Genomic DNA, 130504 nt, shown 5'->3' on the forward strand with positions numbered 1-130504 from the left:
TTATATTATAAGGGAAAAATAAAGAAACAGATTAAAACATTATTTTGTATTCTTATTGCTGGTAGAAAAATATTTGAGGTGTATTTTAGAATAAAGCAAATAAGTCATTGGGTCAAAATTTATGGAAACCAAAATTTTCAGTGAAAAAGATTCAAATATAAAATCAAAATTATTGAATAAAAGCCTTGTAGTTTTACATTTGAATTGGTAATATCAATATGAACAGATGAAATTTGTTTTCTTTTAAAAAATAAATATTTCCCATGTTTGCCCCTGAGAAAACTTGGGAACATGACAATCTAGTTGAGTTAGAGTCTCTATGCAAGTATGATATCTAAATACCATTTACATTAAAGGAAGCAGAGCTCCTTGGTTCCTGGAAGAATGGCTGAATCCAGATCTGAGGCACAAAAATATTCAAGATTGTTTGGAACATGATATTGTTCCCAAAGCAGATGATCTATTAAAGACTAATGGAATTTTATCAAAAGGACCAGGATTCAGCCAAAAAGAGCCCCCATTGTTCAAAGATGGAACAGTTTGAGCATCAAAAAAAATGACTACAATTGATAGAAACATTTAAAATATATTTTTAAAAGCAATGATTTTATATATTTACATTTTCCTTTCTCTGAAGTTCAAAGCTAATTTATTCCTGTTTGAAGAGACTGGATTATAGGAGGACTAAAGACACATAAAAATGAAATGCAATTTGTAGCTCTTGTTTGAATCCTAATTTGAAGAAACCAACTACAAAAAAAAAAGACATTTTTTTAGATGTGCAGGGAGTTTTAATAAAGATGGCTTATTAGAAAGAATTACTGATTTTGTAGAATATAAGTTATAGGTCTTTATATAAGATAATCATATTTTTTAAGAATTTGTATTTTTGTGTATAGCAATGAAATGAGATAATATTTGGCTTTGCTTTAAAATGCTTTGTCTTAAGAGCATGCATTTTAAAATTCCTCAGGAAACTAAAGGAGAGAAAGATGAACCTCAAGTGGCAAAATCTTGTTCATTCTGATTTTGAATGGAATATACGGGGATTCATTATAATATTCTCTCTACTTGAGTGTGATCGAAATTTTATAATAAATGTTCTTTTAAAAATTAATTGTATAGGGCTTTGTGGTAAGATGGCAGAGTAGGAAACTAGAATTAGTTCCTCCACCAAAATAACTATTGAATTGGCAGGAATTGTCTGTCAACTACTTTGCCAGTCAATATTTTGAAACTCTGGAGTTTAGTGGAACTAGACTTGATGAACTGTGTAACATCAAGGGAGAAGGAGGAAGAGGCTGGTACATTGTGAAAAACATCAATGAGTTTTCCCTCTCTGCATCAGCTACTTCCATCTTCCCCCAGCCTCATGGCAGGTGGCAGTTGGGACTAAAGCTTTAGCTTTTAACACAGCTTGATGGTTCCAGGTAGTCCTCAAACTCTGGCAGCGTGTGGTCAGATCACACCTACCTTTGATCGGCTACTTCACATCACTGAGACTGCTCTGAAAGTGGCCATTTTTGCAAACTTCCTGAGGCAAAAGTGGAATAGGAAACTTAAAGACAGTAACCTTTCTCAAAACTGCAGAAAGCAGTTAAGGGACAGCACCTACCGGGAAAGTTCTGAATCAAGAAACTGCAGCTTCAAAAGCCATAATAGAAGGCAGTGAGAAGGTGGCTCAGTGGCAGAATTCTCTCCTGCCACTCTGGGGACCTGGGTTTGATTCCTGGTGCCTGTCCATGAGAAAAAAAGAAAACGTAAGAGCCATCCTAGAGCTTCTGAGACCCTGGCTGACCTCTTTCCTATCCCTCAACAGCACAAGGCAGTGCCAGTTTGTATTCTCACTGTAGGTCCCGGCTCTGTTCCAGAAGCAAAGTGTGCCTGCTGGGGTGTGTGTATATCAGTGTCAGTCTATTAGGTGGACGTTTGGGAGACAGCTAAGAACATACGTCTGGATTGCCCTCTTAGGGTTGGTCCTGAAGGCAAAGAAACGGCTTACGGACAGCCGGGACAGTGTGAGAAACAATTATGTTGAAGTAGCTAAAGTAGAAAGGACTACTTTAGCTAAGTCACTCAAGAGAGCATCTGGGAATAGGAAGAGGAGGCTTTTTGCTTTGGTTTGTGTGTTTTGGTTAACTCATGACATTCAAAAAAACCTCTGTCATATCACTAGCTGCATATAAACTTAAAGAACAGACAGCTCAGGGACTAAGTCCCAGAATTAATTCTTTAACGTACTAAAATGTACAGTATTCAACAAAAGGATTACAGGACAAAGAAACAGGTAATGATGTTCCATCCAAAAAAGAAGATAAAAATCAAGAAACCAACAAAGAGGACCGGACTTTAGACTTAACAAAGACAAAAAAATTCATCCTCAGTGCCCAAGGAGATAAAGGAAAACACAGAGCATGAACTAAAAGACATCAGGAAAACAATGAATGAACAATATGGGAATTTCTCCAGAGAAATACTGTCATTGAAGTGCACAATAACTGAAATGAAAAATTCCCTGGACAGTTTCAACAGCAGTTTGGAGGTCTCAGAAGAAAGAATCAGTCATCTCAAAGAAAAACCAAGTGAAATGGCACAGACTAGGGAGCAGAAAGAAAAGAAAAGAGAATGAAGAGAGCCTAAAAGACCTGATAGAGCACCATCAAGCATACCAATAAATTCATTATGGGAGTCCTAAAAAGAACATAAGAGAAAGGGACAGAAGGAATATTCGAAGAAATAATGGCAGAAAACTTCCTAAATTTAACAAAAGACATAAATATGCACATTCAAGAAGCCTAATAAGCCCAAACAGGATGAACACAAACACATGATAACCACATTGTCCAATGCCAAGGACAAGGAGAGAGTTCTGAAAGCTGCAAGAAAGAAGCAGTGAGTTAATGCCAGTAAGACTAAGTGCCAATTTATCATTAGAAACAGTGGAGACAATATTGCCACAGGGCAAAATATTTAAAGAACTTAAAGAAAACAACTGTCAATTAAGATTATTATATCTGGCAAGACTGTCTTTCAAAAATAAGAAAGAAAAAGACATTTCCAGATAAACAAACACTGAGGGAGTTCATTGTCACTAGATAATGAAAAGCAAAGTTAAAGGAATCTCTCCAGTCTGAAAAGAAAGGAGACTAGACTGTAAGTGAAAGCAATATAAAAAAAAAATACCTCCAATAAAGTTAACTATATGGATAATTATAAATGTCAGTACTATTGTACTGCATTATTTGTTATGTAACTCAACTTCACTACTTACAGATGCTAAAATGCAAATGTTTAAAAGTAATGATAAAAAAATGGTTTTGGACATCCAATGTACAGAGATATAAATTGTAACAAGTACAAAAAAAAGTAGGAGATGAAAGCTTACAGGAACAATGCAAGTTTATGCTATTGAAGATAAGTTGGTATCAAATCAAATATGAATTGTTATAGATTTAGGATGTTAAAATCATAAAGAAAATACATGAAAACTAATTTTAGTAAGGACCCTGTTCTATTTTGTAAGCTGCTAGAATGTGATATACCAGAAACAGAATGGCTTTTAAAAGGGTGAATTTATTAAGTTGCAAGTCCACAGTTCTAAGGCCGTGAAAATGTCCCAACTAAAGCAAGGCTATAAAAATTTCCAGTCTAAGGCATTCAGGGAAAGACACTTTGGTTCAAGAAGGCTGATGATGTTCAGGATTTCTCTCTCAACTGGAAAGGTGCATGGTGAACATGGCAGCATCTGCTAGCTTTCTCTCCCAGTTCTTGGTTCACGAAGCTCCTCCTGGGATGTTTTCCTTCTGCATCTCCAAAGGTCTCTGTAGCTTTTCCCAAAATGGTTCCCTCTTAAAGCACTCCAGTAAGCAACCCCACCTTGAATAGGTAGAGACACATCTCCATGAAAACCATCTAATCAGAAGTTACCACCCACAACAGGGTGGGTCCATGGAAACCCCTAAAAACTGGGAGAAGGATCAAAGGAGAAGGAGGAGTCAGAGCATATAGGACTTAACAAATTAGTATGACTGCAGAATCATTATATAGATATTTCTTTTAGTTTCCAGTGCCTTGGAGCAGCTAGAAGGAAATTGTGGAGCTGTATCCCATACGAAACTCTGAAATCTGTTCTATAACTGTTGGTTACAATGTACTCTGAAATTTATTGTTTTTTGTATACATTATATTTCACAATAAAAAATGTTTTTTAAAAGGAATTTCTCCCTATTTATGCATGATGTTTTCTTCTACATAAATTAGTAAACCTTTAGTCATTTAGTTAACTTATTTGGGGAGATGAAAGCATCATCCACAAATCCCAAAGACTTTGGAAAATGTTTCAGGTATATATTTAGGGAGAAAATGAGAAATCTAAAAGATCGCTGTGGTCAAGTTAAAGTGTGTGCGTGAATGAGTGGGGAATAATGGGAGGTTCGTATAAAGTACCAGATCTGAAGGCTGCAGAAGGCATAAACTTTACAGCTAGAAAGGCATGTGGGGGATTTTGTTCAAAGTCCTTGTATTAAAAAAAAGAAGAAAAGAAAGAAAGAAAGCTGATGTCCAGAGAGAGAACAAATGGCTGCTCAAGTTCCCTGTTGTAGGTAGATTTCCCAGGAAACAGACTCTGAAATACATAGAGATTTGAATGAAAAAGTTATCAGTGAGTGGTCTCAGAAACACCTATAATGAATAAGGAAATCAGGATTGGGCAAAGAGAGGAGCAAATTATGATCCAGTTGTATGAGAGGTCTCAACAAATCCTATGGGACACTGTGGAACTAACTGGCCCTTACAAAATGACCTGAATTGAGGCAAGGAGGGCCCAGACTTTATATCTGCCTCCACCGACCAGTCATAAGATGAGAACTTCCTCTAGGAAGCAGATAATAACCAGGGTAAGGCAACATCCTATGGCCTTGGCAGGACAATTCCTTCAGAAAGACATAGCTATGAGCCATCAGTCTGCAGAGCATGGGGGATCTGGGAAGCCCAATGCAATGTCCACATCAGACACACTTCTGCTTGGACGCATCACTGGGATCCAAAACCTTGGTACCCTGAACCCTAGTGTAATACCCTGTTTTGTGTTTCAAAGGCATGTTTTAAAGCATTTACTCAATAGAAATATCAGTGACAAATAATCAAGGACATCTTATTTTCCTACTCTAAAAGAAGAATGAAAAGAGACATTCCCATAAAAACAAAAATAATACATACACACCCATTTTCTCCTGTTACCAACATATTTTTATCAATAATAAAAAATAGAAGGAAAAAACCTGACAGTACTAGCATGAGAGTAAGTGAAAAGGGAAAACGTGATGTCTTTCCTTCCCTCGGGGATTTCATAAATCCAAAGAGGCAACATTTGGCCTCAGTTTGTTGTTTGATTGCCATAGGAAAGTAAGATGCATGAAAGATTTTTGCTCTTGCTTTTACAGCCTGTTCTCTGACTTGCTGTTTATTTATTTTTAACAGAAGCATCAACAGCTTATGCATCAACTTATGACTACTGTTTGCTCAATTTTAATAAAAATAAATGTCATCCAGCAGTCTGTAAGTCTTTGCCAGGACAGAGAAAACCAAGAAATAAGCTCTGATCAGGAAAATGCTACACATCTTCACACTGGCTCATGTGTTAGGGATCCGTCTTGATGGGCTCCCACACAGGATCCACTGCCTTACAACCTAAAGTGATGACAGGTAGACAAACAAGCAGTGGGGGTGGGAATACGGGTAGAATTTCACGGGGTAAAGTTCCCACTAAGTTTTCAGAGAAGAAACTATTGTCAAATTTACTGTTTCCAAATTTGTGAGAATATATGCAGTTAATCGTATGTGGAGAGTGGATTTGTTTTATTTAGTTTTAATGCTTATCTGTATTTTATTTTTGTAGTGCTGCCTTTCTTCAAGATGGCTTAGACAGGGAAAAAATAAGCCAATTGTCTAAATTACCAGAGAAAACTCTGAATTGGGGGATGCGAACATTCTTAGTGTTATAACCTCATTGGTTAAACAAAAAATCCTATAGCCATTTCCTTACCAGTGTTTTCCATCAGAATACGTGCGTGGACTTATTTTTGAGTCTATGCTATGCATTAAAATTACTATACATTAAATTTCACATTAATATAGAACAAGTCTAAATTCATTTATGTTCCCATATATGTGTTGGTGAAGTCACAAACACACCTAGCATCCATATCCCAGCCCTCACATACCCCTCTTTTCTATTGTATGGAGATGTTTCAATATGTTTTCATTTCACAGTCTGGGGAAGACATTAGGCTTAATGGAAAGACCTAAATTTACCTTGAACTCAAAACCAGAAACAAGCAGTTGTAGCTGTTTGCCAGGGCAGGAGTTCTGCAAAAAAAGTTACTTAATACATGACTCTTGCTCAGCGGCAGGGCCCCCTCCCCTGGGTGTATACAAACCCCACCCTCAGACAACACAGGCCTCTCTCATCTCCATTATAAAGAAGGGTGTGCAGAACCAACGTGCACTGACCCTGACTGGAGCAGGTGGCCTTCTCAGGGAATCGGCCATGATGAGATCTCTTCCTGTGCTCATTTGAATGCTCTATGTTGTATCAATAATAAAATGGTCACTTGCTGAAAGTCTTTGTTGTGCCCGAGTTTATGATCACACAGCATGCCATGTAATAACTCTCGCCACAGATTTTGTCACAGTGAACAAGGTACCCAGGGAAGTATAGATGGGTTGGTACATTAGCAGTTCTTTTTGTCTCTCTTGTATTTCTTTTATACAGGAACATCTTGGGCAATAAAGGACTCATGGCTTTGTGGGTTAAAATGAAGGATCACCTCCACCAATTACAGGCCAGAGAGAGGCACTGACCCATGCCTGGGGCTGAGGGACACTGTGGGAGCTATCGCTGTCCTTTGGGAGAAGGGCAGTGATAAATGGGATTTTGAGACTCTGCCCATGAATACCAGGTAATTGGCTAGCTGGTTCCACACTGAGATCAATGAGGTTGGGAGTTTCCACCTCAGGTTTACACTCCCCTGATGGCTTCTTCTGTCTATTCACATTCTGGGATCAGGCTTTCCCTCCCTCAGGCCCAAACTTATCATGAGCTTGGTGTGAGGCTGGTCATTATTCAGGAGATTAATAAAACTGAAGGTCGGGATCCAGAGGTGAAACAAAAGCACAAGTTTCTATAAAAAAAGAGAAACAGGGTATGAAATTTAGGTACGGGTAGAAGCCCGGAGAGGATCTCTTCTCATGACTGTCCTGAATTTACAATGAGGGAGACATTACAACCTTAATCAGTCAGGCTGAATGGAGGGGTCTTTGCCATTTTGCATCCAACCCTGTCCTCTGACAAACTCACAACGGCGGGGAACCTGATCAACAGCTGGATCTGCCACCGACACCTGGACAACCTATTGGGATGTAACAACTCCTGATATAATGAAACTGGCAAAGAGCTCAATCATCTGTCCACTAGCATCCCCAAGATGACCAGCAACTCCCTAGGCAGGCTGTGTCCTCCAAGTTTTATCTTCCTTTATGGAAGAAATAAAACCTCCACCAATTGGGCCACACCCTTCATTGTTAATAGGACAGTGTAGGACAATGCAATCTTCGGTTTCTTACTATCCTCTTAAAATTAATAACCATTCTGAGACTTCTCATTGGACTGCTCCTTTTAATTTATTATCCCAAGCAAAAAATTATCTGGATTTGCCTCTTTCATTAGATCATTATATCCCTGACTGGGAGTGAGTACCAATAAACACATAATGCACAATCTGTCAGCTATCTTGGCTAACAGTTCTGAATTCACAGTATGAGCCCTTCAGGCCCAGCTAAAATATTAGACTTTCTAGCCAAAGTAGTATTGTATAATCACATTGCCTTAGATGTCCTCCTAGCTCAACAAGCAGGCATATCTGCTATGCTATTGCTGACACCTCATGATATAAGTAGGTTAAAACCTCAAAGAAGAGAGAATAGGAGGTGACTAAAATCTTATGGCAAGCCCACTGACTTCAAAGTGTACAAAAGATTCTATATGGGACCTCTTTAGCTGTCTCCCAGAGGGTTGGGAGATATGGACGCAACCATTGCTTCAGACAGCCCTGATTACCCTGCTTGGAGTAATGGTATGTGTTCTAGTTTGCAAGCTGCCAGAATGCAATATATTAGAAATGGAATGGCTTTTTAAAAGGAAAATTTATTAAGTTGCAAGTTTACAGTTCTAAGGCCGTGAAAATATCCGAATTAAAGCAAGTCTATAAAAATGTGCAAATTAAGGCACCAACAAGAGGTTATCTTCACTCAAGAAAGGGCAATGAAATTCAGAGTTTCTCTCTCAACTGGAAAGGCACATGGTGAACACGGTGATGTCTGCTAGCTTTCTATCCAGGCTTCTTGTTTCATGAAGTTCCCCTGGGGGTGAATTCTTTCTTTATTTCCAAAGGTCTCTGGCTGCATGGGGTCTATGGCTCTAAAACTTTTTTTCCAAAATGTTTCCTTTTTTAAAGGATTCAAGTAAACTAATCAAGACCCACCTATAATGGGTAGAGTCACATCTTCTTCTAATCAAAGGTTAATACTACAATCAGGCGTTTCTTAACCCCATGGAGATAATCTAATCAAATTTCCAATTTACAGTGCTGAATAGGGATTAAAAGAAATGGCTGCCTCCACAAGGTGGCTCAGGATTAAAACATGGCTTTTCTAGGGTACATAATCCTTTCAAACCTGCCCAATTTGTACAGGTGAAGCCCTCCTAATGGACTGTAACCATTGTGTTCCCACATTCTACTGTTAACATTGTTGAGAGCCCCAGGCCAGTAGATTCAACCCATCTCTGCCTTTGTCTTCTACGTGAAATGAGGTAGAGTAAGTTAGGACTGGTCAAGAGGCTGAGTGGACTGCTGAAGAATTCATAGATGCACCTAGGTGCCATCTCCCAGCCCTTGCCTAAATTACCTTCCCCCTCCTTTTCTATTTCCTACAGATGTTTCAGTATATTTTCATTTCACAGCAGAGCCCGTGGAGCCACCAGCAGTTGGCCTACCCAGGGAACCTGCCATGATGGAATCTCTTCCCATACCTTTTTGGACTCTTTGTGCTGCATTAAGTAATAAAGTGGTTATTAGATGAAAGTCTCTGCTGTGCCTAAGCCTGTGTTCCTATGGCATAATATGTAGCAGTATGCCCCAAAGCATGCTAAATATTAATCCTAAATTGGTCTTACCCACATCTAAGGCAAAATAAATGAGTTTAAGTAAGTAAGTAAAGGGAGAAAAATGGTGTATTGACATTTTAAGGACTTTTTTTTAATTCAGAAGATATTTTAACTGAGAGATATGACAGCCCGTACCTATGCACATGTATATACATAAAAACACTTGAATATATTTAGATGTACATGCAATGTGTATCTGATCCCTTTCGATTAATAGCAAAAGCACAGTTGCTCCATAAAGTTAGGGAATCAGCAAATGACTTTAGTTATATCAAAAAGAACAGGCATCAATAAATGATTTGGTGACATCAGCACTTAAAATCAAAAAGCTATACTGAGAAGTTCATTAAAGATTATTTAGTCTTTTAGAGAGCTTCTTACATATGGAAACTGAGACCAAATGAAATTAAATGAGTTGTCTCTGGCCATTTGCCTGTTTAACAGCTAAATCCATGGATCAAGCATGCTTGTATCTCTGGCTCCATTTCAAGATAGGCATTGCTTATCCTTCCAGCCACTTCCAGTGATAAAGACCTGGCTAACTGAGTCCCCAGTCTTAAGTAGGCCAAGTATTCAGATGTAAATAATACATATAGCACTAGTTCTAAAAAACTGATATATATTTACCTGGTATATGGGAAAAAAACTACAAATAAGATGTTTCTTACCCCATTTTGATACTGTTGCCACAATATGCACCTTATGTATTTAGATATTTTAAGGTACTTAATATTTTACGATTATCTTGTTACAAGAAGATGAACCAAAAAATATAATTTGTACATAGTGCTTCATACTGTTCACAAGATATTTCATATGCATTACCTTAGGTAACCTCACAGTGTGAAATTTAACTCTTATTCATCTTTCTGTTATCAAAAAGCCATTTGTCTGGAAAGCCCAACCTGATTTCTACTGACCAAGTCAGGTATCCCTGCCTTGTGCATCTCCAGCAACTTATCACACTTGTCTAATTATGTCACCCCCAACTGAACTCTGTGAAATCAGAGACTGTTTCTATCTCACTCAACATTGTATAGTCCAAACCTAGTAGAAGGCATAGCACACATTAACTACTAAATAAGATTACTTCAGTGAATTAACAAATGAATGAACAAAATAAATTTTCAAACAATTTGGGAGTGAAGAAAAGAAATTTGAAAAGTCAAGTAGCAACTACAGAAAGCACCTAATACATGTCAAGTTTTCTGTGCAGTCCTTTCTTTCCTCCATTTCTGTACCAACACATTTTCTAAAACCTCTGAACATTATCATAATGGCTTCTGTGACTACAGCTTTAAAAAAGTAGCAGGGCAAAATAAGAACAGGGCAGGAATATTGATGTCTTTTTCTTATATCTTGGCCACCTGGAACATAGCCGTAAGTTTGAAACTGTGTGAAAACTTTCCTTTTAGGTAATGGTACTGTATTACTATTCAACAGGAACTTAGTTTGCTTTAGATATCTTTTGTACCATAGCTATATACAGTAGCTCTCCTATCAAACGTACAGAATACACTAGAAGAAAGATGATAGAGATTATCTCCTTCCTATGACTTTGTAAACCTCACAAAAGAGCTTGAAAGTCTGGGAACTGACAGATAGGGGATTTTATCTTTCACAAAATAATCACAAACGTCGTTAAACCAACTACACTCTGGAGGCCCATACTGATTTGTAATGGGAAGTGAAATCACATGGCCCTGCTCAGAATGTTGCTTTTCTAATCCCAGGATAACTGATCAATAAAATAATTTTGGCACCACTTAAGGTAGAATAAAATGGCTAACAGAAACGTGAACTATAACTAACATTCACATTGTTGTATCAAACAAATGATACTATTTTCCCCACTCCCTCCTTTCCTTCACTCCCTCTCTCCCTGTTTAAGCCCTACTAGGAATTGTTTATCATCCCTGCAAACCCAAATGGCTGACTTTAAAAATATATGTTTATAGAGTATTCATACTACACTCTGCCTCTTAGTTTCCCTTGAAATAAAGCAGCCATAATCTCTGTGACAGTTGCTACCATTAATGCTGATCATAAAAGCTGGTAAAGAGACAGAGATGCTGATTTACCATACATTGCTATGCTCTGATGTCCTCTTTCTAATAAAAATCAGGGAAATTATTACTTTCTGAAAGTTTACTGCTTTAACATTTGTATTTCAAACCTCCTCTACTGTAAAAGATTTCAATATTCCCCAGGCTATTCTTTTTTTTCCATCCCAAGGAGCTGCCACTGTAAATGTGCCACACTTGAGGTCCACAGCACAATGAGCTGAGAGAACATATGCCCTACACGTAGAGTGGAAAATTTGGTGTTTAGGGAGCAATGAAGCAAACTATAACTCAGACTTGGAGATAAATGCTGTTCAAGACACCAGTTCTGTTTATAGATATTATTTGAAAAGCTTAGATATCTCCCCCATAAGAATTTTACTCCTAAGATTTAGGTAAAAATAGTGGCTCTTCAATGTTTGATATGAATAATGCCTTATTCTCATTTTCCCATTTATTTTTTATTCTACACATTAATATAACAAAATTCAAACAGCGCTAAATGTATACAGCAATAGGTTATACTAAATGCAAAAATCATTGAGCTATAAATCAGCCCACAATGAGGATTCAGATAGTATATGGTATTAAGTTGATTTAGCTTGATGCTTTAAATGGCACTTTCATTTAACTCAAAAGTATGTAATAGAAACAGTAAGACTTGTAAGATGATCCTTTGACCTGGCCTGATTAATAGTTGTAAAATTGTATCTCTTCCAGAAAACCAGAGATTCACTCAATGAAAAGCGTGCATTGGGTATTTCTCGCACACATGAGCACATGCACACTGAATTACACATGCACACAGCTGTTTTAAAGAGACACACACAAACACACGCACACACAAATCCAGAGGTCCAAATAGGACATTGATTCATACTACTTCAACATAGTCATATGCGCACCCAAAAAATGTCATAAAGTTAACTCCACCCATCCATCCACCTTGTCTGCCATATGCCAAGATTCTCTCCCATTCTCCCTATGAGCTCACAATCTTATTTTCTAAGTCCACTTTCACAACTCTTCAATTCCTCTTTCCACCTACCTTCCCAGGATATTTCAGACACAGTTGAGTAAAAGGGTTTTTATTTTAGCTTTTAAAATGGCAATTTAATAAGTTACAAGTTTACAGTTCTAAGGCCATAAACATGTTCTAATTAAGGCATCCAAGGAAAGATAATAATACTATTATAATGAATAATCATCCAATAAATTGTAAGACACCTTAGTGGCCACACAGGTGTGACACAACAGCATGGCCTCAATTTAAATGCAATAATTGTAACTTAGATCTAGATTAAATGACTTCCTAATGCAAAAATACTTTTGAGATGACAGGTATGCAGGCATTATTTTACTACAATTGTAGACATGCTGTTACCACACTATAGTAAATGAAGAGAAATGCTAGAGCAGTTAAAACTACAAATAATTTCTCAACTATGGTATGTACTTTCTATAAGGAGCCATAGTAGAAATAGCAGATACACACCTCATGTGCTAATGCTCCCCTCTCCTACCCTGCAGGAGACACTGCTAATCAATCACAGCATTCACTTCTGAGCATGGATTCATCCTTAGAATCTTTCTCAGCACGACATTCTAGTAAGTCAATTGATTGGTGCTTCAGTATCAGTTAACACCCCCTTGTCATGCTTGACCTAGACCAAGTCACAATTTTTGCTATCAGCAACATTCTACCATTTAATACTTCTTCTTGTAGCAAGGGGAAAAAGAACAGGAGTATCTCAGGGGAATATATAACTAAGGTTCCAGATTTTATTTGAGCTAGCAGGTTCCCAAAAACCCATCTATAGACCATGCTGATCTGAAATCATCTTCTCAGCACTTCACAAAAATAAAAGAGACAAGTGAAAAAAAAGAAGAGGAAAATGGCCTAGATACTGTTCTGATTGGCTGCATTAGAATCTCCTAGGGAGCTCTTTAAACATATAGATCCCCAGGCTTGAATCAGCATCTCTAGGGATGAAGTCTAAAAAGTATGTAAATATGTGTACTACAAGGCAGGGACAGGTTTGGGTATTGTTGAATGCATGTGTGCAAGATTTTGAAAAAGAGGGTTTTTTTTTTTTTTTAATAATATTAATGTCATACTTGGCAACAGGAAGAGTTGGGAATTCTACATGTACTCCTTTTTTTTTTCCTGAAATTTTGCTCATTTCTTAAATCCATGACTCTGGTAGCCACAGGCTAATGGTACTCACTTCTCAGTCAGAAACAACTCTAAACATTTAAGGTAAAATAAGTGGAATAAGTTTGCTAAAAAACCTATTTTTATGTGAAACTGAAGAACTTCTTGGGAGATAACACAGTCCAAGAGTCAAATATATCAAGAAGGCAAGCTTAACAAAGCAACAAATCCTTCTTCTGAGAAGTGGGAGAGGCTGATTCCTGTGTGCGTCACACACTTGGCCCCGGCCCAGACTCATGCATTGTCCTTATGTCTAGGTGTCATGCAGTGAGGCTATGAGAGGAAAGGAGAAGAGAAAAGCAGCAGATTATAAGGTAATAAATAAAAAGAGGCAAGCTCTTGCATTAAAACTTCTTTAAGACATTATGGCTTGAAAACACCCTTAACAGAACAGCACATAAACGTAGCAGAGGCACTGAAGTGCCACTAGAGAGATTTGGCACTTAAGAGCTTTCCAGCAAACCCACAACAGTGGGAGACAGAGAAGTGGTGTTTAGCCAAAAGGGGTAGTAATGCGCAGATGGAGGATTCGGCACTGTCTGAGACACAGCAATTCCTAGAGGTGGCAGCAATGTCCGGCAGCAGCAATAACCCACAGCAGCCACAGTGGAGGCCAGTAGCTGTACACAGTCTGGGGCAGTGCTCTTGAAATTCCATGCGGTACTAAACGGTGTTCTCTGTTAACATTTATGAAGGATCTTCCAGAAATACTTTAGATAAAAATGGGGAGTTCTTTGTGGTAATGCTCAGGACCAACTTTAGTAGACTCTGGCAAGAGTTGAAGAAGTGTCGATACACACTATGACTGTTATCCATTTAAAATCCAAGTGTAGCATGGAGAGCTGCAAGTTGCACAGGCAAGCAGTCTCTACAAAATGAGAACATAAGGGATACTAGTAAATTCCGCAACAGCACTCCTTCACGGTCCTCCAGGTTCTATGTGTCTCTTCTGGTCAAACACAGGGTCAAACAAGCCCAGGGAAAGGAGACAAGGCCCTGATAAAGAAAGCATCAATGCCAATTCATGCCATTGCCTGAACAACCCCAGAGGAAATATTTTTCTCAACTAATAACTTCATATTCCAGAAATAAATAGGAGTGGCTGCCTATCCCACAGTAATTTCCCATCAAACCTACTTATTATCTCAATTAGCTTGCCAGAAAGAGACCACACTTTGCTGGTCAAAGCAGTGAACTGATGCAACCTCTTCCCCTGGGAGCAGGAATTGGTCCAAGAAAATGGAATTTGACCCCAACTCAATCAGTTAGCCTTTTTTTCCTAGATTTATTCAAATTGAACCTTGGAGAGACAAGCTCTGTTTTTGTTTTTGTTTTGTTAATTCTGTTTTGTTTTCTTTTTCTGATTGAGCACCCATGCCACCTGGACAAAGTTCATCTGAGAAGCTTGACATGAAAAGAAGTAGGAAGGAGAGAGTGCAAATGGTATTCACAGCCCTAATTTCCATCTCGGATGTTTTCAGAGCCATCATGATACCTGCTGCAATTCCTTTGACTATGTTTGCTACTCTCAGTAACTGAATAAATCCCTTACTTTGAGCTGGGTTTCTGTCATCTGCAATGAAAAGAATTGTTGATTGAAGTATCAGTTATGATGTTTTTAGTGGCACAACTAATAGTACCTTAAAATTTAATAGTATTTATTGTTCTTAAGCCTAGAGGTGATTAAAAAATGCCATCAAGGACCAAATGTCTTTCTCCTTCTACACTGCCATTCTTAGAGTATAGGATTTTGCCTCAAGTTTGTAGCCTCATTGTCACAAGGTAGTTGCCAAAGCATCAAGTATCACATCTTTACATCACAGCATCCAAAGCAGGGAGAGAGAGAAGGGCACAAATGAGCTCTGTCATTTATCAGGGAGGAAAATATTTTCCAGATGATCCCCATTGTATTTTCTTTTCCATCCTGTTTAGCTAAAACTGGGTTACATACCCTTTGGCAGGGGAAAAAGGGAGCCATCACTGACTTAGGCCTCACAATTCAACTCTGGAGCTGCGTACTTTGTTAATAGGAGTCAGTTAGCAAGCAAGAAAGACAAATTGATACTGGGATAAGCAGCCAACAATGTCCTTCCCAACTCTACAAAGATTTGAGGTTTATGAAATACAATTGTGGTCATATTTCAACCCTGTTTCTTGGATGTTTGATGATGATAATAATAGTAATAATCAATAGTTCTAACTTTGGACCAGACCATGTTCCAAGCATTTTACTTAATCCTTAAAAACACTTCATTGCAATCTCACAACATCTAGCAAGGTAGGTGTTATTATCACCATATTAGAAATGAGGCAAATGAGATATGCCAAAAGTAAGAAACTGACCTGAAGTCACTCTGCTAGAAAGTATGTGTTGAAATTTGAACTCAACAAGTTTGACCCTGGAGCTGAATTCTGTTACATTTTATTACAGTGTTATTACTTTATTACTTTATAGCAGCACACTATTCTCTCTCCAAAGTGTTGGAGAGGATATAGAGATGTAACACTGGTAGGTTGTTGGCTGGAATGTAAAATGGTGCAGCCACTGTGGAAGACATTTTGGCAGTACCTCAGAAAGTATAGAATTACTTCATAAACTGACAATAATACCATTTTTAGGCATAAAAACAAAGGAATTGAAAGCAGGGACTCAGATATTTGCCACCGATGTTCCTAGTGACATTATTCACAATTGCCAAAAGGGAATGATAGTGTTCATCAACAAATTAATGGATAAATAAAATGTGGTATATACATACAAAGGAATATTGTTTGACTGTAAAAAGGAACGAAGTTCTGATGCATGCAACAACATGGATTAACCTTGAGAACATTATGTTGAGTGAAATGAGACAGACACAAAAGGACAAATATTGTATGATTTCACTTAAGTGAAATAACAGAATATGCTGATTAATAAAGTCCAAGAATTAGAAAGCAGGTTACCAGAGGCTGGGTAGAGATGGGAAATGGGGCTTTAACATTTAATTGATATGGAGTTTCTGTTTGGGGTCATACAAAGTTTTGTAATGGATCATGGTAATGGCGGCACGATTTTGTAAATGTAATTACCAGCACTGAATTGTACAATTGAAAGTGAATAATAGAGAAATTTTAAGATGTATATATGTTACCAGAACAAATTTCTTTTAAAAAAAGCACAGAACTGCACAACACAAAGAAAGGACCTAATGTAAACTATGGACTATAGTAAATAGTACAATTATCATATTGATATTGTTCTGGCAAATGTAACAAAGTGCTCAAACTAATGCAAAATGCTAATAACAGGGAAAACTTTGGGGTGGTTTATGGGAAATTTGTATTTTTTGCATGATTTTTCTGTAAACCTACAACTGCTCTAATAAAAAAAATCAAATGAGAAAGTAGTAGCAAGGAAATAGGCAGTTTTATGCACAAGAAAAGCATTGTTGTTAAAGTATTATTTCTCCCTAAGCTGACCTTGAAATTTTAGATGCTATTTTTCTAAGAAGAATACATTTAATTCCAAAATCTAGATCATTTCCACTAACCTCTTGTCTGTTTCTTTCTATGGACACAAATGACAGGGTATAGAATTAGAAAATCCTTTGAATGGGGAAACACAGCACAATTCAATTAATAATTTCAATTTCATTTGGCATTAAAGGTGTTTTAAAAATAGATGTCTTTATCTCAATGAAAGCAAGACCATTAAATGAAAAGTCCCTCTGAAAATTGAGAACTCAATGGGACTAAATTAGTCAATGGATTTAAAGTTACAAAGATTTAAAACCCAAGGAAAACTTTATAGGCTATTTTATCCTGTGACTTTGGATAGGAGGCCTTGGGAAAAAGACAAAATTCACTATAAAGAGTCATAAGAAGAAATTAAAACTTGAAAGAAGAAAAGTACTCTTACAATTATAAAACGACAGATGACATTGAGCAGTCTAATATCATTTTCCAAGCAGAATGCATTAAAAAACAGAAGGGAGCAAAATAAATTTACATTAAGCCAATCTAAAACTTAAGTAAATAGAATTTATTAGAATTTAAGAAATCTAACTTTCTGTGCTGAATGATTTGATCTTAAGTCATACAAGCAAACTTTTTTAAATGAGTATAATTCTTGCCTCAACAGTTTCCCTTTAATTAACTCTCAGGTCTAACATCAGCCAATTCTTTTCAAACGGTGATTAACTTCTGCTCCATTGTGTGAACACTGACCAAACTGTGTCTGCACAGCAGCTGCCATTTCATACCTGAAAAGGCAAAGAAGATGACTCCTGCTGGATTGCTATAATAGCTGGAGGAACATAAAAATGAAAATGCCCTTGAAATCCTCACCAGACAATGTTAATAACTTCTACTTAGCCACATAGATGGCTTTTTCCCCTCCATCCTTAGTAGAAAAGGATAAAAGCACCGGATTATCAACATAATCCTATATATTAAAATAAATTTCCAACTTAATGTTTAACAACCAAGGCTACTCACGTAACTCTTAGTAATTCAGTTCAGGTCAGTTATTAGAGTTAAGTGGGGGAAAAGAAGTCCATTTAAAGTATCAAATCATTCCTATTAAGCATCTTATTGTCCAAGTACTGGGCCAGGCAGGGATAGAAATGCAGGAGGTTCGGACCTTGGCATCAAAGTAGTCATAGAATTCACCCAAAATCGAGAAACTAGAAACCCACCTATCCTCTAAAACTGATAGAGAATTTTGCCTTTAATTCATGCAACTATATACTACATTGACCACACATATGACTCTTTTACTCCTAGTTTTTCTTGGGTATAAAAAGTGGCATTTTCATACACCCAGAAGATTTTGAGGAATAAAAAATTCACTGAAATCATCTCCCTAATATTTTCAGGAGACAATCTCAGAACTTTTTTATTGATTCATATGTCTTATATATTGCTTCTACTCAGCACTGAAAGATGCATCTGATTTCAATATGACAATTCGCCCATCATCTGATAGTTTCTGTATATCTAGAGGTAGCCAGAAGTTAGACATTTGCTCACTAAAGTAACTGATTGACTGGCCAACTCCTAATTGTCATCCCATAATTTTAACTTAAAGTAGAAAATCAAAATAAAGAAACTATTTTAACTTAAATCCCATATGCTATAACATGAATACTTCCATTCTCACTATTTTTCTTTGTGGGTGTGAAACAAAGAAAATAATGCCTGCAATTTATGTTTCCTGGTCTCAAAAGTAAATAAAGGGTCTGTTGATTCTCATTAATCATGTTTGGAAATTTTTGATGATAGCTCTACCACCACATTGAGAGTAACAATGATCAGATGCCTACAGATACTATGATACATATTGGGGATGAAATGATGAGACAGATAGGGATGGAAATGGGGACCTTACTTCACTCACCCATGAACCATGATAGGCTGGAAATCCAGTGTGTCTTCACTTACATGTCTGTAGTTCAACTGAAGTGGCTGAAGTTGCCTGGCCTCTTGAGCCCTAGGCCTTGGACTGGCACAGAGTCACTTCTTTCACATTCTATTGGTCAAACAAGCCACTGAGCCTAGCCCAAATTCAAGGTGCCACCTTTTGATGGAAGAATTTGTGGTCATCTTTAACCCATTGCAATGCATAAGGAAAAGAGGGAGAAAATAAAAGTTATCCCACTCCCTAAAAGCAAAGATTAGTGTAAAACAATTCAGAGAAAAGATTTTACAGATTCTTGGAGAGTCTTGGAAAAAGAATCCTTCAATCATAAAATCAACATTTATCAGCAACCTGCCCATAGCTTGTCACTCCCAAAGTTAAGAATTACTGTTCTTTTACTCTTGGCCCTCAAATTCAGAGACACAGAACTCCACTCATCCAAAAATTAAACAGATGCCCTTTTATTATCTGGGTGTTGCTGTTAAAAGATTATCAGGAGACTTCCGGAGAAGATGGCAGCTTAGTAAGATGCACGGATCTTAGTTCCTCCTCCAGAACAACTACTAGGGGAGTAGAAACGATAGAGAACAGCTACCGGTGCCACGACAGAGATAAAAAAGACAGCGTACCCCATCCTGGAACGGCTGACTGGCTGAGAGAACCCGCTCCAGTGAGATCACCGAGGGGCACGGGTTTCCCTGGGCCGGGGCGGCAAGTGGCTGGAGTCCCTCCCTTCCTCCTTCCTGGATGAGTTGGGACAATTGGACAGGCAGTCCCCTCAAGCCGCGGCGGCTGGCGCCCCCCCCAAATGTGGCCCCCCGGACCAACTGGGAGAATTGGATCAGAGATCCCCAGGTCGCGGAGAACGGTGACCAGGGTCCCTTCCAAACATGTGACTTCCCGGTCCGGCTGGGAACGGTGCACTCTCCCGGGCCATGGTGGCTGGCGCCCTCCCGCCACGCTTGGCGCCCCGGGCCGACTAAGAGATTCGGACGGGCGCTCTCCCGGGCTGCGGTGGCCGGCGAACCTCCCCGCGTTTGGACCCCCTGCCGGCTGGCACTCTTCCAAGCTGCTTCGGCTGGCAAACCTCCCCCAGGGCGAGAGTTTTCCAAAGTTAAAGGACCCACAGCACCTTTTACTGGTGGGACCCACAGACAAATGTGTGCCACGAGCGCCACCTACTGGGCATGATAAGAAAAACAGAAACCAGAGATTTCACAGAAAAATCTTTCAACCTGTTGGGTCCAACAGCCAGGGAAATCTGACTAAATGCCCAGATGCCAGAAGAAGATAACAGATCATGCTCAGAAAATTGAAAATATGGCCCACTCAAAAGAACAAACCAATAGTTCAAATGAGATACAGGAGCTGAGACAACTAATGCTGAATATACGAACAGAAATGGAAAACCTCTTCAAAAATGAAATCAATAAATTGAGGGAGGACATGAAGAAGACATGGGCTGAACAAAAAGAAGAAATAGAAAAACTGAAAAAACAAATCACAGAACTTATGGAAGTGAAGAATAAAGTAGAAAACATGGAAAAAACAATGGATACATACAATGATAGATTTAAAGAGACAGAAGATAGAATTAGTGATTTGGAGGATGGAACATCTGAATTCCAAAAAGAAACAGAAACTATAGGGAAAAGAATGGAAAAATTTGAACAGGGGATCAGGGAACTGAAGGAAAATTTGAACCGCACAAATATACGTGTTGTGGGTGTCCCAGAAGGAGAAGAGACGGGAAAAGGAGGAGAAAAACTAATGGAAGAAATTATCACTGAAAATTTCCCAACTCTTATGAAAGACCTAAAATTACAGATCCAAGAAGTGCAGCCCACCCCAAAGAGAACAGACCCAAATAGGCATTCTCCAAGACACTTACTAGTTAGAATATCAGAGGTCAAAGAGAAAGAGAGGATCTTGAAAGCAGCAAGAGAAAAACAATCCATCACATACAAGGGAAACCCAATAAGACTATGTGTAGATTTCTCAGCAGAAACCATGGAAGCTAGAAAACAGTGGGATGATATATTTAAATTACTAAAAGAGAAAAACTGCCAACCAAGACTCCTATATCCAGCAAAATTGTCCTTCAAAAATGAGGGAGAAATTAAAACATTCTCAGACAAAAAGTCACTGAGAGAATTTGTGACCAAGAGACCAGCTCTGCAAGAAATACTAAAGGGAGCACTAGAGTCAGATACGAAAAGACAGAAGAGAGAGGTATGGAGAAGAGTGTAGAAAGAAGGAAAGTCAGATATGATATATATAATACAAAAGGCAAAATGGTAGAGGAAAATATTATCCAAACAGTAATAACACTAAATGTTAATGGACTGAATTTCCCAATCAAAAGACATAGACTGGCAGAATGGATTAAAAAACAGGATCCTTCTATATGCTGTCTACAGGAAACACATCTTAGACCCAAAGATAAACATAGGTTGAAAGTGAAAGGTTGGGAAAAGATATTCCATGCAAATAACAACCAGAAAAGAGCAGGAGTAGCTATACTAATATCCAACAAATTAGACTTCAAATGTAAAACACTTAAAAGAGACAAAGAAGGACACTATTTACTAATAAAAGGAACAATTAAACAAGAAGACATAACAATCATAAATATTTATGCACCGAACCATAATGCCGCAAAATACGTGAGGAATACACTGCAAACACTGAAAAGGGAAATAGACACATGTACCATAATAGTTGGAGACTTCAATTCACCACTCTCATCAATGGACAGAACATCTAGACAGAGGATCAATAAAGAAATAGAGAATCTGAATATTACTATAAATGAGCTAGACTTAACAGACATTTATAGGACATTATATCCCACAACAGCAGGATACACTTTTTCTCAACTGCTCATGGATCATTCTCAAAGATAGATCATATGCTGGATCACAAAGCAAGTCTTAACAAATTTAAAAAGATTGAAATCATACACAACACTTTCTCGGACCATAAAGGAATGAAGTTGGAAATCAATAATAGGCGGAGTGCCAGAAAATTCACAAATACATGGAGGCTCAACAACATACTCTTAAACAACGAGTGGGTCAAAGAAGAAATTGCAAGAGAAATTAGTAAATACCTCGAGGCGAATGAAAACGAAAACACAACATATCAAAACTTATGGGACGCAGCAAAGGCAGTGCTAAGAGGGAAATTTATTGCCCTAAATGCCTGTATCAGAAGAGAAGAAAAGGCAAAAATGCAGGAATTAACTGTCCACTTGGAAGAACTGGAAAAAGAACAGCAAACTAACCCCAAAGCAAGCAAAAGGAAAGAAATAACAAAGATTAGAGCAGAAATAAATGAAACTGAAAACATGAAAACAATAGAGAAAATCAATAAGACCAGAAGTTGGTTCTATGAGAAAATCAATAAGATTGATGGGCCCTTAGCAAGATTGACAAAAAGAAGAAGAGAGAGGATGCAAATAAATAAGATCAGAAATGGAAGAGGAGACATAACTACTGACCTCACATAAATAAAGGAGGTAATAACAGGATACTATGAACAACTTTACACTAATAAATACAACAATTTAGATGAAATGGACAGGTTCCTGGAAAGACATGAGCAACCAACTTTGACTCAAGAAGAAATAGATGACCTCAACAAACCAATTACAAGTAAAGAAATTGAATCAGTCATTCAAAAGCTTCCTAAAAAGAAAAGTCCAGGACCAGACGGCTTCACATGTGAATTCTATCAAACATTCCAGAAAGAATTAGTACCAACTCTCCTCAAACTCTTCAAAAAAATCGAAGTGGAGGGTGGAGGGAAAACTACCTAATTCATTTTATGAAGCCAACATCACCCTCATACCAAAACCAGGCAAAGATATTACAAAAAAAGAAAACTACAGACCAATCTCTGTAATGAACATAGATGCAAAAATTCTCAATAAAATTCTAGCAAATCGTATCCAACAACACATTAAAAGAATTATACATCATGACCAAGTAGGATTCATCCCAGGTATGCAAGGAAGGTTCAACATAAGAAAATCAATTAATGTAATACACCATATCAACAAATCAAAGTAGAAAAATCACATGATCATCTCAATTGATGCAGAGAAGGCATTTGACAAGATTCAACATCCTTTCCTGTTGAAAACACTTCAAAAGATAGGAATACAAGGGAACTTCCTTAAAATGATAGAGGGAATATATGAAAAACCCACAGCTAATATCATCCTCAATGGGGAAAAATTGAAAACTTTCCCCCTAAGATCAGGAACAAGACAAGGATGTCCATTATAACCCCTATTATTCAACATCGTGTTGGAGGTTCTAGCCAGAGCAATTAGACAAGAAAAAGAAATACAAGGCATCAAAATTGGAAAGGAAGAAGTAAAACTATCACTGTTTGCAGACGATATGATACTAAACGTCGAAAACCCAGAAAAATCCACAACAAAACTACTAGAGCTAATAAATGAGTACAGCAAAGTAGCAGGTTACAAGATCAACATTCAAAAATCTGTATCATTTTTATACACTAGTAATGAACAAGCTGAGGGGGAAATCAAGAAACAAATCCCATTTACAATTGCAACTAAAAGAATAAAATACCTAGGAATAAATTTAACTAAAGAGACAAAAAACCTATATAAAGAAAACTACAAAAAACTTGCTAAAAGAAATCACAGAAGACCTAAATAGATGGAAGGGCATACCGTGTTCATGGATTGGAAGACTAAATATAGTTAAGATGTCAATCCTACCTAAATTGATCTACAGATTAAATGTAATACCAATCAAAATCCCAACAACTTATTTTTCAGAAATAGAAAAATCAATAAGCAAATTTATCTGGAAGGGCAGGGTGCCCTGAATGGCTAAAAACATCTTGAGGAAAAAAAATGAAACTGGGGGTCTCGCACTGCCTGACTTTAAGGCATATTACGAAGCCACAGTGGTCAAAACAGCATGGTATTGGCATAAAGATAGATATATCGACCAATGGAATCGAATAGAGTGCTCAGATATAGACCCTCTCATCTATGGACATTTGATCTTTGATAAGGCAGTCAAGCCAACTCACCTGGGACAGAACAGTCTCCTCAGTAAATGGTGCCTAGAGAACTGGATATCCATACGCAAAAGAATGAAAGAAGACCCGTATCTCATACCCTATACAAAAGTTAACTCAAAATGGATCAAAGATCTAAACATTAGGTCTAAGGCCATAAAACAGTTAGAGGAAAATGTAGGGAGATATCTTATGAAACTTACTATTGGAGGTGGTTTTATGGACCTTAAACCTAAAGCAAGAGCACTGAAGAAGGAAATAAATAAATGGGAGCTCCTCAAAATTAAACACTTCTGTGCATCAAAGAACTTCATCAAGAAAGTAGAAAGACAGCCTACACAATGGGAGACAATATTTGGAAATGACATATCAGATAAAGGTCTAGTATCCAGAATTTATAAAGAGATTGTCCAACTCAACAACAAAAAGACAGCCAACCCAATTACAAAATGGGAAAAAGACTGGAACAGACACCTATCAGAAGAGGAAATACAAATGGCCAAAAGGCACATGAAGAGATGCTCAATGTCCCTGGCCATTAGAGAAATGCAAATCAAAACCACAATGAGATATCATCTCACACCCACCAGAATGGCCATTATCAACAAAACAGAAAATGACAAGTGCTGGAGAGGATGCGGAGAAAGAGGCACACTTATCCACTGTTGGTAGGAATGTCAAATGGTGCAACCACTGTGGAAGGCAGTTTGGCGGTTCCTCAAAAAGCTGAATATAGAATTGCCATACGACCCAGCAATACCATTGCTGGGTATCTACTCAAAGGACTTAAGCTCAAAGACACAAACGGACATTTGCACACCAATGTTTATAGCAGCATTATTTACAATTGCAAAGAGATGGAAACAACCAAAATGTCCATCAACAGACGAGTGGCTAAACAAACTGTGGTATATACATACGATGGAATATTATGCAGCTTTAAGACAGAATAAACTTATGAAGCATGTAATGACATGGATGGACCTAGAGAACATTATGCTGAGTGAGTCTAGCCAAAAACTAAAGGACAAATACTGTATGGTCCCACTGATGTGAACAGACATTCGAGAATAAACTTGGAATATGTCATTGGTAACAGAGTCCAGCAGGAGTTAGTAACAGGGTAAGATAATGGGTGATTAGACTGTGCAACAGGACTAGATACAAAAACTCAAAAATGGACAGCACAATAATACCTAATTGTAAAGTAATCATGTTAAAACACTGAATGAAGCTGCATCTGAGCTATAGGTTTTTCTTTGTGTCTGTCTGTTTGTTTGTCTTTTTTTTTGTACTATTATTATTATTTTTATTTTTTTCTCTATATTAACATTCTATATTTTTTTCTGTTGTTTTGCTAGTTCTTCTAAATCGATGCAAATGTACTAAGAAATGATGATCATGCATCTATGTGATGATATTAAGAATTACTGATTGCATATGTAGAATGGAATGATTTCTAAATGTTGGGTTAATTTCTTTTTTTTTCTTTAATTAATAAAAAAAAAATCAGAGTTCTGCTTCTCCTTTCTCTGCCCACCCTCACCAGCATACTGCTTGTTCCCTTTCAATTCATAGAAAACAGCACACTTTCTCAAAATTGTGCGTGTGTATATGTGTGTGTGTGTGAAAAAAGAAGGATGAACAGTAATTCTTTCGTGTCTAGAAATGGGTCAGCCACATATTTTGTGGGGCCAGGTGCAAAAAAGATAATGTGGAGCCCTTTGGTCAGAAGAGGAAAAAACGCTATTAAAGGTACTAAAATATTAAATATTTTCCTTTCTTCCATGATCTCTCCCTCACTCAACTGGATTTGTTATTTGCTGTTTAATGCTATTCTAAGTAAAGAAAATTAAAATTTTATATTATTAGTGTTCATTTTTATATTGTGCAGTGCCAGTTTTAAATGCAAATATAACAGCATTTAACTCATGTGGAATCACAAAACTTGCACAAAGTATTTTTAGTTCATATATATTTAAGTATTTTTTATACCAGAACAATAGAAATGCTTAATTATTTTTATTTCAATTCTTAATAAACTGTTAGTGTACATAGTTTGCTAATAACAGAAATCACAAGTCAGAGAATCTATAATAAGGTTGCTTATTCATTGTATTCTTTAGAAGTAGATTGCCTTTTTCTGCCTTTGAAGCAAGTTCTGGTTCAAATGAAAGTCATGATACCCCATTTACTCAGTGTGGTAGGCTAATACTCCTCCTCCTCTTCAAATATATATATCTTAATCCCCAAAATATACGGATCAGTTACTCTACATGGCAAAAGAAATTTTGCAAATGTGATTAAGTTAAGGAACTTGAAGTGGGGAGTGTGGTGAATTGAAGCAACATGTTCCCAGAAAACCATAATCTTACACATTCCCTATGGGTGTGAATCCATTGTAAGTAGGATCTTTGATGAGGCTACTTCAGTTAAACTTTGACCCACCTCAATCAGGATGATCTTAATTCTATCTGGAGCCCTTTATAAATGGAATGAATACAGAGAGAGATAAAGAGGGAGCCATGGAAGCAAGAAACTGAAATCATGAAACTCAGCAGAGAAGAGAGAGAGCAGCAGACACCACCATGTACCTTGCATTGGAACAGAGGAGCCAAGGATCACTACTAGCTGGTCTTTGGGAAGCAAGGATTGCCTTGATACTACCTTCCCTTGGACATTTTCCCAGACTTGAAGCCTCGAGTGAATAAATTCTTATTGTTTAAAACAAACCCATTTCATGTTATTTTCTGTGAGCAGCCTAAGAAACTAAAATAGGGAGATTATTCCAGAATATGTGAGTGGACCCAATGAAATCCTTATAAAATGAAGGCAGAAGGGTCAGAGTCAAAGAAGGCAATTTTACAATGAAGAAGAGAGAGAGCGATTGTGAGACACTATGCTGCTGGCTTGAAGGTGAAGGAAGAGGGCCACAAGCCAATGAATGCAGGCAGCCTCTAAAAGCTAGATAAGGCAGGGCAACAGAATGTCCATCTGGAAACTTCAGAAGAAATTCAGCCTTTGACCTCTAGATCTATAAGAAAATTAATCTATTTTAAGTCATTAAGTTTGCAGTAATTTGTTACAGCAGACAAAAGAAATGAAAACAATCAGTCATAGACATAACACACTTACCTTATATCACTCTGAGTCTTGCTGAATTCCCACACACTGTGAGTCCACCAGAGTCCTATGCTTATGGTGCCTCACTAATTTGCAAATGGGGCTACAAGGGACAGCAGGCCCATACATTGTGCATCTCCTCTGCTCATGCACATGTTCCATCATCCCATCAGACATCAGTTGCAAAATACAAATTCAAAGATAAAATTATTAACAATTTCAAGACAGAAATAGCAAAGCATTAAACCACACACAGGGACCTGTGCAAATACAAAGACTGCTCACCCATGAAGCCAACCAGTCCTACTTAGAAGGAATAGTTTCCAAACATAAAGCAAATAGGGGTAGACAAAGATAGTACTAATTGGAGCACTTTCCAGTATTTAAATCTGGTTTTTATAATACACTTCCAAGCCCTACTCCCATCCCATTCTTCCAAAGACAGATACATACATGCTCAGAATTTTCAAGTTGAAGTCCAGAAATTTGTAAATTTAAAGCTCTTTAATTGATTCTGATGATCCCCTGTGGTCAAGAAACACTGAAAAACTGCAGTTTCAATGTTTCAGAGAACAAGGAATTAGAAGTAGGAGACCAAGATCAGTAGCTCTGAGAAGAGTTCTCAACAAATGTCCAAGTAAGTAGTGAAACCAACATAAGCCATACACAAATTAGCATATAGGTCTGGATAGCTATCTTCTCATAAGAAAATAAATGTTTGTTCAAAAGAAAACAGGTAATTTGAATAAATTAATGCAATCTAAAAGAAAGGGAAAGTTATCACTGAAGACTCAGAGAATGAGCAAGGCCCAAAACTTGATTGAATTGAAGAACCAAAAAGTAAATTTTGGAAAACTTTATGGTATTTTCAATAGTATGCAAGAAAATGTGGCCCTCAATGCCCAGGAATCTAGAGGGGAAAAAAAAAACACATGATAAAATGGAAAGACAATTAGATTAATCACACAGACAACAATTTAAGATTTAAAGGGAGTGTGTTAGTTAGATTCAGTTGTCAACTTGGCCAGGTGAGCATACCTAGTCTTGTTGCTGCGGACATAAGCCAATGGTAGTGAACCTCATCTGTTGCTAATTACATCTGCAGTCGGCTAGGAGGCGTGCCTGCTGCAATGAGTGATGTTTGACTTAATTGGCTGGTGCTTAAATGAGAGAGTGCAATGTAGAACAGCCTAAGCAGCTCGGCATTCCTCATCTCAGCACTTACAACTCAGCCCAGGCCTTTGGAGATGTAGAAAGAAGTCACCCTGGGGAAAGTTGTTGGAACCCAAGGGCCTGGAAAGAAGACCAGCAGAGACCATCCTGTGCCTTCCACGTAAGAAAGAACCTCAGTGGAAAGTTAGCTGCCTTTCCTCTGAAGAACCAACAAAATAAATCCCCTTTTATTAAAAGCCAATCCATCTCTGGTGTGTTGCATTGCGGCAGCTAGCAAACCAGAACAGGGAGATATCAAAATTTTTTAAGTTTCAAGGAAACCAAAATAATAATAACAACAAAAAGCCTTCATAAGACTTTTTTAAAGAGCATAACTGAAAATGATATAAGAACATATTAGTTATAGAGATGGAGAATTTGAATCGTCCCAAGAGTTATGGATAGTTTTGAAAAACCAGAATATTCGGAGTTAAGCTAATAACCAAAGACACAATTAAAAAAATAAACTGAACCTAGAAAAATGATCAAGAAATTAGTTTTTAGATATATTCAGGCAAATTTTTCAAAATAATACATCCAATAATAAAATCTTATATAACGATAGGAAAGACTACACAGATTAACCAAAAAGGTACAAAAAGCAAGAGGACTTTGACATTCTAAAATTACATAGCAGAATGTGGCAATATATATGCAATTTTGAGAGGAATAGAACTTGTCCTAATATTTAGTCCTGGCCAAAACGTCGTTCTCTTTTAAAAACACAGAAAGACATTCTCACATATACAAGCTAAAATATATAAAATCCCCGTGCACTTCTTGAAAATATTATGTATAACATAAAATATGTGAAATATTAATCAAAATTAATAGTTCAAAAGGGAGAAATTTGGGATACGAAGAGGTAAATGGTAGAACTTGACAATAGTTTAATAAAGTTAAGTTTAAATGGCTGTCGTTATCTGAAATAAAGAGCTTAATGCAAATGTCAAAAATACTTCCTGAAAGAAGAGATATGAAAGTTAACATATATTCGGTTAAGGATGGTTGTCTGACTTGCAGTCCCCAGATTATATTAATATTGATGAGGGCTACAGCTTTCAATTACTGCAGAAGATAAAACTAAAGGAAACAGCCGTTTTGTAAGGCTTAGAAATATAAAACAAAATTAAAGACAAGATAAAACATCTGAGTGTAGTTCAAGAAGCTTAAATTCCTCTTTAAAATACAAAGATTCTCAAATTGAATTGAGGCATAATCTAAATATATGCTGCTTTCAAGAGACATGTCTAAAATAAAATGGCACTAAAAAGTTTTTAAAAGAAATGCAGAAATTTATCAAATTCAGAACAAGCTGCCTAGCCACCACAAACTTTAATGAGATCAAGAATTGACCATCTACATTAACATGACTATTATTCCAGTAAATTCTAACCTAAGAAAATTAGATTTCAACTATCTTTACTATCAGTTTCATCAACTCCTTAAAAATCCATTTATCTAAAAAATAGACTATCCAACTTCTACCTCCATATGCATTAGAGGAAATAGCTCCCTTCTCAGGAAAATAGATTTCTTAACTGTACAAACTTCTCTATCAAACAAACCGTCAAACTCTGCATAAGCCTAATCATATTCCTGCTTTTAAAGGCCTGCCTTAAACCAAACCTCCCCAAATCCCTTAAATATCTACCTACAGATGTTATTTTCCAGTAGTTAAGTAATAAACTCGACTTGACTAATGGATTATTTGGGTGAGCTTTTCTGAGTCAACAAAATAAACTCTTTTTAAAAAGTCAACAATTTCTGATAAACTGAATAATTTAAAAACAAAACTGGGATGCTATTTTGTGTTGATATAGGGTATAATCCACAACAAAGATAAGCACCATAAACCCTTCTTTGAGTGCTTCATAACATAGTGTTAAATATAAATGAAACTTAAACATTAAATGCATGAGAAAAATTTAAAGAAGCAAAATTGCACTGAGATACCCAAACCTTTGAAAAATCAAGTACTCAGAAAGGAAGTAAAATAAATAGCAGATAAATGCAAATAGAAAAGAAGTAGGGGACAGAGCAAGGGTAGCTCACTGCTAGAATTCTCCCGTGACAGCCCCGGGTTTGATTCCCAGAGCCTGCACCCTCCAAAAAAAAAAAAGAAGAAGAAGTAGGAATGGTAACAACTTTAGGCAAAACACATTTTGAGGCAAAAGCAATAAACTGAATGAGTATCATTTATTGACCCAGAAATGAAACAAAAGTGTGTATTTGGAGTCTTTGGATTGCAATTTAGGAAGCAGTTTCACATAGTAATCCAAATTGTTCCCCCCCTTGGGGCCTCCAGGCAAGGGATTTTAAAGAAAAAGATTACATAAATTATTTATAAGAATTATGATTGGTGAATACTTGAGGTTTTCTAAATTCCTTCAAGTTAGTTTACTGATTTATTTATCTTATTGGTTCATAGCCTGCAGATGTCCTCAGAAACATTGTTGCTTTGGGTATTGCATTTGGCAGTTGGTGATATCTGGTTGAGAGGCACATAACAACTTTACAAATGGTCTCCCTACTCCATTTTAAATCTTACTTAGACATGGTAACACCACTTTGTTTCATCTCTTTTCTCATTTCCCCTTTTGATCCAGATCTTTCTCCAAAAGTATCGCTGATCAACATTTGGTGTTAACCTTTGGGGAGCCAGGGAGGCTTAAACAGTGGCCACATTTGAGCTTTAGTTTAGTTAAGCTTAGCTTATTCATAAAGTTTCTAAGTATAAATTTAAGACTAAGGTTCTGGCGCATTAGCATGACTAGAGAGGGGAAGCTGTGGCTGTTATTTTTAAAACAAGACAATGTTTAAGAAACATTGTAATAATTATAATAAGAAAAATGAGTAGCAAGGTTTGGCATATGCTATAAATTTAGTTATTTTGAGATTTAAGATTTAGCCAGCATTATTATAAATTATGATATCTTAGTTAAAACTTTGGTTATATAATCAGTGATTCCAATAATGTCCTGTTAACAAGGAGGACATGTTCTCAATGAACTTATGAAAATAATTATATTTCCGTGAAAATAAGAATATTGACTAAAAGTTTCCAGATTCTAGGGGAGTAGGCTGGAGGAAAAAAGACAAATGTTTTATTTGTTACAGAGAGATTAAAGAAAAAGCAAAAGGGATTCCTTGTATTTTAAAAAAATAAAACATTAAAACATCAGCAATATTTTAAATAAAATTTGTAAGCATTTTTTATCAATTCATTCAGTCCTAAGCAATCAATTCTTCTTCATTCTGATTTGTGTTAACAATTTTATGAAATTATTAGCTTCCCATTAGATTTCTGGAAATGTTGAGCTCAAAGTTCTTTAGAATCTGGTGCCCCAGAATACCTGACACAGTTCTTTATAAAAACTTAAAATATAAAAGACAAAAAATGTTTATGATTAACTTATTATCCCTTTACAAAAATACAACATCTAATGAAAATATTACTGAGAGTTCTCAATAATGCATCAGAGAAGAAAATGTGGTTGTTTCTGTGGCATGTAACATTTTAAAAAGTAACTGAAATTATGCTATTATACTATTGTCTAATACTGTACAGCTCAGTACTAGTATATATTATGGACACTGACGAATTTCTAGGAACTTCATATAATATCTGGAATACATTTATATATATTAATACAATTTTATTTATATACATTTAACCAAAAGGTCAGAAAATTCCTTTAAGTTGACAACACTTCTTAGGCAATTTTCTTTTTTTTTTGCATGGGCAGGCACCAGGAACTGAACCCAGGTCTCTGCAATGGCAAGTGAGAACTCTGCCTGCTGAGCCACCGTGGCCCGCCCCTTCGGCAATTTTTAATATATTAAATAAACTTATTTCTACCACGTTTCTTTTCATAAGGTGAAAGAGTTGATTTTTCATGATTTTCATGGATCTTCTGTAATATCCCAATGACAGTTTGAAGTAAAATATATATATTTAGCATTTGATTTGAGAAGGAAAAATGTCAAAAGTTGTCAAAAAGGTTGAACTGATGGTAAGATCACAGGTCACTGTGAAATAACATTAGGCTCTCTTCTTTAATCAAAATGACAATGAAGGATTTCAAAAGTAAATATAGGAGATAATATAATGGTAAATTTTAAAAAACTGTTTTGCCTTTTTCTTTAAAAGTGAGAAGACTCATTTTGTTTTGTTTTTTACATAATCAAGAACATGTTAGAGTTAACATAAAGTACAAGAAGCTATTTTGATAAAATACAGACTCTGCCTTTTTCACAGAATATTCAGGGGAAAAACCTTTACAATCTCTTACTAAAAACAGACTAATAACCAAAGAAAATGTTCTCATTTTAACAGAGAGAAAATTAATTGTAGTTTTACATCAATAAACTACTTGATGCTAAGGCTCTTAAAAATTTTATAGAAAGACCCTGTTCTAGTTTGCTAGCTGCCAGATTACAATATACCAGAAACTGAATGGCTTTTAAAAAGGGGAATTTAACAAGTTGCTAGTTTACAGTTCTAAGGTCGAGAAAATGTCCCAATTAAAACAAGTCTATAGAAATGTCCAATCTATAGACTAAGAATCAAAGAAAGATACCTTGGTTCAAGAAGGCCGATGAAGTTCAAGGTTTCTCTCTCAAGTGGAAGGGCACATGGCAAGCACAGTTAGAGTTTTTCTATCATCTGGAAAGGCACATAGTGATCACAGTCAGGGTTTCTCTCTCATCTGGAAGGGCGCATGGCAAACGCAACGTCATCTGCTAGCTTTCTCTCCTGGCTTCCTGTTTCATGAAGCTCCCTGGGAGGCATTTTCCTTCTTCATTTCCAAAGGTCGCTGGCTGGTGGACTCTGCTTCTTGAGGCTATGTGGTTCTGCTCTGCTCTCTCTGAATCTTTCTCATTCTCCACAATGTTTCCTCTTTTATAGGACTTCAGAAACTAAGCAAGACCCACCCAAATGGATAGAGATACACCTTCAGCTAATCCAGTTTAACAACCACTCTTGATTAAATCACATCTCCAGGGAGATGATCTAATTACGGTTTCAAACATACAATGCTGAATAGGGATTAGAAGAAATGGCTGCCTTTACAACATGGGATTAGGATTAAAACATGGCTTTTCTAAGGTACACACATCATTTCAGACCAGCACAGACCCATTAAATCTTACCCAGCTTTGATCATGAAAAATAAGATTTATTTTCTGCAAACCTTCCACAACTTTCTATGTTCACATAGGATTTATCCTACATTTCTTCTTTCTCATTCTGTAACAACCAGACATTTTACTTTAGGACAAAACTACTCTCTTTTTCCTTCATGAAAACACATCCTGTATACCTTATATACTTAAGTTACCAAAATCATTTTGGAAACTGTCTTCAAGCTGACATCTTACAAAACATAATTATTGTCAAAATACAATTTGACCGAATAATGATTCAATTTGGTTAAATGCAAACTTTTTTTTTCATTTTAATCATTTAGTAGCTATAAATAGTTTCTTTAGCTTATTTGGTCAGTAAGCTTGTGTACTCTAGGGGAAAACATTTTTAAAAATGCATACCTTTTGTTTTTGGTACTTACCGTAGATAGCTCAGAATACACTTTTTAATTAACAATATTAAATTAGTATATAAACAGAGTATTTGCAGATTAAAATTTTTAGCCATGATTCCAAAAAAGAAAAGCAGACTTGGAAACACAGAAAGACAAAATTGAGATATAAAATTCACTAGTTTATGTAAAAGAGCTGATTTTCCCTCTTTGTCCCACTTTATATTTTTTTAACATAATCAGGTTTTTCTGTGTTTCTGGTAAAAAAGATATTTTGGAATTACTATACCTGTTAGAAGCTCTTGAATATTAATTAAAGAATGTACCCCATTTTGGGGTGGAAATTTTTTTAAGAGTATCTTTTCAAATCTATAACCTTGTTTAAATTACAACTCACCCATCATAGTTACTGTAGCTCTAAGCTATTTTTAATTTAAAATATCTATTTTTTAAGAAAGCACATAAGAAACCCATTTTAAACTGGGTCTTTTATGTGCCCAGTGCTTGCTTTTTCTTCCCTTAAAAATGGATAATCACGTTTCCAAAGTCCCTGCTGTTTGCAGTATAGATAGCTATTGACCTTCATATTTTTTCCCTTGGAAGTAAGTTCTTCTCTGTTTGTACTGATGGTTATTAAAAGTGGCAACCGGGGATTCTTTTACAAATTTTCACTCCATCCTTTTGAAGTTGCTATAATTTTAAAGCTATGATTTTATTTGTTCAAAAGTGTGGATTATTGACTAATTCTAATTCTTTTTTTTCTTTTTTTGTTTTTAGGAAAAGCCTTTGGTTTGGCATTTAATATGTCTTTAGCAATCTAGCTGACCTGTTTAGGAGTGCCCCTACCTGTAATATTTGTAAAGTCCCTTATATTATCTTCAACTTTTCCTATTTAGCCTCCCAATACACAATTTTTTCTCACCTAGAATCAAAGTAATCCTGGATGATAAACTCCAGTTAGAATTCTAAATTCTTTATAAGATTTGTTTATCCATTTTAGAATTGGGAAATTCCTTAGCAATAACCCTGAGCTCTGCTCTTGACTAGAGGGTAAAATTTACTGAGGGTGTGATTCCTACAATCTCAGAAGTTTTGATCTCAAAAGACATTTGTCAAATTTCAGTATTCAGTTAAAAAAGGATACATGGAAAGAGCACCAAGGAGAGCAGTTGGATTAGAAGAAGCAGAAAGGATAGCATTGTCCAGTCTAGTCTTTTTTGTCAGAGAGCTATTAAGGCTAGATTTTTAGGTTTTATTAAGCTCTCTGTAAACATTCCTTTAAGGAAGCAATTTTGGACTCAGATATTCTTTTGGCTGATTCAACATACCAATTAAAGAATGCATTTCATTGTTTCTGAGGTGTGCTTGTTTGAAATGATATGTGTACCTTAGAAAAGCCATGTTTTAATCCTAATCCCATGTTGTAAAGGCAGCCGTTTCTTCTAATCCCTATTCAGCATTGTATGTTTGAAACCGTAATTAGATCATCTCCCTGGAGATGTGATTTAATCAAGAGTGGTTGTTAAACTGGATTAGCTGAAGGTGTATCTCTATCCATTTGGGTGGGTCTTGCTTAGTTTCTGAAGTCCTATAAAACAGGAAACATTGTGGAGAATGAGAAAGATTCAGAGAGAGCAGAGCAGAACCACATAGCCTCAAGAAGCAGAGTCCACCTGCCAGCAACCTTTGGAAATGAAGAAGGAAAATGCCTCCCAGGGAGCTTCATGAAACAGGAAGCCAGGAGAGAAAGCTAGCAGATGATGTTGCGTTTGCCATGCGCCCTTCCAGATGAGAGAGGAACCCTGACCGTGATCACTATGTGCCTTTCCAGATGAGAGAAAAACTCTAACTGTGCTTTCCATGTGCCCTTCCACTTGAGAGAGAAACCCTGAACTTCATCGGCCTTCTTGAACCAAGGTATCTTTCTTTGATTCTTAGTCTATAGATTGGACATTTCTATAGACTTTTTTTAATTGGGACATTTTCTCGACCTTAGAACTGTAAACTAGCAACTTGTTAAATTCCCCTTTTTAAAAGCCACTCAGTTTCTGGTATATTGCATTCCAGCAGCTAGCAAACTAGAACACGGGGGATCCTCAAAAGGACTTGGAATTTCCTTAGTATGGCTTTTAGTTTAACTTTAGTTTAAGGAGTATAGATGATAGTGAGTGTTCTAGAGCATCCTATATTAAGCTTGATTTTATAAGGGACTAAGAGGGGTGGGTCTGAAGAAACATCAGGGTCTTTATTATAAAAGGGCAACTCTGCAAGGCTAAGACAAATACAAGGAGGATGGGAACATGGAAGAGTTGCTAAGGCAGCCTTGAAAATTAGTAAGTTTCAGTAAGTTTTTCAAATTTACTCATGCATGTAGACAAGTCTTCCTTTGTTGATTTGGTATTTGTTTCTTAAAGAAGGGCAATTTCAGAATTTGTTATACATGTGGAAGTTTTCAAATATGAATTATAAAAATGTATCCTATTTAGGTTGTTTGATCTTATAGCCCCTATTCCCTAACTGTGGACACAAATACACAAATTAGTGATATCAAGAGTTTCATTGGCCATTGTAATTCAAAATTATCTTTAGTATACCAGATCTAGCAAAACAAGAACTCATACAATTAGGACCATAATTCGTATACATATAACCAGTTGGATGGAGTGTTTTATTGCAGTGTACTCTTAGAATTTTTTTAATAATTAGAACCCATTGTTTCTTATTGACAGTAATCCTAAAACCTAAAAGCATGACAGGATTTTTTAGGGTTGGGTTAATGAGATTTTACAGTGTGCCTTACACGGGCTAGCTTAATATGGTGGATAGTCTGTGCCCTAGTTGCCCAACTCATGAGTAGGTGTTCCTAGCTGCCCAGTAATTGTCTTGAGGGTGAGAGGCAACCTATTATCAATCTTGTCCATCCTTGTCCATCTTATTCTTACACGGGAGTCTTGGTCTTCAGAAGCTGAGGCTTCTCTTAAAAAGGTGGTGGGCACTGATACAGCATTTAAAGGCCCGACCAATGCCCACCAAGAGATTATGTGATTGCTCTCAGTCAGATGAAGGTCCATTAAAATGTTAGAGAGGCATCCATATAATATGAGAGAAAGGGAGAAAGAAGAGATTCCATGTATTTGAATACTCACCAACTAGTAGAAATTCCCGTAAACCAAAAAGGCAACCTAAAGGACTGCTGCAACTTGTCCAAACCAAAAGAACAAGGTTCTAAATAAAACCAGAAGAAAAAAGTTCAAAATGCCCCTAACCAGAAGACACCAAAGAATGGCCAGAATTCAACTAAATGAAAGGAAGTTCAGAATCAAGACGACTCACCAATAGAAACTTGGGGCTGTTGAGGAGATAACAGAAGACAAGGGGTTCTAGCAGTTACTGTTCTTGAATCCAGTGGTGACTCCAGTGTAGAGTTGGTGGTTGCTTTGGATTCCACTGCTGATGACTACAAATATCAACTGAAAAATAACAAATCGAGCAACAGTCAACAAAAGAATGTACTTGGAATGTTGGAATTGCAATTTGATGAACACATATTTAAGCAGCAACCCGAATTGTGTCCTGTCTTGGGGCTTCTGAGCAAGGATTTTCTAAAGAAAAAGATTACATGAATTGTTTACAAAGAATTCTGATAGGGAAAGGCCTTCCTAAATTCCTTTAAGTTAAATTACTGATTTGTTAGTCTTATAGTTGGCTTATGGTGTTCATGTTTCCTCAGAAACATTGTTGCTTTTGATTATGTAAACCTTGGCAGTTTGTGACATCTGACTGAAATATACAAAAGAATAACTTCCTGAATGGCCTTCAGACTCTGTTTTAACTCTCTTAGCCATAGTAACTCGATTGTGTTTTATCTCTTTTGTCACATATTATGTTGAGAATTAGAATAATGCAATTAATAATTTTAAATTAATGACTATAGACTTAATTCTATACCTTATAAAAAGAAAATAAGCTATCTTTCCAAGTGTATATGACACCAGAATTTAAGAGAAAGAAACTAATAGTATGTCATGCCATTAAAAAAAATCTCAAATTCCTAAGGCATATAATATATAAGCCACAGTAACTGGTCATAGTGTCATAGAACAAGATACTAATGATTTATTTTAACTAATCAAAATGAAAATGTAAAACAACATAGTTATTGGCCTAAAGAGGAAATTAAAACAATTACATACAATGTAAAAAAAAAAAAAGAGAGAGAGAGAGAGAACTACTTATCAAAGCTTAAAGGGTTGTAGTCAAAGCAATTTTCAACATAATGATAGCCTGCCATTTTCTAGGAATGGTGCTAAATATGTTACATGTATTTACTAACTTAATTTTAAAATTTCTTTGAAAGAGATAGCATTATCTTTCATTTATAAACACAGAAACAAGTTCAGAAAATATAAACTAGTGAAATAAAATTGGATTTATATTCAGGAATCTATTAATATATTGTATCATATAGAAAAAAAGCAGAAATTCCATATATATATATAATCATTGCAATACATACCCAAAAAAGCTTTTGATAAAATTCAACATTCATTCCTCAATTTAAAAATTTAAAGCAAATTCATGAACTAGAAAGAGGAATCTCTGTTAACATTATTTTAAAATATTATCCATCGAAAACCAAGAGCAATATCACACTTAAAAATGAAACCCAAGAGAACAAACGTTAAATAAACTTAATAAAGTGAAATGCTAGTGATCGATGAAAGGGAGGGGTCAGGGTATGGTATGTATGAAATTTTTTCTGTTTTCTTTTCATTTCTTTCTCTGAATTATATGCAAATATTCTAATAAATTATCATGATGATGAATATATAACTATGTGATGACATTGTGAATATATATCAAAAGTGGAATGATCATAAGGTAAGAATGTTTGTGTTTATATGCTGTTATGTTTAATAAAAAAAAGAAAAGAGAAGAAACCCAAGAACATTTCTTAGAGTTTATTTCATAAAAACATTTTTGGAAATTTACTAGGGCTTCTGCATTCATATAAATTTGAAACTTGAATAGTGTAAACTTTTCTTCTGTGTGTCACAAGGTATATAAGCATATTTAAGGCTCTGAAAAGTCCTGCAGTTAAGGAAAAGTGAACTTTATCTAACCTTGTGTTTCTCTCATTTATCCAACCACAAAATACTTTGGTCACAAATATCGCCTACTAATAATCCACAGGGCATTTTGTGAAAGGCATTCCTATTAATTTAGGAAGCCATGTAATGATGCCTGCAATCACATTTGGTATTATTCTATATCTTTAACCCACAAAATAAAATAAAACAGAAATAAGAGTCAAATCATACAATATGAGTACTCTTGCTAAGCATACACATAAAAATAAAAAAGTATTTTGAGACTCTTCCTTCCAAACATATTGACAGAACTTTCTCAAAACAAATAATGAGAACTAAAGATAGATATAGTCTATAAAACAATGATTAAAAAAATAGTGTTAAGCATATCTGGGGGTCGCAGCTGAATCTTGTTCAATTGGTCTCTAAGCTTATTTTTTTGTGTAAAGGTGAGAATAAAGAATTAATGTATCAGCAACAAGAAGTTGATAATATATAATAAAATAAACTGACAAATAACCAAGAGCTAATCCAAGTAGAAAAACAAAACAAAGCCATCTGAATAAAAGATAGCATCTTAACAAAGAACAAATCTAGATTAGTAGAATGGTTAGAAATTTCCAAAAAAAAAAAAATTAAATCATCAATCATAATATCTGAGAAGACAAAAAACAAAATATGTGTTAAATTTGATATCTAATATATTTATTTATTTTCTCATGCATTTTTGGCATGTCTTAAATGGCTCTTATTGGTAATCCAATTCTAGAAATATGCCATTACTTCCTTTCCTCTAAATAAGCTTAATAATTGGGGGGAAAAGTGGTAAATCGGTAAGTCAATTCCAAAAGTAATCAATTAAAAATTATTTATTCAGAACTATCTGACCAATCAGGTTGAGTAGGGAAAATGGTTGTAATAAAAGAAAAGGTAGTAATAAAAGAAAAAAACTGAATCTTCTCCTTAAAGAGTTGTAATTGACTTTCAGGGATGAATGGGGGAGGGACCTTAAAACAATTGAAAAAAAATATTAAGGGAATGTAAGTACTGGTAAAACTGGATGTAAAAAATGGAGATTTTTATTATCTCTATTTTATCTGAGGACCCAAAAGGTCTAGTACAAAATAATAGATAGTAAGTATACTCACATTCCAAAGTGAAGTGCTAGATCACTTTGGTGAAAATTACAGGAAATAATTGAAAAGTGACTTTTCAAACCTTAGCTCTCAGCCACCTAAACTGCATTAAAAGAGTTCAAGTGAAAGAAGAATCAGGAAGATAATTTACTTGACATTAAAAAAAAATGGTGGCATTTTTCCTTCACCACCACCCCCATCCTCATGGGGAAATGGAGGAGGGTCTTTAAGACCCTCTTGGAGAACTTGATATTTACTCCTAAAATTAAAGAAGACACAAGGGTTTGGCACAGTCTGAGAAATGTTAGGGCAAAGACGACTGCAATTTCCTGCATGATTTTCAGCAGATATTCTCCACTCTTGTTTTACAAAGAAAAAAAAATTCTGTAGCATTCTAGAACCACTCTACTGCTCTAATTTTCTCCATAAGCATGCATCAATTGATCTTGACCTATCTTTCCGTTCACCTGCTTCCAGCTCACCTTATCCAAATTTACTTCAAGCCCCTATCTCTTCTAAAGGCAAGCTTTTACCTAAAAATGTTTCACATGAACACGAAAAGTTCTCTTCTTCCATTCCCCATGCCAGCTCCTGGTTGTCATTTTGCCAGACTAGCCAATAAAGACTGAGCTTATTTTCTATTTGGAATGCTGAAAATCCAAGCAATGATATTTCAAAGCTGAAAGATACTATTGGCATTCAACAAGTGAAACAAATGGCCTTTTCCATTGAAGGATACAGATATCTTTCCCTGAACAAAATAAGAAAATTACTCTGATTCCCTACTAACTTCAAGATCTACTTCTCAAAAAAGAGATCTACCTCTCTATTGGATCATGGTTCAAATAAAATTAGACTACATATTAAAGAAAAGACTGTAATAAAAAGTACCTCATCCTAGTCTCCCTCTTCACTTCAGTTCCCCAAATAACCCTGGTTATGAAGTGAAAGAAAAGTATCCAGAAGAGTGGTAATATGTGTTTTCAAAATTCAAAACTAAAAACTGGCTCATGTAGTAAAATCACGCCTTTTATCCTTGCGCTTTTATTTTGTCTGATTATCATGCCAAGAAGGAATCAGAAAGGAACTGGTTTCTGACAAAATTTCACTTTGACCAATTTACAGTAAGAGACTAAATTGAAGAATCGATGAGAACTGTAAATCCATTAAAATGATAAATATAAATTAGAATGCATGTGCCAGAAATACAGCCTGGGAAGCCACCCAGGTGTTTTTTTTGTTAACCATGAAGATCTGATGATCTGTGTGTGATTCACTTGCCAAACTAGTAATATGAGTGTAAAACAGAACTGCCAGAAACCTTTCATAATTGAATTTTGGCATCACACAGATTGTCATGTTAGATAATTGAAACTTAAGAAACCTGTTTTTCCACAAACCTATGAAATGTGCCATTCTCCAATTCAACCCGAAACACCACAAATTTTATTCATTAGCCATTCTTGAAACACAAACACCACTCTTCACAGAACAGAAGCACATTCCAGAACATGTAAATGTGCAATGCACTGTGTGCATACAGTTCAAAATAATTCAAAAGAATTCAATGTACGGGAGACCAAAATAAAAAGGATAAAAAAAATTACTTCTATCACTGTTTCATTTACTGAAGGCTATAGGGGGAGGTTGTTTCACAAAGAAATAATAATCATTCTAAAATATGGTGCTAGAATAAAAATGTTGTGAAAAATATCATCATAGGATTGTATGAGACAGAGTTAAACAATGTAAATAATGGACTATAGTTAATAGTAAAATCATAATAATATTCTCTCATTGAATGTAACAAAGGTATACCCCTAATGCAAAATATTAAAAGGGGGGGAGAGTATATGAGAACTTTGTATATTCTGCATGATTTTTCTGTAAAGCTTCAACCTCTCTAATGAAAATGAATTTGAAAGAATATTTCAGTTTCTAAAAAGATGCAGCAGCTGATAACGTTACATGAGAGGTCAAACAAGGATTTGAAGTAACATTAGTAGGAAGAATATTGGAATGGAGACAAAATGGGGTGAAGCTGGAGTATCCTTTGGGAAAGATTATAAAGAGTACAGTCATTTGGTGTCACCAAACACTTGCTAGAGGTTAATGTCAATTCTGACTTAGAGAAGCATCAGCTGAAACCTTGTGCAAAGGAGAACAGGAAAGGGAGGACAAAGTAAACCTCAATTATGCTGCTGTTTATAAACATTCAGGACCAGTTCTAGCTAAAACCTGCAAGTAGTTAAAAGAAGTTACTGCCCTTAGCCTCTCTCTTCAGGAATCTTGTTCCTCTTTTAAAAATTGATTATTGTCCTCTTCCAAGTCCCTAGGTATCTTCAATTATCTGCTTGGGCTATCAACAATGATAAATACACTTTTAACTTCTCTCATTGCTCACAAAATGCTTTTAATCACTGTAGCTCATTGAATCCTTTCCACAAGTCAGAGAAGATTTTAAAATCTCTGCTGCAGGGAACTTCTGAAGAAGATGGCAGTGTAGGAAGCTCCAGGACTCCCTCCTCCTCTAAAAACAGCAGGTGGACAGGCAGAAACTGTCTAAAATAATTATTCTAGTCTTCCAGGCCAGGGAAGCAAGGTACAGTATCCAGGGAACAACAGGTCAGAGAGGCAGAGAAACTGGTACAGTCTGAGTAATTTTCTCCGCAGTGGCTGCTGGCAATGATCACCCACTCTCAAGGTGAGCTACCTCAGGTCTGGTCCCTGGTTGGCTGCTGTGGACCGACAGGGATGTGGAAGCCTTCTTCCAAAAGAATATGGGGCAGGGGGCACCACTGAGTACATATCATAGCTTTTCATGGCGAATTTCGATTACTGGATACCACTCTCAACCACTGCTTAAGCATGCCCTGAGCAGGGACCCCCCAAGGCCATTGTTTAAACCCCACCCTTGGCAGGGGCAAATGTGGTAGAAATTAAAGATGCAGGACCTCCTTAGGGCTGCAGGGAACAGTTTGTTAAAGAGCAACATGTGTTGGGAAAACCAGGAAAGCATAGCTTTGGAGCCATCAGAAAGGTATCTCGGTGTCTTTCCCGATCCTCTCCCCAGGGCTCATTGGAACTGGTCTGCACCCCCTTCATGGGTGCCTGGCCCTATTTTGGCTAAGAAATACTGTCATGGGAAAGTCCTCTGAGGCATGACCCTCCTCCCATAGTTTTCCATACAGGCAAAAAATGGCTAGAGGAAATGAAAGGAGAGTTTAAAAAAAAAAACATAAACAGACAGAACGGATCAAGATTCTTGGAGAAGAAACAGAGGAAAGGAAGCTTTCTGCTAGAAGTGAAACAACTGCACAATAGAGCAGTCTTTAAAAGTATACCACATACAGGGCAAAAACCAAATAAAAGAGCTGAAAAAAATCGGATCAGTTAAACAAGGGCAATTCTAAAGATTCAGAATAAGTTAAAAACACATGATCTTTTCAATTGATACAGGAAAGGTATTTGAAAAATCCAGTACCCTTTCTTGGATGAAAACACTTCAGAAGATAGGAAGATAAGGACAAATATAAAAACCCACAGCTAATATCATCCTCAATTAGGAAAGACTGAAAGCTTTCCCTCTAAGATCATGAAAAAAGCAAGATGCCCAGTGTCACCACTGTTATTCAACATTATGCTAGAAGTTCTAACTAGAGCAGTCAAGCAAGGAAAAGAAATAAAAAAGTTATCTAAATTGGAAAGGAAAAACTAAGAAATAATTTTAAAAAGAATAATAATAAAGAAAAACATAAACTAAAACAAAAATACATATAAATTGAAAATGAAGAAGTAAAACTTTTACTATTTGCAGATGACATGGTCTAAATAGAGAAAGTCCTGAAAAATCTATGACAAAGCTACTAGAGCTTTTACAAAGTTGGAGGACTCACACATCTGGACTTAAAAGCATATTATAAAGCTAGAGTGGTCAAAATAGCATTGTACTGGTATAAAGATAGATATATTGACCAATGGATTGACCAATGGAATCTAATTGATAGTTAAGAAATAGACTGTCAGTCACATCAATGGCCAATTGCTATTTGGCAAGATCTGCCAAATCCACTCAACTGGAACAGAAGAGTCTCTTCAACAAATGTTGCTGGAAGAACTGGATATCCAGATTCAAAAGAATGAAAGAGGATCCCTATCTCACACCATTTATACAAAAATTAACTCAAAATGAATCAAAGACCTAAATATCAGGATCGGTACCATAAAACACCTGGATGAAAATGTAAGGACCCATCTTCAAGGTCTTATGGTAGACTATGGTTTCTTAGACTTACACCCAAAGGACAACAATGAAAGAAAAAAGTAGGTAAGTGGGAACTCTTCAAAATTAAAATTTTTTTGCTTCAAAAGACTTTGTCAGAAAGTAAAAGGTAGCCAAATCAATGGGAGAAAATGATAAGGGTTTAATATATAGAATCTATGAAGAAATCCTACAAGACAACAATAAAAAGACAAGCAACCCAATTAAAAATGGTTAAAAGACTTGAATAGATATTTTTCCAATGAAGAAATATAAATGGTCAAAAATGACATGAAAAGATGCCCAATATCATTAGTTATAGGGAAATGCAAATTAAAACCACAATGAGATATTTTACAACTACTAGAATGACCAATATTAAAAAAATAGAAGACCATGTGTGTTGGAATGTAATGGAAAGTTTGGTGGGAATGTAATATACTGCAGCCACTGTGGAAGACAATTTGGTGGTTCCTCAAGAAGCTAAGTAGAAAGTTGCCTTATGATCTGACAATTCCACTATTAGGTACGTTCCCAGAAGAACTGAAAGCAGGGACTTGAACAGGTGTTTTCACTCTGACATTAGCAGTAGAATTATTCACAATTGCCAAAAGGTAGAAGGAACCAAAGTGTCCATCAACTTATGAATTGATAAGCAAAATGCAGTATACACATATGATAGAATATTATTCAGCTGTAGTAAGGGATGAAATCTGACATATGCAACAACATGGATAAACCTTGAGGACATTATGTTGAGTGATATAAGCCAGACATGAAATGACAAATATTGCAATATTATAAGCAAATGCATAGAGTCAGAATTTAAAATTTAGTTTACCAGGAAATAGCATGGGGATGTAGAATGGGGACCTGATGCCTAATTTGTACAGTCTTTCTAATTAGGATGATTGTAAATGTTTGGAAAAGGACAACAGGTATGGTAGCACATTATTGTAAGTGTAATTAACAGCACTAAATTATGCTTGTGAATGTGGTTGAAAGGAGAACTTTGGGGTTGTGTATGTGACCGGAAGGAAAATTAGAGGATAAAACATGGGACTGTATCACAGAGCGAACCCTGTTGTGGTTAACGGCTATGGTTAATAGTACAAATATAAGAATGTTCTTCCATGAATTTTAACAAATATATATCATGATTTACCAGGTGTTAATGATAGACTGCTATATGGGGAAAAAACACCTATTGTAAACTGTGGACTATAATTAACAGTGATAATATAATAGACTTTCATCAGTTTTAACAAAGGCAACTCATCAATGCAAAGTGTCAAAAATAGGGAGGGTATATGGGAATTTTATATTTTTACATGATTTCTATGTGAACCTATAAATTCCCTAATTAAAAATAAGTAACAATTTTTTAAAGATGCTAAATGAAAGAAACTATAGATACAAAGTACTTTATGTGGTACGATTCCATTTGTATAAAATGTAAATATAAATGAATCTATAGAGACAGAATTAGATTATAGTTGTGTAGGGCTGGAGAAAGATGGAGGAATTGAAGACTACATCTGAAGGGTATGGGGTTTTTCTTTTTGGAGTAATGAAAATGTTCTAAAATTGACTGGGATGACGAATGCACAATTCTGTCATTATACTAAAAGCCATTGATTGTGCAAAAAAGAAAGAAAGAATCTTTGCTGTACAGGTGGGAAGATAGAGTAAAGGGTGGATAAGTAATTTGCTAAATGTTAGAGCTAGGAATGGAGCCCTGGTCTTCTGATTCTAAAGCAGCAAAATGTTGTGGTTAGATTGTGGCTTCTAGAATTGAACTATCTACCTATAAGTCCCAACACCACCCAACTAGTTGTGTGATCTCAGGCAAGTCATTCAGCATCTCTCAGCTTCAGTTTCTTCATCTATAAAAACAAAAACAATTAAAGCGTGTACCTCAGTGCATTGGTGTGATTATTAACTAACTCGTGTAATTTGGCTTACTATAATGCTGAAATATAGAAATACTCAATAGACATTAAGTTTTACAAATCATTGGTATTCCCTCCTCACCCTGCTACCTCAGGCTTAAACTCCCTGAATTTTACCAAAAGAAAAATAATTAATCTAAAGAAAACTGCCTTGATGTAGCATTGCCAAACAGAATAAAAGTAGTGGGTTTTAGCCTCTTTTTGTACAGTTTTTTGGTTTTGATTTGCTGTTTGCTAGGATGAAGTAAGGAAAGGCAAACTGCTAAAAGCCTTCCCAATATCTCTGGAAACTTAAGATGCAGAAAAGCATGGAGATCCATAGGAACCTATTATACAAATATAACAAAAGGCTATTATAATCTTTATTCCTGTTCCTCAACTGAAGTCTTTCCAGAAAATCCAAGTTCAGCTAGTACATGAATTAGAGCAAAAGTTCAGTGGAAAGTGTGTAGTCTTTATTTCTCAAAGAAGAATTCTGCCTAAGCCAATTTGAATAAAAATAATAAGCAAAAGCATCCCAGGAGCCATATTCTGACAGCTGTGCATGATACAATCCTTGAAAACTTGGTATTCTCACTACGTGAAATTGTGGGCAAGAGAATCCATGCAAAACTGGATGGCAGTTGACATATTCATTTGGATGAAGCACAGCAGAATGCATAGAACACAAGGTTGAAACTTTTTCTGGTGTTTATAAGAAGTTCACTGGCAAGGATGTTAATTTTGAATTTCCAGAGTTTCAATTGTAAACCAAAATGACTAAATAAACTATCAGTCTCAAAAAAATTTTTTAATTGGAACCAACTTAGGTATTTGAGTACATGAGGAAATTTAACGTAAGGAGTCAGATGTTCACAAAATCCTTAGAAGGCTTAGAGAAATGTGAAGAGAAGAACCATTGAATTCTAACTTACTGCTAGAGCTGCAATGCAGGGTCAAAAGCTACAGCTTCTTCTACAACTGTCTCTGACACTCATTAGGCTGCTGACCAAAGCCTGGAACCCCAGTCTGGCCAACTTGCCTCTACCACTGCCTATAGCTACATGTGGGTGAATGACAGTTAGAACCCTGAGCCTGGCTACCACTATTGACTTATATCTCCATGACTTTGCCTGCCTGCACAAACAGTAGCAAGGAGAAGGCATCTGCTTCACGTCTGCAGTCCAGATTAGTGAAAACTTACTTGCATCTAGAATCTTAGGTGCAAAGAAATCAGGGGAAATAAGTTTTTAAAGCTTGAGATCCTGTAGTCTGGAAGGTATAGAGAAGGGTTTGGGAATGATCCCTCTCCTGCTTCTCAATACCCATATATACCATGGATATAAAATTAAAATTCCAAATAACAATAAGAAAAAAGTGGCGTTTTTTCACCTAGCATAATGTAAATATTCCTCATACAAATGAAAAGAGCTCACTCTTTCATTAAAAGAGGAACCCAAAGAGTTTCCATCCTTGAATATATCTCTATCGCTAAGTGATGCTTTCTCCTGTTATGATCAGTCACTGTCTGACCTTCATTTCCTGTCATCCAAGAACTAAACTATAAATATAACTACCACAAATATTTCTTACATAAAATAATAAATAGATGGAAGAAAGATATTTATTAATATGCTAATAAATACCTACATAACGAAAGTCACTTTTTGTGAAAGAGTTATAAGTCGAAATAGGAATTTTTAACTTTCTTCCTCAACTACACATTAATTTTCCCTTTGCCCTTAGCAAGATCTTAGCTCGTGTATGCTATTAATACCTGTTGGGGAGACCCAAACATTCAATCTTGAGCGGACTCAGCCATTGATGCCCCTGCCAATATTGGGTTGCTATAATTTTTCGTTAACATTTTTACTTGGCTGGACAGCATTAGAGGCACTACAGAGGTTTCTTTGTGTTCCCTACATATTTCTCCTTGCGCTCAAAGTATAGTAACAATTCAGTAACCTATGAGAATCAGGATTGATCACTCAGCTAACACAGTAACCCTTTTTCGGCCCGTTGGTTCAGTGGCGCAGAGCTCAAGATTTCCAGAAAATTTATTAGGCGCAATAAGTAAAAGTGTCACTCTAATAATTTCCCAAGCATTTTGACTTTGGTCAGATCAATTCTATTTCAATATGGGAATCTCAGATTATATGATAGCTTTGTCTACTGTGGTCAGGCATTCCGTCTCCATGTGGGTCCAGAAGTACACCAAAAACCATTCCCTAAAGGGCATGGTCATTACAAAAGAGGAAAGGAGAAAATAAATAAATAAAAAGAAAAAAACAAAAAAGAGGGCATAGTGATGCACGGGTAGTTCAGTGGTTAGAATTCCCATCTTTCATGCAGGAAACAAGGATTTGATTCTTGGACCATGCACCCAAAAATAATAGAGGGCAAGAATTTATTCAAAATCCTAGGGAACTTCAGTCCATTCCCTACACAGCATCATCTTCTGCCATTTAGGACCTTAGAACTGGTAGTTCATAAGGTTAGGTGGAAGGCATTTTGGAAGAACTGATTGCATTATAGCCTTGAGCAGCTGAAGAATGATTTTCTGCTTTGGACCACACTCAAAACTGGAAACTTAATGGGATTCCTGGGTCACAGCAGAATACCAAAATATAGCATGTGTTGCCTCCAAAATCTAAAATGCATTGTGTTCAACTTGTCTTTTGATTTGAATTGGGAAGTCTTAACATGCCCTGTACCCCTGGACTCCCAAAAATTTCACTGAGGTAATTGACCCCTAAATTTACATAGTTTATCTCACATCTTCTGGCAAACATGGGTATTATAAAGGCATTTAAGGTACTGTTAATCAAAGTATAGTCTATAAACCTGGACTGGTGGCTGTTAATGGTTCCCAATGAACATAGACATGGAGAATAAGTACTTAGAAACTCTTTTTCTTTTGTACACTTTATGATGGGGTCACATTTTATTCTTTTGCCATGTGAGTATCCCATTACTGTTGCATCACAGTTGAATTTGTTTGTTTGTTTGTTTGTTTTTGGTTTCTCTGTTTTCTGGGAAGTACATAGGTCTGGAATCGACCCATGTCTCCTGCACAAAAGGCGAGAATTCTGCCACTGAACTACCCTCACACCCCAAGTACATAGAAACTTTTACATCTTGACAGAATCTAATGAAATAACCAGACTTTTATTTTCATGCTTTTTATTCCATTTTTCTAGCAATTTCTTTTGTTGTATTTTTCAAAATTATTGATTTGAGTAGATTAGAATTTTAAAAAACTGGCCCATCATCTATGATTGTTTGAGAAACAATGATCTAGGATATCTACTACTTTCTGCTCATCAGATTCTATCAGCTTCATGTCATCAGTATGGTGGAGCAATATAATATCCTATGCAGTAGGGGTACAAGGGTAGTTCAGTGGTAGAATTCTTGCCTGCCATACAGGAGACTGGGGTTCCATTCCTAACTCATGCCCTTCCCAAACAAACAAACAAGAAAACAAACAAATGATAAGCAAAACAAATAAAAATTTGACAAATGGTGCTGCAATAAGGGGATACTAACATAGAAAAAGAATGAAATGTGACCCCTGCCATACAGCATAAAAAAGGGGAAAAAAATCCTATGGGGTGATAAAATGATCAAGTGTCCTATGGAGTAAATTATGACAGAGTCAGAGAGATTGATTAATACTGAAGTAAGACAGAGATGTATATTCCTAGTTTTGTCAGGTAAAGCAAACCACTTCTGCTGCTCTCTGAGGAGAAAAAGAAAAAAAGAATTACCACTGCATACTGGGTGCAGGGATTATATTGCTTTGTTCTAGCAAAGAAACTTAATTTAAAATAATCTATTATTGTTCCCTAAAACCAATCCATCTCCATCCCATCTTTAATGGTTGCACTAATCTCTCTGATTCTCCTCTCCAGTATTACAAATACTACTTTTGATTTAGTAATTTGAAAGGGAGGAGCAGTTTCAATAGTTTATATTAGGCTTTTTATGCCAAAATGGCCTTAAGCTATTCATCATCTGATACTCAATAAGGTCCACTCTGACTGAAGGATCACAATGGTTTTCTGGATCTCTAGGGACAATCATTACTTTAGAACCACTGATCAATAATCTTCAAAAAGACTAGTCTTTTTTTTTCTTTTTTCCATATTCAAGTTTCATGGCAAAAGACAAATCACTTGAGGAAGCTAAGAAAGAAAAAGATTTACTGAACACATTTAAAGTATTGCAGGCATTCTTTCAAAAGGATCCAGCTACCTCTTGAATCAGAGACTGGCGATGTGAAAATGGCTCAACTCTCATCATGTTAATTCAAGTCAGTTACAATTCATTGGACCTAAAGGCTTTATGTTATTTATTTTGGTTATGAAGATCAAGTAAGACCTAGTAGTCTGACCATTTGATTCAACAGAGGAAACATTATCTTTTAGTCCTCAAAAAGACCCCAGAAATCAAAACATTCTGATTATTACCTTAACTCTGTTCCTAATAAGTTAACAAAGCACTCCTTGGTTCTGGCAGTTACCACTTGAATTTTACCCCCTAGGATCCCATCAGATCTTCCATCTTTATCCCCAATCCTTTAGAGGATATCTTCTAAAGTACTTCTTAAGAATATCAGTACTCCTTTTATCAATGTTTTTCTCAATGACTTTGTGAAGAGAGTTTTTCAGAAGCATTTGCAAAAGCACAAGTTAGGAGAAAGAGATGGAATGATATATATAAAATTGGTAAACCCTTAACTGTACTGACAAAGAAAAAAAAGAGGATATAAATAATTAAAATCAGAAATGAAAAGGGGCAGATTACAACTGAGCTTACTGAAATAGAAAGGACTCTAATAAGATATTATGAACAATTGTATACAATAAATTAGATGACCCAGATGAAATGGACAAATTCTTAGAAGCACAAAGCCTACATTGATTGAAAAAGAAATAGATGATTTGAACAAACCAATTACTAGTAAAGAGACTGAATCAGTAATCAAAAACCTTCTGTGCTGGTTTGAAAGGATTTATGTACTCTAGAAAAGCCATGTTTTAATCCTATTCAATCTTGTGAGAGGGGCCATTTCTCTTAATCCCTATTAAATAATGTGTGTTGGAAACTTGATTAGGTTATCTCCACAGAGATGTGATACCCACTTGTAGGTATTAACCGTTCATTAGAGGTAGATGTGACTCTACCCATTCTAGGTGTGTCTTGATTCATTTACTGGAATCCTTTAAAAGAGGAAGAATTTTGGAGAAAGCTTGAGAATGACAGGAGAACAACAGAGCAGAGTGACGAGAATGACAAGAAAACCATGGAGCCCATCAGCCAGGGGCAGTGACCTTTGTAGATGAAGAAAGAGAACATCCCCAGGGAGCTCCATGAAGCCCTGGAGAGGAAGCTACTAGACATTGCCATGTTTGCCACATGCCTTTCCAGTTGAGAGAGAAATCCTGAACTTCATTTGTCTTTCTTGAGTGATGGTAACTTCTTGTTGGTATCTTAACTTGGATATTTTTATAGACTTGCTTTAATTGGGATATTTTCTCAGCCTTAGAACTGTAAACTGACTACTTATTAAATTCCCCTTTTAAAAGCCATTCTGTTTCTGGTATATTGCATTCCAGCAACTAGCAAACTAGAATGCCTTAAAACTAAGAAAAGCCCAAGAAAGACCAGACGGTTTCATAAAAGAATGCTGCCAAACATTCCAAGAAAACTTAATTCCAATTCTGCTCAAACTTTTCCAAGGTATTGAAGAGGAGGGAACACTCCCTAACTCATTCTATGAGGTCAACATCACCCTCATACTGAAGCCAGAAAACTATACCACAAGAAAAGAAAACCATTAGCCAATACCTCTTATGAATATATATGCAAAAATCCTCAAGAAATTAATAGCAAACGTAATCTACCAGCATATTAAAAGAATCATACACTATGCTTAAGTGAGACTTATCCCTGATCTGCAAGGTTGGTTCAACAATAAGAAAATTAATGAATTTATTATGCCACATTAGCAGAATTAAGGGGAAAATTACATGATCATCTCAATTGATGCAGAGAAAGCATTTGACAAAATACAGCACCGCTTCTTGATAAAAACACTTAGAATATTAGGAATAGAAGGAGACATCCTCAACATGATAAAAGGGCATATATGAAAAGCCTACAGTTAACGTCCAACTCATTGGGAAATGCTGAAAGCTTTCTCTTTAAGAAATGGAACAAGACAAGGATACCCACTGCCACCATTGTTATTCAATATTGAAAGGAATCTCTTGCAGTAATTAGGCAGGAAAAATAAATAAAAGGCATTCAAATCAGAAAGGAAGAAGTAAAACTTTCCTTATTTTCAGATGGTATGGTACTATATACAGAAAATCCTAATAAATCAAACCAAGCTCCTAGAGCTAATAAATAAATTCAGCAAAGTGGTGGGGTACAAGATCAACACCCCCACAGAAATTTTAATATACACAAACCATAAACAATTGGATGAAGAAATCATCCAATCAAGAGAAAACTTTCATTCACAATAGCTACTAAAAGAATCAAATATCTAGGAATATATCTAGCCAAAAATATAAAGAACTTTTTTTTGTACACAGAAATCTACAAAACACTGCTAAAATAAATCAAAGACCTAAATAAATGGAAGGACATTCTGTGTTCAGGTACTAAAAGAAAAATATTGTTTAGGTGTCAATACCACCCAAATCAATTTATAGATTCAATGCAATCCCAATGAAAATTCTGTCACCTTCTGGTCATAAATGGAAAAGCCAATCATCAAGTTCATATGTAAAGATAAAGGACCCTGAATAGCTAAAACCATCTTGAAAAAATAAGAATGACATGGAAGAGTCACACTTCCCAAACTTAAAACTTATTGCAAAGCTACAGTCATCAAAACAGTATGCTACTGGCATGTGGATAGACATATTGACCAGTGGAATAGAATTGAAAGCTCAGAAATCAACCCTCACATTTATGACCAACTGATTTTTGACAAAGTGACAAAGACGACTCAATTGGGAGAGAAGAGTCTCTACAACAAGTAGAAGATTGTCATTAACAAAAAAATAAATAAAAGAAGGAGGACCCCTAACTCACACCATATATAAAGCTCAACTCAAAATTGACCAAGGCTGGAAGATGGCGGCTTAGTAAGACGCGCGGATCTTAGTTTCTTCTCCAGGACACCTACTAGGGGAGTAGAAACGATACAGAAAGCGCCCAAAGCCACAACAGAGATAAAAAAGACAGCATACCCCATCCTGGAACAGCTGGCTGGCTGAGAGAAGCAGCTCGGGTGAGATCGCCGAGGCGCGCGGGCCTTACCGGGTGGGGTGGCAAGCGGCCGGAGTTACTCCCTTCCCCCTTCCCGGGCCGGCTGGGAGAATTGGAGAGGCGGTCCCCTGAAACAAAGACGGCTGGCGCCCACACCACGCGCAGCCCCCGGACCAACTGAGAGAATTGGATCGGAAACCCCCAGGCCGCGGAGAACGGTGACGGGTGGGGGAGGCCCCTTCCAAACCCGTGACTCCCGGGGAACGTGCACTCTCTCAGGCGGGCCGCTGCCGCTGGCGCCCTCCCGCCACGCTTGTTGCCCAGGGCCAACTAGGAAATTCGGACGGGCTCTTTCCCTGGCTGCGGCGACCAGCAACCCTCCCTGCGTTCGGACCCCGGGCCGGCTCAAGCCGTTTCGGCTAGCGAACCCCCCGGACGGTGAGAGTTTTCCAAAGTTTAAGGTCCCACAGCACCTTTTACTGGTGGGACCCGCAGACAAACGTGTGCCACGAGCGCCACCTACTGGGCAGGATAAGAAAAACAGAACCCAGAGATTTCACAGAAAAATATTACAACCTTGCTGGGTCCAACACCAAGAGAAATCTGAATAAATGCCCAGACGCCAGCAGCAGAAGATAACTGTCCACGCTCAAAAGATTGAGAATATGGCCCAGTCAAAGGAACAAACCAATAGCTCAAATGAGACACAAGAGCTGAGACAACTAATCCTGAATATACGAACAGAAATGGAAAACCTCTTCAAAAATGAAATCGATAAATTGAGGGAGGACATGAAGAGGACATGGGCTGAACATAAAGAAGAAATAGAAAAACTGAAAAAACAAATCGCAGAACTTATGGAAGTGAAGGATAAAGTAGCAAACATAGAAAAAATAATGGATAGCTACAATGATAGATTTAAAGAGACAGAAGATAGAATTAGTGATTTGGAGGATGGAACATCTGAATCCCAAAAAGAAACAGAAACTATCGGGAAAAGAATGGAAAAATTTGAACAGGGTATCAGGGAACTCAAGGACAATATGAACCGCACAAATATACGTGTTGTGGGTGTCCCAGAAGGAGAAGAGAAGGGAAAAGGAGGAGAAAAACTAATGGAAGAAATTTTCACTGAAAATTTCCCAACTCTTATGAAAGACCTAAAATTACAGATCCAAGAAGTGCAGCGCACCCCAAAGAGATTAGACCCAAATAGGCGTTCTCCAAGACACTTACTAGTTAGAATGTCAGAGGTCAAAGAGAAAGAGAAGATCTTGAAAGCAGCAAGAGAAAAACAATCCATTACATACAAGGGAAACCCAATAAGACTTTGTGTAGATTTCTCAGCAGAAACCATGGAAGCTAGAAGACAGTGGGATGATATATTTAAAATACTAAAAGAGAAAAACTGCCAACCAAGACTCCTATATCCAGCAAAATTATCCTTCAAAAATGAGGGAGAAATTAAAACATTCTCAGACAAAAAGTCACTGAAAGAATTTGTGACCAAGAGACCAGCTCTGCAAGAAATACTAAAGGGAGCACTAGAGTCAGATACAAAAAGACAGAAGAGAGAGATATGGAAAAGAGTGTAGAAAGAAGGAAAATCAGATATGATATATATAATACAAAAGGCAAAATGTTAGAGGAAAATATTATCCAAACAGTAATAACACTAAATGTCAATGGACTGAATTCCCCAATCAAAAGACATAGATTGGCAGAATGGATTAAAAAACAGGATCCTTCTATATGCTGTCTACAGGAAACACATCTTAGACCCAAAGATAAACATAGGTTGAAAGTGAAAGGCTGGGAAAAGATATTTCATGCAAATAACAACCAGAAAAGAGCAGGAGTGGCTATACTAATATCCAACAAATTAGACTTCAAATGTAAAACAGTCAAAAGAGACAAAGAAGGACACTATATACTAATAAAAGGAACAATTAAACAAGAAGACATAACAATCATAAATATTTACGCACCGAATCAGAATGCCCCAAAATACGTGAGGAATATACTGCAAACACTGAAAAGGGAAATAGACTCATATACCATAATAGTTGGAGACTTCAACTCACCACTCTCATCAAGGGACAGAACATCTAGACAGAGGATCAACAAAGAAATAGAGAATCTGAATATTACTATAAATGAACTAGACTTAATAGACATTTATAGGACATTACATCCCACAACAGCAGGATACACCTTTTTCTCAAGTGCTCATGGATCATTCTCAAAGATAGACCATATGCTGGGTCACAAAGCAAGTCTTAACAAATTTAAAAAGATTGAAATATTACACAACACTTTCTCAGACCATAAAGGAATGATGTTGGAAATCAATAATAGGCAGAGTGCCAGAAAATTCACAAATAAGTGGAGGCTCAACAACACACTCCTAAACAATGACTGGGTCAAAGAAGAAATTGCAAGAGAAATTAGCAAATACCTCGAGGCGAATGAAAATGAAAACACAACATATCAAAACTTATGGGACGCAGCAAAGGCAGTGCTAAGAGGGAAATTTATTGCTCTAAATGCCTATATCAGAAAAGAAGAAAAGGCAAAAATTCAGGAATTAACTATCCATTTGGAAGAACTGGAGAAAGAACAGCAAGCTAACCCCAAAGCAAGCAAAAGGAAAGAAATAACAAAGATTAGAGCACAAATAAATGAAATTGAAAACATGAAAACAATAGAGAAAATCAGTAAGGCCAGAAGTTGGTTCTATGAGAAAATCAATAAGATTGATGGGCCCTTAGCAAGATTGACAAAAAGAAGAAGAGAGAGGATGCAAATAAATAAGATCAGAAATGGAAGAGGAGACATAACTACTGACCTCACAGAAATAAAGGAGGTAATAACAGGATACTATGAACAGCTTTACGCTAATAAATACAACAATTTAGAGGAAATGGACGGGTTCCTGGAAAGACATGAACAACCAACTTTGACTCAAGAAGACATAGATGACCTCAACAAACCAATCACAAGTAAAGAAATTGAATTAGTCATTCAAAAGCTTCCTAAAAAGAAAAGTCCAGGACCAGATGGCTTCACATGTGAATTCTACCAAACGTTCCAGAAAGAATTAGTACCAATTCTCTTCAAACTCTTCAAAAAAATCGAAGTGGAGGGAAAACTACCTAATTCATTCTATGAAGCCAACATCACCCTCATACCAAAACCAGGCAAAGATATTACAAAAAAAGAAAACTACAGACCAATCTCTCTAATGAATACAGATGCAAAAATCCTCAATAAAATTCTAGCAAATCGTATCCAACAACACATTAAAAGAATTATAAATCATGACCAAGTAGGATTCATCCCAGGTATGCAAGGATGGTTCAACATAAGAAAATCAATTAATGTAATACACCATATCAACAAATCAAAGCAGAAAAATCACATGATCATCTCAATTGATGCAGAGAAGGCATTCGACAAGATTCAACATCCTTTCCTGTTGAAAACACTTCAAAAGATAGGAATACAAGGGAACTTCCTTAAAATGATAGAGGGAATATATGAAAAACCCACAGCTAATATCATCCTCAATGGGGAAAAATTGAAAACTTTCCCCCTAAGATCAGGAACAAGACAAGGATGTCCACTATCACCACTATTATTCAACATTGTGTTGGAGGTTCTAGCCAGAGCAATTAGACAAGAAAAAGAAATACAAGGCATCAAAATTGGAAAGGAAGAAGTAAAACTATCACTGTTTGCAGACGATATGATACTATACGTCGAAAACCCGGAAAAATCCACAACAAAACTACTAGAGCTAATAAATGAGTACAGCAAAGTAGCAGGTTACAAGATCAACATTCAAAAATCTGTAGCATTTCTATACACTAGTAAGGAACAAGCTGAGGGGGAAATCAAGAAACGAATCCCATTCACAATTGCAACTAAAAGAATAAAATACCTAGGAATAAATTTAACTAAAGAGACAAAAAACCTATATAAAGAAAACTACAAAAAACTGCTAAAAGAAATCACAGAAGACCTAAATAGATGGAAGGGCATACCGTGTTCATGGATTGGAAGACTAAATATAGTTAAGATGTCAATCCTACCTAAATTGATTTACAGATTCAATGCAATACCAATCAAAATCCCAACAACTTATTTTTCAGAAATAGAAAAACCAATAAGCAAATTTATCTGGAAGGGCAGGGTGCCCCGAATTGCTAAAAACATCTTGAGGAAAAAAAACGAAGCTGGAGGTCTCGCGCTGCCTGACTTTAAGGCATATTATGAAGCCACAGTGGTCAAAACAGCATGGTATTGGCATAAAGATAGATATATCGACCAATGGAATCGAATAGAGTGCTCAGATATAGACCCTCTCATCTATGGACATTTGATCTTTGATAAGGCAGTCAAGCCAACTCACCTGGGACAGAACAGTCTCTTCAATAAATGGTGCCTAGAGAACTGGATATCCATATGCAAAAGAATGAAAGAAGACCCATCTCTCACACCCTATACAAAAGTTAACTCAAAATGGATCAAAGATCTAAACATTAGGTCTAAGACCATAAAACAGTTAGAGGAAAATGTTGGGAGATATCTTATGGATCTTACAACTGGAGGCGGTTTTATGGACCTTAAACCTAAAGCAAGAGCACTGAAGAAGGAAATAAATAAATGGGAACTCCTCAAAATTAAACACTTTTGTGCATCAAAGAACTTCATCAAGAAAGTAGAAAGACAGCCTTCACAATGGGAGACAATATTTGGAAATGATATATCAGATAAAGGTCTAGTATCCAGAATTTATAAAGAGATTGTTCATCTCAACAACAAAAAGACAGCCAACCCAATTACAAAATGGGAAAAAGACTTGAACAGACACCTATCAGAAGAGGAAATACGGATGGCCAAGAGGCACATGAAGAGATGCTCAATGTCCCTGGCCATTAGAGAAATGCAAATCAAAACCACAATGAGATATCATCTCACACCCACCAGAATGGCCATTATCAACAAAACAGAAAATGACAAGTGCTGGAGAGGATGCGGAGAAAGAGGCACACTTATCCACTGTTGGTGGGAATGTCAAAGGGTGCAACCACTGTGGAAGGCAGTTTGGCGGTTCCTCAAAAAGCTGAATATAGAATTGCCATACGACCCAGCAATACCATTGCTAGGTATCTACTCAAAGGACTTAAGGGCAAAGACACAAACGGACATTTGCACACCAATGTTTATAGCAGCATTATTTACAATTGCAAAGAGATGGAAACAGCCAGAATCTCCATCAACAGAAGAGTGGCTAAACAAACTGTGGTATATACATACGATGGAATATTATGCAGCTTTAAGACAAGATAAACTTATGAACCATGTAATAACATGGATGGACCTAGAGAATATTATGCTGAGTGAATCCAGCCAAAAACTAAAGGACAAATACTGTATGGTCCCACTGATGTGAACGGACATTCGAGAATAAACTTGAAATATGTCATTGGTAACAGAGTTCAGCAGGAGTTAGAAACAGGGTAAGACAATGGGTAATTGAAGCTGAAGGGATACAGACTGTGCAACAGGACTAGATACAAAAACTCAAAAATGGACAGCACAATAATACCTAATTGTAAAGTAATCATGTTAAAACACTGAATGAAGCTGCATCTGAGCTATAGGTTTTTGTTTTGTTTTGTGTTGTTTTGTTTTGATTTTACTATTATTACTTTTATTTTTTTCTCTATATTAACATTCTATATCTTTTTCGGTTATGTTGCTAGTTCTTCTAAACCAATGCAAATGTACTAACAAATGATGATCATGCAGCTATGTGATGATGTTAAGAATTAATGATTGCATGTGTAGAATGGTATGATCTCTAAATGTTGGGTTAATTTCTTTTTTCTGTTAATTAAAAAAAAAAAGAGAAGGGATAATTGGAGATGAAGGGATACAGACTGTACAACGGGACTGGATATAAAAACTCAGAAATGGACAGCACAATACTACCCAATTGTAATGCAATTATGTTAAAACACTGAATGAAGCTGCATGTGAGGTATAGGTTTTTTGTTTTTGTTTTTTTTGTTTTTTTTTTCTTTCTATTATCGTTTTAATTCTTATTCTGTTGTCTTTTTATTTCTTTTTCTAAATCGATGCAAATGTACTAAGAAATGATGAATATGCAACTATGTGATGTTATTAAGAATTACTGATTGTACATGTACATTGAAATGATTTCTAATTGTTTTGTTAATTCTTTTTTTAATAAAAAAAAAAATGAAAAAAAAAAATTGACCAAGACCTTAATATAAGAGCTAGAGCTATCAAACTCCAAGAAGAAAATGGAAAGAAGCATCTTCAGGACCACATGTTAGGCATTATTTTCTTAGAGGTTATGCCTAAAGCACAAGCAGAGAAAGAGAAAAAATAGATAAAAGGGACATCATCAAAAGTAAACATTTTTGTTTCTCAAGGGAGTCTAATGTGAAAATAAAATAACTGACACAATGATAGAAATTATTTGGAAAACACATATCTGATAAAGGATTAATATTCGGAATATACAAAGAAATAATTCAACTTAACACAAAAAGATATACAACCTAATTTAAAAGTTGGCAAACAACTTGAACAGACATATCTCCAAAAAAGATACAAAAATAGCCAAAAAAAAAGTACAAGAAAAGCCTCCCCCACCCCTCCTCCTTGGGCGTGAGGGCTGTGCAGAGTCGGAATCTGGGTTCATCTGGAGTGGCACAGGATGGCACAAAAGAAATACATACCTTCAAGTGAAATTGGCCCAGTTTTTAAGGGAAGACAGAATTCAATTTTGGAAACCTCCATAGACATGAAAATAAAGAGGTTGGTTTGGCATTGAAGGGCCTTGCTAAGAAATACTCTGACAAGCTAGAATGTTGTGAAAATGAGATTGAAAAGATAATAGAAGAAATACATTGCAAAGCAATTGAACATAGAACAGGAAATGAAAATTATAATTTAGGTATTTTTATGTCCAAGACTAAGAAAAGATAGGAAAAACTTGTTGAAGACCCGATTGCACATCACTGGCGGGGAACTGAGGTCTAAAATAGCTGAAATCTTTGGATTTCAAGAAAATTCTATCAAAATTGTAATAAATAAGAAACAGCTTCAACTAGCGAAAACGCTTGAAGAACAACAGTGACAATACAATGTGAAAGCAATGGTACTCAAATTAAAGCAGTCGGAAGAAGATGGGAAAAAAAAAAACTTTCAGGTAGAAGAAGAGCAAAATGAAGCCAAATTAAAAGAAAAAAGAACACAGAGAACTAAGAGAGGACTGGAAATGCTGGCAGAGAGAGCTGAGATGGTGGTGGATCCAGAATCTATACCCTACTTAGATATAGCTAACCAAACAGGCAGATCAATCAGAACTCCCCCATCAGAAAGAAGAGCCCTCATGTTAGCTATGGGATATCATAAGAAGGGCAGAGCTTTCCTGAAAAGAAAAGAATATGGAATAGCATTGCCATGTCTGTTGGACACTGACAAATATTTCTATGAGTGTTGCAGAGGGCTACTGGATACAGTAGATAACTATGCAGTACTCCAGCTAGATATAGCGTGGTGTTACTTCCACTTGGAACAACTGGAATGCCTTGATGCAGAAAAAACAAAATTAAACTTGGCCCAGAAATGCTTTAAAAATTGTTATGGAGAAAATCATCAGAGACTGGTCTATATAAAATAAAATTGTGGGAAAGAGAAGATATTGTTCCTAAGACTTTACTTGCTTCAGGGTATCCAAAACTATTATAGTGGAAATGGGTGAAGAGGCTTGTGAGTATCTCAACAAGGCATGTCAGCTTTTTAAAGAGCTATATATTGATCCATTAAAAGTTCACAATTTGTTGCAGTTGGACTTTACTGCCCAGGAAGCCTGGCTTGGCTTACAAGCATAATGTGGACCATGCGGCCACTCACATTACCAACCTCAGAGAGGAACTGTCTCAAATAAGGAAAGAGGAAAAAGAAAAGAAAAGATGCCACCTAGAGAACATAAACTCTGAAAGAAATGGGCTACTCCATTCATGCAGCCAAACAGGTCCTCCATCAGGCAAGCGGAAACCTGGATGAAGCGCTGAAGATTCTTCTCAGTAATCCTCATATGTGGTGGTTAAATAATTCAGATCCTGAAACTAACAATCATCAAGAAAGTCCTCCCCAGGAAAACATTGACCACCTGGTCTGCATGGGTTTTGATGCTGTAGCTGCTGAAGCTGCACTGAGAGTGTTCAGGGGGAACATCCAGCTGACAGCTCAGACCCTGGCGCACAATGGAGGCAGTCCTCCCCCTGACCTACAGTTCTCAGTGGAAGATTCTTCATCAACACCATCATCCACCTCCCCTTCAGGTTCTGCAGGTACTTCTAGTGCCTCAACAGATGGAGATATGGAGACAGGTAGTCAATGAAATATTGGAAGATATTCCAGAACATGAAGATGATTATCTTGACTCAACTCTGGAAGATGAACAAATTATTATTGCAGAGTATTTATCCTATGTAGAAAATATAAAATCAACAGTAAAGAAAAACTAAATAATGGACAGAAATAAGTACTAAGTTTCTGCTTGTAAATTCTATCATTATGAAAAGTCTAATGCAGGTCTTTTCTTCTTACCCTCTATCTGATTTCATTACAAGAGTGATTCCTACTTGGATGTAGGAGGGGACAGGCAGGAAATAGAGGCATATCAAGTAAAGAGAAGACTTGGTGGGGAGAGAGTTTTGGTGAGTAATGGATGGTCTTGGTGAGTAAAGGAAGAGCTTCCTTTGGCCCAACTCTTGTAAGTCTTCTTCTGATTTAAGTTCTGCATTCCTAACTCTGCCCCGTGCTTGGTTGCTTTTCACCAGAAATGGGAAGGAGTGAGGGTTAGATTGCAGTGGAGAGGAGGGTGGTGGGCTGGTTTGAAAGGATGTATGTCCCCTATAAAAGCCATGTTTTAATCTAAATCCCATTTCATAAAGGTAGAATAATCCCTATTCAGTACTGTATGTTTGAAACTGTAATCAGATCATGACTCTGGAGGTGTGATTTAATCAAGAGTGGTTGTTAAACTGGATTAGGTGATGACATGTCTCCACCCATTTGGGTGGGTCCTGATAAGTTTCTGGAGCCCTATAAAAGAGGAAACATATTGGAGAATGAAGGAGATTTGGAAAGAGCATAGAATGCTGCAGCACCATGAAGCAGAGTCCATGAGCCAGCGATCTCTGGAGATGAAGAAGGAAAATGCCTCCTGGAGAGCTTCATGAAACAGGAAGCCAGGAGAGAAAGCTAGCAGATAGTGCCATGCTCACCATTTGCCCTTCCAGCTGAGAGAGAAGCCCTGACTGTGTTAACCATATGCTTCTCACTTGAGAGAGAAACCTGAACTTCATTGGCTTTCTTGGATCAAGGTATCTTCCCCTGGATGGATGCCTTTGATTGGATATTTCTATAGACTTGTTTCAATTGGGACATTTTCTCAGCCTTAGTACTGTAAACTAGAAACTTATTAAATTCCCCTTTGTAAAAGTCATTCCATTTCTGGTATATTGCATTCTGGCAACTAGCAAACTAGAACAGGTGATCACTGGGGAAGGTCTCCAGGAGAAGGGTAATCAAGAGAGAAAGTGTCCTCTGATCTCTTTCCCCTTCTTCCTCTTTTCTGCCCTCCTGAACCCAACTGTTGATTCTTTTCCATCTTCCTATGATGTAGTCTCTAACTTGTTAAGCCCCATGTTTTCCTGCATCATCCTTACCACCCAGTCCATAAAATCATCCCTTAAATCTTCAATCATTTCAAGTGCTTTGGGGGCATAAAAATGAGGTTACAGTGGCCAAATCAAATTGTGGCAAATGTCTTTAGCATGAATCTTCAATGTTTTTATGCTGTTAGTTATGGTAAAATACACCTGAAATTAAAGCTTGAAATTCAAGATTGATATGTATACAGTATTCCTCTTAACAACAACAAAGTCTTTATTAAATGAGAAAGTTTTATGAAAAAAAAGTAAATGAAAAGAAGCTCAACATCATTAGCTATCAGGGAAATGCAAATCCTCCACAATAAGAAATCATTTCACATCCTTTAGAATGACTGCTACTAAAAAGAAAAGAACAGAAAATAATGGAAGATGCAAAGAAATAAGAACATTCATTCACTGCTGATGGCAATGTAAAGTGGTGCATTCTCTGTGGAAGACAGTGGTGTTTCCTCAGAAATCAAAGTATAGAAACTCAATATGACCCAGCAATTCCATTACAAGGTATATACCCAAAAGAATTGAAAGTAGGGACTCTATAAGATATTTGCACACCACTATCCATAGTGGAATTATTCACAATTGCCAAAAGATAGAAACAACCAAGGTCCATCAACCAACGAATGGATGAACAATATGTGTTATATACATACAATGGAATATTATTCAACCATAAAAAAGGAATGACATGCTAATACATGCAACAGCATGATGAAACTGGAAAACATCATGTTAAGTGAAATAAGCCAGACACAAAATGAAAAATATTGTATGATCTCACCGATTTTGAAGCAATTATAACAAGCAAACTCATAGGGTTAAAATCTAGAACATGGGTTATGAGGGGATGAGGTGAAGATAAGGAATGGGATGTTAAGGCTTAAAGTGTGTAGGGTTCTCAGCTTTTTCAACAAATGATGCTTGGAGAACTGGATATATATATATATAAAAGAATGAAAGAGGATCCCTATACAAAATTATACAAAAATTGACTCAAAATGAATTGTGATGGTTAGGTTCAGGTGTCAGCTTGGCCAAGTGATAGTGCCCAACCTGGTCAGGCAAGCACTAGCCCAACTATTACTGCAAGGATATTTTATGACTGATTGAAACCCAGAAGGTTTGTTTATTAATCACCAGTCAGTTGATTGCATCTGTGACTGATTGCATCTGTGATCAACTAAGGGTGTGTCTTCCACACATGAAAGAATCCAATCAGTTAGATTTGAGCCAATCAATTGAAGACTTAAGGAAGGAGAGAGAATTTTCATTCCTTCTTCAGCCAGCCAACCTCTACTGTAGAGATCATCAAGGAACTTCTTTAGAGTTGCCAGCCTAACAGACTAACTTATATGTTGTGGATTCTTGCATCCCCACAGTTGCATGAGACACTTTTATCCATCTCATATTTACAGATATCTCCTATTAGTTCTATTTCTCTAGAGAACCCTGAGTCATACATGGATCAAAGACTTAAATATTAGAGCTAAGACCATAAAATTTTTAGAAGAAAATATAAGGATCTTGTGGTAGGAGGGGTTTCCTTGACCTTATACCTGAAGGTACAATGAAAGAAGAAATATTAAATGAAATCTCCTCAAAATTGAAAACTTTTTTGCATCAAAAGACTTTGTCAATAAAGTAAAAAGGCAGCCTTCTCAATGGGTAAGAATATTCAGAAACCAAATATGTGACAAGAGTTTAATATCTAAAATATATAAATAAATCCTACACTTAAATAACAAAAAACCCAAATAACCCAATTTAAAAATAGGCAAAAGACATGGACAGAGGAAATATAAATGGCTAAAAAGCATATAAAGGGATGCTAGATTTCACTAGCTAGTAGGAAAAAGTAAACCAAAACCACAATGAGATACCATTACACATCTACTTGAGTGACAATTATCAAAAAAAAAAATTTAAAAAGACCAGGGAACATGTAGAGAAAGAAATATTCATGATTGGATAGGAATGAGCAATGGTACAGCCACTCTTGATGGCACTTTGCCGGTTCCTCAGGAAGCTCAGTGTAGAATTACCATATAATCTGTCAATCCCTATACTAGGGAATGAATAGACTGTTGCACAAATATTTATAGTGACATTATTCATAATTGGCAATAGATAGAAACAGCCTGAATGTTGCATCAACAACATATATATATACGATGGAATATTATGCAGCAGAAAGGAAGGAATTCATAATGAATGCAACAATGTGGATGAGCCTTGAGGTCATTATGTTGAATGAAATAATCCAGAAACAAAGGACAAATACTGTATAGTCTTACTAATATGAACTATCTATGAGAAAACTCTGAAAGTTAAATTCCAGAGTATAAGTTCTCCAGAGATAGAAAGAGGGTAGTAATTGGGCAATTGATGCTTAATGAGTACAGAATGTTTAATAAGGTTGATTGTAAAGACTCAGAAATGGATAATATAATACTATGTGATAGTAGCACAATATTGCAAATGTAATTGACAGAGATAGATGTGAAAATGGTTGAGAGAGGATGACTAGGGATATGTATGTCACCAGAAGGAAAGCTAGAGGATAAAAATTGGGACTATATAACTAAGCAAAACCTTGAGTGAATGATGATGATGATTAATCATACAAATATAAGAAAAATTTTATATGACCTACAACAAATATATGTTACCTTTATAAGGTGTCAATAATGGGGCGGTATATGGTAAGAAATACAATTAATGCAACCTAAAGTCTTATAGTTAAGAGTAAAATTGTAATATTCTTTCATTAATTGCAACAAAGGAACTATACCAAAGTTAAATGTCAATAATAAAGGGATATAAGGGAAGGGTATGGGTTTTTTTTTCCCTGAAGAAGTGGGAAAGTTTTCATATTGATTATGGTGGTGAATACATAACTATATGATTACACAAAGAGCCATTGATTATACACTTAGGATGTATTGTATGGTGTGTTAATAAAACTGTTTTAAAATGTATAGTGTTCCTATTTGGAATGATGGAAATGTTTTGGTGACAGATCATGGTGATGGTAGCACAACATTGTGCAGTTAATAGCACTGAGCTATATATCCAAATATGATAGAATGTATATATGGTAATAGAATAAATTTTTTGAAGTCCATGGAACTACACTACACAAACAGTGAACTCTAAGTTAAACCATGGACTTTAATTTTCATACAATTATTAAATGTCCTATCATCAACAGTAACAAAGGTTCCAAACCAGCACAAAGTGTTGCTAGTGGGATGGTATATGGGAATCCTGTATTTTGAGTGAGATTGTTCTGAAAACCTGTAACTTCTCTATTGAAGAAAAAAAAGATAAGGATTAATTTTCCCAAGATTGACTCCCAGCAGTAGGATAGTCTCCTGTAAAATTCCACAGAAAATGGCTATGGCCAAGCACATAAGATTATCTATTCAGGTAAAATGCTATGTTGGCATTTAAGACTAGTGGTCCACCCATCACACTGCTGTGCTTGTGAGTCTTGGATCTCAACACTTCAATCACATCAGAATGAGGATAGTTAGTCCTTACACAAGAATTCTAAAGTAGCAACTGATGGCTATTTCCAAATTGTTAGAACAATTCTTATTTCCTTGAATTGACACCCTGAATTCAGAATATCTTAACTGTTTACCCATATCCTTAAACTCAGCCCAATGTAAAGTTAAAGTCTTTCCTTTCTGGTCTAGCACACATAATATCCTTTCTTATACATTTTTTCCTAGTCTTTGTTAATATTTGGCACTTCTTTTCACTGCTAAATATAAGAAGATTTTCCCTCAGGATCAGACTTTGTAAACGCCCCTGGGATATGCTGATATTGATTTATGTCAAGGTAATTCAGAAATGGCAGGGATGTGACATGAGGAGAGCTGACACTGACTTAGCAAGATAACTGCATCAAGAGAGTCTTTACAAATTGTCTGCCAATAAATGACCAGATCCATGGAAAGGAAGGAGGAACCACATTTGATAATTAGCAACACAGTGCTGAAGCTCCATCCAGGAATAAAGAGATTTCCAATACTTCTGCAAGTCTCTCTCTTGACACACACAAAACCCAGAGGAGTTTCATTGTTCAGGCTACCCAAATTCATCCTAAACCACCTAAGTGCTCCCATCCCAATTTTTAACATCCCAGTCTTTCCTAATCAATTAATGTCCAAACACTCACACACAAAAAGCAATCTGGTAAGGCTGTATATTAAACTCATGTTATAATTTAGCAACCATGGGACCAAATTTGTACTACATCAACCCTAAAATTTTAAGAGATGAAATTTTTTAGGGGAAGCACAGAAGTTTTCTGATCACAGCCATACTACCGCACAGTCTTTTTGTATATACCTTTTTATTGTATAATATATCATTTATACAAAGCAAGGAGATAAAAAAAAACAGTAGTTCCCAAAGAACCCCTCAACAAGTATTTACAGGACAGATCACAGAGTTTTTCACGGGCTGCAATATGATCCTCTTAGTTTTTTCCTTCTAGCTACTCCAGAATATGCTACAACGCATAAATATTTCTTATCAACACAATGGACTTTTTTCTTTTTTGTGAAAAATGACATTTATGCAAAAAAAAGCAATAAATTTCAAAGCACAGCACCACAATTAGTTGTAGAACATATTTCAGAGTTTGACATGGATGTATTAGTTAGGGTTCTCTAGAGAAACAGATTCAGCAGGAAATCTCCATAGAATTAAAATTTATAAAAGTGTCTCACGTGACCATGGGAATGTACAGTCCAAAATTCATAGGGCAAGCTGTGAAACTGAGGACTCTGATGAAGGGTCTGTATGAACTCCACAGGAGAGATTCATCAGCTGAGGCAGGAAGAGAGCCTATCTCTCCTGAATTCACTTTAAAAGACTTCCGGTGATTAGATTAAGCATCACTCTGCAAAAGACACTCCCCTTGGCTGATTACAAATGAAATCAGTGGTGGATGCAGCTGACATGATCATGATTTAATTCTATGAAATGTTCTCATAGCAACAGACAGCCAGAGCACTTGCCCAAACAGACAAATGGGTACCACTACCTGGCCCAAGTTGACACATGAACCTGACCATTACAGTCCACCCCTTTTTCAATTAGGCAGCTATACACATCACCTTTAATCATACTTAATTTCTTAATAGAAAACAATAAAAGGCACAATTTTTCTTCACCTAACAATATTCAATTGTCCTGCATACAACCAGAAATATATTAAATCTCCCCAGAATAAGGTGCAAGTTCTTGGCTAATATTCATTCTGAAACTTGATATCTTATAACTTAAATACTATGACATGAACAAAACAGCATTGTAGTCTTCATTTCTGTAACTGGTCATGTGCTTTTAGTTCATATTTATCACTACCTTCTTCCACTACTCATTCCATGTTCCCTTTACCCTCAGCAAGCACCTCAGCTGGCCATGGTTCTTTGCCTGGTGGGGTGACCCAAACCTTCATTCCTGAAGTTTCAGAGCCATTGGCAGTCCTGACTGGATTGGGTTGTTGCAATTTTCCAATGATTTTAATCATAGGGCATGACAGTACTAAGACGCCCTAGGGGATCTCCTACATTCCAGGAAAACCCTTCTTTGTCTCCATTGTGTAGTTGCAGTCCTATTTCTCCCTGATAGTCAGGATCAATTGTCCAAGCCAGTAATGTAACTCTCCTCTTGGCTTGTTGATTCAGGAATATGAGTAGCCGAAAGTGACCAAGTAGCAGTCTTAGATTCCAGTTCAATGGAACCGTTGTTTCTCCTGGTGGAAGCACTACCCCTTTTGGAAATAAAACCTATAGACTAGCAAAGCTCAAGATAGCAGGGTGAGGAAGCAAAAATTTTCTTAGTGGATCACTAGGGGTAATAGTGAGTGGTGCCACTCCCATTTCCACTCCTTGGTTCCTGGACCCGTGGATCCTGGCTATGGGAGAAACAACACCATACAGTGGATACTGATTCAGAGCATACACAACTTCCTGGAGAACATTACCCTAGCCTTTCAAGGTATTGCCACATAATTGGCACCATAATTGAGTTTTCAAATTGGTAAGACTGGATAATTCCATGAGCATGTGCCCATTCCCACACTTCATTTGCTGTGAAGTGTGTTCCTTGATCAGAAGCAATGCTGTGTGGAATGCCATGACAATGGATAACACATTCTGTAAGTCCACAGATGGTAGCTTTGGCAGAAGTATTGCATGCAGGGAAAGAAAACCCATATCCAGAGTATGTGTCTAATGATTTAGAGCAAATCATTGCCCCTTCCATGAAAGAAGTGGTCCAATGTAATCAACCTGCCACCATGTAGCCAACTGGTCAGCTCGGGGAATGGTACCATATTGGAGATTGACTGTGGGTCTCTGCTGCTGGCAGATTGGGCACTCAGTAGTTACTGGAGCCAATCAGCTATGGTGAGTGGAAGTCCATGTTGCTAAGCCTATGCATAACCTCCATACCAACCACCATGACTACTTTGTTCATGAGCCCATTGAGCAATGACAGGAAATGCTGGGGAAAGAGGCGGACTGGTATCCACAGAATGGGTCATCTTATCCACTTGATTATTAAAACCTTCTTCTGCTGAAGTCACCCTGCTGTGCACATTCAGATGGGACACAAATATCTCCATGTTTTAGCCCACTCAGAAAGGTCTATCCACATACCTCTTTCCAGATTTCTTTGTCACCAATTTTCCAATTATGGTCTTTCCAAGTCCCTGACCATCCAGTCAAACCATTAGAACAACCCATGAGTCAGTGTACAAATGCACCTCTGGCCAGTTTCCTTTCCAAGCAAAATGAACAACCAGGTGCATTGCTTGAAGTTCTGCCCACTGGGAAGATTTCCTTTCAGCACTGTCCTTCAAGGACACCCCAGAAAGGGGTTGTAATGCTGCAGCTGTCCACTTTCAGGTGGTACCTGCAAATCATGCTGAACCATCTGTAAACCAGGCCTGAGTTTTCTCTTCCTCAGTCAATTCACTGTAAGGAACTCTCCGAGAGACCACAAGCTTTGGTCTGGGAAAGAGAAGGTAATGTGGCAGGAGTGGAGACCATGGGCATTTGGGCCACTTCTTCATGTAACTTACTTGTGCCTTCGGGACCTGCTCTGGCTCTATCTTGTAAATATAATTTCCATTTTACAATAGAGTGCTGCTGTGCATGCCCAACTTCATGGCTTGGTGGGTCAGGTAACACCCAGCTCATGATAGGCAACTCAGGTCTTATGGTAACTTCGTGGCCCATGGTTAAATGTTCAGTCTCCACTAAGCCCCAGTGGCAGGCCAAAAGCTGTTTCTCAAAAGGAGAGTAGTTATCTGCAGCAGATGGTAAGGCTTTGCTCCAAAATCCTAAGGGTCTGTGCTGTGATTCTCCTGTAAGGACCTACCAAAAGCTCCAATCAGCATCTGTATTTGCCACTGACACTTCCAGCACTATTGGATCTGCTGGATCATATTGCCCAAGTGGCAGAGCAGTTTGTACAGCAGCCTGGACCTGTCACAGAGCCTCCTCTTGTTCAGGTCCCCACTCAAAATTAGCAGCTTTTCTGTTCACTTGATAAGTGGGCCAGAGTATCACACCCAAATGAGGAATACGTTGTCAACAAAATCCAAAAAGACCAACTAGGCATTGTGCCTCCTTTTTGGTCATAGGAGGGGCCAGATGCAGCAACTAATCCTTCAGTTTAGAAGGGATATCTTACATGCCCCATGCCACTGGACACCTAGAAATTTCACTGAGGTGGAAGGCTCCTGTATTTCTATTGGATTTGTCTTCCCTCCTCTGACACAAAAATGCCTTACCAGTAAGTCTAGAGTAGTTTCTACTTCTTGCTCACTAGGTCCAATCAGCATGATATCATCAATATAATGGACCAGTGTGATGCCTTGTGGGAGAAAGAAATCATTAAGGTCCCTGCGGACAAGATTATGACATAAGCCTGGAGAGTTTATATACCCCTGAAGTAGGACACTAAAAGTATATTGCTGACCTTGCCAGCTGAATGCAAACTGTTTCTGGTGGTCCTTACTAACAGCTATTGAGAAAAAAGCATTTGTCAGATCAATAGTTGCATACCAGGTACCAGGGGATGTATTGATTTGCTCAAGCAATGATACCACATCTGGAACAGCAGCTACAATTGGAGTTAACACTTGGGAGAGTTTACAATAATCCACTGTCATCCTCCAATACCCACCTGTTTTCTGCACAAGCTAAATAGGAGAGCTGAAGGGGATATGGTGGGAATCACCACCCCTGCATCCTTTGAGAGTGGCAGTAATCTCTGCAATCCCCCCAGGAATCCAGTATTGATTCTGATTTACTATTTTTCTAGGTAGAGGCAGTTCTAGTGGCTTCCACTAGGGCTTTCCCACCATAACAGCCCTCACTCCACAAGTTAGAGAGTCAACATGGGGATTCTGCCAGTTGCTCAGTATGTCTACTCCAATTTTGCATTCTGTACTGGGGAAATAACTATAGATTAGGTTCTGGGGCCACTATGAGACATACCTGAACTAAAACTCCATCAATCATCTTGTAAGCCCCTACTCTGACTTGTGGACCAGAGTGACATTTTGGGCCCCTGGAATTAATGTCACTTCTGAACCAGTGTCTAATAATCCCTGAAATAGTTGAGCATTTCCATTTCCCTAATGCACAGTTATCCTGGTAAGATGCCATCGGTTTCCTTGGGGAAGGCTTGGAGGAAGATTAACAGTATAAATTTGTGGTAGTGTAACAGGGTCCTCTCCTAGAAGGACCTGGCTTCTCCCTTATTTGAGGGGCTGTGGATCTGAAACTGTCAAATCTGGAAATTGATTAAGGGGCCATAACTCTCTGTTTTTGTAATTCAAGTTAGACTTCTGTTCACTTGACCTAGAACTCTTTTGTTTATACAGCTCAAGCAGGAATTTAGTAGGCAGCCCATCTATTGTACTTCTAGGTACCCTGTGATTTACTAGCCAATGCCACAAGTCTCTGCGAGTCAGATTATTTTGACTCCTGCTTTGAGTCTGCTATTAGGATAGCCGCATCCACCTTGTGTCTTTGGCGAGTAAGTGCTGCCACTTGGCTTCTGCTAACTCGGGATCGGTCATCCTTGTTGTGTTTAAGGATTCCAGGTCAGTGACAGCAGTTCCCACAGTAATATCTGACCTACAGAGAAGGGCAACTACAGAGCTCTTCAGGGATGATGGTGCTAGTCTCACACATTTATTTCTCACAGCTCTGATTAAAGGTGCATCATCTGGACATTCCTGGAGTGTAAAAGCAGGCTTTGCATAATAACTCCACTCTAACATTCCAACCTCTCTAAGCATGTGGATCCCCTCATCTACATTATACCAGAGTAGTTCTGGCAGTTCAACCTCAGCTAATGTCAGCCACCTTTTGATTCATGTTTCAGTCAACCATTCAAACAAACTGTTAATGCCTTTTCTAACCACTTGAGCTATATCATTGAATGCAGAATCTCTGCCTTGTGGGCCCATATCAATAAATTCAGCCTGATCCAGCTTTATATTCCTCCCACCATTATCCCACACCCTTAAAATCCATTGTCACACATATTGCCCTGATTTCTGTCTATATGTATTGGAAAACTCACACAGTTCTTTTGGAGTATACTGTACTTCCTCACGTATGATACTTTGTAGCTCACCTTTGTGATTTTTGTGCCTGTTGTGACTTTTGTCGAGTTTTAGGTCTGGAAGAAATGAGAGGTTGTGGGGTTGGGTTATGAAAAGAAATAGAAGTGTCTTCCAAGCCATTTGCTTCAGGGCATTCATTTGCAGTTTCATCTGATGAAACATGATTAATCACTCTAGGGCTAATCCCTTCAGGTAGAGGTTGGATGGCCAACTCCTCAAGGCAGACTGGAGGTGGGGCAGCTATGTCCTCAGGGCATACTATATTACAGGGTGATCTAAAGAAGACTCATCATGACCTAGGGTTTCATCCTCTTCACTGACATCATGATCAATCCATATGTCACCATCCCATTTTTCAGGGTCCCACTCATTTCCAATCAGTGCCTTCACTTTAACGGCAAACATAATGCAAGATTGAGATTTCAGTTTATGTTGTAAAATTACAACTCTAACAATAAGATTCTGAGTCTGAATTTCAGAAATCTCAAGTTTATGGCTACAGGAAATAAGATTTTCCTTCAGGACACTCATGAAAACGTTTACATCCATCAGACAGCGCGTAAGCTTCCCATTTGAAGCCTTAAACCCATCCCTTTCATTCATTAATCATCAACATCTCTATACCTCCTATTTCCACAAAACTCTGTAACGGTGTCAAAAACATCATCCCCTAGAGCCTGACTTCATACAAGTGAAGCATTAGAATAATCCAATGTGATATTTTAAGTATCCTTTTTGCCTACTCACTCCATGGATAGACAGTATAATTCTGATTACAGGAATCAGAGTCCTTAGTGCCTTTGATTCCAGTTGGAGTAGAAAACCAATTGTAAAAACTAGTGTTCTGGTTTGCTAGCTGCCGGAATGCAATATACCAGAAATGGAATGGCTTTTAAAAAGGGAAATTTAATGAGTTACTAGTTTACAGTTCTAAGGCTGAGAAAATGTCCCAATTAAAGCAAGTCTGTAGAAATGTCCAATCACAGGCATTCAGGGAAAGATACCTTGATTCAAGAAGACCAATGAAGTTCACAGTCTCTCTCTCAATTGAGAAGGCACATAGTGAACACAGTCAGGCCTTCTCTTTCAGCTGGAAAGGCACATGGTGAAAACGGCATCATCTGCTAGCTTTCTCTCCTGGCTTCTGGTTTCATGTAGCTCCCCAGAAGGCATTTTCCTTCCTCATCCCCAAAGGTAACTGGCTCGTGGACTCTGCTCTGTGGTGCTGCTCTCTCTGAATCTCCCATTCTCCAAAACATTTCCTCTTTTATAGGACCCCAATAAACCAATCAAGACACACCCAAATGGGTGGAGACATGTCATGACCTAATCCAGTTTAACAACCACTCTTGACTAAACCACATCATCCAGGGAGATGATCTGATTACAGTTCAAACATACAGTATTGAATAGGGATTATTCTATGTTTATGAAATGGGATTTTGGTTAAAACATGGCTTTTCTAGGGGGCATACATCCTTTTAAACCAGCACAACCAGCTTTTAAGTTTCTGTTTCTGAAGAACCACCCCACTCTTGGTACCAAGCTGTATTAGTTAGGGTTCTCTACAGAAACAGAATCAGCAGGAAATATCTGTAGATATAAAATTTATAAAGGTGTCTCATGTAACCATGGGAACATAGAGTCCAAAATCTGGAGGGCAGACTGTGAAGCTGATGATTGCAATGAAGGGTCTGAACAAACACCACAGAGAGGCTCACTAGCCAAAGCAAAAGAGGAATGTCTGTCTCTTCTGAATTCTCCTTAAAAGGTTTCCAGTGATTAGATTAAGCATTACTCGTTGCAGAAGGCACAACTCCAGGCTGATATAAATGGAATCAGCTGTGGATGCAACTGACATGATCATGATTTAATTCTATGAAATGTCCTCATAGCAACAGACAGGCCAGCACTTGCCCAACCAGACAGATAGGTACCACTGCCTGGCTAAGTTGACACATGAACCTGACCATGACAATGGGTTACAATTCCAAAATATTAAGTTTTGTCTTCTAGCTTCTCTAAGATACTGGAGACTAAAAGATATATCAATCTAATGATTCAGCAAACATATTCATTTGTTAAATCCTATCTTCTCTGTATAACCCCACCATCACTTTTGCTCTTTCCATCCCTCTGTTTAGGGGTGTTTGGGCTATGATCATTCTAACTTTTTCATGTTGGGAGGGTCTGTCACTAATATGGGATAGGGAGATGGAACTATCTGATGTTCTGGAGAGGTTGGGCTCTCTAGGTTTCAGGATTTCTCTAGTCCAGGGACCCATCTCGAAGTTATAGGCATCTGGACAGTTACACTATTGCATGGAACCCTTGTGGAATCATATATTGCCCGAGCAATCTCCAGAGTAGCCTCTTGACTCTATTTGAACTCTCTCTGCCATTGATACTATATTAGTTACATTTTTTTCCCTCTTTTGGTCAGGATGGAATTGTTGATCCCACTGTGTCAGGGCCAGATTCATTCCTGGGAGCCATCTCCCATATCACCAGGGAGACTTTCACCCCTGGATGTCCTGTCCCACATAGGGGGAAGGGCAATGATTTTACATGTAGAGTTGGGCTTAGAGACTGAGGCCACATCTGAGCAACAAAAGAGGCCCTCCAGAAGTAACTGTTAGGCATACCTTTAGGTAGTCTAAACTTCTCTGCTACCTACATAAGCTTTGCAAGCATAAGCCTCAGGATCAAGGGCATGGTCTATTGATTTGGGTGTCCCTAAAGTTTGACACAGTATCAAGAAATTCCTTGATGGTAAAGTTTAACAGTTCTATATTTTCTCCCACCCCTCAAGGAACTTTGCCAATACTTTTTGATTATCTGCTTAATATACTCCAAGATATATACAAGCATTACATTAATCTATACAAGATTAAAGGACCTCTTTTTCGTTCTGAGCTCCCTGTGCTTCAATTGTTCAAATGAGCTATACAGACAGATTGAGTTAGATTATGTGCTACACAAAATTTCAGTTCCAGACCAAATAAACCTTTCTGCCTTTGGTCTCAAAGAGTATGTGTGGTTCCAAAATATAGACAATGTCTTCCTTACTCCTGTGTTCTGAATTACTTTAACCCCAACCTTATTGGCTTCATTCTTATCTCTAAATATCAGATATATATATATATGTGTGTGTGTGTGTGTGTGTGTGTGTGTGTGTGTGTGTGTATGTGTGTGTGTGTATAAAACAGCCTTTCTAAATCCAGAAATAATAATTATCACTCCAGGCTTAACATGTCTGCTATAAAAGCTTACGATCTAGACCACTGTTTTCTTATAAGCATTTTCTAAAGGAGACCATACCATTGTTGTTCTTTTGTTTCTGGCTTATTTTTCCTCACCAAATGTCCCACCTGTTCATTCATATCATTGCATGCCTCACAACTTCATACCTTTTTTTTTTTGGAAGAACTTGTTAAATTTCTTTTATTTCAGTAGACAGAAGACTATTTTCAATGTCCTGGCTGAAAGGGCTCTTGTTGCCATGGAGCATAAGTCCAAGGAACTTCTATCAGCACATCTGGATTAGGAGGGTAAGGGTATGCAGCTTGTTGTAAAAGTTGATAAGAAAGATACTGTGGAAAAATTGACTACTGAAAATTGTAAGAAATGGGTATCTAAGATTGAAAATACCCATTCACTGGCACTAAGTCATTTGCTTGTGGCTCCCCACAAGCTTATGAAAACAAGCATATCTTCATGTGCTCTTGAGCCACAAGCAAATGACTTCATACCTTTTTGTAGCAGTGCAACGTTCATTCATAAATATGCACCATCATTCACCAATCTACTTCTCAGTCACTGCATTAATCAGGCATCACGTAGAGTGCCAGAAGTCCACAGTCCATCAACATCCTCAATTCTACATAATTTCATTTTTCCCAAGAGAAAGAAAATGCTTCCCTGTCCAAATAGGAAATCTAAACCTCCTCTTAACTCTTGTCCCTCCACCATTATTTACCTCTGCTGTTGCTGTGGCAGTGCTGATAGTTTCCTTTTGAACACAGGCCATAGCATGCAATAGCAATTTTCCCCCTGTACCCTGGACAACATTCTTTATATATGAATCATACCTTTGAAGTAATTCTTGCAAGAACTAATTTATATTTCTAGTGTTAATCAGTGGGACACATAGGTCTATACAATGCCTTTCAATCTTGTTCATCTTCAATATGGTAATAGTACTTAAGGACCCTCTAGAGAAACACCTTCACTCCTATCTGTTCCCTTACATTGGAGTTCCACCTCATTAGCTAACTATTCACCATTCTCTAGCTTCTATGTGTCTCTAATTCCCCTATATACTGTATTATAAGCCTCTGATTATACCTTTACCATGGTCATAAAAGTGGAATCATACAGTATCTATCCTTTTGTGTCTGGCTGATTTCACTGAGCATAATGTCCTCAAGTGTCATCCATTTTCTCGTGTGTTTCACTCAATAGAGTCTTTAATCTTTGATATCTGCTATTTTTCTATTTATTCTTTTAAATTCCTCTTTATGCTCTTCTACTACCTTCTTGATTTCCTTTTTATCATTTGCCATCTCACTTATTTATTAAGTAGAGTTGTATGAACATCTTTGATTAGTTATTCCAATGCCTGTATCTTCTCTGGTGTTTTAATTTGGTCATTAGGCTGGGCTATATCTCTCTGTATTGTGATATGCTTAGAGATCTTGTTATTTTCATCGCATGTAAATATCTTGATTTATTTACTTTGGGAGCTGATTTCTTTCAGTAGTCTAAAGACTTGTGTTTGTGGAATGGATGTGCAGCAGAGTGCATGCTATATGGCAGGATGCAACAGTGCAGTTATGCATTGCAGGGCAGGTGTAGGTTCAGGTTAAGGATGTTACACTGGTGCTTGTGAATGTGGGCACCCAGTGGCTAGGGAGGATGTAGCTGTGCAGGTGCACAAAGTCTTGGTAGTCATAATCCTGGTGTGCAGTGTTCTAAGGTGCTTGGCCCTTTGTGTGCATGCATAGGCAGCAGGTTGGCATTATACCTTTGTGGGCAGAGGCAGATATGACCCGCTGCATAGGTCAGCAATTTCTCAGAGCTGGAAAGCATGCCTGAGGGCCATGCACATGAACGAGTCTAGGAGTGCCTTATACTGATGTTCCCAGAGCTGAGGGATCATGACTGGGGTCTGAGTGCATGCATGGGTTTAAGAGTGCTGTAAACTGATGCTCAGAGCTGGCGGGGGGGGGGGTAGTGAGGCTGTGTGACTCTATGGGGGTGTGTAGCCTGAGTATGAAGGTAAACACCCACAGCCTTTATGTACTGACAATGGCCTGCAGGGAAAAGGGAGGGGGAGGTAGTGCTCGGGAGTGGTGCAGGAGAGGTGGGTTGGGCTGTATTTGGGTGGTGGTAGGGGGCAGGGGTGCTTGGAGTTTGGGGAGTAGGGGTGGGTGACTGGGTTCAGTTGTTCAGGGTATGGTGTGAGTCACGTGTTGTGGAATCAAAAGATCACCACTACCACCTCTGCAACTCTCTCTGTTGACTCCCCCAAAGCTAGTGAACAAAGGTAGTGCATCTGCCTCCTAACACATCTGTACAGCTATACTTGCCAGCTAAAACAGCAGCAGGAATGACCTACCTCACTTTCATTTTTCAAATCTCTCGAATGCACACACATAATTCTCTTCCAGAATCCCAGAGGAAAAGGATTTGGGGAAATTAATTCTTAATTTTCCAGTCTGTACAATACTGGAAGGCACATAAATGAGTGAGCTTGAGACTTGGGTGTCAATTGACCAAATCCAGCAAATAGTCAAACACGTGGTTCTTCTGGTCACCCAGAAGTTTACTTCACTCCAGCAGAAGGATGCCTGCCTTTGTCTCAGCCCCAGCCTATCTACAGGTATTATGACAATAACAGCATTCTCAAATCCGAAGGTATTTTGGAAGTTAAGGGTCCCCCATTTTGGGGTGTCTTCCTTTTTTTAAATATGTTCTCCATCATCCAGAGGCAGCTAGGTTGATAGAATGGTGGAATGGCCTTTTGAAGACCCACTTTTGGTGGCAACTAGGTGGCAATACCATGCAGGGCTGGAGCAATGTTCTCTAGGACACTGCGTATGCTCTGAACCAGCATCCACTCTATGGTGCTATTTCTCCCATAGCCACCATTCACAGGTCCAAGAATCAAGGTGTGGAAATGGGAGGGGCACGACTAATTATCACCCCTAGTGATCCACTAGGAAAATTTTTGCTTCTTGTCCCTGAAACCTTAAGCTCTGCAGGTCTATAGGTCTTAGTTCCAAAAGGAAGAGTACTACTATCAGGAGACACAACAATGACTCCATTGAACTAGAAGTTAAGACTGCCACCTGGCCACTTTGGGGTTCCTATGCCACTGAATCAACAAGCATGAAAGGGATTACTGTTCCGTCTGGGGTGACTGACCCTTACTATCAAGGGGAAACAGGACTGCAACTGCACAATGAAGGTAAAGAACAGTTTTCCTGGAATACAGGAGATGCCCTAGGGCACCTCTTAATACTACCATGCCCTGTGTTTAAAGTCAGTGGAAAACTGCAACAACCCAATTCAAGCAGGACTACCAGTGGCCCAGAAACTTCAGGAATGAAGTTTTAGGTCACCTCACTAGGCAAAGAGCTACAACCAGCTGAATTGCTTGCTCAGGATAAAGGGAACATTGAAAGTGTAGTAGAAGACATTTAGTAATAAATGTGTACTATGACATGACCAGTTGCAGAAACAAGGACTATGATTGTATGAATTTTTTCTCCCTGTTTTGTTATGAGTATGTTTATATTTTTACATAAAGCAAATCTCTTCTTTCCTCTTATCATGTGACATAAGTTGTATTGTTCATGTTATAGTATTTGTCATTGGACTATGAAGCTTAAGTGTCAATGTTACCTAAGGATTTGCAGCCTATTCTGAAGAGATGCTGTGTTTTTCCAGTTGTACACGGGACAGTTGATATTGTTAGGTGAAATATATGTCTGCTATTGAGTTCTATTTGGAAATTAAGCTGTTTCAAGGTGATGTGCATAGCTGCCAAGTTGACAAGGGGTGAACTGTGATGGTTAGGTTCTGGGGTTAAGTTGGCCAAGTGATTATGCCCAGTTGTCTGGTCAAGCAAGCACTGGCCTGACCATGGCTGTAAGGATATTTCGGGGCTGGCTGATAAACTGGAAGGCTAGTATACTAAATTATCAGTTTGTTATTGCATCTGTGAATGATTACATCTGCGATCAACCAAGGCATGTCTCCCACAATGAAATAATCCAATCAACCAAAAGCTTTTAAGGAAAGAGAGAGACTCTTTCACTGCTTCAGACAGTGAGCCTCTCCTGTGGAATTTATCTAGATCCTTCATTGGAACCTCCAGCTTCATAGCCTGCCTATGGATTTTGGACTCTTCATTCCCACAGTTTCCTGAAACACCCTATATATCTCATATTTACAGATATCTCCTGTTGGTTCTATCTCTGTAGAGAACCCTGACTAACACAGCAAGTTTTCTTACTATCTACAGTTGGCTAAAGTTTAATTTTACCTAAGGGAGTCAGAATGACATATCCTATTAGCTATGGCAGTAGAATGTAGATGATAGAATTGTAGTTAGAGTGTCCAACTTGGAGATAAAATTGGAGTTAGAGTTAACACAAACTACCCAGTTTTGAATTCTGGCTCTGTCACTTGTTACATATAGACCTTGGAAAAATTATTTAATCATTCTGAAATCCAGTCACCACATCTGCCAAAAGAGAATGACAATGTTGCTTACCTCACAGGATTTTCAAGCAAATTGCATTACTTAAGACTATGCACTTAAAACACTTAGAACAGTGGTTGACAGATTGTAGGTTCTCAATAATATTAGCACTTGTAACAATATTTATATGCACACACATACACAGAATTTCAGAATGATTGCAAAAACCTTATACACACTTAGAGCACATAAAACAGGTCTCAAGTGGAGGGATTCACTAAGTATACTAGCAGAGAACAATATTTTTTAAATAATTAAGTGGCCTTATTTTTTAACAAAGTTATCCATATGTTTCTAGAATCAAGATTAGAAGTGAAACAGAAAGGATGCCAGGAGAAAAATTTTGTTTTCCATGGCTGATACACAAAATAATATTTTGAAATAAGACAATACATTTGAAAGCCTGTAAAAATAGAAAGAATTTTCATAAATTCCTTTGGCTCTCATTTTAAGATACAAAGGTTGATATTTAGTGGAAAAGATCAGTTTCTCTCATGTTCTAGAGAATCCCTTCTCTAAATACCTAAGTCCTATTAAGGCTTGGTTTTGCATCTGAAGACCAGAAGGAAAAGGATTTAACAAAAAAAAAAAATTAAAAAGAAGTCTGGTCATCCAGCTCTGGGACATTATAAGGGAAGGGAGAGAAAGAGAGGCAAAGGAGGCCAAGGGGGAAAATCGTATACAATAAAATTCCATGATAACATATTCCAGTAACAGAAATTCAAATACAACATGACTGACCCTAGGCTTTTTGACCCCCCTATACCTCAAAATATTCAGCCAGCTAGATGCACAAGCTTGCCCAGTCCTTTCATTTACCTTTTTGTAACATGAATCTGTGTATTACATGATTAAATTTTTAGTGCACCACTTAAAGTGTTATGGCAGGGTTTTATTCTTTTTCAATATGCCACTTAGGGCTTTGAAATGCTAAGGATAGACAAGTTCTTGCTTTGCATACAGTTTGGAACCACCAAGGATTGAGGCCACTTCAAATGCTACACCACATCATGGGGTCACCCAATCAGAGTCTATGAGGCTGTCTCCCACCTAAGCCAAACTCATCTTCTTCCCACTAAAGTCACAGGTCACTGAGTATTGAAATCTGGGATCATGACAAATGAGGCTTCCTTGGGCCCAGCCCTCTTCCAGAAGCACTGCACATAAAGATGCTTTGACAGACTCTTTTACTGATGCAGAGTCTAAGATCAGCAAAGGGGTCTGGATCTCCAGTTAGTGTAAGAAACTGTGCTAATAGAGAAAACTTCATATAGCAATTTATCCTAAATTACTCTGAAAATACCTTTTTCATCCAGTACTTACCTTGAACATGTAGAATTCTGAAATTCAGAATAGAAGAATCAGAGGAAAAAAAGCTTTCAGGTACCATACCCTGTTAGCCTCTCCATAAATTGAACTAAAATCTGGCCCAGATTTCCCTGAGCATCATATGAAACATAAAATATTTACTTGACCTAGTGTAAAGATAAAGGTAACAAAGAAACAAATATAAAATCATCCAGTATATTTGTGTGTTTGGTGCTAACAAATAATAAAAGTGCACCACTGTGATACTTTACATAGTTACTAAACCAGCTGGAAATGGAACATCTTTGGAGATCCTAGTCTTTGAACTAAAGTCCCCAGGCTACTTGGCGAGTTTGATGGTGAGTCCCTTAGTGACCTTGGAAAGACAGCTGTGCTGGTTTGAACCTATTATGTACCCCAGAAAAGTTATGTCCTTAAATCATCATTCAATATTGCTAAGTGGGATTTTTGTTTGTTTGTTTCCATGGAGATGTGACCCACCCAGTTGTGGGTAGTAACTTTTGTTTAGGTGGTTTCCATGGAGATCTGTCTCCACCCACTCAAGGTGGGGTTGCTCACTGGAGCCCTTTGAGAGAGAACCATTTTGGAAAAATCTTTAGAGCCACCAGAGCCAACAAAGCTCACAAAGCCTGAAACCTTTGGAGATGCATAAAGAAAATACCCCCTGAGAAGCTATTGAGAAGCCTAGAGAGAAAGTCAGCAGACAACACCATGTGCCTTTCCAGTTCAGATAGAAACCCCAAATGTCCAGGCCTTTTTATGCCAAGTCAGCTGTCTCTGGGTGCCTTAGTTCAGACATTTTTATAGCCTTGTCTTAATTTGGACATTTTCACAGCCTTAGAACTGTAAACTGACAACTTTTAGTTTAGTTACAAACTAAAATACCATCCATCATCAGTATCTGCATTTTCACTCTCTATTTCTCAACAATGAGAAGATAACTTGTTCCCTCTGAAAGGCCATGCAAGAGGTGTTACAGAAGTATGTATTAAGCATTTTAGACCTTGTGCCAGTTTGAAACTATTATGTGCCCCAGAAAAGACATGTTTCAATCCTGATTCAATCTTGTAAGGTGGACATTTTTTATTAGATTCTCTCTACTAACATGTGATACACCAAATTTTGGGTTTGGCCTAATGATTAGATGTGATTCCACCCATTTGAGGCAGGTCTTAATCAATTTACTGGAGTCCTTTAAAAGAGGAAGCATTTTGGAGAAAGAGCAGAGCAGATGCAGACACAGACAAAGACAGGCAGATGCAGACACTTGGAGAACAATTGCTTCAGAGCTGACAAAGCCAACATGAGACCCAGATGTTTGGAGATGCAAGGCCCAGCAGACATCAACATGTGCCTTCCAATGAGATGTTAAGCAAGCCAAAACTCAGAGTTGTGTCCCCAGAAGCACATATGTGAAGGCCCACATATGCTGAGTTAGGAACCCCCACAGAAAACAGAGGCTGAAAACAACAGAGCCCAGGAGAAAGGGACCAGCAGATGCCAGCCATGTGCCTTCCCAGCTGACAGAGGTGTTCTGGACAGCGTCAGCCTTTTTTTTTTTCAAATAAACTCTAAATTTATTCAAATATTTTAATATTTGAATATTAAATATTAATATTTAATATTCACTCTCCCCTCCAAAATATTTTACTTTTAAAAGAACTATTTTCTCAGCCACTGTACAAGCTGATAATTCCCTTTCTTTGGACCAGCCCTAACCCCTCAACCCTCTTTCTCCCTCCACCTTCTCTCAATATGGCTATAAGTTATTTTATAAAACTCTTTGTCCTCTTCTCCCCTCACACCATGTCCTGCTGGGAGTGTTTTCCTTCTGAGTTCAGGCCCTTGGCTGCAGGTGAAGCAAGCTGGGTTGTGTCACAAGCAGGCAATATCTGAGGGGCAGGAGAATGATTTGTTCTTCTGGGGGATTGGTTTTCCATCACATGGAGGATCACTGTCCTCTTTTCCCCACAAACACCTGTTCAGAGCCGAATATCTGCTTAATGTTGTCCATGGCTGAGTAGTCCAGCCTCTTCTCCATTTCCCCAAGCAGAGCCAGGGCAGCTGGATCTGAAGACTGTACCATTTGTCTGCCTGTGGACAGCTAGAAACAGGAAGAGTGCACATGACTACAATGAGGCTTGATGGAGCCCAAATTATTCAGAGTGTGGACACCAAATGCCCAGAGGAGGAACTTTTGTTTCTTGCAGGAGACAAGGCCAGGGCTATTCAGAATCACAGGAAGTAGTAATGTAGTAGAAAGGGCTAGCTACATAGGTCTGGAGTGAAGAATGGTCCTTCTGACCCAAACTCCCACACATCTTCCTTTCATTCCCCTTCTTCTGCAGGTCCTATGATGATTCCCAAAAGGAGGAAGACAGAGAAGAAAGGAATTCTGTTCTGCTGATGGGAAAGAAAGAGTGGACAGAGTACTTGGGATTGGGGAGCAGGCTGCTGGGATCTGTAGTGGTCACTGCTTCCCTATTCCATGAGGGAGACTGGGGGCTGGAGCCAGGCCCTCAGAGGTTTCATAAGCTCCGTTCCTTGTCCTTCACTAATAAGACTGTGTGCTGGCCTCTTCTGAAAATGGACAAGACCATACGGTTCTCCAACTGTTTGCCCATCATCTTCACAGGGCGCCAAGCAACCTCATCCTGACCTGTGCCCAGCTAGTAGTTGATGCCCATGCCCTAGGCAAAAAGGTGACCATCCCTTGGTCACAGCATACCCTATAGAGGTCCCACAAGTATTGAGGAGACATCAGGCAGCCTGGGAATGAAGGGGCATATGCTCTTCTCTTCAGCACCCTCCCCAAGGCCCAGCTGCTCATACCCAGCCCAGCCCATGCTATATGCTTTTCCTTCTGAATCCATACAGACTGCAATGTGCTGGCCACCAGAAAGGTTCGCCCAGGGCTTGAGTTCTTGAAGGATGTCAGATTCGAGGGTACAAAGTATGATTCTGCACCTGGGGTTTCAAGCTTATGGTAGTTGGAAAGGATAAAGTCATATATGTGACCCTCACATGAGAATATCAGCCTTTCTTGAGTGGAGGTAACCTCTTGCTTCTGCCTTAGTTTGGACATTTTCTTGACACTAGAACTGTCAACTTGAAACATAATAAATTTCCTTTATAAAAGTCTTTCCATTTCTGGTATATTGCATTCCAGCAGCTGTAACAAACTACTACAGATCTCTTTCATACAAGAGCCTGAAGTTCAAAGCAGTTCCATTTTTTGCCCAGACAGGAATCCATAAATGCCTTTAGTCTACACCAAGGGATGACTCTGCCATATGTTACTGCTGAAAAATGAGGAACTCATTATAAAAAATATATAATTTAATCAAGAGACAAACACTAATCAGTAGGAAACATTAAACCTTGAAGTTATGAGGTTTTTTTTAATGTTCTTATTAGTAGAACTGCTACAGCATTTCCTGAATCTATCCAAATGAAAATTAAGGTAAAGGAGAAGCTTTAAAAGATGGAATGAGAATAAACATACGGTCTTCAGAAGGGCCTTTCTCCCAGGCTAATAGAGAGAAGCAAAATCAGTATGACAGTCATCAGAACTGTCATGGTTTCTTCACACAGAAGAAAACAATTTCCAAGCTAAGTTTTACACTCTTTGGGGTTCAATAAACTATGTGGTCATTCTACTGAACCAGGGCCCAAATAAAAGCAGAATATTTAGCCATTTATACTACAGCATTGGTGTACTTGATTTTGACAGATGTACACAGCTGACGAAATCACTGAAAAATACAAGTGGTCTTCTCAGGCCTTCCCAAGGGTCAACAAGTAGGTACAATCTTCTAAACAAGACTTTATGAGATGCAGCAGGGCTATGAATGAGAAATTGTGGCAATATCACTTGTACTTTACTGACATGAGTTAGGGATTTAGGACTGGGACAAAGTGTGCTTGTGTATGGTTAGCTCTTTCGGTTTTGTGTTGCATTTTGCTAAAAGAGAACAAGAGAATAGGCTGAAATTAGGAAGGAAAAAATGATGCCCAGTTTAGTCCCATTAATTCATATCTAAACTTAGGCAGTGGCAAAAGTAGCTTTATTGAGGGATTCAGCATGATATGTGACCATAAGTAGCACCACTTTTTCCTCCAGGTGTCTAAATAGAAAAGAGAAAATGTGACAGGCTCCCTGCTTATTCATGGACTACCGCATGGCTTGGTGGAATGAAGACTGTGGGTAGGAGTAGCACATACAAAGTAAGCCCAGACGGCCCCAGTTTACATATATTGTGTAAATATCAATAGCATCCTCTTTCACTCTCAAAAGAATCCCAGGATTATAAGCTGTATAAGTACCATATTTACAGAGAATGAATAGAATTTTGATGGGTGGAGCTTTGAAAGCATGGTGATATGCTAACCCACAGCATGAAAGTGAATATTCTCTGTGAGTGACACTGATAACAGAAATGATGAAAGGTGGTAACCCTCAGGGCCTTCATGAGCAGTGGACATCAACGGACCAGCTAGAGCAGAAGGCAATGTGATAACTGTTCATGAGTGTATGATGCTTCTGTAAATTCCCCCAAACAACTGGGAATTTTATACAAGTATAAGGCCATCACTGTGGTACCCTCAATGACTGATAAGGGCTAGGAAATCTCGGCCTATAGCCATAGCTATGAAATACTTCACTTAGTATAACATTAGTTCATCATCTATCCTATCAATAATATATATATGTATACATTCCTGGCTAAATTTAACATAATTTACAAAGTATTTAAACAATTGTTAGGCATACTTCTCTGTACTATTTTATCTTGGAAAGCAGACCCCTAGACTACACATAATGTATTTGCTAGTTCTGAAATAATTATAAGGTAAGAAAACCCTTGGCTGTAGCCATACAGGCAGCCCCACAGATTTGGGGCCTAAGAATGGTTGACCGAAGTGGGGTCAGAGAAATATGACTCTGGAACTAATAGACAGGATCTATTCTAGGGGAAAAATATGGGAGTTACAGGAAAAGAGTTGTGATGTTATTGATCTAATGGAGAGTTGAGAAGGAGGAAATTTACCATGGTTTCCCTGGCAGGAGAAAGGAAGAGACAGGGGCATTTCCAAGGAAGGAACTATGGGACAGCAAATAGCTGAAAGACATTGGGGTGTTGAAAGAAACTTCAAGGTCAGTTCCAACTGTATGCCTTGGAGCAAATCACTTTACTACTCTACATTTCAGTTCTCTCTGTTCCACTGGAGAAGATGGGTCTAGGACAACACTGTTCAATAGAAACATAATGCAAGCCACAAAGATAATTTAGATTTTTTGGTAGTGATATTTCAAAAAGGTTAGAAATTCATTATCAAATTATATTTTATATATTTATATTATATTCAATATTATATTCAAAATATATTTTGAAATGAAATCAATATTTTTAAAGTTATTAATGACATATTTTACCTTATATATTTTGTACTAAATCTTTGAAATTTGATGTACTTGACACTGAGAGCACTTGTCCACTCAGATTAGCCATAGATCAAATGTTCAAAGCTACATGTAACTGGGACTCCTGCAATGGACAGCACCAAATGATGGCTAAGGGCCTTTCTAACCACAAAATCTATAATTCTATCACACTTCTTTTTAGACCACTAAAGACCCAAATATTTTCAAACCTTAGGGCCCATTTTTAAAATGAGATATTCACAGACTATATGATAGTGTTGAATTTTTATTATATAGTTACTTACATTGAATTCAATAATACTTTAAACAAATTTGCAAGTTATAAAGTGCTACATTTACATAAATTTGAAAAGAATGAATAAAAATACATGTATGTGTCAAGATAATATAAATAAAGATACATGTATGTGCCAAAATAATATTTATTCTGTTTTCAAAAAGAAAGAAAACCTTAATGCTTAGTGTGCATATGGATTTTCAGACTCCCTGAACTACTTCTAAGCCCTGCAGTGTCCATGGTCTACAAGCTGGAACCAATACTCTAGAAGGGATACAGCTGTAGCTCTTTTAATGTTTTTTTTTTTTTTTTGGTGGGGGGGACAGGGTGCATAGTCCAGGAATCAAATCCAGGTCTCTCGCATGGAAGGTAAATATTCTACCACTGAACCACCCCTTACACCCAACAGTCATAGCTCCTTATTTATATGCCCGTCTATATTTGAAAAACATAATGACTTCAGAGTCATAAATTTTAAAGCCTACTTATTACCATGGCTACTTATAATGATAAATGATTTTTGTGGGCAGCACTGATGAAAATAAGCATGTGAGCTTGAATCTGCTGCATATCCAGAGCTCATCTCAGTTCTAACCTATTGCCGATTTAGTCTCATTATGGGAGAATCGGGGTCACTGACTCCCTAACTATCCCTGTGGTGTTAAGAACTCATTGGGTACCTGCAGTGTGTACACTCCAGGCACTAAAGAAGCAGCTAAAATTAAGCTGCAAAGCAGTCCTACAAACTCAGAGGCTAATTCTCTATCAAACTTTTTCAAAAAAATTTCTGTCCAAGGGAATGGAAAAGAGTGAAGGGAGGAGATGGGCAGAAGAAGTGTATATGTCTAGCTGGGAGGGATGAAGCAAGAAGGAAGGTAACAGCAAGGAGCCTGATAGAAAAATGTGGGTCCTAAGCAGAAAAAGGGATCACAGCTTCCTTATTGGTGACCCCAATATTAGCAATTCATCTTAAAAATCATCTTTCCCTTCTTTAAAAGGTGATAGAAACCATACAAAAGTTAGAGTACATTGCTTTTTTAAAGATGCCAGGGCTACATCATTCTCTGTGGTCAAGACAGTCTTCTGTGCATTGATTGGTTCACAGGCCGACCCTCTGCCTGAAGCAACAGGTGACTTTACAGGTATAGTTACCAGGCTGCTAATACTTCCAACTTTGTATTATAGATACTTTCTGAATGAGGTATTTATTCAACTGTGCAGGTTAGTTAGCAGATGATTTTCTAGGAGTCCTGATTCTGTTTTCACGTATAATCTTTCTACTTTCAGGGCACAAGTTACAAGATTAATATCCCCTATGTGGTCCCAACAGCAAAACTGTAAATCTCAGTCCCAATATTCCAGAATTAGGGAATCAATTGATTTTCTACACCTAAGTATATGGTAAATGAGACAATGCTAATGAGTATTTAATGATTTTTTAAAAACATGTATACTGAGGATGTAAAACTCTTAAGGAAATTGGTATATTGCTTTGCTTATATTGCACTGTGCAAACTGGTAATAGAAAACATTTGTTTTGCCATAACCTATCTTACAAAATTTTTATATTTTTTATTTCAATTTTTTTCATACTTATGTTTTATTATCCCAATAGTAAGGTCCTAGAAGCATAGGAATAAAGACTAGTAGTATAGAGCTATGCACGTGCTTGAAGCATAAGGTATGATTTATTCTTTGTTAATCAAAGAAAATATATACTATATTATTAAACATGACATAAAATGTGGTAATTTTTTCCAATTAAAAAAAATGGTACAGTGTGGGCAAAGAAATAGCAGAGCATATTTCTTGAAGATGATTGTATAACGATATAGCTTTCACAAAATTTATTGGGGCATCACTCTGTGATTGTGAAAACTTTGTGTCTGATACTCCTTTTATCTATAGTATAGACAGATGAGTAAAAGATATGGATTAAAAATAAATAAATAATAGGGGGAACAAATGTTAAAATTAAGAAGTATATATATTGGGTAGATGGAAATACTAGTGGTCAATGAGAGGGAGGGGTAAGGGAATGCTATGTATGAGTTTTTTCTTTTTTCTTTTTATTTCTTTTCTGGAGTGCTATGTGATGATACTGTGAGCCATTGATTGCACACCAGGTATGGAATGTTTGTATGTTAAGAATGTATGTGTTTGTATGTTGTTGTATCAATAAATTTTTTTAAAATGGCAGAGTGGGAAGTTTTTCAAAATCATTTCCTCTGCTAGAAAAATGAAAGAGCTGGATAAAGAGATTGAAATTAAATTAGGTGGTAGCCCTGGAACCAGATGGACACTTACAATAACTACAGGACAGCCAGAGAAAGCGAGAGGTCACTGAGAATTCAAACTTTTTTAAGTGAAAGCATGAACCAGTGACCCCATTGCTCAGCTCCACAGAATTCTAGGAGCAGCTGGCTGGGACCTGGCCTGGCCAAAGCAAACCTCCTCTTCTAAAAGATGCACCTTTTAGGGCTGTTTTTGTTTGGTGTTTTGTGTTTTTCTGCTTCTCCTTCTCTGTCTGGCAGTTTCCTGGTCTGACAGATCCCTTAGGACTCAGAATAGACTCTCGTCTTCATTTTAGTTCTTTTAGTAGCAGCAGCAGTTTCTGGCCTCACACCAGCATCTACCAAGACATAAAGAGCCAGTTAACCTATTTTTATTTTTATTTTTGCATTGTTGGTTAGTCTTTATTTCTCTGTTTTGTATTTTTGGGGTCTGACAGATCTGTAAGGGGCAAATAGGGATACTGATCTATTTTTCAGCCTTGAAAACAGCAGCTCTGGTTTCTCATTGGCTCATAACAAGAGACTTGGAAAATCGATTCTTTTTATTTCTTGATTTTGTAAAGCAGGGGTGTTTTGTCTGTTAGTCTTTCTTTGTGTCTTTTTCCTCTCTCTCTTTCCTTTCTTTTCTTTTTTTTTTTCTTCTTATTCTCAATCTAGTGGGCAGAAGAGTGGGAAAAATTAAAGAAGATCTAAATAAATGGTAACACATCCCAAGTTCATGAATTAGAAGAATCGATACTTTTAATATGTCATATTACCCAAAGCAATATACAAAATCAAAGCAATACCTATTAAAATTCCAGCAGTCTTATCGCAAAAATGAAAAAAACAATTCTCAAATCTATATGGAACTGAAAGGGACGCTGAATGGCCAAAAAAAATCTTGAAAAAGAAAACAGGGTTGGAGGACTCACACTTGCCAATTTCAAATTATATTAAAAAGTGATAGTAATCAAAACATTGTGGTACTGGCACAAAGATAGACAAATAAGTCAGTGGAATGGAACTGAAAGTCCAGAAATAGACCCACACATCTATGGCCAATGGATTTTTGACAAGTGTGCTAAGTACATGCAATGGGGGAAGAACAGTTTCTTTAACAAATGGTGTCATGAAAACTGGATATCCAAATGCAGAAGAATGAAGTTAGACCCCTTCCTCACACCATATACAAAAATCAACTCAAAATGAATCAAGGACCTAAATATAATAGCCAAAACTATAAAACTCTTAGAGGATAACATAAGGGTAAATCATCATGACCTGGGATTCAGCAATGGACTCATAGATATGATCCCCAATGCACTGGCAACAACAGATGAATTTGATTTTATCACAATTAAAAACATCTGTTCATCAAAGAAAATTATTAAGAAAGTAGACAACCTACAGAATGGGAGAAAATAGTTTCAAACCATATATCAAATAAGGGCTTAGTACCTTGAATATATAAAGAACTTTTACAATGTAACTACAAAAGGACAAACAACCTAATTAAATAATGGACAAAGAATTTGAATAGACAATTCTCCAAAGAAGTGTGGCCAATAAGTACATGAAAAAAATGCTCAACACCATCAGCCTTCAGGGAAATGCAAATCAAAAATATGAGATACCAATTCACACCCACAAGGTTGGCTATTATTTAAAAAATGGAAAATAGCAAGTATTGGGAAAGATGCAGAGAAATTGGAACTCTAGTGCATTGTGGGTGGTAATGTTAAATAGTTCTATAATTGTGGAAAGCAATATTGCAGTTTCTCAAAAATTTAAATATAGAATTATCATTTGACCCAGAAATCTCACTTCTCATACTATACCCAGAGAGTGAAAATAGGGTCATAAGTAGATACTTGTATACCCATTGTTCATAGCAGCATTATTCACAATTGCCAAAAGGTGGAAACAACCCAAGTGTCCATCAGCAAATGAATGGTAAATAAATGAATGATGGTACATACACATAATGGAATATAATTTGGCCATAAGAAAAAAATTAAGTTATGAAACCTAATGCAATATGGAAAAATTTTGAAAACATAATACATTCAAATAAGCAAGACACACATGGACAAAAATGTATAATATCACTTATAAGAGATGACTAAACAAATTTACAGAGATAGAAAGCAGATTAGAAGTTACTGGGGGAGAGTCATGGGGAAAAGGGATGGAGAAATGCGCTTGTAAAAGTAATTTTTTTAATAAAATAAAATAAAACATCAGGAAAATAAAATAAATATACAGAAGTGGACAGTAAGTTGAGGCAGTTTGACCCGCAATTTAAAATGTTTTGCCCCGCAATTTAAAATGTTTTGCCCCAACTTCTTCACAAATCTCAATTATTTTTCTTGGAGACATCACCCCTCTGTTTTCACTAAAGAGTAAACAATATTTTAAAATTAAAAAAATAGAAACAATAGATTCATATATGTTGAGATTAACTCTTCATTTTCTAAATAATTTCAAACTTCAGCCTAGGCTACATTTTATCATCTCTCATGGTGTTTTATGCCTTACACAGAATTTACCTATAGAAATAGTCAAAGGGAATATATTGTCCCCATTTTATGGATGAAGTTATAGGACCTGAAGATGTTAGTGAACATGTCCAAGGTAACATGGCAATGAAATAACAGAACTGAAAGTCAACCCAATGCAACAAGATCCTGTCATCACTAACCAGAATATGTAAACTGCCTTAAAGTTTAGAATATAGGATGCCTGGAGATAAAAGCTAGAGAAGGGAGATCAGTTACCTAATATGTACAGAATTTTAATAAGGTTGAACTTAAATGTTTAGGAATGGATACAGAGGAGGGTAGCTCATAACTGGAATTATAAGTAACAGTGCTATATTGTAGGTGAATATATTTGAAAGGAATTGTTCACAGTCATGTATGTCATTAATTAACACTATAAATATAAATAAATTCTTGCATGAACTACTACATATATATGACACTTGTACAAAGAATTAATAATAGAGTGGTGTATGGGGGGAAATTACACAAATTATACAAATTATGTTTGTATGCAAACTACAGAATATAGTTAATACTTAATATTCTTTCAACAGTAGCAGGTGTACTACACCAAAACTAAGGGTCCATAATGGGGGGGATAAGTCATATGGGGTATTTCGAGTTTTCTTTTTTTATGTCTGATATATTCCTTTTGGAACAATGAAAATTATCTAAAACTGAATGTGATGAGGATTGCACAACTAAGGGATGATATTGTGAGACATTAATTGTATATTTTGGATGGAATATATATATGTGAATACATCTCAATAAAATCTGCAGATTCAAAAATAAAGCAAAAAACAGTGCTGCCTAATATGAATATATCTCCAAACAATATGCTTCCCAGCTTTACTTGATTTTGAGATTTATAAAACCAGCATCGTACAATGTGTTGTCTTTAGAGGATTTCTTTTTTCTCACTCAATTTTGTGTTTCCAGGATTCATCCTTTTTTGCCACACATAGTAATAGGTCATCCATTTCCACAGCTGGACAATATTCCATTACATAAATTTTCCAAAATTTACTTATTCATTAAATTGTTCATGGAGGTATGACTTGCCCCCAATGTTTTTTCTTTAATTCAAGGAATACAACTATAATTCATCTTGTACATATCTTCTTGTGCACATGTGCAAGAATTTATCTAGAGTGCCTGCCTAGGGTGTGGGATTTCTGACTCAAGATACAGAGATATTCAGTTTCATAAAATACAATCAACTTTACAATGATTATATGGATAATTTATTCAAATATGCCTATAGTTAATCTGACTAAGCTATCCATTTTTGGTGATTCTTTTTTTTTTGTTCTTATTAATTTTTAAAATTTTTAAAAAATATAACAACAAACAAACACAAACATTCTTAACTTATGATCATTCCGTTCTACATATACAATCAGTAATTCACAATATTATCACTTAGTTGCATATTCATCATCATGATCATTTCTTAGAATATTTGCATCAATTCAGAAAAAGAAATAAAAAGACAACAGAAAAAAATTCATATATAACATACACCTTACACCTCCCTTTAATTGATCACTATCGTTTCAATCTAAATTTATTTTAACCTTTGTTCCCCCTATTATTTATTTTTATTCCATATGTTTTACTCATCTGTTGATAAGGTAGATAAAAGAAGCATCAGACCCAAGGTTTTCACAATCACATAGTCACATTGTGAAAGCTATATCATCATTCAATCATCCTCAAGAAACATGGCCACTGGAACACAGTTCTACATTTTCAGGCAGTTCCCTCCAGCCTCTCCATTGAATCTTGACTAACAAGGTGATATTTATTAAATGCATAAGAATAACCTCCAGGATAACCTCTTGACTCTGTTTGGAATCTCTCAGCCATTGACACTTTATTTTGTCTCATTTCACTCTTTCTCCCTTTGGTCAAGAAGGTTTTCTCAATCCCTTGATGCTGAGTCTCACCTCATTCTAGGATTTCTGTTCCACATTACCAGGAAGGTCCACACCTCTGGGAATCATGTCCCATGTAGACAGGGGGAGGGTGGTGAGTTTGCTTGTTGCCCTGGAGAGAGAGGCCACATCTGAGCAACAAAAGAGATTCTCTTGAGGGTGACTGTTTTTATGTGGGCCTAATTTTATGTGGGCTTGACCTATCCTTTGTGGGGTTAAGTTTCATATGAACAAACCCCAAGATTGGTGGCTCAGCCTATTGCTTTGGTTGTCCCCACTGCTTGTGAGAATATGAAGAATTCAATTTGGGGAAGTTGAATTTTCCCCTTTTCTCACCATTCCCCAAAGGGGACTTTGCAAATACTTTTCTATTCACTGTTCAAATCACTCTGGGATTTATTGGGGCATCACTCTGGATAAACCAACAAAATCTCATGCCCTACTCAAGGTTCCATGTACTTATGGTGTTCAATTAAGCTGTCTACATAAATTATATTAGGAAATGCACTATTCAAAATATAAATCTTGTACCAAATAAACATTTTTTTTGCTTTAGTCTCACACATAAGTTAAAATTTTTAAGTATCAATTACCATCTATTTTCAACACACTGCAGTAATGACATTCCTTTGTTCTTCCTCATGCAAAAACATTTTTTAAATTTGTACATTTAATCACTATCATTATACACTCTAGGCATTCCTAGATTATACCATCTCAGCCTTTATCATGAATCTTCCTTTCTGATTTCATTTGTGCCCCCAGCTCTCCTCCCTCTATCATTCTCACATTTAGCTTCTTTTAGTGTTTTAACATAATTGTATTACAGTTAGTTAGTATTGTGCTATCCATTTCTGAGTTTTTACAATCAGTCCTGTTACACAATCTGCATCCTTTCAGTTCCAATTACCCAATATCTTACCCTATTTGTTTCTCCTGATGGTCTCTGTTACCAATGAAATTCTCCAAGTTTATTCACTAACATCAGTTCATATTGACATATGTGAGGCCAATACAGTATTTGTCCTTTTGTTTCTGGCTAATATCACTCAGCATAATGTCCTTAAGGTCCATCCATGTTGTTACATGCTTCATGACTTTATTCTGTCTTATAGCTGCATAATATTCCATCATATGTGTATACCACAGCTTGCTTAGCTATGCATCTGTTGATGGACATTTGGGCTGTTTCCATCTCATGGCAATTGTAAGTAACGCTGCTGTAAACATTCGTGTGCAAATGTCCATTTGTGTTCTTGTCCTCATGTCCTCTGAGTAGATACCTAGCAATGGTATTGCCAGATCATATGGCAATTCTACACTTAGCTTCCTGAGGAACCACTACACTGTCTTCCACAGTGGTTGTACCATTTGACATTCCCACCAACAGTAGATAACTGTGCCTCTTTCCTTTCTCCATATCCTCTCCAGTACTTGTCATTTCCTGTTTTATTGATAATAGCCATTCTGGTGAATGTGAGATGATATTTCATTGTGGTTTTGATTTGCATTTCCCTAATAGCCAGGGAAGTTGAGCATCTTTTCATGTGCCTTTTGGCCATTTGTATTTCCTCTTCTGAGAAGTGTCTGTACATGTCTTTTGCCCATTTTGTAATTGGGTTTTCTGTCTTTTTGTTGTTGAGTTGAACAATCTCTTTATATATTCTGGATACTAGACCTTTATCTGATATATCATTTCCAAATATTGTTTCCCATTGTGTAGGCTTTCTTTTTACTTTCCTGATGAAGATCTTTGATGCTCAAAAGTGTTTGATTTTGAGGAGTTCCTATTTATTTATTTATTTCTTCAATGCTCATACTTCGGGTATAAGGTCTAGGAAACCACCTCCTATTAAAAGATTGATAAGATATTTCCCTTCAGTTACTTCTAAAAGTTTTATGGTCTTAGATCTAATGTTTAGGTCCTTGATCCATTTTGAGTTAATTTTTGTATAGGGTGTGAGATATGGATCCTCTTTCATTCTTTTGCATGTGGATACTCAGTTTTCTAGGCACCATTTATTGAAAAGACCGTTCTGTCCCAGGTGAGTTGGCTTGACTGTCTTATCAAAGATTAATTGCCCATAGACAAAGGGTCTTTATCTGAACACTCTATTCAATTCGATTGGTCAGAATATCTATCTTTATGCCAGTATCATGCTGTTTTGACCACCATAGTTTCATAATATGCCTTAAAGTCAGGTAGTGTGAGGCTTCCAACTTCATTTTTCTTTCTCAGGATATTTTTAGCTATTCAGGGCACCCTGCACCTCCAGATAAATTTGGATATTGGTTTCTCTATTTCTGAAAAGTCAGTTTTTGGGATTTTAATTGGTATTGCATTGAATCTGTAAATCAATTTAGGTTGACATCTAAGAATTGACATCTTAACTATATTTAGTCTTCCAGTCCATGAACACGGTATGTCCTTCCATTTCTTTAGGTCTCCTGTGATTTCTTTTGACAATTTCTTGCAGTTTTCTTTGTATAGGTCTTTTGTATCTTTAGTTAAACTTATTCCTAAATATTTTATTCTTTTGGTTGCAATTGTAAATGGATTTTTTTTCTTAATTTCCCCCTCAGATTGTTCCTTACTAGTGTATAGAAACACTACAGATTTTTGAATGTTGATCTTGTAACCTGCCACTTTGCTGTACTCATTTATTAGCTCTAGTAGTTTTACTGTGGATTTTTCCGGGTTTTCAACATATAGTATCATATCATCTGCAAACAGTGAGAGTTTTACTTTTTCCTTTACAATTTTGATGCCTTGTATTTCTTTTTCTTGTCTAATTGCTCTGGCTAGAACTTCCAACACAATGTTGAATAACAAAGGTGATAGTGGACATCCTTGTCTTGTTCCTGATCTTTGGAGAAAGTTCTCAGTTTTTCCCTATTGAGGATGATGTTAGCTGTGGGTTTTTCATATATTCCCTTTATTATGTTGAGGAAGTTCCCTTCTATTCCTATCCTTTGAAGTGTTTTCAACAAGAAAGGATGTTGAATTTTGTTAAATGCCTTTTGCGCATCAATTGAGATGATCATGTGGTTTTTCTGCTTTGATTTGTTGATATGATGTATTACATTAATTGATTTTCTTTGTTGAACCATCCTTGCATACCTGGGATGAATCCTACTTGGTCACTATGTATAATTCTTTTAATGTGTTGCTGGATTCGATTTGCTATAATTTTGTTGAGGATCTTTGCATCTATATTCATTAGAGAGATTGGCCTGTAGTTTTCTTCTTTTGTGATATCTTTGCCTGGCTCTGGTATGAGGGTGATGTTGGCTTCATAGAATGAGTTAGGTAGCTTTCCCTCCTCTTCAATTTTTTTGAAGAGTTGAGCAGGATTGGTACTAATTCTTTCTTGAATGTTTGGTAGAATTCACATGTGAAGCCATCTGGTCCTGGACTTTTCTTTTGGGGGAGCTTCTTAATGACTGATTTAATTTCTTTACTTGTGATTGGTTTGTTGAGTTTGTCTATTTCTTCTTGAGTCAAAGTTGGTTGTTCATGCCTTTCTAGGAAGTTGTCCATTTCATATACATTGCTGTATTTATTAGCATAAAGTTGTTCATAGTATCCTCTCATTACTTCCTTTATTTCTGTGAGGTCAGTGGTTATGTCTCCTCTACCATTTCTGATCTTATTTATTTGCATCCTCTCTCTTCTTCTTTTTGTCAATCTTGCTAAGGGCCCATCAATCTTATTGATTTTCTCATAGAACCAACTTCTGATTTTGTTAATTTTCTCAATCATCTTCATGTTCTCAATTTCATTCATTTATTTTTGCTCTTTCTTCTTTTTTGATATAGGCATTTAGGGCAATAAATTTCCCTCTTAGCCCTGCCTTTGCTGTGTCCCATAAGTTTTGATATGTTGTGTTTTCATTTTCATTTTCCTCGAGATATTTACTGATTTCTCTTGTAATTTCTTCCTTGATCCACTGGTTGTTTAAGAGTGTGTTGTTGAGCCTCCATGTATTTGTGAATTTTCTGGCACTCTGCCTATTGTTGATTTTCAGCTTCATTCCTTTATGATCTGAGAAAGTGTTTTGTATGATTTCAGTCTTTTTAAATTTATTGAGATTTGCTTTGTGACACAGCATATGGTCTATCCTTGAGAATGATTCATGAGCACTTGAAAAAAAGGTGTATCCTGCTGTTGTGGGGTGTAATGTTCTATATATGTCTGTTAATTCTAGCTCATTTATTGTATGATTCAAATTCTCTCTTAATTTATTGATTCTCTGTCTAGATGTTCTGTCCATTGATGAGAGTGGGGAATTCAAGTCTCCAACTATTATGGTAGATGTGTCTATTTCTCTTTTCAGTGTTTGCCTTACATATTTTGGAGAATTCTGGCTCGGTGCATAAATATTTATGATTGTTATGTCTTCTTGTTGAATTGTTCCTTTTATTAATACATAGTGTCCTTCTTTGTCACTTTTAACTGTTTTACATTTAAAGTCTAATTTGTTGGATATTAGTATAACTACTCCTGCTCTTTTCTGATTGTTATTTGCATGGAATATCTTTTCCCAACCTTTCATTTTCAACCTATGTTTACCCTTGGGTCTAAGATGCATTTCCTGTAGATAGCGCATAGATGGGTCCTGTTTTTTAATCCATTCTGCCAGTCTATGTCTTTTGATTGGGGAGTTTAGTCCATTAATATTTAGTGTTATTACTGTATGGGCAGTACTTTCTTCTACCATTTTGCCTTTTGGATTTTATGTCATATCTAATTTTTCTTCTTTTTACCTCTTCTGATAGTCTTCATTTCTACACTGTTCTCCACACCTCTCTCTCCTGCTTTTCTTATCTGTCTCTAGTACTCCCTTTAGTATTTCTTGCAGAGCTGGTTTCTTGGTCACAAAGTCTCTCATGATTTTTTGTCTGAAAATGTTTTAATTTCTCCCTCACTTTTGAACAACAGTTTTGGTGGATATGGAGTTTTTGGTTGGCATTTTCTCTTTTAGTAATTTAAATATATTATCCCACATCTTCTTGCCTTCATGATTTCTGTGGAGAAATCTATGCATAGTCTTATAGGGCTTCCCTTGTATGTGATGGATTGTTTTTCCCTTGCTGTTTTCAAGATTCTCTCTTTCTCTTTGACGTCTGACATTCTGATTACTAAGTATCTTGGAGTATGTCTATTTGGATCTATTCTACTTGGGGCATGCTGCACTTCTTGTATCTGTAACTTTAAGTCTTTCATAAGAGTTGGGAAATTTTCAGTGATAATTTCCTCTGGTAATTTTTCTCCTCCTATTCCCTTCTCTTCTCCCTCTGGGACACCCAAAAGATGTATGCGCTTCATGTTGTCATTCAATTCCCTGAGTCTCTGCTCATATTTTTCCATTCTTTTCCTTATATTTTCTTTTGCTTGTCAGATTTCAGATGTCCCATCCTCCAGTTCACTAATCCTATCTTCTGCCTCTTGAAATCTGACATTGTAGGTTTCCATTGTTTTTTTCATCTCTTCTACTGTGCCTTCCATTCCCATAAGTTCTGTGATTTGTCTTTTCAGACTTTTGATTTCTTCTTTTTGTTCATTCCTTGCCTTCTTTATGTCCTCCCTCAAATCATTGATTAGATTTTTGATGAGGTTTTCCATGCCTGTTCAAACATTCTGAATTAATTGTTTCAACTCCTGTATCTCATTTGAATTGTTGGTTTGTTCCTTTGACTGGCTATTTCTTCAATTTTCCTGGTATGATTCGTTATTTTTTACTGGCATCTATGCATTTAGTTACTTTAATTAATTTATTCTGGAGATGGTTTTCACTTTTTTTCCCTAGGATTTTCTTGCTGGATGACTTTGTTGTCTATCTGTTTTTTGACATTCAGTTCAGCTTATTCTAGTCCTCTAGCTTAGGTTTTATTTACTAGATCAGATTTTGCAGTTGTTGTAATTTTGTTTCTTGCCCTGCCTGTATGGTGCCTTTCCCCTACACCTTAGGAGGGTCTACTTAGGTATTATAGACCCAGGTATTATAGATCCCAGTCAGATTTTCCCAGACAAAACTGGTCTCCTTTCAGGAGGAACCTGTCATCTGTATCAGTTTTCCCTGAGGGTGAGACCCAGCAGATTAAAAGGCTTTCCTATGAAGTCTGTGGATTTTGTGTCTTTCATATCCTGCCCAATATGTGGTGCTTTTCTGCCTGCAGGTCCCACCAGCATAAGGTGATGCAGTACCTTCAACTCCAGCAGAATCTCTCAGATGGGGGTGTGGTGGAGACAGAGGAGAGGTTGTAGGCTGGCTTTAATCTCTTCATTTTTCCAGACCCTGGGGTCTGAATTCCTTGTGTGAGGGATTTCACCTGAGCTGGGCCCCACCCCTCTTCTGGGGAAGGCACAAACTCCAGACAAGCTCTCAAACAAGCTCAATTCTTCCTATGCCTGGGGCAGTGGAACCTGAGAAGCCTTGCAGCTGTATCCAAAGAATAATCAATCAGTAGCAACACAGCCACAAAAGAGAAAAAGAAAAATCCTTTTCAGAGCAGCACCCCGTTCCTCTGGTTTGCCAATCAAGAGCTTAAGTTGATACGTTGCTCTGTGTATCTCCAGGTCCTATGTGCCCCCTCCTTTCCTACAGGGCCCAGATCTTTTCACATCTAAAATTACCTCTGTTTTTTTTTTCTTTTTTCTTTTTCTGTCAGCCCTGCCCCCTCTGCACCAGGGCAAAAACCAGCAACCTCATCTTTTACTCAAGGTTCAGCTGAGCCGGGGGCCTATTTTTAGTAGTCAGAATTTGTTAATTAATTCCACAATTGGAGTTTTGTTGTGCTCAGCCCCTGCTTCTAGTAAAGTCCCTTTCCCCTCTGGGAAGCAGCCTGTGAGGGAGGGGAGCCAGCTGCCATGGCTTGGGGAACTTACAGTTCTAGGGGGGCTTGCAGCTGGTCCAGCTGGTCCAGACTGGGGTATGCTGTGTGCCTGGCCACTGACGTGGCCCCAGCAGTTGTTCTGTGCTGTTCCTGGCTATTTACTAGCTGCTCTGGAGGATGAACTAAATCCCACACCGTGCTAAGTGGCCATCTTGGCTCAGACCATTTTTGGTGATTCTAAGTGTATTGTTTGTTTTCTTAAAGAAGTTAACAAAAAAATATAATCAAATTGTTTTCAGAAGTGGTTCTACCAATTTATACCTCCACCTGCAGTTAAAGTTAAATGGTGACAGTATTCCTCAATCTTTGAATTATCAGATTTAAAATTTTTTCCCAGTTTGGTGGATATTAAGTGGCATTTCATAGTCATCTTGATTTCCATTTTCCTGATTAATGAGGTTGAACATAGTTATGGACAACTCTGTGGTCTTTTGGTCTATTTTCCTATTAGTTTGTTTGTCTTGTTCATATTGATTTTTATAGTTACTTCTTTACACTGAGTACTATTCTTTTGTTGATTATAATTATTGTGAATATCTTCTTCCAAAGTGTGGCTTGATTTTTTTTCCTTTCTGTACAGTGTCTATTTATTAAAAAGTAAATGGAGGGCGGGCCACGGTGGCTTAGCAGGTAAGAGTGCTTGCCTGCCATGCGCAAGGACCCAGGTTTGATTCCCGGTGCCTGCTCATGTAAAAAAAAAAAAAAAAAAAAGTAAATGGAAGTTCTTAATTTAAGGTAGTCATATGTATTAATCTTTTCTTTTATGATTAGTGCTTTTTGTACCTTGTCTAAAAATCCTTCTCTACACAGTGGATGAAGACAGCCCTCTATATTCTCTTCTAAAAATATTAAAATTTGCTTTTCACATTTAAAAAAATCCTATCAACTTTGTTCTACACTCCCTCCTTCCTTCCCTCTCTCTCTCCTTCCCTCCATCTTTCTTTTTTCTTTCTTTCTTCCTATTGTTTTAACAATTTCTTTCCTTTAACATCTAGAAGCCATAAGAGTTTTCTTTTAATAGCTTATCAGAAAATTAAAAGGGAAAAGAAGGGAAGGGATGAGGAGGGAAGGAGAGGGGAGGGAAGGGAAAGGGAAGGGAAGCTTCTTGACCCATTTTTCCCCTCTGGCTTCTGCCCTTTTCTCTTCCCTTTATAGTAATGCTTCTTGAAAGCATTTTCTGCATTCGCCATTTTTAATCTTTGCCTTTCTTCCTCCTTACTCCTCTCCAGTCAGATTATCTCATCCATCACTCCTCTGATAGTGATCTTGAGGCCACCAAGGACCTCCAAATGAACACTTCTCAGACACCAGCTTAGTTGACTTGTTAGGAGTATTTGTGGTTGTTAGTCACTCTCTCTACTTTAGAACACTTTCTTTGTAGGTTTCCAGACCACCAAATTCTCCTAGCTTCTGTCTACTTCTCTGGATGCCCTTTCCTTAGTCTCCTTGGCTACTTTTTCCTCATTTCCCCAACTTTCATCCTTGGGGTATCCTAGGGCTTAGTTCTTGTTCTAGTTTGCTAGCTTCCAGAATGCAATATACCAGAAATGGAATGGCTTTTAAAAAGGGGAATTTAATAAGTTACAAATTTATGGTTCTAAGGCCAAGAAAATGTCCTAATTAAAGCAAGTTTATAGAAATGTCCAATTTAAGGCACCCAGGGAAAGATACCTTGGTTCAAGAAGGCCAGTGACATTCAATGTTTCTCTCTCAGCTGGAAGGGCACATGGTGAACATGGTGGTGTCTGCTGGCTTTCTCGTGGCTCTACGAAAAGGGGCTCTCTCCAAAATGTTTCCTCTTTTAAAGGATTCTAGTAAGCAACTCCACCTTCAGTGAGTGGAGGCACAACTCCAAGGAAATCATCTAATCAAAAGTTGCCACCCACAATTGGGTGGGCCACATCTCCATGGAAACAATCAAAATTCTCCCACCCAGCAATACTGAATGAGGATTAAAGGGCATCCTCAATACTGAATGAGGATTAAAGGGCATTAAAGGGCTCTTCTGGGGTCCACCACAGATTCAAACTAGCACATTCCACCCTTTGGACCCCCAAAAAACATGCTCTTTCCAAATGCAAAATATATTGATTCCATAACAATATCAGAAAACCTTAAACCTTTCAGCAGCAATACAAATCACATACAAAATTAGAGACAGTGTGAAATTTCATCAAGTCAGTTACAGGCATGTTCTGGACTCTGGCTCTGGACCTATAAAAACTCAAAACAAATTATTTGCTGCCAACATACAAAAGAGGAACATTCATAGGATACATATACACATTTCCATAGGGAGGAAGGAACACAGGGGTCACCAGACCCATACAGTTTTGAAAACCTGCAGGGCAAAGTCCATTAGATTTCAAAGTCTGAGAGTCATTCATCCTCGGGGCTTCAGAAAGTGGCAGTTCCACCCTTTCCAAGGTCCTATGCAGAGGCCTGCCTCTCTCTGAACATAACCTTGGGGGACATTGGGAAGACCACCTTTTTCTCGGCTCCACCCTCTCCAAGTATCGGGGCTGCACCCGGGCTCTCGGCTATCTTTGGGCCACATAGTCAACCCCTCCATGTGGTGGCAGCCAGGCTTTCCCCAAACCCCAAGGAATGTGCTTCACCCTCTCCAAGGCCTGAGGCAGCATGACTCTTCCACTGCAACCAGGTGGAAGGCCCATCCTCTGCCTTTGGGGCAAATTCACCCTCTCCACCAGCTTGGTTGGGTCCACTGTCCTGACCTGAGGTTTCTTGACTTCAGACCTCAGCCTCCATGGTTTTGCCTCTGAAGCTATTTTTCCTCCAATGTTCCCCTTCTCTGAACCCCCCAGTCCAAACTGGCAGTGACTGTTTATACAGGTCCCACAGCACTCTTGTTGGCTTTTTATGCATTAGCTTTGGATCATTCTCATCAAACACAAGGAGTTTCCACAAGTCCTTCCTGGATAACTCCATATCCAATCCTGGCTTTCTCTGAAATGGCTGACTGGCTGCACATTTGGTTAAATCCTTATACAGGGCACTATTCTCTAGGGTCTCCCTTTCTGGAGGCCCAGAATTTTCCAGAACTTTAATTTTTTGCTTCTTTGTACCCAAGAGTTCAGTTTTAAGCTTATCTCTTTCCTGCCTATTGCACTATAAGCTGTGAGGAGAAACCAGGCTGCCCTTTTGACATTTAATTTGGAGATCTCTTCTGCTAAATATCCAAGTTCATGGCTTTTAAAATCTGCCTTCCAGCCAAAGCCACTAGTCAATTTGCCAGATTATCTGCCATTTTAAAACAAGGATCACCTTCCTTCCAGTCTGTAATGACACATGTCTCATTTCGGTCTAAGGCTTTACCAGAAGTGTCTTTAGAGTCCACATTCCTACCAACAGTCTCTTCAAAGCATTCCAGGCCTTCTCTATCAAGCTTCTCACAACTCCTCCAGATTCTTCCCCTTATCCATTTAAAAAGCTGCTCCAACATGTCTGGTATTTTCAAACTGCAGCAGTACCCCACTTCTCTGGTACCAAAATCTGTTCTAGTTTCCTAGCTGCCAAAATGCAATATACCAGAAGTGGAATGGCTTTTAAAAAGTAGAATTAAATAAGTTGCTGGTTTACACTTCTAAGGCTCAGGAAATGTCCCAATGAAACAAGTTTATAGAAATGTCCAGTGACAGGCATCCAGGGAAAGATACCTGATTCAAGAAGGCTGATGAAGTTCAGGGTCTCTCTCTCAAGTGAGAAGGCACACAGCAAACACAGTTAGGGCTTCTCTCTCAGCTGGAAAGGCACATGGTGAGCATGGCATCATCTGCCATCTTTCTCTCCTGGCTTCCAGTTTCATGAAACTCCCTGTGAGGCATTTTCCTTCTTCATCTTCAAAGGTCACTGGCTTGTGGATTCTCTGCTTCATGGTGCTGCAGCATTCTCTGCTCCCTCTGAATCTCCCATTCTCCAAAATGTTTCCTCTTTTATAGGACTCCAGTAAACCAAATCAAGACTCCCCCAAATGGGTGGAGACATGTCATCACCTAATCCAGTTTAACAACCACTCTTGACTAAATCACATCATCCAGGGAGATGATCTGATTACAGTTTCAAACATATGGTATTGAATAGGGATTATTCTACCTTTATGAAATGGGATTTTGATAAAAATATGGCTTTTCTAGGGGACATACATCCTTTCAAACCAGCACAACAAGTATGCCTTTCTATCTTGTGACATCATCCAGTCTCATGGCTATAAATACTATGTCCTGATAACCACCATATTTATGTTCATCTGTGACCTCTCCTCTGAGCACCAGTCTTATGTATCTAGCTTCCTGCCTGGCATCTCAACTAGGATGTCTAATAGACATCTCAAAGTTGCAATGTCCAAAACAGAACTTTTGCTATTTTCACCTAAATCTGCTCCTCTCACAATCTTCCACATGGGCCAAAAAGCTTTGAGTCATCCTTGACTTCTCTCCTTTCTCACTCCATACATGCAATCTATTACAAAATTTCTTGGTTCCCTTTCAAAATATGTGCAGAATTCAACCAATTCTCACAACCCCCTCTTCTGCTACCCTGGTCCATGACACTGTCATATTTTGCTTAGAATATTATAACAGCCTCCTAACTAGATTTCTGCTTTTGCCCTTGCATTGCTATTTTCAGAAGAAAAACAGAGTGATTTCCTTAAAATATATCAGTTCAATCACTCTTCTGCTCAAAACCTCAATTGATTTCTCATTTCATTCAGAGTAAAACCCAAAGTCCTTACAAAGGAACGACCCTGCACCATCTGTCCCTATTATTACTCTGACCTCCTTTCCTACTATTCTCTCCCTTCCCTCTCATCTCCTACTACTCTCCCTCTTCTTTACACTGGCCTGCTTGCTAATATTCCTGAAGCACACCAAGCACATTCCTGCCTCAGGAAATTTGCCCTTGTTTTCCCTCTTTCTAAAATGCTCTTCCCATAAATATCTACATGGCTTGATTCCTCACCTCTTAATATCTTTACTCAAATTCTATATTCTTAGTGAAGGTTTTCTGAATATTCTATCTAAGATTTTTAACCACCACACCCTGGTTTAATTTTCTCCTTAATACTTATTTCTATCTGATATACTATATATATTTTCATATGTATTTTGTTCAGGGTCTGTCTCTCCAATTAGAATGTAAAGCCCTCTGAATGTGAGGATTTTCATCTATTTTGTTCACTGCTTTATCTCTAGTGCTGAAAATACTGCTAGACACATAGTAGTCACCCAGTAAATACTGCAAAGGCAGGCAAATAGGCAGAAAGGAGGAAGGGAATGAGGGAAGGAAGGAACCTTGAAGGAAGTCAAGTAGGGAGAGGGTAATCGTGTCTCTCTCATTTATGACATTTAAACAGTGGGTGGCATTATTCTATCCCTTGCTTCCTGAGTGGATCTAGATAAACAGAAACCATCAGCCTCTAAAGAGCAAGTGGCACCCTCTTAACCAAATGCATTTTAAATACCCATATGACCCAATTAAAATATGAAGTGGTTTCAACCACCAAAAGCCTTTTTCCTTAGACAACAAACTAGAAACACAGAGGCCAGTGCCCAAGCTGTTCCTGTACCTCACGCCATGCTGAGCACCATGCTGACTCTGGATAAATGTTAAATAACAGCTACACCACTTTTACTTCCCAAAACTAGGTTTTGATTTATCTTATTGCAGGTCCTGAGCATCTGGAATTTTCCCAAATGAACTAAAATTCTGCCATCAGTAAAACTACTGCTCATTACCTGTGTTAATTTCATCACTTTCTCTGTATTCAATAACCCCATCTGCTGCAGTTCCAGCTGTGAGAAGGGAAAGAAGCAAGAGCCTGAGTCAACCTAATGTAGAGACTCTGTGAGGCAGCAATAGTTCTTTCATAGAGAAAAAGAAAATGTGTAACTCACAGTGGACAGTGCTAGATCCTCCTAATATAACTAGGCAAAATATACCCTTAGTTTTAATCAGATTTCTTTTCATTGCCACTCATTATTTTTAAAGTTCACATTCATAGAGCCTCAAAATTTCCAGTGCACATCACAGACAAATTCATTTTTATAAATAAACTTATTAGAATAGCTTTTGTAAAGCTCCAATAATGTCTTGCAAAATAAAAGCAGATCCTGTATCCAAGGGCATATGACTTAATCCTCAGCAGAAAGCTGTCAGACCTAGACACCAAATTTCTGAATATGCATTTTAGAATTTTAAGGAAATGGGAGGCATAATGTGTCACACTGTGGATACTTAAAAAATATTAGTTCTCTCTCCGTCACTTCAAGGGAACAGCCAAGCCTGGCCCAGCTCATTGTACTCTGTGACTAGGTTTCCTGACAGCTCCATTATCAGGAAGGCCATACCTGGCCTGCTATACACCATTCCATTCCTGCTATGTGCTGCCTTCCAAGGGGTTCCCAGAGGTTCTGGAAAGCTGCAAAAGCGGAGCTGGGACTGTGTTTTCTTTCCCTTTAGAATGATAAACAGAGTCTATTTGATTCGGGATGACACATCAGCAAGTTCAATTAAAATCTAATGGTCAAATATATGATTTGTTTCTGATTTGTCTCTACCGTAAAGGGCAGACTATGTGAATTAAGGGAATGAGTGTTCTTGCAAGCTTTGCCCCCCGTCTTAGAACAGTCTCTCCCTTTTACAGCACCAATTCCTTACCATCCACATCTCCAAACATGAAGTCAGACCCAGGCCAAAAAGAAGTATGCCAAAGTTTTCTTCAGCATAGGATTGCCAGTCATAATACAGAATGCCCAAGTAAGTTTGAATTTCAAGTAAACAACAAATAGTTTTCATTATAAGCATGTGCCAAGTATTTCAAGGGGAAATTTTTTTCATGGTTTAGCTGCAATTCAAATTTAACTCAGGATTCTGTACTTTTTTTGGCTAAATCTGGCAAACTTACTCTAGAGCTCCTTTCCTCCTCTTCCTCCTCCCCACCCAGACTTTTTCTTACTAAAACCTGGTGTGATGGTTAGGTTCTGGTCTCAGCTTGGCCAAATGATTATACCTAATTGTCTGGTCAGGCAAGCACAGGCCTAACCATTGCTGCAAGGCTATTCCATGGCTGGTTGAATAACCAGAAGACTGATGTATTAAATCATCAGTCAGTAGTTTGCATCTGTGACTGATTACATCTGCAATCAACTAAGGCAGTCTCCCACAACGAGATAATCCAACCAGTTGAAGGCTTTCAAAGAAGAGAGATTCTTTCACTACTTCTTCAGCCAGCAAGCCTCCTGTGGAGTTTGTCCAGAACTTTCACTGGAGCTGCCAACTTCACAGCCTGCACCATGGATTTTAGACTCTTCCATTGCCATGATTGCATGAGGCACCTTTATAAGTCCCATATTTACAGATCTCTTCTGTTGGTTCTGTTTCTCTAGAGAACCTTGACTGACACACCTGGTCTCAGTTCAATTTAACAAATGGATGTGAGCTCTCAGCCAGGCCTTGGAGGTACAAAGACTTTAAGACAAGTGTCTCTGCCTCCCAGAAGCTCAAAGACAAGTAAACAGTTCATTTTCAAAACAGTATATTTAATATAACCAAAGGGAGCTTATACAGAATGCAATGTGTGAGGCAGGGGGCAACAGGTAGGGCAGTCAATGGCAGTCAAAGAAGGTTTCATGGAACTTCACAGAAGTAGTAAAACCAAACTGAGTCACAATGAATGAACATCATACAGAAGAAAATTGGCTGTGAGAGGGAAAGGGAGAAGAAAAAAGAACTCTATTCAAAGGGAGCTGCAGAAGCAAAGGCACAGAAGCATGAAAATCCATGGATGTTATAGAAACTACAAATTGTAGCATTACTGGAGTATGAACATGGGACAGAGTAGCACTGATGGGAATTACGGTCCTGTGTGCCAAGATGAGGAATCCTGTTGCTGCAAAGCTCTTGAAAGATTTTAAGCAGGAGACTGATATGATCCAATGTGCTCTTTACATAATTTTCTTTTGATGGCATCATAAAAAAATAGTTGTGAGGGAATAAAACTGAAGGTAGAATTACATCTTAAGTAGTTAGAACAGGCTGGAGATGATAAGGACCTGAACTGAGGTTACAGAGAGAGGGGGAGACAGGGTTGGTAAATATTTATGAGGGAAAAAAATAGAAGAATGGAGTCATTGATTGAATATGATGAGGAGGAAGTGGAGTGATTCAGAACTACCACAGGGTCTTTTATTGAATAACTAGTCTATCGGTAAAATTTCAAACACAATGGGAGCATATTAGGGACAGAAGTAGCAGAATAGTGGGGGAGTTATGAGTTCAGTTTGGAGAAGATAATTTTGAGAGTCTTATGAGACATCAATAAGGAAATGTCCAGTAATTATTTAAATATATGAGTTCAGAAAGGCAAGGTTCATGTTCTAGTTTGCTAGCTGCTAGAATGCAACACACCTGAGATGGATTGGCTTTTAATAAAAGGGGATTTACTTTGTTAGTTCTTCAGAGGAAAGGCAGCTAACTTTCATCTGAGGTTCTTTCTTATGCGGGAAGGCACAGGATGGTCTCTGTTGGCCTTCTCTCCAGGCCTCTGGGTTCCAGCAACTTTCCCCGGGGTGATTTCTTTCTGCATCTCCAAAGGCCTGAACTGAGCTACGAATGCTGAGATGAGGTATGCTGAGCTGCTTGGGCTGTGCGACGTTGCACTCTCTCATTTAAGCACCAGCCAATTAAGTCAAATGTCATTCATTGCAGCAGGCACATCTCCTAGCCGACTGCAGATGTAATCAGCAACAGATGAGGTTCCCATACCATTGGCTCATGTCCACAGGAACAGAACTAGGTGCCATCACCTGGCCAAGTAGACAACTGAATCTAACTACCACAGTTAGAAATAAAGATGTGGTAGTTATCAACACAAACAAAAATTATACTTACCTATTAATATTATGTTTACCTTGATAATATAGAAAATCCAAAAATAAGTGGTTTAAACAGAGTAAAGATTTATTTCTCTAGGCCAGAGGAGGATATTCCAGGGTTTTTAGGGTGGCTCCAAACTATTATCAGAGACCCAGATTCCTATCTTTCTACATCTCCATCCTCAGTGCATGGCTTCTATCCTTAAGGTCATCTACCCAATGTGGCCCCTCAAGCCCTATCCATCATGCCTTGTCCTAGGCAGCTGAAAAAAGAATAAGGAACAGGAGAGGGTACTTTGTGGCAACCTTTGAGGAGCTTTCCTTTAAATATCACCTAATACTTCTGCTTGCAATTCCTTGGCCAGGTCTTAGAAATATGCCACCAATGTATGAGAGAGGTTTGGAAATATGTTTTAGTTGGGATCATTAACTCCCTTTATAAAACTGGTGTTCTGCTACTAAGAAAGGATGAGTAGATATTGGTTAGACAAAGAATAATCTCTGTTACATCATGACAATATTAAGGAAGAACTTCAAGAAGGAAAATATAGTAGGTCAAGGCAGATCCAAGGGGAACGATTCCATTTAAGATACAGGAAAATGGAAGACCCTGAGAAGGGAAGAGAGTAAAAGGTAGAAACCATAGAAGGAAGTACCTATTCCAGAATTTTGAAAATTAGGGATTCATTAAGCCTTTATAATAGAATTCATATCATATTCTCATGAATTAAACTGATGCTTCTGGGTTATTTCTTTATTGACTATTAACATTTCTATTTTAGTTGTTGTATTACACATTTCCATTATGCCTAATGTTTGTGTTCATTTAGCTTCTTCTAAATAGGCACCTTTGAAAACTGTATTAGCTCCTTTAAGCCATCAGTATATGCTGGAGCAGCAATTTATTAGATAGTGTCTTCACTCTCAGATACTAAAATAATTTAACTCTATGGCTCATCAAAAGTGTTAGGTTAATAAGAACATTAAAAGTAACAACAAGAGACGTCAAGATGGAATGCTTAGCAGAGAGCAGAAACAAAATTACAATGATATCCCTCAACAAAGTAGAATTCACTACTGAAAGTCATCTTTAGAGCAAAATTTTGACATTGAAATCATATTTTTCTCATTCACTTGGACTTCCTATGGAAAAAAAATCATCCCCCAAAACATGTAAAGCACAACTGTACTCTAGAGCCAAGTATCTACTGATAGGAATGAGGAGACAAAGGAAAGAGGAAAAGATATGATTAGTCATAGTACATTCTTGTACTCTTCTTTCTAGACAGAAAAAAGAAATTAACAAACTTGTCAATGAAAAGTAAATGGGGGCTGGAACATAGGCCAGAAAGGAGCGACGAAACTCACTATCATTGATCCCTACCAAAATTCAGCCTGTATGAATTTTCAAAGTATGATAATATTCCTTACATGGTCATTTGTCTGTTAAGGAATAGTGTCTTCCAACTCATCAAATATACTAATTGCTGATAAAGTCTCACACACCTGTAACTAAGTTGGCTAAGTATTTTAAATGCAGTAAAGCCATTAATCCTCTTAAGTCTTCTTTATTAGAGAGATGATCATCTATATCTCACTTTACAGATAGAAACACAAACTCAAAAATACTATCCCCATGTGTGAGAAGAAAGCAATATAACTGATTTTTCCATCCAGAAGTTCTATAAGACTATGAAAACTATACAGATATTTAGAGAGAGCATTAGAGCTCAGGGTTTTTTATTCCAAAATCTCAGTTCCTTCACATCCTTACAACATCACTTAATATGTATAGCTTGTGCGAATTGCCAGTATTCAACAAATCAGGGAAATGCACTTAGCACCACAAGTGTACTGAAGCATAATTTTGTCTCATATTGATTATTAGAAAGCATGTTTATGCATCAAAGTTCTTCAGAAGCCTCATCATGAGGATCATTACCCTTGTAGGTGCATGCAGAGACACTTAGATAAAGCTCTGATTCAAGCTGTCTCAAGAAACAGAGAACACATTATATGGTAATCTTATGCTCCTATTTAGGACCTTGCTATGTAACCAGGGATCTTATAAAACTTATATCAAGAAACATGCTCAGCTAAAGCTTTTTTTAAATTTTAAGGTACATGGCTGATTTAATCAATCCTCCTAGATAAAAATTTGCAATATGCTTTCTTCTTTTTCCAGTTCCCTCCCTCATTGATTGTCTTTCCATTTTTGATGATAGCACAATTATACCCTTTCCAGGTGATTTACCAACACAGATGTTTTCATGTCAGAGGCAGATGTACAAACAAGTCCAATATCTTCCAAATTGATGTTTTCCTTAATTTCAACACTAACAAGATCATTCATGCACATTGGGTTACTTTGGGCATCTTCTACCCATGCTGATTCCAAAATTACAGGTTTAATACCTGTTCCATAGTCATTGTCACAGTCCACGGTAACTGTGTTGGTTCCTACTGCTACTGTAACAAATTAACACAAACTTAGTAGCTTAAAATAGCACTAATTTATTATTTTACTTCTGGAGGTCAGAAATCTGAAAAGGAACTCGATATTTTAGCAGGGCTGCATTCCTTTTGAAGGCTCCAAGGATGAATCCGTTATCTTGCCTTTTCTAGCTCCTAGCAGCCACCTGCATTCCATGGTTCATAACCTCCTTGTTCATCTTCAAGGCCAGCAGAATAGCATCTTCAAATATCTCTCTGACTCTGACCCTCATTCTCCTTTGCTTATAAGGACCCTTGTGATTTTGTTGACTCTTCCTAGGTAATCCAGAAAAAGCTTCCCATCTCAAGATCCTTAATCATATCTGCAAAATTCTTTTTGTCACATACGGGAATATATTCACAGGTTCTGGGAATTAAGATGTGGACCTCTGTGGGGTGCCATTATCTGTCTATCATAATAACAAAGAAAATTTGATAAGATCATCTAACTGGATCATCTCTCCACTGCTTACAGAAGAAATCATATTATTGTGAACAACTTTATCATTCTATTCTTTACTAAAGCATGACATTTTATTATGCCAGTCTCTTCAGATAGTTAACTATCTTCTAAAAGGTCTTAATTTATTTCCATAAAAACACACAGACAACATGGCTTAGCATGTGTGCTAGTTTGCTAGCTGCTGGAATGTAATATACCAGAAACAGAATGGTTCTTTAAAAAAGGGGGAATTTAATAACTTACTAGTTTACAGTTTTAAAGCTGAAAAAATGTCCCAATTATAGCAAGTCTATGAAAATGTCCAAATTAAGGCACCAACAGGTTACTTTCGCTCAAGAAAGGCCAATGAAGTTCAGAATTTCTCTCTCAACTGGAAAGGCACATGGCAAATATGGTGACATCTGCTAACTTTCTCTCCTGGCTTCTTGTTTCATGAAGCTCCCCCAGGAGAATTTTCCTTCTTCATCTCCAAAGGTTTCTGACTACGTGGACTCTTGTGGTTCTCAGCACCCTGTCATGGCTCTGCTGTCTTGGAATCTCAAGCCTTTTCAAAATGCTTCCTCTTTTGAAAGATTCCAGTAAACTAATCAAGACATCCACCTGAAATGGGTAGAGTCAAGTCTCCCTCTAATGAAAGGTTAATACCCACAATTGGGTGAGTCGCATCTCTGTGGAGATAACCTAATTAAGTTTCCAACATACAGTACTGAATAGGGTGAATAGGATTTAAAAGAAATGGCTGCTTCCACAAGATTGGATCAGGATTAAAACATGGCTTCTCTAGGGTACATAATCCTTTTGAACAGCACAACATTATGCTTAAAATGTGGAGCCCTATCCCAGAAAACCTAAAACTTCTGTTTTGCAAAGTCAAAGGTATGCCTAAGCACAATACTCCACCATATAATTAAGGGTCTTAGGACAGAAGCTAAAGCTTTATATTGCAGTTCTATACATTGTCCACAAAATTGGTCAGTAACCAATTCCTTTCAATAAAAGGAAAATAGAGATACAAAATTTTAAAAAGATTATTAACTTTGCTTTCAACTTTTTGGAAGGTGAGAGAATCTATTCTGGCTTTAAAGATATCCAGAGAGGTCTAATTTTTCTGAAATGACATTTGTGTGTGTGTTTGTGTGCATAGTTTGTTTAAAAGATCTCCAGAGGAGATGAAATAATTTCCCTCACTAACCTTTTCAAATAGGAAATAGCTTTGATTTTCCTTATACTCGGACTAATCTCTACATGGCTGTCAGAGGATACTATTAAAGTAGAAGGCAAGAAAAAGAGGTCAGAAACCTATCCTGCTCCTCAGAAAAGCAATAAAAAAAGAGAAGAAAATACCAGATCAGTTCTTACTAGTTTCTTCTTCCTAGTTGCAAGAGAAAAATTTCAATTTTAGGAAAAATGGATTTCATTCATGTCCAAAAATACCTAGCATTTTTTTAGATATACACATATGATCAAAGAAATGGACATAAACATAAATCATATTTTAAATGTCATTATCTGTATTCTTAGAATCAGAGATGAAGTATAGTGTTTGGATAAAAGTGGGACTCTAGTAACTAAACCATTTTCACTGTCTACCAACTCTATGGCCATGGGAAAATGACTTAACCTTTCTCAACTTCGTTTCCTTATCAGCAAAGTGTAGATAACAAGAGAACCCATTTTACATGGTTATTGTAAGTGCTTAATTCAGTGCCTAGCACCTAGAAAGAATTCAATAAATGCTAACCATTATTATCATTATCTAAAAGTTACTCCTGGTGATGATGGAGCAACATATTGTGAACATAATGAACAGTACTGAAATATAATATCTGAATATGAGTACAAAGGAAATTGTTCAGTTGTATATAGGGTAACAGAATAAAAACTTTTTAAAATCCATGGAACTACACTACACAAACTGTGAATCCTAAGTTAAACCATGGGCTATAGTTATAGTATAATTAAAATAAAATGTGCTTTCATCAATTATAGAAAAATTCTACTTAAGTGCAAGATTTTAATAATAGTGTGTTACATGGGAATCCTGTATTTTATGCATGATTGTTCTGTAAACCCACAACTTCCTTAATAAGAAAAAAATAAGAATGCGTATGAATCCCAAACTCAATTCTACAATATGGAAGAAAGTTAAAAGGATGCATGTGATTTTGTGGGTAATTAGGCAAATATTTATTTTCTCAAGTCCTATTGTGGCACTTCAGTGCCTCTTCTTCTCAATTTAATCTTCTCATTAAGAAATCTACTGAAAAGAACTTTCATCAGAAATTTCATTGCTTTAATGCCCTAAGCAGAGAAAATAAAGAGATATAAAAGAACTGAGAGGTAAAGCTTCAATCTCTTTTCCAATGAAAACTGCTTTCTTCATTATTATTAAGGAATTAACCCCTTAAAAGTCTTAGGATCACAAAAGCAATTACCAAACAATGGGGATAGATTAATTACAAAAAATTAAGCTGATTTGTTTCTTATTGACATATAATCTTGTACGGTCTCAGAATAAAATTAATACCAAATTCAATAAAATGGTAGAAAAGAGGTCAGACATATAGCAAGTAAGCAATAAGCGCGGTTACAAAAAAGGGAAGAAAAGAGGAAGGCAGAGAGGAAGGAAAGCAGGGAAGGAGGGAGGAAGAAAGGAAAGTACTGACCGTTATTCTCCAGAGACACCAGAATATACATGATCAACCATGTCCTTTCTTGCTCATCCCAAACTCTGCCTTCTTCAGTCTCCCATTTCCCATACCCAACATACATACCCAAACATTACAATCCAGACACAATCTGGTCTTAAATTCACTGGATTTATCCAGGTATTGATCTTGGATGTATAATCAGTCCCTGAACAAGCTATTCAAGGTTCTACGTTTGAACTTGACTTGTTCTGCCAAAAATAACTTCCTCTATAACAAAGATTCAAATCTATCTCTCCAGCAAGCATTACCTGACTTTTCAATGGTCCATTCATACAAATGGATGTCATCATTCTCATCCTATGCTCTACTTTACTGGAACATAAAAGCAGTCCAGAAAGCAATTATATGCTTGTAGAGAACCTATTAGTTTGGGGGGAAAAAGGTAGAAAGATGCTATAAAAAAAAGTAGAGGCAGTTTTAGTGACTCTTACCCTGGGAACAGACTCCCAGGTAAGACTAACCTGATTGAGCCAGTGCTCTTCTACCCAATATCACTATTAAGCTTACCTGTTTGTTTCTAAATGTCCATTGGCCCACAGGAATAGGAAACTTTAATTAGGTCTAAGGATAAAAATAGTCTCTGACTCATAGGTAGAAAAGGCCAAGCTTCTGTAGGTTATATCTGAGGTGTACAGAAGATTTTCTTCCCAAAGTATGTTCTTACCTAATAGCTGCAATTTAAAAAAAAAGAAAGCTCTGGGTAAATTTACTTCATATGATTAGGTGAATATTCTTATAATCATTTTATTTTCTAAATTAAAATTTCCAATTTTGAGCATCACCTTTCAATCTATACTTGAACCCCTCCTCCTGTGTGAGGAGGCTGCAAACTCTGCCCCAAAGTCTTTCTTCCCTTCTCACATAGAAACAAAATTGCAACAACCCACATACTTGCTTAAATAGACTGCATCTACCTGCCTCCATTGCATTGCCTATGATCAATGTGACTCAGTTCTTACCAATAGAAAATGAGCAGAAGTGATAGTACTATTTCTTGGCCAGCATCTCACCAAAGCAAGGGTACCTTCTACATACTCTTGTCTCCCTCAAAGAGTGTATTACTTTGCTAGTGCTACAGAAAAGCAATGTACCAGAAATGGAATGGCTTTTAAAAAGGAGATTTAATAAGTTGTAAGTTTAGAGTTTTAAGCCTATAAAACTGCAAATGAAGGAATCCAGGGAAAGATATCTTAATTCAAGAAAAGCTCATGAGTCTGGAACACCTCTGTCAGCTAGGAAGGCACATGACTGGCATCTGCTGGGGTCTTTGGCTTACTGGTTTCAAAAAGCTTCCCTGGGGGCATTTTCTTTCTTCATCTCCAAAGGTCTCTGGCTGCATGGGCCCTGTCACTTCTGCTCTCCAAGCATCTTCATCAGCTGTGCTCTGCTCTCTCCAAAACATTTTGTCTTTCAAAGGACTTCAGTAAACTAATCAAGACCCACCTAGAATGGGTGGAATCACATCTCCATCTAATCAAAAGGTCACATCCACAATTGGGTGTGCCACATCTCCATGGAGATAATTTAATCAAAAGTTTCCACCCTACAGTATTGAATAAGCGTTAAAAGAAGTGGCTGTAACCACAAGATTGGATCAGAATTAAAACACGGCTTTTCTGGAGTACATTACAGATTCAAACTGGTGAGAGAGCAAGCAGGACACTGTGGAAAACCAGCACACAGAAGACCATACCCTGTGGATGAAGATCAAAATGGAAGGAACTTGTGCTACTCAAAGTTGTGAAGAAGCAAAGCTGCCTAGCAAACTAGCTTCCCTAGACTGTTAGATGGGAGAAAAATAATTTATCTTATTTGAGCCATTGTATTTTAGGATCTCTTTGTTGGACTAGTTTAGTTTATTCTAACCAATATATCCACAAGCTCTAATATGCTCCTCCTATAGGGGAGGAAATAACTGATTTTCAAGAATCATTGATTTAGAGGTTTTGAGGCGATATGAACATCTGGATTACTTTCACTTACCTCTGGAACTCTATGATATCATTTACAGAAACCCACCCACTTCTCAGAGATACCTGTACTGCTATTTCTCTCTTTCCTGTAGCTTTAACTTCTCTCTTTAACTCCTTCCCCTCTGCATTTGTGTATGATAAGAATTTCACGTTAAAAAAAAAAAACTTTCAACCCCATATTCTCTAGGAGTAAACTCTCTCTTCTTCATTGACAAAACTCTTCAAAATATTATCTGATCTTACTATCTTTTCTTCAATTCCTACCCAAGCATGCTATCTGGCTTCTGACCTGACCACCATCTTGAGGCTAAAACCTTATCCTCTTCACTTTCATGGTAATCTCTCCTTGAAACCTGTTTATCTCATCTTCTGTGACTCTTTCTCTCCTCATTTTCCTCTACTTCTCTGGCTATTCCTTGATAGGCTTCTATAGCTTCCTCTCCCTTTATCTGTCCTTGAATGTTAGGATAACTCAGAACTGACTCTTTCCTCACCCACCCTTCATTTGCTTGATTTCAACTACTCTGTGTCTCTCAAATGGATAGCTCACATGAACTTCTCCCATGAACTTCTAGCCCTTTGTGCAATTATTGATTGTCCTTTGAATGTCCAGATGGCACTTCAATTCAGATATGTCCAAACCTAAATTCATCTCTACTGACCCTCTGTTCACAAAAACTTGATCCTCTCTAACATTCTGCCTATTATCAATATCACCCCCCACTTACACAACATGTATTGAATCACTAAGTCTTGAATCCCCTGACTCTCTTTACTTCTTTCTATCTCTAATAAGTCTCTCTTAATTCAGACAGTACATTAAAGTGATTTAGAAGTCAGATTGCCTGAGTTAAAGTCTCAGTTCCACCTCTAAATGTGTGACATTGGACACATTTCTTAACCTTTCAATAGATCAGTTTCCTCATTTGTAATATGGAGATAATAACAGAATCTACTTTATAATCACAGGATTAAATAAGTTATAATACATAAGTACTTAGAATGACGTTATTGTTAGCCATCATTATCTCTTATACAGGTTACTGTAATAACCTCTTAATTTTATCACCCTGAATAATTATTTCCCTTTCTCCCATCCTACGGTGCCATTTCTTCTTAACCTTCCAGTGGCTTCCCATTGCCTTATGATAAATCCTAATATAAAGTTGTCTTTAGCTGCATGGGCCCTGTCACTTCTGCTCCCCAAGCATCTTTATCAGCTGTGCTCTGCTCTCTCCAAAACATTTTGTCTTTTAAAGAACTTCAGTAAACCAATCAAGACCCACCTAGAATGGGTGGAATCACATCTCCATCTAATCAAAAGGTCACATCCACAATTGGGTGTGCCCACTGTTTAAAAGGCCTCTCATGATCTGACCCTGCTCCCTCTCTAGTTTCTTGCATTCTATACTACTCCCAACTCTGTGTTCTCATCATTTTGACCCTGCCCAGGCTCCTATAACAGCCTATACCACCCTAGGCATGACATTTAACACTATGAGCTGTCCAATTCTCTACTCTTTGCTCATTTCATCTAACAAGAAATTAAATGCAGATTTAAATGTTTAATTAAGAATGCTTCTGCAACAATATAGTGCTGGCTTTCTATTATGGTTTTCATTTTAACAACATTGATTTCCAACTGCTGTCTCATTGGTCCTTCTTTGTAGATGGGCCAGGCAGAATGTTTGCCCTTTTTCAGAAGCTTCTACTTGTGCCATGATAGTCTCAAGAATATCACTTGCATTATGAGTGACAGATTTTGGACTCCTGCTTCTTATGTTCTGCAACTCAAAGATAATTTCATTTCCTATTCTACATTTAGGAATAATTCCAAGGGTAGAGTGTCCTTGCTATAGCAAGCTCTGACATGACCATTATTCTACCTAACTGGTCTGAGGATATTTTGTACAGTTGTGGTAAGTGGAAGAGGTATTTGAACTATAAACCCCAAATCATTATGACCCTGTCTGAGCTCCAAAGTGTGGTGAAAACTCTGGGATCAAATTTCCAAGTGTAAATTGCTCTCTCTACCCTTCCATCATCTTTAAGATGCCTGGGGAAAGTTTTGGTTAAGCTATTTGACAGCTGCATTCTCATTTCCTCTTCTATATTTTAAGCTACTTATTGTGCTTTTGTGGATTCACCTCCCCTTTGATATCTCTATATTTTTCCATGTAACTTTTATGTTCTGCCACTGAGTATGCCTAATGCTTGGAATTTCTATTCTAGTGATCCAGAATTCCTGTACTATTCATCTGAAGTAATATCAATCTAAGAGACTTCACAACGTAGTGTCAACAGGTTCTGGAATCAGACTCACTGAGTTCATCATCTTGGATCTGCCTTTTATTCCCTGTATGACCTTGGCAAAGCTGCTAAACTCTGCCTCAATATTCTCATCTGCAAGATGGAAGCAATAATGGTATCTCATTGGATGGATGTGAATATTAAATGAGTTAATACATGTAATATACTTAAAGCATGCGAAGAATATCATAAGCCATTATTTAAATCTTGAGTTGATATTACTTTCAGTCACAATTTGCAGATTAAGAACCTGAGGTATACAGAGAATAAGTTAATTCTCTAAAAATTTTTCCCTGCCATAGCTGGGCTTAAACCTAGTTTATGAATTTCATTTCTGTGTTCTTTCCAATTGCACTGTTTGTCCTGCAATAAAATTACGGGACAAGAAAGAATGAAGTTTGTTATACCTAATGTAACTTTTTTTTAAAAAAAGGGAGCAATGCAATTTGGTAATTCCCTAAATTTATTCTCAGTTCTTGAACAAAGTTATTCTTTCTATGCATAGGACAAAGAAACATGGAAAAAAATGAGCTTACTAACTCTTCTCCTCAAAGATAAGTTCTTAACTACATGGTAAAACAATTTCTAACATTAGATTATAAACAGAAATGGACTTAAATCTTAAAAATCAGGTGTATAGAGGCCTTTCAGTTCTCTACATGAAAAATGCTGAATATAACTCCATCATTTTTTTTTTTATTGTTTAACATGATGCTAAATTCAGTGTTCCTTCTAGGTTATATTCCCTGTTTCTAAACCCATTCATATTCAAAGTTGTAACTGAACCCTCTATTTTAACTCACACCCCAAGTCAGACAGCCTTGAGTTCATTTCATAGCTGATGGAATAACTAGGTTCTAGAATCCTTACTCTTTAGAGGCCCAAAATCAGAAGTTAGACGTGACTCCTCCTTCCCACAGTCCCAATTACCCAATAAATCCTAGTACTCTTCTTTTATTATGCTTCTTTTATCTCCCCTTCTCTTTCATTCCTTTTCTTACCATGTTAATTGAGGACATTATCAACTCACATTATCAGTAGGTCTTGTGATCTTTCCCAGTCCCTCTTCCCACTTCAACCTCTCACTATCAAAAAAAGAGTGGGTGATACAAAAAAGGAAAAGACACCCTAAAACCTTGTAATGAAGTTAAGAATATGACATTGAACATTCTTGAGGAAACTAATAGTGTGAGGTAGTAAGTGCAAGCAAAAAATGTAATGGGAAACCAGAAGAAGGAGAAATCATTTCTAGCCTCAAACATCAGGGAGGGGAAGGCTTCATGGAGGACATGATTCACCTGAACCTTGAATCCATCCATTCATTCAATCATTCATTCATTCATTCTTTATTCATAAATATTCATCCAATAAATATTTATTTAACACCCACTTTGAGCTAAGCATTATTTTTTGTACTAGAAATACAGAAGTGAGAGAAAAAAAAAATAGTACAAGACTCCCAGCCTTTATGGAGCTTACATTCTGGTAGTAGGAGACAGATAACAAACAAATAAATAAGTAAATTATACAGTATATTGGAAGTCAATAAATGCCAAGAAGAAAAATAAAGCAGGGTAGTGGATAAGAACTGAGGGATGGAAGGTCAAATAGCATGAAAAAGGAAGGACTCACTGAGGAGTGACATTTAATCAGAGATAAAGTACAAGACAGCAAACTATAGCCCACAGGCCAAATTCAGCCCATCACTTGTTTCTACATGGCCCATCAGCTAAGATGGATTTTACATTTTAAATGGTTGGAAAAAAATCAAAAGAAGACTTTATCATGACACATTAAAAGTATTAAAATTTTAGTTTCAGTGTCCACAAATAAAATTTTATTGGAACATGGCCATGTTCATTCATTTTCATATTGTCTATGGCTGCTTTTGCACTCCAGTGGCAGGCACAAGCAGTTGCAACAGAGTCTTATGGCTGTAAACCCTAGCTTATTTAATATCTGGCTTTTTACAGAAAAATTTGCTGGACCCCCGAGTTAAAAAGGAACTGAGAAAATTCATTTCGAAGTTTTTGAGATAGGCTCTATTTTCCAGCTCTCATAGAATTGGGTGACTTATTTTGCTGAAACAGTCTTTTTGCCCTCATCGTTTAATTCCTCCACTGGTAAAGGTGCTGACTGTTGAATTTTGATTTCAGCACTTTCTAACTCATTAACTTTGGGAGCGTTGTTTAAGCCTTACCTTCATATACTTATTCTTAGATTGAGGAAGAAAACAGTTCCCATTCATAGGGTAGTCACAATGAATAAACAACAGTTTCTAAAACATTTCCTAGAATAGTAAGTAATAAATGAAGATTAATCACTAGTATTAACTCATTTGGTGTCATGGTTTGAAGCCGTATGTACCCCAGAAAGGCATGTGCTTAAATTTAATCCATTTCTCCGTGTGTGGACCCACTGTAAGTGGGTCTTTTAATAGGGGTATTTCAGTTAGTGTGACCCACTCATTCAGGTGGGGTCTTAATCCTCTTACTAAAGTCCTTTATGAACAGAAAGACAAAAAGAGAGAAAAAGCCAAGGAAGTAAGAAGCTGAAAACAACGAAACCTGAAAGAGAAGGGAGAGACCAGCAGACACCACCTTGTGCTTTGCCACGTGGCAGAAGAGCCAGAATCGCTGGCAGCCAGTCTTCAGGAAGAAAGCATTTCCTTGATGACTTGATTTGGACATTTTTCTCAGCCTCAACACTGTAAGTTAAGAAATTCCCATTGTTCACCCAAAAAACAAGGAACTGAGACAGAGATCAGTGTGGTTTCTGGGTATGGAGCATTCCAGAGTAACAACAGTAATGACAAAAGTCCGAAGGGAAAATGTGCCTGCCATGTTCACACCCAGCAAGGAATAATCCAGTATTTCTGGAATGGAGTGTGGAGGAAGAGGAATAGGTAAGAGAAATAACAGAGGGTCAGTTCACGAAGAACCTTGCTAGCCACTTTAAACAGATAAGATTTATCCCGGGTGAGCTAGAAACTATTGAAGAGTTTTGAGCAGATGAGTAACATTAGCCAACTTCCATTTTAAAAAGAACATTCTGACTGGTATGTTGAGAAAAGCTATAGAGGTCAAGAGTAGAAGCAGGGAGACTGGTTAAGAGTTCTTGCAATAATTCTCACAAAAGATGATGCTTCCTTGGACCAGGTAAGTAACAGCTGAAATAGTGAGAAGTGGTCAGATTCCAGATATATTTTAATGTACAACTGACAGGTTTGTAAATGAGAAAGAAAAAAGTCAAGGACAACTCCAGAATTAGGGGCATGAGCAAATGGAGAATAGAGTTGCTATTTATTGAGATGGGGAAGAATGTAGGTGGAACAAATTTTAGGGAACAAGTTGGTTCAGTTGTATACATGCTAATTTTTAGATGCTTCTAGAAATCCGAATGGAGATATCAAGCAAGTAGGTAGATGTTGGAGCTAATCACTAACTTTTAACAATATTGATGGATGATGATTAAAGGGGCAGGAGTAAAAAGATTGAGGAATGACAAAAGTATGCTTTATATACTTCATAATTTTACCAGGCCTTAGGAGAAATTGGGGCTTTAGGGTGGTTCTGTTCTTACAAAGCAAGGACCTCTCCACAAGGCAACAAGAACATTTATCAGAATTTTGGATTCTGATGGCTCAACTCCCTCTAGAGACTTGGATGCAAACTGGAGCAAATATGAGATTTGCATGTAGCTGTTCCAATCTGGGCAATTTAAATAATAGAACTTGCTCATCTACTTCAGGAAAAAAAGGATTGACCTTACCTGCTCATAAAGCAGGCCAACAGAGCGATCAGTGGCTAAGGTTAATCTATGTGTCAAAGGGAAAAGGACCCTTTGGTCCAAAAGACCGTATGGGTTTCTAAGGTAGGACAAGTCATTCTCTGCTTTTCTCTGTCATCCCAGAAACAGCAGAAACAGAACTTCAAAAAGAGAATTAGTTCATGTAATTTCATAATTTCAGTGAACTAATCCCTGAATAGGCTTAGGACCTCAGATGATACCTTAGGGCTCTGTATCTTTCCATCCATCCTTACTCTTTCCAGTCTGTCTCTTCTGATTTTCATTCTGTCCAACGTCATCTGGACCTTTTCTATGTGGAGAGGAAGATGGAGATAAGGAAATTAACCACTCCCTAATCAAATGAATTTCATGTCACATATTCCAAAAGTCATCTATTTCAACTGACAAAGAGAACTTTAATTTTCTATTCACCTAGAAAAATACTGTAATTTTCTTATAGATCCTAAATGTTTTACTGGATAAATATGTAACCCCTTTCAAATGATAATGCTGTCTTTTTCAAATAGCCTTTGGGAGACTTACTTTAAGACAACAAAGTGCAACTCAGCCTCCCCTGCTGAATGCCTCACCTTTCTTACCTAAGTGTCAGGAGGACCCTCTTACTCTGGTGACCACAAAGCAAATATTGTTGGCTCTTATATTATACTCATATATAAAAGAAAGCCCAAAATCACGATGTGTTAAGGGACTTGGGGAGTGGTGATCCCTATCCCTAGATGCTGAGCCTGCTTTCTTCCTGCCATGCCGTGCTTATAAATGTCAGTGTTTTGTCTTTAAATTCTGAGTCTGTAATCTTATTTCCAAAGCAAGGGCCACAAGTAGCTCTAAATTTACATTTTCCCTGGTCAGCAATCCCAAAGAAAGTGATCTTTCCTAACTTGCACATTATCAATGAATGCCATGAATCCAGTAGGCATATTTTAGGTCAGATTCTCAACCCTGGAAGAGGGGGTAGAATTAGTCTAAATTACATCCCTGTCACTGTAGGAAGGGACAGGGACACTATAATTTACAACCTTTCCAGAATGACATCAGTGATACTTATCAGACAAAATTTAAGGCATGTTCTCCTTAGTCTTCAAACTTCTCGTGGATAAGCATATAACTAAACAGGATGCCTTTTATTGACAATAGCATTAATGAGAGTTTTTGGTCTACCATTATTTCCTATTATGGGAAATCTTAAATACTATGGGACAATAGGATCAAATTTTGAATACAGTACATCTAACAGAAATCTTTAAAAATAACGTAGTCCAACCCTTCACACTACACATGAGGAAATAGTAAGCAAGCGAAGTTAAGTGAACTGAAGATTCACAGTGAAACCAGAACCAAGTAGGATCCCTGGATTCCCAGACCACTGAGCTTTCACTGCACCACACTGTTTCTCAGATAAAGATCATACTTAAATGGTCAAGGCCATTATGACAAGAGCATATAAAATATGTATCACTTAAATGGTTTAATTCTTTACTATGTATTTTATTGATAAATATCAATTTCTTGGTAATTTCAAAGTGCTAATTACCATGGTTATAAATAATTTACACAATATCAGATGAAAATAAACTGGATTTTTAATCACTCATAAAAATTTGATGCTGGGAGTATGTCTTAATTTTTCAATGCAAATCAAATACATGACAAGTATCCAATAAGTTTTTAAAGATCCCTAAGATTGAAAATTCTATTACCATCAGAATAGTTTGTCTATTCTAAGAACACCAGCAAAATGATTACTAAATAACTGCCATATTCTTTACAAAGCAGACATAAGTCTAAAAATAATGGGTATGAAAGAAAACTGCCATGAAAATTCAAAAGTGTCCAGCTTAGCTTAGCTGGTGACTAAGAACAGGAAGGTATATATTTAGATTATGATATTTGCTTCACTCAATTTTGTTTATTAATGAGTTACTACTTGTTGCACTGCTCAACTGATTTTATGATCAAGAAAACAATGTTGAATAGAGGTAGACTGATTATCAGCAGCTCCCCTCTAGTTCAGCAGTATTGGATATTTATAGTATCTGTTCTGATTGACTGGTTTCATCATCATACCAGTCATTAAATATCTTGAATAGCAAACCTATATAGAGGGATGAGTTAAGAGACTAAGATAGCAAACATCAAAAGAACAGAATCAGGCTTGGTCTTAACCAAAATTGAGAATTAGCCTCCTATGTCCATTTGAATGGATCTCTTCACTGCTCCTTCTTATACTCTGCAAAATCGAGCTCTTTGCACCACTCTCCCCTCAACCAAGCCCCACCACAAACAAAAATATGAAGCTTAGTCAGAATAAGGTGTAAATAGCTGAGAGCAATTAATGTCTCACATTTTCTGGGATATTCCTTGCAAGAGATAATGCCTACCCCAAATAATAGCTCTTTGAATGGACATATCTAATGAAGAATAAATTGACATCCTATAAGAGAGTGATTTGGGGGGCAGCAGACATTTCTAATTGTCTTAAAAATTATACATGTGAGAGCTGCCTACTTGAGCTATGTAAAAATCTCTTCTCATAAACTCTGCCAGGATACGCAAAAAGGGAAAATAAAAATTAAAATTGCTAATTACCTTTACAGATTCTTTAGCTATGAGGCTGCACTTAGAAAACCAAACTATCAAAGGAAGGTTAACTCCATCTCAAAAATGCCTTTTCAACAGCATGATTAGTAGCATCATTGATTTATTGCCTATGATCCTTTCTGTTGTTGTTCTAGGTTCTCAAGCAGGTTCTCAGTCAGGCCCAATTATTGTTTGAATGTCGTTTGCTCTTTACACTTTTTTGTTTCATGGGCAGGCACCAGAAATCGAACCCGGGTCTCTGGCATGGCAGGCGAGAACTCAGCCTGCTGAGCCGCCGTGGCCCGCCCTGCCCTTTACACTTTTAATAGCTCTCTCTTCGGTTTGACTCATAAGAACAAAACTAAGTCCGTGTAGCTAACGCTGCATCAAGGACATGAAGTACAGCAAGAATCACAGGAGCTTAGTACAGGCTAGGGCTGAGGGAGAAGGAGGCTGACTATGGAGCCTGAGGGCTGGCGTCTTGGCTGGACTAAGAAGCTGACTGATAGCACACACTGCGCACACTCCAGTTTTCCTGTCTTCAAGAACTAACTGTTCTGCAGAAAAAAAACATGAGCAATTTTGCAGCTGCCTGAGCAGTTTTCGAAGTCCCCATCACAGTATCCAAGGTGACCACCTCCCCCCGGGCCATCACTCTGTCTCCCTGTTCTGCTTTCTATTTTCTTTGTAGCACTTCTCATCTCTTGATGTATTTGCTCATTGTCTATCTCCCCTCATAAGAATGTAAACTTCATAAGAACAGACACTTTTGTTTTTTATTCACTGCTCTATACCCAGTGCCTAGAACAACTCAGTATTTCTTTTTTGAGTTGAAATGAATGGAAAATACATTTCATGTCGCACTAGGATATTGCCCTGTATTCTTGGATAAGACCACCCTTTTCACCAGGTGCTCAGCCAACCTGTTTGAGGAGAAAGAAGAGAACTCTTTATGTACTTATTGGGAAAAGTTTTGAAGAAGGAGGCTTTGTTTAGGGGCCCATCTTTACTCATTATACTCCTTCCCAAATTACCTGCACCCTAAAGTCAGACTTTCTTTTCCCTTTTAGCACATATTATGGCTTCTTTTCCCACATCCACTTCCTTTCAAGACCAGAGAAGAAACAAAAAGGTAGAAAGGGAAGGACAAAAATTATCAGTCGTAGTGCTATTTGACACTGCTCCATTGCCTATCTTAATATCAAATGGACATTTCACTTGTTATACTCTGAGGTCCTGAGATGGTGTGATTTTGTGATATAATCAGACACCATTTTCAATTATCATACCAAGAATGAGTTAATTAAATTATTGCAGACCAAGGGGTGGGGAGCAGGCTTTCAAAAAAATGTTCCCTGTGCTGGTTTGAAATTGCTATATACCCCAGAAAAGCCATATTATTTTAATACACTCTTGTGGGAACAAACTTATTGTTAAGTGGGAACTTGATTAGGTTGTGGGAACTTTTGATTAAGTTGTTTCCATGGAGATGTGACCCCACCCATTCAAGGTAGGTCTTTATCCACTTACTGGAGTTCATTAAGAGGGAGATATTTATGAAAAAGCACAGATGCTTGGAGAAAGAAAACACCCCAGCAGAAGCAAGAAGAACTCACAGGAACTTAGAGATCCATTTTGAAACCAACCCAAGAGAAAAGGGCCAGCACACATCACCACATGCCTTCGCATGTAACAGAGGAACCCGAATGCCACTGGCCTTTATTCAGCGAAGATATCCTCTTGTTGATGCCTTAATTTGGACATTTCCATGACCTTAGAATTGTAACTTGTAACTTAATAAAGCCCCTTTGTAAAAGCCAATCCATTTCTGGTATATTGCATTCCAGCAGCTTTAGCAAACCAAAATATGCCCCCATATGGAGTTATTTGAAATATCTTCCAAAATCCTTGATTTCCTTACCTCTAAAGTGAAGATGGTATGCTACCAGAAGATCCCCAAAGAGTCATCCTGCTCTAATATATTAGGAGTACATGTCTAGAAATGACACCAGAGAGTAATTAACCATCCTCAACTGAGCAACAGGAGGCTTAATGAGATGTTCTAGATGTCATATGAGTATAGTTTCTCATAGTTTCATTTTAAATTCATACTCTCTACCTATGTCAAATGACACTTTAGAGCTAATTTGTGAACCTTGATAAATACAGTTTGGGAAGCAAGATCTTCAAAAATATCAATTCAGTGGAATCATTTTATATGTTAACTTTGAAAATGTCAACAGCAGGGGCCAAGTGGAGGCACTCAGGAGGTCTGTGCATTTGCCATTTCAAAGACTTGGCCATCAGTATAGGGTGGGGGGCAGCCTGCTGTGCTCCATGTTCTGTATAAGCAGTTCCAGAAATATTTAGCAGATAATAGGGCTCCCACTGGGGCTGTGTGTTCAAAGGTCCCACGTTGAGCTATGTACCATGAAAGACAAGGATGCCAAAGCTGGCTTTTAGATTGGATACCTGCTTCCTCTACAGGATTTCCAAGTACACAAAGCCAGGGGGAAACAGCAGAAGCCCATCTTAAAGGAAAAGTGCTTAGTACTTGCCAGAAGAAAATAACATAATGGTCAATGTCTCGGTAATATTCAATAGCTTTCCATCATGCAGCAGGACTGTGAAATAGTCTGACAACTTGAGAATTGAGGGCCAGAAATTCACTGCTTGCCAGACTAACACCCATCAATTTGAAAAGCTCTGAAATCTTTCTTGACTTTATGCAAGAAAACCAGTTACGGTTAAAGTGACAGTGATCTTTTTTTCCCTGTCATTTTACATCTGAAGACCTTAGTTTTTAGTTCTGAATTTGACCAGAAAGTAAAAGCAAGCAGATGAAATTAAGATATACTCATTTCAATTGATTTTTATGAGAGGAATGATAGCATGCAGGTGTTTATTCTCTTTAAATTCTCTAAAGAATGAGAAAGGACATACCCACACAACTTCTATTGTACCTTATAAATAATAACAATGAAAACATTATGGATTTATATGTTCTAAAAGTTTTTGATTGCCTACAGTGCTCTAGACAAGCAATGTCCAAGAACCGAGGATTTAAAAGTGTCTGAGATCAGATTCCTGTCATCAATAAGCCTGCAAACTGGAACAAAAGAAAGGTATGTACATGAATAATTAGTAAACAATGCGATAAACACTGGGTAACTACAGGAAAATGTGCTGTTGGGGTAGAGGAGGGAGTTGCCTGCCAACAGCGCAGGAAGACTGGGACGTGTGCAATACGCTGTTACATCAGTTAAAACCCAGACCCAAAAGGCAAGTGAAGGTAAATATCCCTGTTCACTCTCAGGCAACAATGGAGAAAGAAAGGTTTTTTGCTATGTAACCTCTTCAGACACTTTTTTCCTACAGTTTTTCTTTTTGGGGAGGTGAAGTTCCTTATTTTTATCCCCTTTTCCCTTCTCCCATGAAACCTTGAAGGTCATTTTTTAGTTATCTTTAAAAGAAAGCCTTTCAAAATGTGTGTTAAGTCTAAAAAATCACCTGGGTATGGGAAAGAAAACCTCCTGATGGAATGCTTTCTCATTTCCTTGCCTTTTACTGACCTCTACTGAGCATATACTGTTAGGGCATGAAACGCCAACACATTTATACATAGAATTGTTATCTTCTGAATTGTGTTAAAGGAATTACATCACCCATCTTCCATCCTACTGCCTTGAAATTTTTCTCTATAAACTTCACTCTAATATAAGCTCATAATATATAGAATATCTTCCACAAAAAGAAGGACAAATAAGAAACCTCCTCCATAAGTAGGGTGGGGAGA

General features: G+C 37.4%; 1 long non-coding RNA gene and 1 pseudogene across 1 annotated transcript; one reads left to right on the plus strand and one right to left on the minus strand.

Moving 5' to 3' along the window:
- Positions 1-1668: 1668 nt before the first annotated feature.
- LOC143663668 (uncharacterized) lies at positions 1669-82515 on the minus strand. The gene is made up of 3 exons (XR_013166109.1): positions 82093-82515; positions 37178-37314; positions 1669-1736 (listed from the first exon to the last, which is right to left on the minus strand). It is a non-coding gene; the product is annotated as an uncharacterized LOC143663668 (long non-coding RNA).
- LOC143663740 (NEDD8 ultimate buster 1 pseudogene) lies at positions 49053-62122 on the plus strand (annotated as a pseudogene).
- Positions 82516-130504: the final 47989 nt, after the last annotated feature.

Source organism: Tamandua tetradactyla, chromosome 19 (assembly GCF_023851605.1).
Source record: "Tamandua tetradactyla isolate mTamTet1 chromosome 19, mTamTet1.pri, whole genome shotgun sequence".
Lineage (NCBI taxonomy): Eukaryota > Metazoa > Chordata > Mammalia > Pilosa > Myrmecophagidae > Tamandua > Tamandua tetradactyla.